Consider the following 118736-nt stretch of genomic DNA (forward strand, 5'->3'; position numbering starts at 1 on the left):
CACAGAGATACCGTGACGAGATCCTGAAGCCCATTGTTGTGCCATTCACCCGCCGCCATCACCTCATGTTTCAGCATGATAATGACGGCTCCACGTCGCCAGGATCTGTACACAATTCCTGGAAGCTGAAAATGGTCTGTATACTCATCAGAGATGTCACCCATTGAGCATGTTTGGGATGCTCTGGATTGATGTGTATGACAGTGTGTTCCAGTTCCCGCCAATATCCAGGACTTCGCACAGCCATTGAAGAGGAGTGGGACAACATTCCACGGGCCACAATCAACAGCCTGATCAACTCTATGCGAAGGAGGTGTCGCGATTCATGAGGCAAATGGTGGACACACCAGATACTGACTGGTTTTCTGATCCACGTCCCTACTTTAATTGAAAAAAAATCTGTGACCAACTGATGCATATCTGTATTCCCAGTCATGTGAAATCCATAGATTAGGGCCGAATGAATGTATTTCAATTGACTGATTTCCTTATATGATTTGTAAAATCTTTAAAATTGTTGCATGTTACATTTATATTTTTATTCAGAATATAAAATGGTCATATATATTTTTTTTGGACAGACTAGCTCAAACATTTGTGAAACTTTACAATTATAATTTGCGTAATAAAGAAAACAAACAAAAAAAAAACATACGTTTGGAGCCCCTATTTTAATTTGTTCCATGACTCAGGTGACCAAGTGTAGGTTACGACGAAAAGCTGTTTGGCTCAGCCGAAGATTATCTGTTATATTGCTCAGCTCAATCACGACTCGCCAAGAGGAAGAACTTTGCAGGTGTTTCTGATTAATAAACAATGCCATGCTGGTGGGTGGTAACATTCAAATAAAACTGCCCTGAAAAGAAACGTAGACTGAAAAGTATTAGCATGTCATATCATAGGGGAAACACACGGCATTGCCACGGAAAATATCCAAAGTTACCACTTCGAATTTCCCACTTCAACTCCAAATATATCATACTTTGACTAAAATGATGACTTATTGACTAGAAATCGTTTTGCAACATTGGTAAGCTATGGGAATTGTCTATCTCCTGAAAAAAAATGTTTTTTTGCACTTGTGGAAGTTTAAAACGGCTAAACTTTCTCTCCACTCCATGGCAAAATTGATAGAATTTCAGGAAATAAGCTGTAAAACTGCAAATTATTTCTCTCTGCCCCATGGGAAAGGTAGTAGTATTGCATTAAATTCGTTATAAAATTGCAAAACGTTTCTCTCTGCCCCATGGCGAAATGTGTAGAAATGCAGGAAATTCACTTTTAAAACATAAATGTTTCTCTCCATTCTCAAGAGAGGGGCCACTAAAATGTTTTGCCACGGGGTGGTGTCCCCCCCCAACCAAATCTCGCTTACAGATGTAGGATCTTAATTTTAGCCAGTTTGCAACAGCAGAAAAATAATCCTGCAGCAACAGGAAATGTTAATTATTATGTGGATTATAATTAATGGACATTTTTGTAGGGGTCGGTATATTTTTCTGAAGGGAAAATCAAGTCTGAAATTTCACAGTGGAAATTACAAACTTCAGAAGCCTTTTTAAACCTCAAATAACCTACACGTTTAAAATGTCCTGCATTCTCCTGCAACAGAGTGATCAAATTAAGATCCTACATCTGTAACATTATCTCACTTTTCCCCTCTCTCTTTCTCTCTCTCTCTCTGTCTTTCTTTCTTTCTTTCTTTCTTTCTTTCTTTCTTTATCTCTCTCGCTCTCTCTCTTTCTCTCCATCTATCTCTCCTGTAGACGGCACTCCTCGTATCGTGTCTTCCTTCAGTGAGCGCGTGGTCGCCCCCGGTGAGCCCTTCTCCCTGATGTGTGCCTCCAAGGGAGCCCCACCCCCCTCCATCACCTGGACGCTGGACGACGAGCCTGTGGTGCGAGACTCCGCCTACAAGACCAGCCAGTACACCCTATCAGACGGCCTGACCGTGTCACATGTCAACGTCAGCAGCCCGGCCATCCGTGACGGGGGAGTGTATCGCTGCGCCGCACGCAACTCGGCCGGTAGCGCCGAGTACCAAGCGCGCATAAACGTAAGAGGTGCCTGTCTACTTTTCAATATACACGCACCCCACACCTGCACCTATACATGCACTGACAATAAGTATACAGTACAGAGACAGGTGGAGATGTGTGAGGAGTTAGACAAACGTGCAACACGTACACACATCCAAGACACATGCATACATGCACTAACACACACGGCGAGGTTTAGAGTCCATCATTTCACACACCCAACCCCAACCCTCCAACCGTCATCCCTCTTTCTTACTCTCTGTCTTTTTCTCTGTATGTGTGTCTCTCTCCCGCGTCCCTGTTTCTGTCTGTCTGTGTCGTTCCCAGTGTGTGTTTCTCTCTCTTTTGCTGTGTGTCTGTCTACCTGGATGTCTCTCTGACTCCTGTCTCTATCTATCTGTTCTCATCAAGACCACAGCAAAGACCATGTCTGTTCTCATCAAGACCATAGGACAGTGTTACTGAGGGTAATGTAGTCAAACATGTGCATACACACCCATGCACACAATCACTTAGAAAACACATTAATAGATATTACAAATATTACCAGTATGATTGGGTTAAGGGGACATCACTAACCTCTTTCTCTACCCCTCAATCTGCCCCAATCACTCTCTACCCAACCTTTATCTTCTCCCTCCCCAATCTTTATCTTCTCTGCTCCTATTTTCTCCCATGTCCTCCTCCCCTCTTTCTCCTCTTCCACCCCTGTCTCCTCCTCCCTTTTTCCCCCTTCTTCTTCCTCCTCTTTCCCTCCTCTCGTCCCCCCTCTCTTTTCTGTGTCTCCAGGTTCTCCTAGGATCAGGGAGATGCGTGACATCACGGCTGTGGCAGGAAGGAACACCTTTATAACCTGTCGTGTGATTGGTTACCCCTACTACTCTATCAAGTGGTTTAAGGACGGCATGCTGCTGCCTGACAACCATCGCCAGGTGGTGTATGAGAATGGAACCCTGAGGCTGAGTGATGTGCAGAAGGGCATGGACGAGGGTACCTACCTGTGTAGTGTGCTCATCCAGCCACAGACCTCCATCGACCAGACTGTCCACGTCACTGTCAAAGGTAGGGGACTAGACAGGGTTGGAAGATGGGGTGGGGGCAAGGGTGGCATAGGTAAGGCGAAGGGGGAAGGGATGATGTGTTACACTAAATCTACTAATGACAGGATGTAACTGTTCACACCAGTGCAATGGATTTGTTGAAAGTCACCAACGTTTGGGCAAGGTTTCTTCCTAGTCGTAAAGAGGCAATCAGCTTAACAGGGTGGTCACACCATGGTGTTAAAAGCATCTAGCTTTATGTGAATGTGTAAGTGTGTTTGTTGGGTGGTAAGCATGTGTGCTTTAGGTGTGTTTGTGTGTGGGTGTTGGGGGGTCTATAGAAGTCTGTGTGTGCGTGTGCACGTGTGTTTGTGTGTGTGTCTCTGATTTAATTAGATGAATCATAATGAGGCCCAGATTAAATCCCCCAGATGTTTTAGCTGTAGCACCACTCCACCCCCTTCCGCGACCATGGCAACGGCATGACTTCCTCCGCCAGTTGGCCTGTAATCAGAGCACCTATTATGGGCTGGTGAAGATGGAAGGGGGTCAGGGGTGGGACCTCTAACCTCTGACCTCTGTAACCTCTGCCCCTAGTGCCACCCCTGATCCAGCCCTTTGATATCCCCTCCACGTCGGTGGGAAAGCTGATGTACATTGCCTGCGTGGTGTCGTCAGGTGACATGCCCATCCGCATCACCTGGCATAAAGACGGGCAACTCATCGTGCCTGGTTCCGCCTCTGGTGTTGGCATAGAGACCAAAGAATTCATGAGCTCCTTGCAGATCTCCAAGGTGACGCTGAAGCACAATGGCAACTACACCTGCATTGCTAGCAACGCCGCGGCAACCGTCAGCTGGGAGAGACAGCTGATCGTCACCGGTGAGAGAGGGAGGAGGGGAGGAGAGGAGAGGATGGAGGGAGGGTGAGAAGGAGAGGAAGGATTGGAAAATAAGTGGTGTTGAAGAATTTGAGAAAGATTAAGAATGAATGCATGGACAGACTGGTTATAGAAGCTGGAAGATATTAAGAAAACACAGAAGGATTGGAGAATAATTTAAGAATATCCACCATTTTAGAGATGCTGTTGTCAATTATAATGACTGTACTAACTATAACCTCTCCTCCCTCAGTTCCCCCTCGCTTCGTGGTACAGCCTAACAACCAGGATGGGATCTATGGGAAGGCAGGAGTACTCAACTGCTCTGTGGAGGGATACCCTCCTCCCAAAGTCATGTGGAAACACGCCAAAGGTAAAGACCAACACCCTGCAGCACTAACAACATCAACTATCTAACTGTCTACTATTCTATGTATCATAGTGAAATAACTTGTACAGTAAAGTTTAATTGATGATGGAAGATAAAATTAGCAAATGTTTTATTTTTATTCTCTACTGTAACATCATAACTAAGCGTAAGATTAGAGACCATTATAACCTTGCGTAACTTTGACTTGACACGACCGTGCCGTTCCTCCCTGTAGGTATAGGGAACCCCCAGCAGTACCACCCTGTGCCTCTGACTGGTCGGATCCAGATCATGTTCAACGGCTCCCTGCTGATTCGGCACGTCCTAGAGGACGACCGGGGATACTACCTCTGTCAGGCCTCCAATGGAGTGGGCTCTGACATCAGCAAGAGCATGGTCCTCACCGTCAAGAGTGAGTTCATCTGTCTCTCACTAGGTCTCTCTCTCTCCCTCTCTCTCTCTCTTGTTCTCTCTTTCTTTATTCCTTTCTCTCATTCTCTCTCAATTCAATTCAATTCAAGGGGCTTTATTGGCATGGAAACATATGTTTACATTCCCAAAGCAAGTGAAATTGATAAACAAAAGTGAAATAAACAGTAAAAAGTGAACAGTAAATATTACTGTTCCAAAATAATAAAGACATTTCAAATGTCATATTATGTCTACATACAGTGTTTTAACGATGTGCAAATAGTTCAAGTAAAAAAAGGGAAAATAAATAAACATAAATATGGGTTGTATTTACAATGGTGTTTCTTCTTCACTGGTTGCCATTTTCTTGTGGCAACAGGTCACAAATCTTGCTGCTGTGATTGCACACGCTGGTATTTCACCCAATAGATATGTTAGTTTATCAAAATTGGATTTATTTTCAAATAATTCTTTGTGGCTCTCTATAATCTGAGGGAAAATTTGTCTCTAATATGGTCATACATTTGTCAGGAGGTTAGGAAGTGCAGCTCAGTTTCCACCTCATTTTGTGATCAGTGTGCACATAGCCTGTCTTCTCTTGAGAGCCAGGTCTGCCTACGACGACCTTTCTCAATAGCAAGGCTATGCTCACTGAATCTGTACATAGTCAGCTTTCCTTAATTTTGTGTCAGTCACATTGGTCAGGTATTCTGCCACTGTGTAGTCTCTCTTTAGGGCCAAATAGCATTCTATTTTGCTCCGTTTTTTGGTTAATTCTTTGCAATGTGTCAAGTAATTATCTTTTTGTTTTCTCATGATTTGGTTGGGTCTAATTGTGTTGCTGTCCTGGGGCTCTGTGGGGTCTGTTTATGTTTGTGAACAGAGCCCCAGGACCAGCTTTCTTAGAGGACTCTTCTCCAGATTAATCTCTCTGTAAGTGATGGCTTTGTTATGGAAGGTTTGGGAATCGCTTCCTTTATTAAGGTGGTTGTAGAATTTAACGTCTCTTTTCTGGATTTTGATAATTAGCGGGTATCAGCCTAATTCTGCTTTGCATGCATTATTTGGTGTTTTACGTTGTATGAGGAGGATATTTTTTCTGAATTCTGCATGCAGTCTCAATTTGGTGTTTCTTGGTTGGTGAGTGGTCCCCAGACCTCACAACCAAAAAAGGCAATGGGTTCTATAACCGATTCAAGTTTTTTTTGCCAAATCTTAATTGATATGTCAAATTTTATGTTCCTTTTGATGGTATAGAAGGCCCTTCTTGCCTTGTCTCTCAGATTGTTCACAGCTTTGTGGAAGTTACCTGTGACACTGATGTTTAGGCAGAGGTATGCATCGTTTTTTGTGTGCTCTAGGGCAACAGTGTCTAGATGGAATTTGTATTTGTTTTCCTGGCAACTGTACCTTTTTTGGAACACCATTATTTTTGTCTTTACTGAGATTTACTGTCAGGGCCCAGGTCTGACAGAATCTGTGCAGAAGATCTAGATGCTGCTGTAGGCCCTCCTTGGTTAGGGACATAAGCACTAGATCATCAGCAAACAGTAGACATTTGACTTCAGATTTTAGTAGGGTGAGGGCAGGTGCTGCAGACTGTTCTAGTGCCCTCGCCAATTTGTTGATATATATTTGGAAGAGGGTGGGGCTTAAGCTGCATCCCTGTCTCAGCCCACGTCCCTGTGGAAGGAAATGTGTGTTTTTTGCCAATTTTAACCGCACACTTGTTATTTGTGTACATAGATTTTATAATGTTGATGTTTTTCCCCCAACACCACTTTCCATCAATTTGTATAGCAGACCCTCATCCCAAATTAAGTCAAAGGCTTTTTTGAAGTCAACAAAGCATAAGAAGACTTTGCGTTTGTTTTGCTTAGTTTGTTTTTGAATTAGTGTGTGCAGGGTGAATTTGTGGTCTGTCGTATCGTAATTTGGTAATAAGCCATATTTACATTAGCTCAGTTCATTGTTTTTACTGAGTCTGATGTTAATGATAATGCAGAGGATTTTCCCAAGGTTGCTTTTGACCTATATCCCACAATAGTTATTGGAGTCAAATTTGTCTCCACTTTGGTGGATTGGGGTTATCAGTCCTTGGTTACAAATATTCGGGAATATGCCAGAGTTGAGGATGATGTTAAAACGTTTAAGTATAGCCAATTGGAATTTGTGGTCTGTATATTTGATAAATTCATGTACAGTAGTATGCCATCAACACCACAGGCCTTTTTGGGTTGGTGGGTTTGCATTTTGTCCTGTAGTTCATTCAATGTAACTGGAGAATCCAGTGGGTTCTGGTTGTGTTTATTTGCTGATTCTAAGATTTGTAATTGATCATGTATATGTTTTTGCTGTTTGTTCTTTGCTATAGATCCAAAAATATTGGAGAATGGGTTTATTCACATATCTCCATTTTGGATAGATAACTCTTCGTTTTGTTGTTTGTTTAGTGTGTTCCAATTTTACCAGAAGTGGTTTGATTCTATGGATTCTTCAATTACATTGAGCTGATTTCTGACGTGCTGTTCCTTCTTTAGTGTATTTCTGTATTGTTTTAGTGATTTAGCACAGTGAAGGCGCAGACTCAGGTTTTCTGGGTCGCTATGTTTTTGGTTGGATATGTTTCTCAATTTCTTTCTTAGATTTTTTAATTCTTCATCAAACCATTTGTCATTGTTGTTAATTTTCTTAGGTTGTCTGCTTGACATTTTTAGATTTGATAGGGAAGCTGAAAGGTCAAATATACTGTTTAGACTTTTTACTGCCAAGTTTACACCTTCACTATTACAGTGACATTTTTTGCCCAGGAAGTTGTCTAAAAGGGATTGAGTTTGTTGTTGCCTAATTGTTTTTTGGTAGGTTTCTACACTACTTTCCTTCCATCTATGGCATTTCTTAATATTGTGCAGTTCCTTTGGCTGTTATGCCTCATGATTGAGTATTGCTCTGTTCAGGTAGACTGTGATTTTGCTGTGATCTGATAGGGGTGTTAGTGGGCTGACTGTGAAAGCTCTGAGAGACTCTGGGTTGAGGTCAGTGATGAAGTAATCTACAGTACTACTGCCAAGGGATGAGCTGTAGGTGTATCTACCATAGGAGTCTCCTTGAAGCCTACCATTGATTATGTACAGACCCCGCATGCGACAGACCTGGAGGAGTTGTGACCCATTTTTGTTGGTTGTTTTGTCATAGTTGTGTCTAGGGGGGCATATTTGGGAAGGAATACTGTTTGCTGAGAGTGTCAGGTTCTTGTCCAGTTTTGGCATTTAGGTCATCACAGACTAGTACATGTCCCTGGGTATGGAAATGGTTGATCTCCCCCTCTAGGATGGAGAAGTTGTCATCGTTAAAGTATGAGGATTCTATATCAGGGATATAGGTAGCACACACGAGGACATTTTTCTCTGTGGAGATCATTTCTAGCCAGATGTAAAATGTTCCTGTTTTGACTAATTTAATAGTGTAACGGTTGTCCTCCTCCTCTTCAGAAGAAGAGGAGGAATAGGGATTGGACCAAAGCGCAGCGTGATGGTTTGACAAAACGAAGTTTAATAAAGTAAAGACGAAAACCGAAAACACTTCAACAAACTACAAAATAACAAAAAAACGACGTAGACAGACCTGAACATGGAACTTACATAAATACACGAAGAACTCACGAACAGGAACAGACTGCATACACGAACGACAACGAAACAGTCCCGTATGGTGCAACATACACAGACACGGAAGACAACCACCCACAAACAAACAGTGTGAACAGCCTACCTTTATATGGTTCTCAATCAGAGGAAATGTCAAACACCTGTCCCTGATTGAGAACCATATAAGGCTAATTACAAATGACCTAAACATAGAAACACAAAACATAGAATGCCCACCTCAACTCACGCCCTGACCAACATAACACATACAAAAAACAAGAGAAAACAGGTCAGGAACGTGACACAACCCCCCCCCCTCAAGGTGCGAACTCCGGACGCACCACCAAAAGTCTAGGGGAGGGTCTGGGTGGGCATCTGTCCACGATGGCGGCTCAAGCTCTGGGCGTGGTCCCCACACCACCATAGTCACTCCCTGCTTCCGTATCCCCCTCTCAATGACCACCCTCCAAATAACCCCACCTAAATTAAGGGGCATCACCGGGATAAGGAGCAGCACCGGGATAAGGGGCAGCTCCGGACTGAGGGACGGCAGCTCCGGACTGAGGGACGGCAGCTCCGGACTGAGGGACGGCAGCTCCGGACTGAGGGACGGCAGCACCGGACTGGATGGCGGATCCTGACTGGCTGGCTCTGGCGGATCCTGGCTGGCTGGCTCTGGTGGATCCTGGCTGGCTGGCTCTGGCGGATCCTGGCTGGCTGGCTCTGGCGGGTCATGGCTGAATGACGGCTCTGGCTGGTCATGGCTGGATGACGGCTCTGGCTGGTCATGGCTGGATGACGGCTCTGGCTGGTCCTGGCTGGATGACGGCTCTCGATGGTCCTGGCTGGATGACGGCTCTGGCTGGTCCTGGCTGGATGACGGCTCTGGCTGGTCCTGGCTGGATGACGGCTCTAGCTGGTCATGGCTGGATGACGGCTCTGGCTGGTCATGGCTGGATGACGGCTCTGGCTGGTCATGGCTGGATGACGGCTCTGGCTGGTCATGGCTGGATGACGGCTCTGGCTGGTCATGGCTGGATGACGGCTCTGGCTGATCCTGTCTGGCGGAAGGCTCTGGCTGATCCTGTCTTGCGAAAGGCTTTGGCTGCTCCTGTCTGGCGGAAGGCTCTAGCGGCTCCTGTCTGGCGGAAGGCTCTAGCGGCTCCTGTCTGGCGGACGGCTCTGAAGGCTCAGTACCGACGGGCAGTTCATGCGGCGCTTGGCAGACGGACAGTTCAGACGGCGTTGGGCAGACGGGCAGTTCAGGCGCCGTTGGGCAGACGGGCAGTTCAGGCGCCGTTGGGCAGACGGGCAGTTCAGGCGCCGCTGGGCAGACGGCAGACTCTGGCCGGCTGAGACGCACTGTAGGCCTGGTGCGTGGTGCCGGAACTGGAGGTACCGGGCTGAAGACACGCACCTTCAGGCTAGTGCGGGGAACAACAACAGGGCACACTGGACTCTCAAGGCGTACTATAGGCCTGATGCGTGGTACCGGCACTGGTGGTACCGGGCTGAGGGCACGCACATCAGGGCGAGTACGGGGAGAAGGAACAGTGCGTACAGGGCTCTGGAGACGCACAGGAGGCTTGATGCATGGTGCCGGAACTGGAGGCACTGGGCTGGAGACACGCACCACAGGGAGAGTGCGTGGAGGAGGAACAGGGCTCTGGAGACGCACTGGAAGCCTGGTGCGTGGTGTAGGCACTGGTGGTACTGGACTGGGAGATGGCGCCGGAAATACCGGACCGTGCAGGCGTACTGGCTCCCTTGAGCACTGAGCCTGCCCAACCTTACCTGGTTGTATGCTCCCCGTCGAACTTACATAAATACACGAAGAACTCACGAACAGGAACAGACTACATACACGAACGACAATGAAACAGTCCCGTATGGTGCAACATACACAGACACGGAAGACAACCACCCACAAACAAACAGTGTGAACAGCCTACCTTTATATGGTTCTCAATCAGAGGAAACGTCAAACACCTGTCCCTGATTGAGAACCATATAAGGCTAATTACAAATGACCTAAACATAGAAACACAAAACATAGAATGCCCAACCCAACTCACGCCCTGACCAACATAACACATACAAAAAACAAGAGAAAACAGGTCAGAAACGTGACAAATAGAGTGTATTAGGTCTGCTCTATACCAAATTAGCATACCTCATGAGTCTCTTCCCTGTTTCATACCTGGTAGTTTAGTGGAATGGACTACCAGCTCTCTGTAATCTAGAGGGCAACCAGTGGGTCCGTCTCCTCTATACCATGTTTCTTGTAGGATGACAATGTCTGTATTTCCAATTTATTTGATGAAGTCTGGGTTCCTGCTCTTTAGGCCAAAATCAGATGACCTCAGACATTGTATATTCCAGGATGAGATAGTAAAATCTATGTGTTCCATAGTGTCTAGTGTTGTTTTCGTGTAGTTTAGGCCCAGACCATTACAGTAGGTGTGAGCAGAGCATGTTGTCTCACTCTGTCTCTCTCTCTCTCTCTCTCTTTCTCTCTCTCTCTTTCATTTTCTCTCATTCTCTTCCGCACACGTGTCATTCACCCCCCCCCTCCTGTTTGACCCCAGCCCTGGGCTACACTTCATTAACCCTCTTCGGGAGGAGGGTTGGCTCTAAACTTAAATACCACTCTCTCTATCTCTCCCAGACTGGTGTATGTGTCTGTGTGTGCATGTTGATTGATTTGTTCCTCCAGTCTGTGTGTCTTTTTGTCTGTCTATGGCTGTGGTGGGGAAGGAAAGGTTCTGATGAATTAGTGATGAAAACAAAACAGCAGGAACCCCTCAGATCAATAACCCATGTCGGCGAAGAGGAGGGAAGGAGGTAGACGGGGAAGAGAGGAGGGGGTGTGAGAGGGCCACGAGGGCTCAGAGCGTGAAATGAAAATAGAGAGTGATGGAGGGAATAAATTGAGATTTCTATTTTCAACACACCTGTACAGTACCTCGATTTTTCTAATACCCATCCCTCTTTCCATCTCTCATTCCCCCATATCTATTCATCACATTCATGAATATTTCTTCTGTGTGTGTCTCCAGTTCCAGCCATGATCACGTCGCACCCCAACACCACCATGGCCATCAAGGGCCAGATGAAGGAGCTGAACTGCACAGCGCGGGGGGAGCAGCCCATCATCATCCGATGGGAGAGGGGCGACACTGTCATCGATGCTGAGAGGAACCCCCGCTACTCCATTACCATCAACAAGAAGGGGGACGAGGTCATCTCCACACTCAAGGTCAGACACTGAGGAAAGAGGGCAAAATGTTGAGAGAGAATTGAAATTGGAGGGCATTAGAATTTAGAATTTTATCCCAATTGAGTTGAGATCAAAGTGCAAAAAGGGTTATTTTGTGTGTTGCTGTCCCCCATGTAGCTAAAGCCAGCGGAGCGCGGGGACTCAGTCTTCTTCTCCTGCCATGCCATCAACTCATACGGAGAGGGGCGAGGACTCATCCAGCTTACCGTGCAAGGTGCGTATCTCTCTCACTGCTATTACTGCACATAGGCTCACTGTTGACTGACTAGTGATTGAGATTAAATGTATACCCAACCTCCTCCTTTAACACACACAGAGCCTCCTGACCCTCCTGAGTTGGAGGTGAGAGAGGTGAAGGACCGCAGTATGAACCTGCGCTGGATCCAGAGGTTCGACGGCAACAGCATCATCACCAGCTACGACATCGAGTATAAGAACAAGTCTGGTACGAGTCCAACCAGTCCAACCCTGTAAACCCTCACATCCCTATTGTCCTCAATCTAACTCCCTTTTCTCTGGTCCCCTAATGTCCTCTCTATCTGCTTCTATTTGTTACAGATACTTGGGATCACAAGTACACCACCAGGAACATCTCCCCCACTAACAACCAGGCTAACATTGTGGAGCTGCACCCTGCCTGTGTCTACAGCATCCGCATGTACTCCTTCAACAGGATCGGACGCAGCCAGCCTAGCAAGGAGCTCACCATCAGCACTGAGGAAGCACGTAAGTCTAACCGCAAACGCGCACGCAAACAAACACACATGCACAAGCACGCACACACACAAACACACACACACATACACACACACATAGACACACACTTATTTAAAATGATGCCTTGTTTGGTGCTATTGAAACACTTATTTCAACCTCTCACCTCAACAGAACCTGATGGGCCCCCTATGGAAGTGATCCTCCAACCAATGACGTCTCAGAGCATACGGGTCACATGGAGGGTAAACTTCATTATCCATCATGCCTCTCTTCCTTTATGCTATAATACCATAATAAGTGAGACATTCAAACTAACTGTCATTAATCTCCAGTCAGTATCCTAACAGAGCTGTTCCTTGCCTCTCCCTCTCAGGCCCCCAGAAAGGAGCTTCAGAACGGGGTGATCCGGGGGTACCAGATCGGTTACCGTGAGAACGGGCCGGGCAGTAACGGCCAATACAGCATTGTGGAGATGAAGGCCACAGGGGACAGTGAGGTGTACACCCTGGACAACCTGAAGAAGTTTGCCCAGTATGGAGTGGTGGTCCAGGCCTTCAACAGGGCTGGCACTGGCCCCTCTAGCACTGAGATCAACGCTACCACACTGGAGGATGGTAAGACAGGAGGGAGGGAGGTTAGAGAAAGAGGGGGATAGATGAAGGTAGAGGGAGAGAGCTAGAGAGAGAGAGATAGAGATATATAGAGAGAGATATAGAGAGAGATATATATAGAGAGATATATATAGAGAGAGATATAGAGAGAGATAGAGAGATATAGAGAGAGATAGTGAGAGAGAGAAAGAGAGATTCATACTTTGCTAGTAGAAGGGGTAGATTTCTTTAATTTGTCAACAGGAATAGAAAATAGAGTCCAATAATGTAAGAATAGAGTGGAAAAGCAGCAAATAAAGATGCACCCACACATTGATTCAGTTGTGCAAACACGCTCTCACACACACAGTCTCTGAGACAAAATGGAGGAAATGAACATGCAGCACATCCCCCATCATTCTCCTGTTTTAATTAGCTCTCTCAGTAGACTGAGAGAGCGAGAGACCCCATTACTCTCTGAATATGCCTGCCCACTCTACCTCTCTCTCTCCCTCTCTCCCTCTCTCTCTCATCCTCTCCCTCTCCCTCTCTCCCCTTCATTGGTTATCTCTCTATTCCCTCTCTTGTTTACACCATATTTTTGTTGGTTCATTCCATTTTTTCTCTCCTGAATCTATTTCTCCCTTTGCTTTCATTGGGTAATCCCCCTTCTCCTTCTTTCGCTACTCTCTGTTTTATCTTTACATCAGACAGACAACATCTTAGTCCCTCAGCCTCCCCTCGTGTGTACAGCCTTAATGATAGAGATAGATGTAGATCCTGATTATGATAATTAGTTAGTAGTGATGGTAACTACAACACACACTCTCTGTCTTTCTCTGTCTGTCTGTCTGCTTGCTGCTGTTTCTACAGCTGCAATTATCACACAGCTGGACACATTGTCCTCCGTCCGCACACTTCTGCTTTTTATCCGCCGTCTGCCTCTCATCACCATCCCCCCTTCCTCCAAGTTAACCCTTAACAGTCAAGACTCGCCTGGTAAATGATACAGTGTATTCCTCTTTCCCTTTTCCCTTATACCTGCCTCTCTCTCTGCCATCCCTCACTTTATACTTCTCTCTTTCTCTCTCCATTGCAGTGATTGAAAATTGAAGATTGGAATAAATAGTATTTTGGGAATGTTATGCAGTTTATTACTATTACTGTATCTCCGTCCTATTAGTCGCAGACAACTGTGTTCAATAAGGTACACTATGGTTCTCTGTGATGTTAACCTTTGACCTCTCTCCTACCCCCAGTGCCCAGCCAGCCGCCCCAGAACGTGCGGGCTATCTCGGTGACGTCAGACGAAGCGGTGATCACGTGGGCGGAGCCCCCGCGTCTGACGCTGCATGGCGTGCTGAAGGGCTACCGTGTGGTGTTCTGGTCCCTCTTCCCCGACGGAGGTGGGTGCTGTGGGGGCCAGGCACAGGGGCCGATGCAGAGTAATTATCACTACTATCATTCTAACTCCACCCCAAACCCATGGCCTCACCTGCCTGTCTATCTGTCCGTGTGTGTGTGTCTGAACACATAACACACTCCCAAACTGTGCCCTAGCCTGCCCCACACCCCTTCTCCTCATCTGTCTCCTAACCCTTCACACACTCCATTCCCTATCTGTCTGTCTATGGGATTTACCTGGAATATATTATTTGTATGTTTACCTTGACCCCTTGAGCCTAACCTGTATTTTCCTCCCAATTTGTGCATTGTGATGTATGAACAAACAGGGCTTAATCTCTCTCTCTCTCTCTCTCTCTCTCTCTCTCTCTCTCTCTCTCTCTCACTCTCTCTCTTTCTCTCTCAGAATGGGGAGAGATGCAAAACATCACTACAACTCGTGAGCAGGTGGAGCTGAGAGGGCTGGAGAAGTTTACTAACTACAGTGTCCAGGTGCTGGCCTACACACAGGCTGGGGACGGGGTCAGGAGCAATGTCCTGTACATCCAAACCCGCGAGGACCGTGAGTACACGCACACATGTGCATTTGCGCAGACACACACATGCGCAAACACTCTCTGTGAACACACACATATACATTACCCTCCCACTGATATAGATTTTAACGCATATATACACTACCGTTCCAAAGTCTGGGGTCACTTAGAAATGTCCTTGTTTTTGAAAGAAAAGCACATTTTTTTTGTCCATTAAAATAACTGCAAATTGATCGACCATACAGTGTAGACATTGTTAATGTTGTAAATGACTATTGTAGCTGGAAACAACTGATTTTTAAGGGAATATCTACATAGCGTACAGAGGCCCATTATCAGCAACCATCACTCCTGTGTTCCAATGGCACGTTGTGTTAGCTAATCCAAGTTTATCATTTTAAATGGCTAATTGATCATGAGAAAACCTTTTTGCAATTATGTTAGCACAGCTGAAAACTGTTGTCCTGATTAAAGAAGCAATAAAACTGGCCTTCTTTAGACTAGATGAGTCTCTGGAGCATCAGCATTTGTGGGTTCAATTACAGGATCAAAATGGCCAGAAACAAAGCTGCCTAGAAGGCCAGCATCCCGGAGTCACCTCTTCACTGTTGACGTGGAGACTTCTGTTTTGCGGGTACTATTTAATGAAGCTGCAAGTTGAGGACTTGTGAGGCATCTGTTTCTCAAACTAGACACTCTAATGTACTTGTCCTCTTGCTCAGTTGTGCACCAGGGCCTCCCACTCCTTTTTCTATTCTGGTTAGAAGCAGTTTGCGCTGTTCTGTGGAGGGAGTAGTACACAGCATTGTACGAGATCTTCAGTTTCTTGGCAATTTCTCGCATGGAATAGCCTTCATTTCTCAGAACAAGAATAGACTGACGAGTTTCAGAAGAAAGGTCTTTGTTTCTGGACATTTTGAGCCTGTAATTGAACCCACAAATGCTGATGCTCCAGAGACTCATCTAGTCTAAAGAAGGCCAGTTGTATTGCTACTTTAATCAGCACAACAGTTTTCAGCTGTGCTAACATAATTGCAAAAGGGTTTTCTCATGACCAATTAGCCTTTTTAAAATGATATACTTGGATTAGCTAACACAACATACCATTGGAACACAGGAGTGATGGTTGCTGATAATGGGCCTCTGTATGCCTATGTAGATATTCCATTAAAAATCTGTCGTTTCCAGCTACGATAGTCATTTACAACATTAACAATGTCTACACTGTATTTCTGATCAATTTGCAGTTATTATTATTTTTGTATTTTTTTTAAGGGGTGGATCAGTTTAAAATTGAGGAAAGAATGTTGCTTCCATCAATGTAATTGTCTGCATCATTTCCAATCCCCCATATATATTTTTTGTAAATATATATATCCATACACGCATGCATACATATACACATAATACATACACATACCTATATAGACATACATACTTTAAAAAATAATATACCTTTATTATTATTCCCAGCAAACCCTACCACCGATCCCCCAATTGGAGTAAACTAATAAACACTTCGGCTTTTACTTTCAATTTATACATCTTATACACATTTTACAGACACAGTCTACTTTACAATAGTTCTCTCTTGTTTGTTCTTAGTCCTTCCTCTATTTCTGATGTCCATCCAGTTCTATTTGTAACTGTGCTATTTCACAAAAGTTCCGAACCTATATACATTTTACAGATCCCGTATGTTTTACATTGTTTATCTTGTTATTAGTCCCATCCTTCAGCTCTATTCAACCCCTCCCATCTATCTCCCAACACTATCCATTTCAGATTTCTATTTGCCATATATTTTTCAACTGTGCTGTGATGCTTCACAAAATAATTGAACCTTTCTATTCTCATAGCTTCTACAGATTGTAAATTAAAAATATTTTTTTTTGCTAAAATAATTATTATATTATTGATTGATTGACTATGGCTTTTCAAATCAACCAGTATTGCTATCTGTAGCGTTAGTTCTTGGCAAATGTTGCAATTCTTCAGCCATTCCTGGACCTGTGACCAAAAACGAGCTACATATGGACAATACCAAAATGTATTATCTAATGACTCTGCCTCCTCACAGCAGAATCTGCAGAGCTGGGAAGATTGTATCCCCCATATACTGTATATAACATTCTATTAGTTGCAAGAATTTTGTATAGTAATTTAAATGGAAAAATTCGAAGTTTTGAATCCGGTGTTGTTTTGCGTATCAATTCATAAAGCATGTGCCATGGAATGGGTACATTGAAAATCTCGTCCCAACTATTTTGCCATTTATATGGCACAGCTGTCAGTTTTTTGGTCCTTAAATGAAATTGGTATATGTTTTTATTTATCACACTTTTCTTTAACCATTTATGTTCTTTATTACAGGCTTAAAAAGCTTAAAAAGCTCTGGTGGCAGAAATGAAACTCTAGCTAATGTCTCACAAGGAACCCCATTCAGTATGTAGATCAGGCCCCTATGGCAACCCCATTCCCACACAAGCTCCTTACTTTTTTCCCCTTCTACTTGCCTCTTCCATTTTTGTGGTAATGCTGCAATTAATTGGTTGTAATTTTGGGTAGAGCAGACATTTCCATATGTCTGTGTTAGCTGCATGTGTGACATAACTCCACCAGTCCTATTTATGATATCATTCACAAAATTATACCTTTTTTCTTTTAAATTTCTTCGAAAAATACCGTTTTTTTTATCAATTAGTATATTTGAATTTAACCACAATATTTGTTGTATTATTTGTTCTGTCTTTTCAGGTGGATTAAACTGAAATTGCAACCAACTTTCTAAGGCTTGTTTAAAAAAATTAAGATATTTTGGAGATTATTTCCTTTTCAAACAACCGAAAGTGGGCAGGTGTAGTCTGAATAAAGGGAAAAAGGCCCTTCTTGAACATAGGATGAGACATTCGTACCAATTTACTAGAGAACCAGTTTGGATTTAAGTATAACTTTTGTATGACTAGGCCATTACAATTGTAACTGGCTATACTTATTTCACCACTAACCATAATGAGACACAACATTCATTATTTTGATCAAAATGTATGTTTGTAAACGTACCATTAAAAAGTAACATGATGATTGAGTGTCTATATAGCTGTACCGTGATATTTGTCCCTACTATTCCACCCGCTAAAAGCCCTCCTCATCCCGAGTTGGGACCACCCTCAGACCACCCTCAGACCACCCTCAGACCACCCTCAACCCCCTGTATCCCATAGCCCATTTGCAGTTATTTTAATTGTCAAAAATGTTGCTTTTCTTTAAAAAACAAGGACATTTCTAAGTGACCCCAAACTTTTGAACGGTAGTGTATATTTAAGCAATAAGGCCCAAGGAGGTATGGTATATGGCCAATATACCACGGCTACGGGCTGTTCATACACACGACGCAACGCGGTGTGCCTGGATACAGCCCTTAGCCATGATATATTGGCCATATACCACAAACCCCCAAGGTGCCTTATTGCTATAATAAACTTTTTACCAACGTAATTAGAGCAGTAAAAATATGTGTTTTGTCATACCCGTGGTATACTGTCTGATTTACCAAGGCTGTCAGCCTATCAACATTCAGGGCTCGAACCACCCAGTTTATAGGAGGAGAAGCTTAGAGGGAGGATGTGTGTGTGTTCATGGGGGGATAGAGAAGAGTGTCAGGGTGTATCTCAAGCCCATGACTAAAGCTCATTTGTGTAGTGAGGCCCCATTACCAGTGCTAATGAGAATTAAGAGGCTTTGGGCCCTTGGCTGAGGGCTCGAGACTAGAGATAGGGGATAGAAGAGGAGGGGTAGAGGCAGAATGAGGGAGAGGAAGGAGACTGATCCACAGCACCCAGCCCTGCAGCCCACAACCCCCCTGGACACAAGTAGCCAACCAGCCAGGCAGTCAGGCCCAGGGATGAACTCCTCCTGGATTAGAGATAATTAATTTTGTGCTTACACCATTGAAGGTGGGATTACAGGCCGATCCCTGTCTCCTTCACTCCCCTAAACAGGAGGAGGAGGGGGATGGAGAGAGAGAGGAGAATGAGAGAGAGGGAGAGGTGGCACAGCTGGGCCTGCCCGGGCGAAGGAGCGAGAGACAAAAGATGAAAAGAAAGAAAAATGGGTTGATGGATGGAGGACAAGAGACATGTTGGCCCTTTTCGGTTTGCCCTGCTTTACTAGATGCTTTGTTAGCTCTTTGTAATACTTCCTATATATACTGTTTTAGCCTTGGTGGTACATTAGACTTCATCTATGTTATCCCTCCTGTGCCACATGCTCTTCTCTGCTGGTCCCTGGTATTTGAGGCTCTTTGGGAGGCTGAGGTTGTCCCTTTCTCTCTGAAGGCTTTTGGTAGCTGTGGTTTGGGATGCATAGTCATGGTGATGGTTAAAACCATGGTTAGAAGTAGCTAGTTGTTCAGCAGTAGTGTACTGTAGGTGACTGTATATGACTCCTCATCACTGGGTTGTCTGACAGTGGATCAGACAGTCTGGACTGGGAACGTGCAGATTTTGGGCAGCAGATGGAGCTTAACCCGCCCCCCCCCCCTCCCATTCTGACATGAAGGCCCAGTTATGATAATGATGCATTTCTCCTATAACCCCCCCCATCCCCCCTCTCATCTCCCCTTGGGGCTGCCCCTAACCCTCTCCTCCCTCACTCCCTCCCCTCTCATGTCCCTGCTTTAGGTCCTGCTGTACAGTACAGTACATGGAGGAAGGTCTAATGTAGTGTAGCCTCACAGTATTCATTTGAACCCTTTCCCTTGTAACCCAGGGAGACCCATGCATTTCTATCTGATGAACGGGTTCTATTCTTAGAATAAGGTCCAGTGTACTGTATGTGTGGACAGTGGGAGACTATTGAGGCTTTATGGCTCTTTAGGCGTCTCAGTCAAGTGGCCATGCAGTGAGCATGAGGAGGAGCCTGGTGTGTGTTAATCTGTTTAGGGGTTAGAGAGTTAGACAGCAGGGTGTCAGAGCAGAGCGAGCAGAGCAGAACCGCTGACCACGGTGTCTGAGTGAACATATGTCACCGCTGGCCCTGGTCTGGCCTGGGCCTGGCCTCTCCCCAGGGGACCTCCTCCAAGTCCTCCCAGAGCGGCTTACAGCACAGGATAAGACTGGCAATCTGCAAACTACCCTGCTCACTTTAACACGGCTTTAACACCCACGCGCATTGAAATAGCCACGTGCCTGCACACAGCCGTGTTTACTTGAACATGGCTTTAGTACCCAGTCACACACACGCGCACACACACGCGCACACACACGCGCGCACACACACACACACGCGCGCACACACACACACACACACACACACACACACACACACACACACACACACACACACACACACACACACACACACACACACACACACACACACACACACACACACACACACACACACACACACACACACACACACACACACACACACACACACACACACACACACACACACACAGCTCTGCTGACCTGTCTATGTGTTGTGTATCCTCTCCAGTCCCAGGTCCTCCAGCTGGTATCAAAGCCGTGCCCTCATCTCCCAACAGTGTGGTCGTGTCCTGGCTACCCCCCCATAAACCCAATGGTGTCATCCGCAAGTACACCATCTACTGCTCCAGCCCAGGCTCCGGACAGCCGGTAAGTACCACTGAGAGGGAAGAGTATGGGATGGGGGAGGCGCAGTTACAGGTATTGGAGAGGCAGAGAATTAAGGCCCTAATGACAACACATGATGTGAATGCATGATGTAGCACTTGATGGATAATTAATTAGTAACCAACACTCAGTGTGTGTGTGTGTGTGTGTGTGTGTGTGTGTGTGTGTGTGTGTGTGTGTGTGTGTGTGTGTGTGTGTGTGTGTGTGTGTGTGTGTGTGTGTGTGTGTGTGTGTGTGTGTGTGTGTGTGTGTGTGTGTGTGTTTGGGTGTGTCTCCATCTCACTGTGTTTGCTCCGTCGCTTTATTTCCTGCCCTCCCAGATGAACAGATGAGGTTGTCTTGGCAACGGGATGAGACGTAGATATGCAAATGAAGCAGTGAACAAGCTCACACATGCCCACTGCAGCATCAGGAGCTCTCACACACACAGGTCTGCACTAGCTATGCAGTTTTCACACATCTACATTATTCTCTCTCTCTCTCTCACACACACATACATACACACACACACACACACACACACATTTTATGGTGGCACACATTCAGACCACACACACACAATCCAATAAAATTCTGCTATCATGGAAGAATTCCACTTTCTTATCATTCACAAATCCTCACCCTATGTGGATGAGTACCATGTAAATGAGCATGGAGAAGAGAAGGAGGGAGACGGGGGAGGGAGGAGCAGAGCAGGGTATCAGTCACACAGAGATGAGAGTGCTTTTGTTCCTCTTTTCATTATCTCTCTGTATCACTCCCTGGATCACCACTACACTGCTGCCTCCACGCTGGAGGAATGTTCTAATGTTCCTGTTACTCACCCCCCCAGAGCCCCACATTCACCCCTTCTCCCTCCTCCCCTCCCTTCTTCTCTCTATCCCTCTGTCATACCCACCCTGCTTCCCAGCAAGCCTGGGTAGAGGCTGAGATAGGGAGGGAGAGAGAAAGAGAGAAAAAGGTAAATGAGGCAAATGGAAAAAGAGGTGAAGATGGGTATTGAGTGATGAACAGATGAGGGAGGTGGTGCATGTGTTTGCGTGTGTGTGCGTGTGTGCGTGTGTGTGTGTGTTTGTGTGTGCGTGCGTGCGTGCGTGCGTGTGTGCGTGTGTGTGTGTGTGTGTGTGTGTGTGTGTGTGTGTGTGTGTGTGTGTGTGTGTGTGTGTGTGTGTGTGTGTGTGTGTTGCGTGCCTGCATACATGCATGAGTTATACTCTTTAGTTCTAAACTCCTTAGTTCTCTTTCAAGTCATCTGGGCTTCCCTCGTGCCATTAGACCATAGATGCCAAGCAGCCCTTCCAAAGTGCTACTGTACCATTATACCATGATATTACACAGTGTTAATAATCGAACCTGTATATCTCTCCCCCAGGCTCCCAGTGAGTATGAGGCCAACCCAGAGATGTTGTTCTACAGGATCACCCATCTGACCCGCGGTAAACAGTACCTCATCTGGGCCTCCGCTGTGACAACTGCTGGCCGCGGCAACATCAGCGAAAAGGTCACCGTGGAGCCTGCTGGGAAAGGTAAGGGAGGAGGGGATGAGGGGTAATTGAGGAGGGATGGAGGGATTTGTGTAAAGGTTATTTAAAAAGAGAAGAAGAAAAAAGAGGAAGAAGAATTTCATAAATAGTCTGTCTTACACAGAGGGCTTTCATCTGTCTCTCTGTACCTTTCTTCTCTCTCTTGTCTTTCTTTCTCTCTTCTCTCTCCCTCTCTATCCTAAGTTCTTCCTCTCTCTCTCTCTCTCTCTCTCTCTCTCTCTCTCTCTCTCTCTCTCTCTCTCTCTCTCTCTCTCTCTCTCTCTCTCTCTATTGACTGACAGCTGTAGTATTGATTGAGGGCTGGCGGTGTAGCAGGAAACACTGTTGTTAATTATGTGGTGATGAACAGGGCCTACCCAGTAAACTGGCCCTTAGGGAGGGGGGTGGACAGGGATCAATACTGGGGAGAATCTATGGAGCATGGATGGACTGAGCGAGACGGAGGGATAGGAGGAGGGGGGGGGGGGGGGGGGGGGCACTCCAACGCTCTGCTCTCATAACAGCGGGTAAAAGGCAACCCTCCAGGCTAACCTACTCAATACCAGGATCACTCTGCAAACACTAGAGAAAGATGTTTACACATCAAGAAAGAGAAAACAGAGCAGGGAGGTTAGAGTGTTTGTCTGGCTGTAAATGTGCCTGGGTGCCTAAGTGTGTGAATGTGCATGTGTGCATGTGTACGTGAGCACATTCAGTGTGTGTGTGTGTGTGTGTATATATGTGACATCCCAGTTTAACCTGTGTCACCTGCCCTCTGTCTGCAGCCCCAGCTAAGATCCTGTCGTTCGGGGGCACAGTGACTACTCCCTGGGTGAAGGAGGTCCGTCTGCCCTGCAGCTCAGTGGGAGAACCCACCCCCACCATCAAATGGACCAAAGACAGGTCAGAACTCTCCAAGCTCATCCTCAAGTGAAGTAAAGTGGGGAACTCACAATCAATACTAGGAGAAACTTTAGACTTGGTGCCAATGCTGGGTTTTGGAAGATAAGGTTCAGGTCAGGGTTAAGTCTACCATAGAGGTGTGAGGTTGCTGTATTATGATCTTACTGGGATCCTCTATGTGTGTGTCTCAGTGAGGACTCGACTATCCCTGTGACTGTGGACGGGCAGCGTCAGATCCTGTCCAACGGTACACTGGTGTTACGTTCCGTCAAAGCTGAGGATTCTGGGTACTACACGTGCACGGCTACCAACACCCTGGGCTTTGACACCATCATAGTCAACCTGCTGGTGCAAGGTGAGATGGGATACTCTGGACTGGTTGAGTGTATGGGTGGGGCGAGATCTGAGGACCTTTTGGGGTTGTCTCAGCTGGTTTCTCTGTGTTCCTGTGTGTGTATCATCTCTCTCTATCTGGTCCCTCAATCTGCTCACTGTAACTGTGTGCTGTTTGTGCCTGGTCTCTGTGGTGCTGATTGACTCTAACTGTGTCTGACTGTGTTCTCTCTCTGGATGTTCAGTTCCTCCAGACCAGCCCCGTCTGACCGTCTCCACCACCTCCACCTCTTCCATCACGCTGGCCTGGATCCCTGGGGACAACGGAGGCAGCTCCATCAGAGGTACACCACTCCCTCCCCCAGGGCCTTAGTGCATTAGGATCAGTCTGAGGAGAGTTCTTCAGCTGCTGTATCTCACTGAGAGATAATTCCTCTAAAAATATAAATAATATTGATATAGCCTTTTACCTTTTTGTGTGATTTTCTCGGTTCCCGTCAATGTGTTAACTTTTAGCTCATAATGTCTGATATACTAGCAAAAGAAGGTACTGTATCACTGAGGGCATTCTAAATCCTTTATCTCCCCCTGGTGTTCAAAGGGTGTAACAGCCGTTAGAGCTGACCTGATTTTGCCTCAATGGAGTATGTGCAGGTTGTGTAATATGGCTTTAATATTTGAACTGGGAGGATATTGTAATTGTTAGACATTTACAGTATTTCATCGTTTTTTAAATGGTTTATTTGTATATTTGGCAGATGATAAAGAAATGCTTAAATGATTCTGTAGTGTATCCCTGTGTGTCCTCAGGTTTTGTCCTGCAGTACTCAGTGGACAACACAGAGGAGTGGAGGGATGTGTTCATTAGTTCCAGTGAGCGTTCCTTCAGGCTGGACAACCTGCGCTGTGGGACCTGGTACAAGGTCAAACTGGCAGCCAAGAACAGTGTGGGCTCAGGACGCATCTCTGAGATCATCGAGGCTAAGACCCACGGACGAGGTGAGGGAAAAGGAAAGATCAAGGGGAAGGGAGGAAGGTGAGAGGGTGTGGCGGAGGAAAGAGCAGAAAGAGTTGAATTTTAAAACGGTATGATTTTATATTTTACCTCACATCTTGTGTTTTACCTCACATAAACTACATCCCCACTCTAACACACTAACTTCAATACTGCCAGTCTGACAATCTCCCTGTCTCTCCTCTTTTCCTGCAGAGCCCGTGTTCAACAAGGAGCAGCACCTGCTCACCCACATCAACTCCACCCACGCGGGGCTCAACCTGCAGGGCTGGACCAGCGGAGGCTGCCCCATCACCGCTCTGCTGCTGGACTTCCGCCCCAAGGGCACGTGGGCCTGGCAGAGCCTGAAGGCCAACGCCACGGCCCAGCTCTTCCTCAGCGAGCTGCGGGAGGCCACCTGGTACGAGCTGAAGATGAAGGCCTGTAATAGCGCCGGCTGTGGGAACCAAAGCTCCCAGTTTGCCACCACAGACTATGACGGCAGTGAGTCACTTCCTGTTTCTACCAGATAACTGCTCTCACTTGCTGCTTTGACATTTACATGTACATTTTAGTAAACTATCTTATTCAGAGCTACTTACAGTCATCAAAGAGAAGGGGATAAGGAGGAGGACCAAAAAAGGGAAGGAGAGAGGGAGGAGTAGAATGTGAGTGGGCTTGAAAGTGATGGTAAAAGCAGTCCTTTAATCTACCTTTGACCCCCTTTCCCTCCCTCTCTCTTTCCCTCTCACCTCTTCTCTCCCTCCCAGGTACCATCCCTCCTATAAACTCGGCCCAGGAGGACAGGGATGATGTGAAGAAGCTGTTCTCCATCGGCTCTCCTGTCATCCTGGTCACCCTGGGCGTCGCCCTGCTCTTCATCATCCGCAAGAAACGCAAGGAGAAGAGACTCAAACGACTCAGAGGTGAGAAACAAAGGGAAGGAGGGAGAAAGAGAGGGAAGAGGGGGAGGGGAGAACAGAGAGGAAGAGCCATAAGTAAATTAGTAAATAACTCAGAAGCACTAAAGGTAACACGTCAAAATAATTTGCCTAATCCACATGATGATCCATTATAATCTAATAAAGATATTTGTGTTTGTTTTCACAGATGCTAAGAGCCTTGCAGAGATGCTTATCAGGTAAGGATAATACTCTTGATTGATTGGTGCCTGTAGTTATGGATGTGTCATTTTCCAGGGGATCTTGATGGATCTTTGAATATACCTGCAAGTCCCAGTAAACTCTTTTAAAGTATCACCAATAGACTCCTGTTATATATGTATACAGGTACACTATGTAAGTACTGCTGATGTGACAGTGGATCCAGTCTAAGTGTGTGTCTTGTTTTGTGTGTTGAGCAGTAAGAACAACCGCAGCATGGACACCCCAGTGAAGGGTCCTCCCCAGGGCCCTCGGCTCCACATCGACATCCCTCGTGTCCAGCTGCTCATCGAGGACAAGGAGGGCATCAAGCAGATAGGTCAGTATGGACACACTGTAGCTAATCAGATTGATCAGACGGAATATCGTCCAATTAAATAGCCTTTAGTTACAGTACACTAACTAACCAATCAAATTATTTCTCTCAACTTACTAAATACATGTTGGTAGAGTGTGAGTTACAATCAGCCTATGAAAAGGACATCTGACAAGGGAGATTAATTGTTTATCACAGATATTTTGAACAACTGTCATAATATGTTTTCCTCATCTCTTACATCCAATAGGTGAGGACAAGGCAGTGGCCCCAGTGACGGACACAGAGTTCAGCCAATCAGTGAATCCACAGAGCTTCTGCACGGGTGTGTCTCTGCACCATCCTGCCCTCATCCAGAACACAGGGCCCTTGATTGACATGTCAGACATCCGCCCTGGAACCAGTGAGTACTTCACATACACTAGGATGTGCATAGTATGGAAATATGTCTTGTTACAGTGTAATGTGTAGGAGTTAACTTGAGCTGACACCCAAAATGTTTGTACATGCTTACACCCTAAATTATTATAAGTGTTATGAATAGTACCCAGTGAGTGAGTTCTATCCTCTCACTGTCCTCCTCCTATTCTCTCTTTGTCTCAGACCCAGTGTCGAGGAAGTGTGTGAAGTCAGCCCACAGCTCCAGAAACCGCTACTCCAGCCAGTGGACCCTGAGCAGGCCGGGCCAGAGCCAATCAACAGCCTCCGCAAGGACTCTGACCTCTGACTGGCGCACCATGGGCTCCCACGGCATCACCGCTACCGAGAGTGACAGCTACAGCGCCAGCCTGTCCCAGGATACTGGTGGGTACCACGCCGCCCTGGCAACAACGCCACTAAAGACCCATCATTAACACATCTATATTTTACATCCCCAAACCAGACCTGTAGGATACCTTGAAAGGCCTACTGGCACAGCTGTACTGTATGCAAACTTCATACTGCATTGTTCTAATATGATATGGCATTTATTGTTTATCCAGACAAGGGTCGTAACAGCATGGTGTCCACAGAGAGTGCGTCGTCTACGTATGAGGAGCTGGCGCGGGCCTACGAACACGCCAAACTGGAGGAGCACCTGCAGCATGCCAAGTTCACCATCACAGAGTGCTTCATCTCCGACAGCTCCTCTGACCAGATGACCACAGGCACCAACGACCCGGCCGACAGCATGACATCACTCAGCACGCCATCCGAGACAGGCCTGTGTCGCTTCACCGCCTCGCCACCCAAACCCCAGGACTACGACCGCGGCAGACCTACCAACGTGGCCGTGCCCATCCCCCACCGTGCCAACAAGAGTGAGTAAAGAGATCCACCCTGTCTGGCACAGTGGCACCACATTATACTCTGCCACAGGCTGTTTGTTGTACATCTCAACAGGTCTCTAAGCCCCTCCCTCTCTCCGTTCTGTCCTCGTTGCTAGGTGAATTCTGCAACCTCCCGCTCTACATGAAGACGGATCCTTTCTTCCGGAAGCAGGCAGAACTGCATGACCCATGCCCTGCGGTCCCGCCCAGGGAGGCCTCCATCCGCAGCCTGGCACAGCGGGCGTACCACACCCAGGGACGTCATATGACTCTGGACCCATCCAAGCAACAGGCCCTGACGCTAGGCCACTCTGGGTTGGGCAGTCTGGGCGTGAGCTCAGGCACTGCCACCCTGCCCCAGAGGACTCTCACCATGCCCTGCTCCAACCCTGCAGCCACAGCCTCCACCTCCAGTACCAGCAGCAACCCCACTGGCTCCAGCACAAAGATGGGGGGCTCCAGAGACTCACTGCTAGAGAATAGCTCCTCAGCGCTGGGCAGACTGCAGAAGCAAGGGGTTGGGGCCTACTCTAAGTCTTACACACTGGTGTAGCTACTAGCCCCCCTTCTCTCTCTCAAAGACTAAACACTCCTGTCTGGCCCGGCCCCGGCCCACACCCAGCCCTACACCAGTGTTCTACACATCAGGTCAGCGAGGGCATGCAGTGCAGCAGGTGTCCCCAGCTAACTGCTAGCTAACATCTAATTACCCAGTAGCCTGATTAGTCTTTATTCAGACTTTAGATTATGCCTCCCAGGAACGACCAGAGACCATTGTAACCTGCCTGATTCATGCTCACCTGGACCTGTATAAAACAAACTACTATCTCCTACTAACTACCAGTTCTAGCCTGATGCCACGCTGCTCAATTTGTGTGTCTGGTGACACACACACACACACACACAACACACACAACACACACACACACACACACACACACACACACACACACACACACACAGGAAGACCTAGAGCTGTTCTCCAAGGTCATTTCAAACCATTGAGTATTACTGAGGAGCTGAACGGTGAAAGCTCACTGCTCGTGCTGATGAAGTCAATGATAGCAGAGGCTGGGCTAAAAATCAGTGTTCATCATACCCTCACACACATTATGCTGGCCTCTAAGGTTTGAGCAGAAGCTCCTGCAGGACTACCAGTTTTATCCCCTATAGTCTCGTCTTACTCTCTCTATGTCTCAATGTCCAGTCTCACTCTCCATTGGCAGTTACTCTCTCTGTCTGGATTCCATAAGGAAGGATTTCGGGTTCACCTCACTCAGAACATTGAGTTTGTATTTTAGCACATTTATTGTTGATATTTCCTCAAACTCCCCTCCTCCTTCCAACTCAACAGTATCCGATAGCTTTTGACCGAAACATGACAACCCAAATGACCCAGCAATGAATTAAAAACATCAGGGCTCTTGCAATACTAACAAATGTAGAATATTTGGTATTTTAAAGATTTCGCATATATATTTCTATATAAGTATGTCATTTAAGTGAAATTATGGCAAAGAATAAAAATATACAACAATTTAAATGTTAAAAAAAATATAAGGAGACAATCTCTCAATCATGTGAAGAGCAGTGAAAATGAAAGAGGGGTAAAGAATAGAAGAGTATTATGAAGAGGGAGGAGCACGTGTATATAGAGGGTTTTCTGTATGTTACTGTATGTAGACTGGCTGAGAGGAAGGAAGTGACTTCCAGACAGAAAGTGTCCATCTCAAAGCCCTCTATTAGTTGGTATCTCATGAGGTTGTCAGTGATTGGTTGGTATACTTACTTTTCAGAAGCCAAATAATTTCCTTTAAAATGGGTGTTACCAAGGCGACCTACACTGTTGTCTATAATTTCTCTGCTTTCGTTCACCTGTTACTTGAGTAAAGAAGGGCCATGACCTCTCAGGGCCTCAGGTATGGGCCTTTGACCTGTGGTACCAGTGGGGTTATAGGGTCACTGTGAGTGGAGCAGAAGTCAGGTATCAGAGCACGGCTACTGTATCCCACAGCTAGCTACTACACAGAGTACACACCAGTAGCCCTGTAACCTTTATCAACCTCTCAGCCCACGTATTACTGCCTCCCTCCCTCCAATACAAAATGTCAGCCACGGCACCAAGGAGGATAATCATGTGAAGTAAGTGAACTGTCTATCAGCGAGACGTTGCCAGCCAATCGGGGTGTTCAGTTTGAATATGATAGGATGATGTGGTCAGTGGTCTATTGGTGTCTCTGATGCTGCCCTGTCTTAAGTACTGTATATTTCCCCACTTCTTTCTCCATCCCCAATAGCCATGTCCATCCTCATCCCCAGCTCCATTTTGTGCTACTACATGGAGGCTACATCAACACCGGAACCTGTTGGAATGTCTATTGAAGCATCGCCATTCCAGTGTTTTGTCATTTCTTTTGTTTTTAGATTACGTCCATGTTCATTTTGATTGAATATGTTCCTTTTAACTTGTTTCTGTTTTTTTTTTTTTTTTATGTGATTCCAGAGGCCAAACAGTACTGAAGTATGACACACCTATATCTTTGGCCAGTTTTAGCCAAGTGAAATCAGGGACTCCTAGCTCTTTAGGTCACACACACAGAAATTGTGTATATACTGGACTGGGTCAGGAAAAACTGCCACTCCCAACTGGCTCTCCCTATTCAACTCCCTCCCACCTTGGGCATACAGTACTGGACCTACCGCCAATACCTTTGTCGGTGTTGTTTATAGGTTAACTCTTGTACATAAAACACAGTTTTGTATGAAGAGCTATTTTCGTCAGAATAAAACAGTGCCACAGATCAGGGTTGAATCATGCCCCAACTCCAAATTTAAAACAACATATTGATTTGATAAACATTGATTTCCGCAACGGGCAACAAATGTAGTCATTCTTCTCTATTCCCTTTATGTTTTTGATACTAATTTGTTGCATTTTTATCATTTGTTAAATATATTTTAGTGTTCCAAATTCACATTTTTTTATTATTATTTTTTGTACTTTGTTCATCCTCAAAAATGACATTGCATGCTTGGTAAAAGGGCAAAGGTGAGGGAATGAAATGTACTAAAATTTTAAATTTGAAAAAAAAAAAATGTTGAGGTGATTCCAAACATTCGTTTGAGTTGCTTCTAATAGCAATTGCTTGTGTTTAAAATAAATTTTTCTATTAAATTAAATGAAAAACAAACAAAAATAGTATTCTAACACCTTGTGCAATAAAGCTATCTTTCTATACACCATGGTTTCTGTCATTCTTAATTAAACGTTGCTTGATACACTGCCACATACTGCTACTGTTGGGAACTGAAATCAGAACTGGAACCAAAGAAGGATCAAGATGGATAATAATTATACCAGAATGAAAATAAAAAAGCATCAATAGCAATAATACATTCTAATGGAAAAGTAATTTAGCATGTTATTGTTTTTACTTGTTGAATCCATTCCATAAACTTTTGACTTCCACATCTTAATCCCGGTAATAGTGAATCATGCTACAACCCACAATCAGGCTCTCATAATTGTATTAGGCCTATCTAGTGTCAGCCTGGGTCCATCAATCTATCATCAATCAATAATCGCATTCAACGTATGAATGATATTACATCTATGGTGTGACTACATGACCTGAGATATTTGACACCACTAGAAATCAGGATCTGTCTCTGGATAAACTCAATTATGCCCTTTTTATCATCCAATCTATCAACCAAAGACAGCATTTATTGATTTTTGATCAATGCTGTCCTCTATAAACCCCGTTTACACTGCCACTTAAAATTAGGGCCGAATTTGGGCCAAATTCGAGCTGGCTCGAAAGGAATATTCAAATTGAGCTGGGTCGAGAGACATCCGGGCCAGTGCAGCCCAGTTTCACAACTAGTCCCAGGTCGATTATAATTTGGGCTGGTGAAGACGTTACTATGCAACCACCAAGCAGATCACTGCTGGAAGCTCACACAACGTTTAGCTAGCTCGTCTGGGCTTGTTGCTGTTAGCTAGCACATGGACAAGCAGTACTGCAGTAGTCAGACATGACACAAATTACCACCATAGCTAGATCCATCATTCATTTTTGCACTACACAATACACTTTCATGAGAACAGTCAGCCCTCAAATGCTAGCTATCAAATCAAAGTTGAAACAAGCTAGCTAGCTAATGTGAGCTAGCAGGCATTTTAGCTGACCAGGTCGTATTGAAAGCTAGCTAGCTACTATAGCTATTTCATATAAATTCTGTCATCTGGTTTGCTTGGTTAGCTAACATAGCTAGCATGAGCAAGCTATATACATGGCTCCGAGTCTGGCTGGCACTGGGAGGAGTATGGGGTAACGTTAGTTACAGCAGGGTAAATTCTTCAACATTAGCAAAGCCAACTGCAGTCACATATTGGCTACCTAGCAACATGACATAATTTGTCATTTCTAGTGGCAATGGAAACGGGGTTTATTGAGGGTAGCCTAGTCCCCGATTTAGGTCACCAAGATAACTAATGTATGTGATTTCAGTGCCAATAGAAACAGTTTGCATGTTAGTTTGTAAACTTGATACACAGACAAGGAATGCAATATTTACCATATTGAAACTGAATATATAAATATTGAATTTGAATATTAATTACATTTAAATTGCATTTTTAAACTGAATGCGATATTCATTTAATTATCTTTCAAATCATGAAATACAAGTTACATTTGTGAATTAAACTATTACATTTGTTCAATTTGCGTCATTAGGGCTTCCGGGGCTTGAGCCCCGGATGTTTTTGGTCCAGCCCCGATCCTTTTGACGGTAATACACTGCTCAAAAAAATAAAGGGAACACTTAAACAACACAATGTAACTCCAAGTCAATCACACTTCTGTGAAATCAAACTGTCCACTTAGGAAGCAACACTGATTGACAATAAATTTCACATGAAGTTATGCAGATGGAATAAACAAAAGGTGGAAATTATAGGCAATTAGCAAGACACCCCCAATAAAGGAGTGATTCTGCAGGTGGTGTCCACAGACCACTTCTCAGTTCCTATGCTTCCTGGCTGATGTTTTGGTCACTTTTGAATGCTGGCGGTGCTCTCACTCTAGTGGTAGCATGAGACGGAGTCTACAACCCACACAAAAGTGGCTCAGGTAGTGAAGCTCATCCAGGATGGCACATCAATGCGAGCTGTGGCAAGAAGGTTTGCTGTGTCTGTCAGCGTAGTGTCCAAAGCATGGAGGCGCTACCAGGAGACAGGCCAGTACATCAGGAGACGTGGAGGAGGCCGTAGGAGGGCAACAACCCAGCAGCAGGACCGCTACCTCTGCCTTTGTGCAAGGAGTAGCACTGCCAGAGCCCTGCAAAATGACCTCCAGCAGGCCACAAATGTGCATGTGTCTGCTCAAACGGTCAGAAACAGACTCCATGAGGGTGGTACGAGGGCCCAACGTCCACAGGTGGGGTTTGTGCTTACAGCCCAACACCGTGCAGGACGTTTGGCATTTGCCAGAGAACACCAAGATTGGCAAATTCGCCACTGGCGCCCTGTGCTCTTCACAGATGAAAGCAGGTTCACACGCACATGTGACAGACGTGACAGCGTCTGGAGACGCCGTGGAGAATGTTCTGCTGCCTGCAACATCCTCCGGCATGACCGGTTTGGCGGTGGGTCAGTCATGGTGTGGGGTGGCATTTCTTTGGGGGGCCGCACAGCCCTCCATGTGCTCGCCAGAGGTAGCCTGACTGCCATTAGGTACCGAGATGAGATCCTCAGACCCCTTGTGAGACCATATGCTGGTGCGGTTGGCCCTGGGTTCTTTCTAATGCAAGACAATGCTAGACCTCATGTGGCTGGAGTGTGTCAGCAGTTCCTGCAAGAGGAAGGCATTGATGCTATGGACTGGCCCGCCCGTTCCCCAGACCTGAATCCAATTGAGCACATCTGGGACAACATGTCTCGCTCCATCCACCAACGCCACGTTGCACCACAGACTGTCCAGGAGTTGGCGGATGCTTTAGTCCAGGTCTGGGAGGAGATCCCTCAGGAGACCAGGAGACCGCCACCTCAGGAGACCGCCACCTCAGGAGACCGCCACCTCATCAGGAGCATGCCCAGGCGTTGTAGGGAGGTCAGACAGGCACGTGGAGGCCACACACACTACTGAGCCTCATTTTGACTTGTTTTAAGGACATTAGATCAAAGTTGGATCAGCCTGTAGTGTGGTTTTCCACTTTAATTTTGAGTGTGACTCCAAATCCAGACCTCCATGGGTTGATAAATTTGATTTCCATTGATCATTTTTGTGTGATTTTGTAGTCAGCACATTCAACTATGTAAAGAAAAAAGTATTTAATAAGAATATTTCATTCATTCAGATCTAGGATGTGTTATTTTAGTGTTCCCTTTATTTTTTTGAGCAGTGTATATACTGTAATGAAACAGCAGGGAGCAGGTCTCGAACCCTCAACCTCCTAGCCCGAGGTCCGGCTTACAATACTATACTATACCGGTATATACTATACCTTCAAAAGGATCGGGGCTGGACCAAAAACATCCGGGGCTCAAGCAGCATTTATTGATTTTTGATCAATGCTGTCCAAACTTTTGACTGGTACTATATATATACTACCAGACAAAAGTTTGGACACACCTTTTCATTCAAGGGTTTTGCTTTATTTTTACTATTTTCTACATTGTACAATAATGGGGAAGACATCAAAACCATAAAATAAAACATATGGAATCATGTAGTAACAAAAAATCCAAATATATTTTATATTTGAGATTCTTCAAAGTAGCCACCCTTTGCCTTGACGACAGCTTTGCACACTCTTGGCATTCTCTCAACCAGATTCACCTGGAATGCTTTTCCAACCATCTTGAAGGAGTTCTTACATATGCTGAGCACTTGTTGGCTAATTTTCTTTCATTTTGCGGTCCAAATCATCCCAAACCATCTCAATTGGCTTGAGGTCAGGTGGTTGTGGAGGCCAGGTCACCTGATGTTACACTCCATCACTCTCTTTCTTGATCAAATAGTCCTTACACAGCCTGGATGTGTGTTGGGTCATTGTCACTATTATGCTACAACGTAGAAAATAGTAAAAATAAAGAAAAACCCTGGAATGAGTAGGTGTGTCCAAACGTTTGACTGGTACTGTGTATAGATATATATTATATGAGTTTCCATAATCACAAATCACTTGCGCTATGCTGTATATATATATTTTTTTACTGACAATACAATACACTGCGTTAGGAAGTAGCAGCTGCCTCTGATCTGACTGACTCACTAAACACAAATGCTTCATTTGTAAATGATGTCTGAGTGTTGGAATGTAGGGGAGTGCCCCTGACTATCCGTAAATAAAATAAAAACAAGAAAATGGTGCTGTCTGGTTTGCTTAATATAAGGAATTTGAAATGATGTATACTTTGACTCTTGATACTTCAGTATATTTTAGCATGTAATTTTGGTACTTAAGTATTTGAGATTTATAGATCCCAGGTGCGTAAATTAAAAAGGGGCTTCTTAGAACCTGCGAAATACTTGTAGACTTTTATTCAAGTAGTATTTTACACGATGACTTTCACTTGAGTCATTTTCTATTAAGTTATCTTTACTTTTACTCAAGTATGACAATTGGGTACTTTCCCACCACTGTAACGTCTATTCATGGGCGGATAATCAAGTGGCAGTTACATTTCCAAGGAAATTAACTTAAATATGATTATACTATAGTTTAATACAGTCTCTGTAAATCAATATTGATAATGGAAAAAAGTGGAGGGCGCAATCAAAAAATTATATAATTGAAAAGAAAAATGCCTGCACAGGCTACCATGGTGAGCGAGTTTTTTGCGCCATGTCATTTTCAGTAAATATTGATTACACATGCATTTGTCTCTGCCTGTAAATTGTCCTCCTAAAAGGTAGGCTATATCTTATATGCACTATGTAGCTCAAGAGAAATTGCAAGTGCCCGCTGTCATTATTATTGCTGCTTCATTCTTGCTGCTTCAAGTTCAGTAGCCATACTGTACTTGAGAGATCTGGGGCCTCATTTATAAAAATGTTTTTAGATTTATACTTGAACTTAGTCGTAAAATAATTTCCAACGGTGTGCTTACGTTCGATTCATAAAAGATACCAAACATAAAAAATCTTGCTTACGCAGGTTCTAAGAAGCCCATGTTTAATTTACGCACCTGGGATCTATAAATCTCAAATTAACTTCGAATTGACAGCACCTGAACGTGCCTTACAATCAGCGATTTCCCCTTATAGAATGCTAGCACAAATGAGGGCTTAGTCAGGAATAGCCATGGACCAAAAGAGAAAAGCAAACTTTTTGGAAGACGAAATCACTGCGATGGTAGAAGAGATTGAAGACCGGCAACACATTATTTGGTGGACTAAATAGTGGATTGACAAACAAAGCCAAACAGGTAGCTTGGAAGTGTGACGCCGCTGCAGTGAACGAGGTGGGGCAGCAAGACAGAACTGTGGCTGATGTGAAAAAGAAATGGTTTGACCTTAAACTGCAAAGGAAAAACAATAGCCATACATATCAGCATTAAGGCAACGGGAGGGGGGCCTGGCACGCCGAAGCATCGGGGCAATCCTTGGAAAGCGCATACACTGGCACATGCTCCGCCGGCGACAGTGAACGTTTTAAAAAAAGAAAAAAAATCTTCTATTTTGCTTATTTTTCATGTGGTTTAATCTCAACTTTTACATCGTTTAGCAGTAACATCTGAAACCCCCACGACTGCATCACGGTAAATAATTAAGAGAATGTGCAACTTTGTCAGTAACTTAATATACAAGACATGTACTTTATGTATATATATATTCACACAGAAATGGGGGAAGCAGCCAGTGCGCCCTCGACCCAGGGATAAAGTGTGTGAGGCTCGCAAATCAGCAGGTGCCAGGAGTGAGGGGGAAGGTTTGAGTGTCTGTCTATGTCCATAGGCTCTACTCTGAACTCCTGCGTCCAGGCCTACTCTGCTGTGGCGCAGAACGAATGAGTCTTGTGTAGACCCTGGCCGCTTGGAGCCTCAGAGATCTGAACATTCAATTCATGGAAATTCTTCCAGTTAACATACAGTTGAAGTCGGAAGTTTACATACACTTAGGTTGGAGTCATTAAAAACTTGTTTTTCAGCCACTCCACAATTTTTTTGCTAAGTCGGTTAGGACATCTACTTTCTGCATGAAAAGTAACTTTTCCAACAATCGTTTACAGATTTTTTTTACTTATAATTCACTGTATCACAATTCCAGTGGGTTTACATACACTGACATGCTGAGCAGACCGGACACGTCGCGTGTGCGAGCGTCGCAAAATACATTAAGAAATCCATGTTCTTCAATTACTGCACCCACACTGCTCGCGTGCGCCAATGAGCGTCTGCGATGCAAAGGGCTAAAATAGAACTCCTTTCTATTTCTGGCGCAGATCACGCTGAAAGTCCTGCCTCTCCCATCTCCTCATTGGTTTATAGAAGCAGGTACCCACGTGCCATCTCCTCATTGGTTATACCCACGTGGGTGATTGAAAGATGAACTGTGTTGTCGTGGTAATACAATGAAAGTTTAGATGCCAATGACTATATAAGTTCAAAGATGAAAAAGCCTGGATGGAGGAGACATGACTAGAAACGATTCGGTTGGCCGTTTTATGTGTGGATTAATTGTCGGAGTAGAGGAACTTGTGCTTTTCAGGTAAAATAACAACTCAATGTTTATATCCCAGGACAAAATAGCTTTCAACAGCAAGCTAGCTAAATAGGACAAATTAGCTAGCAAGTGCAAGCTAACTAGCTAAATTGCCATACATGTTTAATGCTTTTCGACCTGTTCCCAAATTAATGTAATTGTTTCAGAGTTTGTTTTGATATTATAACCTGCGTGTCGTGATCGCGTTTGGTGTGGGGGGACAAAATATATTTATGCACGATGGAGTACGCGCGCAGCTGGTTTGGGTTCCGTGTAAGTTGACTGTGCCTTTAAACAACTTGGAAAATTCCAGAAAATGATGTCATGGCTTTAGGAGCTTCTGATAGGCTAATTGACATAATTTGAGTCAATAGGAGGTGTACCTGTGGATGTATTTCAAGGCCTGCCTTTAAACTCAGCGCCTCTTTGCTTGACATCATGGGAAAATCAAAAGAAATCAGCCAAGATCTCAGAAGAAAAATTGTAGACCTCCACAAGTCTGGTTCATACTTGGGAGATATTTCCAAACACCGGAAGGTACTACGTTCATCTGTACAAACAATAGTACGCAAGTATAAACACCTTGGGACCACACAGCCGTCTTACCGCTCAGGAAGGAGACTCATTCTGTCTCCTAGAGATGAATGTACTTTGGTTCGAAAGGTGCAAATCAATCCCAGAACAACAGCAAAAGACCTTGTGAAGATGCTGGAGGAAACAGGTACACAAATATCTATATCCACAGTAAAACAAGTCCTATATCGACATAACCTGAAAGGCCACTCAGCAAGGAAGAAACCACTGCTCCAAAACTGCCATAAAAAAAGCCAGACTACGGTTTGCAACTGCATATGGGGACAAAGATCATACTTTTTGGAGAAATGTCCTCTGGTCTGATGAAACAAAAATAGAACTGTTTGGCCATAATGACCATTGTTATCTTTGGAGGAAAAAGGGGGATGCTTGCAAGCTGAAGAACACCATTGCAACCGCGAAGCAAGGGGGTGGCAGCATCATGTTGTGGGGGTACTTTGCTGCAGGCGGGACATCACAAAATAGATGGCATCATGAGGCAGGATAAGTATGTGGATATATTGAAGCAACATCTCAAGACATCAGTCAGGAAGTTAAAGGCTTGGTCGCAAATGTGTCTTCCAAATGGACAATGACCCCAAGCATACTTCCGAAGTTGTGGCAGAATGGATTAAGGACAACAAAGTCAAGGTATTGGAATGGCCATCACAAGCCCTGACCTCAATCCTATAGAAAATTTGTGGGCAGAACTGAAAAAGCATGTGTGAGCAAGGAGGCCTACAAACCTGACTCCATTACACCAGCTCTGTCAGGAGGAATGGGACAAAATTCACCCAACTTATTGTGGGAAGCTTGTGAAAGGCTACCCAAAACGTTTGACCCAAGTTAAACAATGTGAAGGCAATGCTACCAAATACTAATTGAGTGTAAGTAAACTTCTGACCCACTGGGAATGTGATGAAAGAAATAAAAGCTGACATAAATCATTCTCTCTACTATTATACTGACATTTCACATTCTTAAAATAAAGTGGTGATCCTGACTGACCTAAGACAGGGATTTTTTACTAGGATTAAATGTCAGGAATTGTGAAAAACTGAGTTTAAATGTATTTGGCTAAAGTGTATGTAAACTTCCAAATTCAACTGTACATGTTCATCTACAGACGGTGCGCGTAAGGAAATATGCTTGCAGTCAACTGCACCAATGACCCCTGGGAAATTAAATGAGTGGACAAACTCTGCTTTGACGCGTGCCTGTTCGTCGGCTGTAAATGGGGAACTAATGTATCTCGTGGACAATACTTGTAGAATCGCCTCAATCACTTGTGGTAGGATGCAGCTGAATGATGGCTGTGATATAGCCTACCTGTCATTAATTTCCCTCTGGAGTGTCCCAGTAGCGAGGAATCCCAGAGTGGACAGTACTTGGACAGACATGGGTATGGCAACAGCCTTTTACTAGATGTCAACAGTCTTTAGAAATTGTTTCAGGCTTGTATTCTGAAAAATTAGGGAGTAAGAGCAGTCTGAATGAGTGGACCCTGCCGTGTCACAGAGCTTTTTCATGCGCGCGACCGAGAGAGTGCCTTTCATGTTTACCTTTTATATTGACGACGTTATTGTTCGGTTGAAATATTATCGATTATTTAGGCTAAAAACAACCTGAGGATTGAATATAAACATGTTTCTATTTTACTTAACGGATACAATTTAGATTTTTTGTCTGCCTGTTGTGACTGCGTTTGAGCCTGTGGATTACTGAAGAAAACGTGCGAACATAACGGAGGTTTTTGGATATAAAGAGACTTTATTGAACAAAATTAACATTTATTGAGTAAATTAATGTCTTCTGAGTGCAACCATATGAAGATCATCAAAGGTAAGGGATTAATTTTATCTCTATTTCTGACTTGTGTAACTCGTCTACTTGGCTGTTTACTGTTTGTAATGAGTTGTCTGCTGGGCTATGTTCTCAAATAATCGTAAGGTATGCTTTCGCCGTAAAGCATTTTTTAAATCTGACACCATGGTTGGATTCACAAGAAATTAATCTTTAAACCTATGTAAAATATGTTTTTGTTTTCTGAATTTTTATAATGAGTATTTCTGTATTGGAATTTGGCGCCCTGCAGTTTCACTGGCTGTTGTTAGCGTCCCACCTCTTCGTCTTTCAAGGAGAAGTATATCTTTAAATCTGTGAATAACACTTGTATCTTTTATCAATGTTTATTATGAGTATTTCTGTGATTTGATGTGTCTCTGTGCAAATTCACGGGATGTTTTGGAGGCAAAGCCAAATGGAAACTGAGATTTTTGGATATAAATATGTATTGTGTAACATGTTGTCCCGGGAGTGTCATCTGATGAAGAATATCAAAGGTTAGTGATTCATTTTATCAATATTTCTGCTTTTTGTGACTCCTCTCTTTGGTTGGAAAATCGCTGTATGCTTTCTGTGACTAGTTGCTGACCTAACATAATGATATGTTCTGCTTTCGCCTAAATGCTTTTTTGAAATCTGACACTGTGGTTGGATTAACGAGAATTGTATCTTTAAAATGGTGTCTAATACTTGTATGTTTGAGAAAATTGAATTATGAGATTTCTGTTGATTGAATTTGGCGCCCTGCAATTTCCTTGGCTGTTGGCAAGGGGTTCCGCTAGCGGAACGGGGGTTCCCAGTCCTAGACAGGTTAATGCCAGTGGCAGGTCATTGGTAAACAAAATAGTAGAGGGCCTAGAGAGCTGCTCTGCGGTACACCACACCCTACATGTTTGACATTAGAGAGGTTTCCATTAAAGAAAACCAGCTGAGTTCTATTAGATAGGTACAGTAGCTCCGAATCCAAAACATGGCTTTTGAAAAGCCAGAAAACATACTTTTTCTCAAGAACAGGTTATGGTCAATAATATCAAAGGCTGCACTGAAATCTAACAGTGCAGCTACCACAATCTTCTTCTTATCAATTTCTTTCAACCAATCATCATTAAATTGTGACTCGTATCAGGAAACTAGGTGTATGTCATGCGTCACTACTTCACAGGAGAGGCATTTGAATGTAAACATTTACTTTTTATGAAAATTTGTTTTTTGGCAGAAATGCCTTCTGGAACATGTGAACTTTCATGTGCCTTCATTACAAACGTGTATGCATCTGTTAATGCAAATAAAACTGCTAAATTACGAGCCTAGTTGGTTTAGCCATAGAAAAAGTCAGGAACCTTCCCAATAGCCATGATTGGCTGAGATAATGGATAGGCTGGACATGCCGGGAGATGAGTTTGGATTGGTCTGCCATGTAGCACGCTTCGGTCTATAACATGAGCTGCTTAGTATGTGTAGGTAATCCTTTTTCTAATACATATTTTTTGAAAGATATCACAAAGAACTGCATAAGTTTTACCAATGCTCTTCCCTTTCTGGAGGACCAAGTTTTGAAATGAGGTGGAATGCCCGGTGGAATCAAAGTATGATGGCTAAGGAGATGGAGAAAATTCTGGTGTTTTATTGCAAATATTGTGGAGGGACTCAAAAAGAGAACACACAGAAGAAGGCTGTTGTATAAAACACCTGTCTCCGGATTATATCTTCAAACTAAGGGCAATCATGGCATCCATGACAGAGACGGAGAAGCGTTCATCCATGTATACGGGTAAGAGAGTTTAGCTAGCTACATTTTCAGATATTATACATTTGTTTTGTTTTGTCATTAAGTTTTTTTCATTAAGTTAAAACGTACTTTTAGCTAGCAAGCTAACGTTAGCTGGTTGGCTCGATAGCTAGTGTTACGTGATTGATTTGTGTAGTAATATTATTTGTATCTCAGAACCATTTGCATTGCTAGTTTTAGGCTAATGTTAGCTAGCTAGCTAACATTGAACCTAACTAGTTGGTTGGCTTTAGCTAACAGCCGATTCATGCAAGGTAGTAACGTTATGAGTTGTGATCATGGTTCATTGTTTAGCTAGCTAGCTACATGTCTAAACAAAAGCCTCCACTATGCAAGTAACCATTTCACTGTACCATTTACACCTTCTGTATCCTGTGCATGTTTAAAAAAAAATATAAGAGTTTATGTGATATAATGTTTGTTTACCAGAGACGGTAATGTGAATAACAACATGACCTTCAACAAAGTGAAGTTAGGATATAGCGTCAGGCCAATGAGACAGTGTCCAACTTCAAAGTTTTCCGGTAGAATGTCCCGCTTTAATTTCGTGACACTCAGAATCGTAAGCTATTTTCTGTAATTAGCATGCAATTAACTTGTAATTATATTTTTGTGAGTTTATTTTCTTGTAATAGCAAATAGAAATTAGTTAAAGTTAAGATGTTGTCAGCTCTATGATATTTTCATTATTTGAACTGGCTAGCCATCTAACTTAATAATAGCTAGTTAGCTAACAAGCTAGAAACTAACCAAAACATTGTTTAGAAAGTTGCTTCTAGTTGCCTGGTTTGCTAGATTGACATATACTAAATTCATTTTTAAACGGATGGGTTTGTTGGTGTTAAAATACACCAGGTATGCTATTTTGGACCACCAGGCTGCCGTTTTTGTGTAAAAGCCAGCCTTTAGTCTTAATCTTTAGTTGTTTAGTACACTCACTCTGGAAAGCACATGGCCTCACATTTGAGTCCTTAAAGAGAAGGGTGGGGCTAAGTCTTAAGAGGATGTGAACGATTCTGAATGGTTGTAGACAAAGCAGAGCTCTTCAGTGGGTGTACCAAAACATTCAAGGGCCATTTTCTCAAAAGTGTTACAAGTTTATCAGCTTTCAAAGTATAATTACTTTCCCATTGTTTCGCAACTGTAGTGTATGATATACCATTTTCTAGCTCAGTCTCTACTTTTATCCAATGTAAAAAACAAGATTTCATTTTTTGCTACATATGACAATTTGATACATACGACCGAATCGAGCAGGTCGGTCACATTTGTGTCAGTGCAGTACATGTTGAGTGCCCTCCTCTATAAGCATGCTGAAAGTCTGTTGTCTGTTGTGAAAAGCCAGTCAATTTATTATTAAAACACTTGTTTACTTTTACACATTTTACAACCAGGACAGGATGAGAGAGGAGGGTAGACAAAAGCGACACCAACAGATGACACAGAGAAAGCGATGGGGTGAGCACACAGTAGACTGCAGAGGTGTGGACTCGTCAAATGACTTGGACTCGAGTCAGACTCAAGTAACAAATATGATGACTTGCAACTCGACTTTGATTTTAACACCAATGACTCGTGACTTAACTTGGACATGAGCCTTTTGACTCGAACTGACTTGATACCCTCCCCAAGCCCAAATATTAAAAATGATGCTATTGAAAAAAGTGTGCAGTGCATCAACTCTTCCTTTAACATATTACAGTTTGAATCGGACAGCAGCCAATCAAATTGTGCCAGCTGAGAAAAAGTTGTGTGTGGCAGTGCAGAGGAATGTCAGTGGGTGAATTAAGTCGGAGCTCTTGGAAAGATGATACCCCAAATTATTATTTTAGACTACGCTGACTACGCTGTAGTCAACAAAGAACGGATTGCAACTTACAAAACATGTGGGAAGAAAATTACAGACGGAGGCGCAACAACTTCCAACTTTGTTTGACATTTGAAGCTGCATAAAGAACGGTAAGTTGTGGCTAATATAGCCGACAGCTATATATAACTTTGCTCGTGTAGCATGTAGGCTAACGTAACATTAAATCAATGAGCCTCCACACAGTCAGTCAGTGTGGGAACGTGATCATTGCACCCAAGATTGAGCTACAACTGTCTAGGCAGTTGGTAACCTAAATACTGCCTGATGTTACTGCTATTACTCCTGTTAAAAATATGAAATGGTATTACATTTGGTGAGAGCTCAACTCAAAATTTAGGACTTGAGACTTGTCGGTCTTGACTTGAGACTTGACTCGTTCTAGCCTGTCATGACTTGGGACTTGACTTGGGACTTGAGTGCTAAGACTTTAGACTTACTTGTGACTTGAAAAACAATGACTTGGTCCCACCTCTGGTAGACTGTATCACTTAAATCTGCTCTGTGGAGTCTAATTACTGCACAGTATGTGTGTGTGTGAGAGAGAGAGAGGGTGTTTGAGTACTGTGGGATTCTTTAATCAGTTTGGCTCAATGGTCTGGTCAGAGTCTGTTTGAAGTTACTGAGAGGTATGGAGGTTTTTGGCAATACATTGTAGATGTACAGTGCATTCGGAAAATATTCAGAACCCTTGACTTTTTCCATATTTTGTTACGTTACAGCCTTATTCAAAAATATATATATTTTTTATCCCTCATCAATCTACACACAATGAAAAAGCAAAAACAGGCTTTTAGAAATGTTTGCAAATGTATTAAAAATAGAAAACTTAAATATCACATTTACATAACTATTCAGACCCTTTACTCAGTGCTTAGTTGAAGCACCTTTGGCAGAAATTACAGCCTTCAGTCTTCTTGGGTATGACGATATAAGCTTGGCACACCTGTATTTGGGGAGTTTCTCCCATTCTTCTCTGCATATCCTCTCAAGCTCTGTCAGGTTGGATAGAGAGTGTCGCTGCACAGGTATTTTCAGGTCTGTCCAGAGATGTTCGATTGGGTTCTGGCTGGGCCGCTCAAGGACATTCAGACTCGTCCCAAAGCCATTCCTGCGTTGTCTTGGCTGTGTGCTTAGGGTCATTGTCCTGTTGGAAGGTTTTTCGAGTCTTATTGCAAAGGTTCTGAATACTTATGTGAATAAGGTATATATTTTTTTTATATAAAAATGTATAAAAACCTGTTTTTGCTTATCATTATGGGGTATTGTGTGTAGATTGATGAGGGAATGTTTTTATTTAATCAATTTTAGAGTAAGGCTGTAAAGTAACAAAATGTGGAAAAAGTCAATGGGTCTGAATACTTTGCGAATGCACTATCTGTGTTCCAGAGTCAAATCAAATTGTATTTGTCACATGCGCTGAATACAACTGGTGTAGACTTTACCATGAAATGTTTGTTTACGAACCCTTCCCAATGACAGTTAAAAAAAATAGTAACACAATAGAATGCAATAAAATACAGAAGAACGTAGCTATATACAGGGAGTAGCAGTACCAGATCAATGTGCAGAGGTAGATATGTACATGAAGGCAGTGTAAAGTGACTAGGCATCAGGATAGATAATAAGTCAAGAGCAGTGCATTTGCCATACCAAGCGGTGATGCAGCCAGTCAAGATGCTCTCAATGTTGCATCTGTAGAATGTTTTGAGGATCCGAGGGCCTATGCCAAATATTTTCAGCCTCCTGTGGGGAAGAGGTGCTGGCGTGCCCTCTTCCTGACTGTATGGGTGTGTGTGGACCATGTTAAATCATTAGTAATGTGGACGCCAAGGAAATTGAAACTCTCGACCCGCTCTACAACAGCCATGTGGATGGGGTGTGCTTTCCCCTCTTTCTCCTATAGTCCACAATCAGGTCCTTGGTCTTACTTACGTTGAGGGAGAGTTATTGTCCTGACACCACACTGCTAAGTCTCTGACCTCCTCCATGTAGACTGACTCATCAGTAGAGAGTGTTCCAGAGTAGAGAAACTCACAGTAGCTACTGTAATGGAGTACTGGCAGTGTCTGCTGTGGCAGGTGGGAAGGTGCAAAAAGATCTAATCTCTTTAATGTTAATCTCAAAGTGCACAAAATTCATGCATTATACTGTTGAAATTCCTTTTTTTTTTTTTTTGCAAGGGTAGGATGCCCCTGGACCCCCCTACTGGCTTTGGGCTATGCCACAAATGTCTTCAAATTCTAGAAATGTCCTGATTTGTGCATTACAATTTCAAAAATATTTAATTCAAATTAAATATCTTAATACAAATTCAAAATAATGTTATTCAAATTAAATTTCTGTTGGCACTGAAATCACTCCATAGTCTCTCTTCTGACTTCTTAGGCTACAGTATATTTGAATGGGGAAGTCAGGTTTGTTTATAGTTAATGGGATTGTCATTTTGTTTTGCTGAAAACACTCCAAAAACTACTTTATGTTAGTACCTTGTGTTCCCATCCTAATCCTACTCCTACTGAATACTGCTTTGAGTCTGGCTGTGTCTGTTTTCAGGCTTGGACTGCAGGAGTCTGTTAGAAAATTATAGAAAGTACAGAGCCGCATTTTGCTTCTACATGTATGGTGACTTAGCACTCTCTCTCAGCTGAAGGTTTACTGTGGTGTGTAGGTCTGTAGGATTACCCCTGGTCTTTGGCTCTGATTGCCTCTCCCTAATATCACAACAAGGAAACGCAACAGAGATGGACAACAGTGGGGAGCTGTGTGGATTTTCACATTTTGTGTGTACTGTACATAAAGCATACCAGAGACAGAAACCTACCATAAACAAGACACAGAAACACATAGCAAATGGATAAAGATATATATATTTGCAGGTAATATGAGGTGTGTGTCGATAGCACACTGATGAGGTTAGACAGAGAGAGCAGTAAGGGGAGAGCACACAGTTCACACACTCACACACAGACACCCAATCACTCACACAGACACCCACTCTCACACACAGACACCCACTCAGAGTGGAGGGAGGCAGCTGCTCCAGGTTTGAGAACACTGCGCAGATCAAAGCCAAGTAGAAGAGAGTGAAGGACTGACAGGTTGAATGGATGGACAGACGGACAGACGGACAGACAACAGACAGGCAGGCAGGCAGACAAACAGACAGATAGGAGCCATCAGGGTGAGAGCTGAGAGAAGAGAACACAGAACACTCATCTCTACACTACAGGATTGCAAACCTCTGCACAGGTACTGTACACTCTCCTTTACTTGCAAATACTCTAAACCTCTTATTGTCTCTACAAAAATGTGTTTTGTGTTATAGAGATAATGATAGATGAAACAGAATAGAACAGAATTCCAGTCACTGGAATAGAAAACGGCATACATTGGGAATGTATTTAAAGTCTATTTATCAATTAAAATAATAATAATCAGAAATAGCCAGTGGACAGTTCCACCAGCTATATAATCCCAGATTATCAAACTAAAATACCAGCAGTTCTGTTGTAGGTTTGATTGGACACAGCTGTTGCTCTACCTGGGATAATCAACAGGATTTCAAATTATTTAAAATGTTAAAGAGATTGGCATTTTCCCATATTGCACTTGAGTAATGGAACTGTGTACAGCTGTTTTTATCCAATATTGTTGTATCGCTTTCCTAGGAAATGATCTTATGCTGAATAGTAGGATTTCCATAAAAATCATCCAACAGTTACTGTAGTCTCATTGAGGAAAATACATAGTGCTCTTTGCTCTATTTCTTTACATGCATATTTCTGTTTTTTAATTTCAGAAAGCTTCAACCCACCTTTAGTTTTTTTATTATTGTACTGCAAAAAAATAAAGCTCTCTCAAATTGTAAATCAGTGATTGGCTTAAAACACTCACACACAGCTGTGTGTATCTTCATTCTATTTACCAGTTCTGGTTAGAGATGGAGCCAGTGTTGGAGAGGTCTGTGGGTGGCTCCTCCAATGCCAGCCTGGCAGTACCTCCTCTGAACCGCAGTGACCCAGTAGAGTTGTTCTCAGGTCTGCAGTTACTGCTGAGCTACCGCCCTCTGTTCATCCCTCTCTACTGCCTCCTGGTGGCCGTGGCCTGTGTGGGCAACTCCCTCCTACTAGCATGCATCCTGGCTGACAAGAAACTCCACAACGCCACCAACTTCTTCATAGGCAACCTGGCTGCAGGCGACCTGCTCATGTGTCTGAGCTGTGTCCCTCTGACTGCTTCCTACGCCTTCGAGTCTGAGGGCTGGCTGTTTGGCCGGCCGCTCTGCCACCTGGTCCCCCTGCTGCAGACCTCCACCGTCTTTGTCTCTGTGCTGTCCCTCACGGCCATCGCTGTGGACCGCTATGTGGTGGTGGTTCACCCTGTGAGGAGGAGGATCTCCCTGAGGGGGTGTGGGGCGCTGGCGGTGGGGATGTGGCTTCTGTCCCTGCTCCTGGCAACTCCTCCTTCCCTCCACACGCGCTACGTAGACTTGCGTCCCAGCGGGCTGGAGCTGGTGGTGTGTGAGGAGTTCTGGCCAGACTCAGACCACCTGCGGCTGCTCTACTCCTTCTTCATCCTGCTCACCTCCTACCTGCTTCCCCTGTTGTCGGTCAGTGTGGCCTACTGCGGCATTACAGCCCGGCTCCGTCAGCGCTGTCTCCCTGGGGCGCCCTCCCACAGCCTGCATCGCTGGAACAGGACGAAGAGGAAGACCTTCTCTTTGCTGGTACTGTCTGTGCTCTCCTTCGCCTTCTGCTGGCTGCCCTTGCAGGTACTCAACCTGCTACTGGACCTGGACCAGGACTTCCTTCTGGTGGGAAAACGCCACGTCAACCTGCTGCAGGTGTGCTGTCACCTGCTGGCCATGAGCTCTGCCTGCTACAACCCCTTCATCTACGCCTCGCTGCACAGCAAGGTGCGCTTGCGCCTCCGTGACTACCTGAGACCCCTGACAGGGCGGGGCCGCCAGAGCAGCCTGCTCTCCCAGCATGCATTACAGCACAACACTAACACCTGTCTCAGCATGGTGTCTGAGCAGCCAATCAGAGAGGAGCAGGAAGGGCCACAGACCAATGCTGACAACTCCTTCTGAAAGATGAGACACGCACTCTCCACACTCAGAGAGGACAGGGCTCAGGATAAGGTGATGTTGCGAGAGGTTACCGGTGGTACTGCTGTTGATTTGACTTTAGGTTTGCCTCCACACCCATCTCCCTAATGCTCTTCTCCCTGACCCTCTCCCGGGTTCTCACCTCTCAGTAATTCAGTTAGCCCCACTCTCTCTAAGCGTTCTGTGAAAAGTCTATAGCACCATAGTACTCAGTGTCCTACCTGAGGCCAGTGTTGTTTTGATGCTTGTTTTAATGTCCTCCAGCTCCCCTGAAGGTGCACACTACCAATCCCTCAAATGAGATTATGGCCAATGGATGATGAGTGAACAAGGGTGGCACAGAGGTCTCTGTATATGCCTTTCTGTTTCTCTCTTTCTGTCACACTCTCTCTTACTCTCAAGTTGTCAGCTGTACAGCACTGATATTATGCCTCAACTGTGAGTGTGTATGCTGATTGTCTAGATTGTCACTCTGCATGTTTGTCATAGTTATCTCCCACAGCATACTGTACATAATTCAAAATGATCTTTTCACAAACTGTTACAAGTGATTCTGTCAAGTAACATTTAATGTTTATGATAGTGTCAGTGTATTATGGCATATAGTTTTACCTCATACATCTGCAAGAATAGTTGGAAAAGGGAGGCGCCTGTATAGTAGGTCACCATTACTTGTTCAAGCTTACTTGTATATCATAGATGTACCAAACTGTGAATAAACAGGTTTCCTCCCCAATGATGTTGACTCTTCCTATCCTGTAGTTACTGTGGTCTGGACTAGAAGCAAAGACACCTGTGTGGGTCGAGCGGTTTTAGTCAGTGTTCTGTGACAACCATTGTCCCTGTATGGAGCCCAGGAACTGGGGAGATTCAAAGAAATTATGTTGAGTGAAAACACAGGTCAGGTGAGCACCTGGATAAACCTGGTATTATGTTGAAACTCCCAGCTGTGTCTCTCAACTTGTATACACAAAGGGTCCTCTATTTTACTATATTTCCACACCTCACGACCGCTACCATATGTACACAAACACACATACACACACACACACACACACACATCCGTCTCTCATGTTACCTGCAAATCTCCATATCCGTTTTCTATGCCCTTGTGATACAGTATACATGCGGTGTCGTTCTGGTTTCCTGTGTCTTGTGGTGCTTTATTGAAGGTTATGGTAGGTTTCAGTCTTCCTGGTTTGCTGTATCTAGTTCTCTTGTGGTACTGCAGAAGGTTCTGTTAGGTTGAGCACCAAACACAAAACCTAACGTTGAGTAATCACCAGCGTTGGTATCCCAGGGTCACAGCCTATGCTTTGTTTATCAATCATGACTGATATTAAGTTCAACCGTGTGAACTCTATGTGACATGTTATATTCTCCCCCTTGTTCCTCTCTGAATAAAGCCTGACAGGGCCGCCTAATGCACTAGCCCCTCACAGGGGTGAGAAAAGGCCCTCTAAAGAGCATTCTCATGTCAGAAACTGGGAAGAATTCTCGGACGTCAAAGGTCATGCAGGCTGATGAAAGCACAGCTGAAAGTAAAGTATAGATCTGCAGTGCTGTCTGCTCCCTCTGCTGACTATCAGTCCCTAGCAGGGATGTACAGTAACAGTGTTAGCCTCTTAAAGTGCCAACCGCAAGAAGAACCTAGAGCTCTGTTATATTTAATGGATTATTGATAAATCCAGAAAATGTAGGAGGCTGTTGCGAATCTTTATGTAACCTCCTTACATACCTATAAACTCCTCCAGACTACAATATTTACACATACTGTGGTAAAAATGCTAAATATGATAGGTCCTATGTGTGATTTGGCAAAGATTGAGCTAGGGTTTCCCAACTGTGGTTTGATTGTGTACATCTTTCCATTGTAATGGATGACCATGTGCTAAAGACTGAAAAGGTAATCTCATCTGCTGACAGCAGGAAACACTGATAGACATGAATAGAATCCAGGAGTCATGTATTGTGTTGTGTACACATTACAATTTTATCCCATAATAATACAGATTCTATTTCATGCCAAGCTGCATAGAAGCACTTTCTGTATTTTGAGTGATAAACAAGGCACGGGTGCATCTGTATTAGTAATTAGCAGGGAAGGAAACAGCGAGGAGAGGAGAGGAATGCGCAGACAGACAGAGCTCCTCAGCCTCAACTCAACGCAGAGGAGGACCAGGCTCATCAGCCCTGAAGAGCCCTCAAGAGCCTGGGCAATGGTAAACACGCACACACACAAACATACACAGTACCAGTCAAAAGTTTGGACACATCTAATCATTCAAGGGTGTTTCTTTATTTTTACTATTTTCTACATTGTAAAATAATAGTGAGACATCAAAACTATGGAATAACACATGGAATAATGTAGTGACCAAAAAGTGTTAAACAAATCAAAATATATGTTATATTTGTGATTCTTCAATGTAGCCACCCTTTTCCTTGATGACAGCATTATCATGCTGAAACATGAGGTGATGATGAGGGCGGCCTCAGGATCTCATCACAGGATCTCCGTGGATTCAAATTGCCATAGATAAAATATAATTGCGTTTGTTGTCCATGGGTTATGCCTGCCCATACCACAAAGACGTGGCACTCTGTTCACAAGGTTGACATAAGCAAACCGCTCGCCCACATAACGCATTACACATGGTCTGCAGTTGTGAGGCCGGTTGGTCGTGCTGCCAAATTCAACAAAACGACATTGGTAGAGAAATTAACATTAAATTCTTTGGTAATAGATCTGGTGGACATTCCTGCAGTCAGCATGCCAATTGCACGCTCCCTCAAAACTTCAGATATCTGTGGCATTGACACATTTTAGCGTGGCCTTTTATTATCCCCAGCACAAGATGTGCCTATGTAATGATCAGGCTGTTTAATCAGCTTCTTGATATGCCACACCTGTCGGATAGATGGATTATCTTGGCAAAGGAGAAATGCAAACAAATTTGTGCCAAAAATGTAAGCGAAATATGCTTTTAGTGCATATGGAACATTTCTAAAATCCTTTATTTCAGCACATGAAACATGGGACTAACACTTTACATGTTGCGTTTATATTTTTGTTCAGTGTAATTAAAGAGACTGGAGCTACGCTACTATCGTATCAGTATACTGGTCTGTCTGTCTGGAGCTCAACTGCCTCTCCTCCCTAGGGTTGATGTCCGCGGCCACACGGAATCGCCGTTTTATTCTTATTTTAATCACAGTTTAATTCATCAAAATCCGTCTGATTAAGCTAGAAACTTCTAGGTTTTTGCATGGGCTGCATCTCAATCGTCTCAATGTCGGACTTCCACCGAATATGCGGAAGGCAGCTGACGTACAGCGCTGTTTTTCAGAACAGGATTATCCCCTATAACTTGTCTTCTCCTGAAAATGTCTGTAAAGTCTGAACGGTTTGAGCAAAAAACGAATGTGACCCTACTATGGAAAGCTGAGACTCTCACGGATGTTTTGCTCTATGACGCCAACAAGGTTCACAGGACTCGTCTGAAGTCATTCCCTTCGGTGTGCCGATTGAATATTTTTTCTCATGGAAACTTCTGTCAAATCCGAATGGTTTGAGTTACAAACTAATATGACCCCACTATGATAAACTGAGATTCTCACAAAAATGAAGATATTGACCGTTCTGCTCTACAACGCCGACAAGCTTCACAGGACTCATGAGAAGTTCACCTGTCCTGTAAAAAAAAAAAAATGAATAGACTTGAATAGGCTTTTTTGGACCCAAGGTTACACATGTAACCTTTGTCTTTGTCCCAGAAGCTTTCCTATATCTCTCAGATGCATTTCAGACACCTCAAACCATACTTCCTTTAGATTCATTTTTGGACTATCTTTTTTTGCCATATATGAATGTGTTATTCAAAGCATTTCTATGGGCTAATAGCAGTAAGGCCAAATTCTATTTTTCATCAGATCATTCTTTTTTTTGGGGGGGGGGGGTATACCTCCAGGGGTCCTAAAACTCAAAATAAAATAGCTAAACGGTCCTTCTTATGTTATGGCCATATTAAAACAATGACATATGTTAGCTTAGTAGATATTTCCATCTAAAGGCTTAGACTCTTATTAAACTTCAACTTGACACACCTGACATTTCTTGTAACATTAGTTGAAGTATTATGGACTGGTCCAAGTAATTTAATCCATAGGAGCCTAAAGATGTCCCAGTCAAGCACTGTGAGCAATCATGAAGAATCAGTCAATGAAATATGTTACCTCAGAATTCACTGACGTAAGTGTGATTCAGTGCAACTTCATAGGTAGTATGATGGTGGTGCGGCCCTACAGCTATGTAGCCACCAGGTGGCATCAGAACATTCAAACCTGATGAGATTTACCCAGACCAGTCACCCTTCAAAAGTTGTAAATGCAGACAGCAAATTATCGATGCATTTCAATGGCACCTTAACTATTCCCTAAATATTTAACCCGCACATTAGGAGCTCCAGCAGAGTTCCACCTCAGCTTTATAACTGACACTATCTTTACATCAGTCAAGTGGAAAAGGCTATACGGACACCCCTGATCTGCAAACCAATATTTAATTTCAGAATTGGTTAAAATTAGGTAAAGGTTAGGGTTAAGGTAAGGGTCAGTTTGAGTTTTTAGTAGTCGTTTTGCAGGTCAGCAGTGTCCTAACAGAGTGGCTGTGGACCTTTCTTCCCTGGGGCTAAAGGTCCTGAAGCTTCTGCTCATGTGCAGGATTCTCTACTTATGCACATTCTCTGCTCTACTCATGGAGAATGGTGCTTGCTTAAAAAAGTTAGATCAAAGTTGAATACATTTCTACAAGACCACATAATGATAGTATTATACCAAATATAATGTTACTGTAAGACAAAAACACCACCATATTTCTTATGAGATTTTAGGATGATTGTGCGAATGATCACATTTTTTCTCTCATGTCAACAACGTGTCATGAGTCAACAACGTGTGCCACTAGGCAAATTATAATGCCTTCAGAAAGTACTCACACCCCTTAACGTTTCCCCATTTTTTACAAAGTGGGATTAAATTGATTTAATTGTAATTTGTTGTCTACGATCCACACAAAATACTCTGTAATGTCAAAGTTGCAGAAAAAAATCAAATATTTGTAAAAAAATATATATATTAGTGTTTTATTTTCTATATATCTTGATTTTCTTTGGGGGTAAGTCTCTAAGAGATTTCCACACCTGGATTGTGCAACATTTGCTCATTTATTCTTTTCAAAATTCTTCAACCTCTGTCAAATTGGTTGTTTTTCATTGCTAGACAACCATTTTCAGGTCTTGCCATAGATTTTCAAGTAGATTTAAGTCGAAACTGAAACTCGGGAACATTCACTGTCTTCTTGGTAATCAACACTAGTGTAGATTTGGCCTTGTGTTTTAGGTTATTGTACTGCTGAAAGGTGAATTCATATCTCAGTGTCTGGTGAAAAGCAAACAGAACCAGGTTTTCCTCTTGGATTTTGCCTGTGTTTAGCTCCATTCTGTTTCTTTTTTAACCTGAAAAACTCCCCAGTCCTGAACGATTACAAGCCTACTCATAACATGATGCAGCCACCATTATGCTTGAAAATATGGAAAGTGGTACCAGTAATGTGTTGTATTGGATTTGCTCCAAGCATAACACTTTGTATTCTGGTCAAATTTGCTTTGCCACATTTTTTGCAAAATTACTTTAGTGTCTTGTTGCAAACAGGATGCATGTTTTGGGATATTTAGTATTGTGGATTAACTACAATGTTGTTGATCCATCCTTAGTTTTCTCATATGACAGCCATTAAACTCTGTAACTGTTACCATAAAGTAAAGTCACCATTGTCCTCATGGTGAAATCCCTGAGCGGTTTCCTTCCTTTCTGGCAACTGAGTTAGGAAGGACGCCTGTATCTTTGTTGTGACTGGGTGTATAGATACACCATCCAAAGTGTAATTAATAACTTCACCATGCTCAAAGGGATATTCAATGTCTGCTTTACCCATCTACCAATAGGTGCCATTCTTTGAGAGGCATTGGAAAACCTCCATAGTCTTTGTGGTTGAATCTGTGTTTGAAATTCATTGCTCGACTGAGGGACCTTACAGATAATTAATTGTGTGGATACAGAGATGAGGTAGTCATTAAAAAATTATGTTAAACACTATTATTGTACACAGTGAGTCCATGCAATTTATGTGACTTTTTAAGAGCATTATTCTCCTGGATTTATTAGGCTTGACTCAAGACATTTCAGATTTTAATTTTTAAATACTTTAAAAAAAAAAAAAAAATTTAATCCACTTTGACATTATGGAGTATTTTAATCCTGTCACGCCCTGACCATAGATTGCTTTGTATGTTTCTATTTTTTGTTTGGTCAGGGTGTTATGTGGGTGGGCATTCTATGTTTGTATGTCTATGTTTTCTATTTCTATTGTGTTTGGCCTGGTATGGTTCCCAATCAGAGGCAGCTGTCAATCGTTGTCTCTGATTGAGAACAATACTTAGGTAGCCTGTTTTCACACTTTGGTTGTGGGTGGTTACTTTCTGTTTAGTTGCACCTTTCAGAACTGTTCGTTTTGTCGTTTTTGTTCGAGTGTTCATATTTATTAAAAGTATTATGAATACTTATCACGCTGCACTTTGGTCCTCTTCTCCTTCTCCCGACGACATTCGTGACATATCCATTTGAAAATCAAGGCTGTAAAACAACAAAATGTGGAAAAAGTCAAGGGATGTGAAGGCACTGTATGTACTTTGATTTAAACAAAACACAGATTTATTAACACCATCTTCTAAACAATTTGCTCACTGTACATAATTCAAAACAACACTGTACATAACTAAGAACATGTAAATGCATATCCCCATGCAACTGAATGAGATCACATGGTTGGCATGCAGATGCTGCATGGAAGTTTCACGGTAGAATTATAATTTACAATTGACAGTAAGAAATCGAATGGAGGTTGACCACAAAAATGTGTGCATAGAGGTAAATAAACACATGGGCAGAACATGATACAGATCTTTCCGGGAGGGCGAGACCAACAGTTTATATATACTCTAGATGTATACTCTAGAGTCTAGATGAAGCCACTGTGCCTCCAAATATTTTGGAAGCTATAGAAATGCATTTGTTAATGTCTACATTTGTTTTTGCCACATTTTTTATATTACACACACCTTAATGCATACTTTTACATTATATTATGTGAGCTAAACATAAAGTATACATTTTTTTAAAGTTCTAATGTTATTGTCCCCACTACATTAAGAAAATACTTAAATACATGTACACTGAACAAAACTATAAAGCTACATGTAAAGTGTTGGTCCCATGTATCATGAGGTAAAATAAATGATCCCGGCATTTCTCTCAAATGTTGTGCATAAATTTGTTTAAATCCCTGTTAGTGAGCATTTCTCCTTTGCCAAGATAATCCATCCACCTGACAGGCGTGGCATATCAAGAAGCTGATTAAACAGCATGATCATTACACAGGTACACCTTGTGCTGGGGACAATAAAAGGCCACTCTAAAATGTGCAGTTTTGTCACAACCCAATGCCACAGATGCGATAAGCTACCTCCAACGTAGTTTTAGAGAATTTGGCAGTGAGTTCAACCGCCCTCACAACCGTGTATTGACCACATGTATGGTGTCGTGTGGGCGAGCGGTTTGCTGATGTCAACGTTGTGAACAAATCAAATGCATTTTTATTAGTTGCATGCGCCGAATACAACAGTGAAATGCTTACTTACAATCCCTTAACCAACAATGCAGTTCAACAGAGTGCCCCATGGTGACGGTGGGGTTATGGTATGGGAAGGCATAAACTACGGACAACGAACACAATTGCATTTTATCGATGGCAATTTTAATGCAGAGATACCGTGAAGAGATCCTGAGGCCCATTGTCGTGCCATTCATCTGCTGCCATCACCTCATGTTTCAGCATGATAATGGACAGCCCCATGTCACAAGGATCTGTACACAATTCCTGGAAGCTGAAAATGTCCCAGTTCTTCCATGGCCTGTATACTCACCAGACATGTCACCCATTGAGCATGTTTGGGATGCTCTGGATTGATGTGTACTACAGTGTGTTCCAGTTCCCGCCAATATCCACCAACTTCGCACAGCCATTCCACAATCAATAGCCTGATCAACTCTGTGAAGGATATGTGTCACGCTGCATGAGGCAAATGGTGGTCACACCAGATACTGACCGGTTTTCTGATCCACGTCCCTACCTATTTTTAAAAAGTTATCTGTGACCAACAGATGCTTGTCTCTATTCCCAGTCATGTGAAATCCATAGATTATGGCCTAATTCATTTATTTCAATTGACTGATTTCCTCATATGAACTGTAACTCAGTAAAATCTTTGAAATTGTTGCATGTTCTGTTTATATTTTTGTTCAGTATACATTTGTCCTTCAAACATTTAATTGAAATACTGTAGAATTCCATTTATTACTAAGGACTGCTTCTTCTGGAGAGTGCCAATATGGCTGACCGGTGGCTTCAAAAACCCTCTTATTGGCCAATACATAGCATCAGCAATCCAGGGTTTCCACGGGGTATAACAGGCAGCCAGTAACCTACAGATCTGCAGCCTCGGCCTTACATCTAAGGGGATATCTCTGAAATAACCATAGATTGAAATTTAAATGCATTTACTTAATTGTAATCGCACAAAATTATATAACTCTCCTGTCAGTCATCGTTCCATTAAATCAGAATAACTGCTATATAGGCAAAAACAATTGAATAAAGCAATGTGTCAGACATCACTTGCCTAATCATGCAGCCAAATGTACAGAAATATCTTACTTGATGTTCTCTCACACACATGGAATCACAGGAGGTCTAAGGACAATTTTACAAGATTTAATTTATTCACTATTATACAGATCACATAAGGCCTTCATCGTCATACACCATTCTCAGTCAGACAAATCCCATGGTTTGCTGTTGATGAACAGTACTTCATCTTTCACTTACTATTTCACTTTTGTATTATTATGTTGTCACACTTTCATGTTTTAAAATAATGATTTGTTGAACCTTCTCCCTTGGTGTGTTGTTAAATCATGCACTAAACTGAAGTGGCCTTAAACCATTCACAAAATTGTAAAAATGTGACTTTCAAATCATTGAAATGCACACTAAAAAAATGTTCTACCATTGACTAAAGGGCAAAGTGTTAGACCCCCTAACATACAAATAAACAACCATTTTACTATTGTATGCTCTTGCCTTTTTTTCTTCAATGAACTGCAGATCTGTCAAAGTTGTCAGAAATGATGTGATGCAGCCACATTAATCCTCTGAGCCAAAGTCACATTCTACTGGGACAATTTGTTTTTCCTATCCATCTCCAATTTGGTCTGTTGTGCGTGTGGTAATAATGTACAGTACTGGGTGAAGAGTCACTGCAGCGTTAGTATATTGATCACAGAGACAACTGCCTCCCACAGCAGGAAAACACAGAGTACCAGTGAGTGATCCCAAGTATTGAGTAGAGTTGACCCTCAATACAACCAATAGTTTTGACTGATCTGTTCTGAGCAGGCAGCATGAGAACAATCCAACATGGCCGACAGAGTACCGCCATGCCTCCTGGCCAATCCTCAGTCAACCCCAAAAGGTGCCTGTGACAATGCTTTTATCTTATATTGATAGAATACAGAATATACCAGGAATATTCATTAAACTACTTTACCTTGACTACTTGTTTTTTTTTTTCAACAAGAGAGAGGACAATTAAACACCAACATAAATCCCATAGAACACTGGAGCTAGTTACTCTATGCTTTGTTGACATTCCTGGGCATGAGTCCATACATCTCTATAGGATATACTATACTGTTATTACTGTACAGTAGTTTGTTGCCGTGGTAGTGTTTTCTGTATGCACACCTTGCCTCAGTTTAAGATGAGTACAAAGAGTTCTACTGGCTAGACACCCATAGCAACATATCCGGCATCATTTTGCAATAGGGCAGTGGTTTCCATGGCCACCAGATAACACAGTGGAACAAATACAGTACATAGAGGACTTGTCTGGTATAACTAATGTCTCTCTAACCTCTCCCTCATTATGCTACTGTCTGAGGTTTCTGTCAATAATTCCCATAATCAATCTTCAATGTTCAATCATCAAACCCTAATTGATGGAGTGGACCTGAGGTCATCTTAACCAAGAACATTCCTCTTCTGGATCCTAAAGGGCCTGATTAACTGACCCTGGCTCAAACTTACTTGCCTAAACAACACCAGGCAACTTCCATATTCGCAACCATTAGTAAAGTAACAGCAGTTCTAAACAGAGACGGGGAACTGTGTGCTATTCAAACCTGCATTCTCAGAACAAACTATTTCTGTCTTGACTAAGATGAAAGAGGAATGTGTAATCAGTATTATGGTTTGGTTTTCCATGGGGTTATAAAGTGAGCCTGAATCCTCTAAAATAACACTTTTATGCCAGGGTCATGTTAACGAGTCCCTCTCTACTACTGCCACACCCACCCGGCCATTAAAACAAAGTCAATTGATCAAGGATGTTTTCATGGAACTTCACACTAGAGTTTAAAAGTGCTTCAGATAAGTATGTGGATTCAAATACAAGGGTTTGGATGTAAACAACATTTGGATCTGCCAAGGCCCCTTCAGAGAACAATGGGTATGGCTGTTTGAGCTGGGAACTCAACACACTAAAACATTCTGGCCCAACACCCTTTTGGGATCATTTTTTTTTTACAAAAACATTCTGACCATTAAAGTGCATCCTTGGATGTCCCCCCACTCTCCCAAACTACCCCCCCCCCCCCCCATCCCCACTGTACCCCCCCAACCCCATAGCAGGGGTCCTTCAGGCATAGAGGGAGGCTCCCCAAACAGCGATGTGGCACGTTACTGCCAACAGCCTTCAGAGCACAGTCCATACATCCAGTGGCTACTTTCATTAACAAACAGATGTAAAATTATTATACACAAATAACAACATAGCTATGGGCACAAATCATATCTTCCAACTTGACATGGAGGCTTGGACTTTTTCATTATAGTGTATCATTAGGGTTAAAATGGTTGGTTGGCAGAGAGATTCTTACTGTAACAATGAAACCCACTCTGTTCTTTCTCCTGGCCCTCCTGTTGGTGAGTCCTAGAGTCAGATTATCAGGTGGTGGAGGGGAAGAGTCAGCATTGGGATCTGCACTGGCACACAGGTGGCAGGGGCAGGTCAGCTGGATGCTATTCACTAGTGGCAAGTTTGTTTGTCAAGCGCTCCTCGTCTCCTCTCTCTCTCTCTTTATCTGTGTTATTATCAATGACCAAACAAGGTAGTGTCAGTGTGTGTGTTGGTGTGTGTGTTTTTGTGTGTGTGTAAGTGACGGAGGTCCAGCATCATCAGATCAGGGGTACAGCGTGTGCTCCCTTCTCGGTGTCTTTCACAGTGTCTTTTAGAGTGTCTCTTGCTCGGTGGGGGCGCAGTGGGGGTGTTGGTGGAGAGGGGGCAGGAGGGACTGCAGGGGTGACTGGGGGGTGGTGGGCGGCGACTGCTGCAGGAGGCTGAATTGTGTGGTGGTGGGGGGAGGGGAGGAGCGGTAGCAGGAATAGGCAGAGCCCCCGGTGAGGGTGGTGGTGGGTGAGGCAGGGAAGCCAGCCAGGCCAGTGGGGGAGTCCAGGAGGGGCTGGTTGTAGAAGAAGAAAGCACACTGGTGGATGAAGGTCTCGATGATTGTCTGGTAGGTCCGCGTGGCCGTCAGGGCGTCCATGGTGGTGAAGTCTGGCCGCATCAGAGTGGGCCAGAAACAGATGGACAGATTCTCACTGGTCATCAGGTTCTGTCTGCTCAGCTGGCTCACCCTGGCAGAGACAACACAATACACCTCCATCAACAACAGCATGACAACAGCTACTAGTGTAATAACATTATTACACAGGTATAAGAGCTACTTGGTGATATATGTTACAAAACATGCAAATGGTTTCAGTCACAATGCAGTCAGGGCCAAGGTCATAGAATGAAACAGTTAGCCAGTCTGATCTCCACTCACTTGTGTAAGTGGCTCATGACAAATCTGAAAACGTCATAGTTCTCCCTGGGGAACTTCCTCAGCACATCCTTCATGGTGTACAGCCTTTGTTCCCTGTCGTTGATTTCTGTGCACACACACAGGGAGGGGGTCAGTGCTATGACTCACGTTTTCAACTCCATATGCAGCACTACATACAGTATACATCTACACACAGTTATAATATATTATATTTTCTGAGAAGAAAACACGACATATCCTTATCCCACCCTCTACGAGAAATCCTCCCCAACACTTACAGTACCCTGTAAGAACTTGACTGTCAAAAATCACAAGAATCACTCCCTGAACAACCACTCAGCACCACAATTGTACCCCACCCTGACTCCCCCACCCTGCTCAATGTCTTACTGAACCCTTCAGAACCCTTGTACCCCTCCCTGACCCCAACCAGCTCCATGTCCTACTGAGCCCTCCAGAACCCCAGTACCCCTCCCTGTCCCAGCCAGCTCCATGTCTTACTGAACCCTCCAAAACCTTTGTACCCCTCCCTAACCCCAGCCTGCTCAATGTCTTACTGAGCTCTCCAGAACCCTAGTACCCCTTCCTAACCCCAGCCAGCTCCAAGTCTTACTGAAGGCCTCGAGCAGCTCCACCTGCAGGATGCAGGGCACCAACGGCTCCGGCAGCTCAGAGAAGAAGGCCTTCAGAGCCCCAGCCACCGTGTTGATGGCAAAGTCCTTCTCCACTAGGTCCAGGCCATGGTCTACAGGAGAAAAGAGGTAGAGGGATAGAGAGGTAAAACAAGATGCGGGAGAGGGAGATGAAGAGGGAAGAAGAGCAGGATAGGAAGGTGAGATGTAGAAGAAGAGAAAGAGGAGAGTGGTAGAGGGAGGTGAGGGGGAGGAGAGAAAAACAGGTAGGGGAGGGAGGAGAAAGGGGAAGAGAGAAGAATAGGAATAGTGTGTAAGAGGTAGTCGGCTTTGTCACTGTTCTAAATATATTTTGTTGTAGGCCATAATTTCCTCTACAGCTCATGTGTCAATATATTGATTAGCCAAATAACTAACCAGGGTTAGTCCAGGGGTTAGGGACAGAGTGTGGTAAGTATTACAGTCAATCCATCCATGGGTCTGATACAATGTTTTAGACCAGACAGGACTAGGTACAGTAACTCACCCTGGTCAAACTGCCTCTGCATGCTCTCCATCTCACACTTGTTCCCACTCACCCTGTAGAGCCCCTCTGTGTTGAGACCTGCAGAGAGACAGAGATTGAAACCAGGAAGAATGCTTCATTCCATCGACTTCATCTGCATTACGTCATTATCCATTTCCTGTAAAGTCAATGAGGGCACTGCTGAAGTACAGAACTTGATCACTGGCTACATTTTCTCTAGTGTAGTTAGTTATTCTTGGCTTATTAAACGTAAATAGAGTTGGGAAGAAAAATAATCATTACATTCACATTACATTTTTTTTCATTTAGCAGATGCCCTCATCCAGAATGGCTCACATTAAAGCACATTGAAAATGAACAATCTCATAAAGTGATTATTGAAAGTAAAACTTTCACAGTGCAACACTAAAAAGACATAACACATTTTCATAATTCAGCACCACAGATTTACCTCAGAATTATCAACAATAAGATTCTGCCTATGTTTTGGACAGCATCCACGTCAAATAGCATAATGAACAAGACAAATACACACAAACACAGGGGAGAAGAGGTGACAGAAAATTGTGACCTACCTGTGGTCTCAATGAAGTGGACACACTTGTCAATAAAAAGTGGGATAGGTCTGTCTGGGAACACCACATTGACCAGGGGTACCCCGAAGTAGTTGCTCTCCAGGGGCTTGGGAATAGAGGGCCGAGGCTTTGGTCTGGTTTTCTGCACAGAAACAGGAATGTTGGCATTGTTAATGACCAAGTCCATATTAGAATGGTTGTTCATTATGTCAACACTATGTTCAATTCAGCTGTAAGCTGGCAAACTAAATGAGCCTTTATCTATTCAGCATCAACAGCTGCCGCATCAAGTGTCTTAGACACTCTGAAATACAGGCTTAAATTCTATCCACTCACTTTTGAACTTACTTTCTATGAATAGCATGTTAGCATGGAGGAATAGTTTTGATTAAAACAATCAAGCAATTATGCATCAAAAAAGTTATTTCGAAAGTAGAGTTCACGTGAGAAATCATAATAACCATGTTGTCAATACCTAACCACTTTTATCCTATCAAAGCTAGCCATCCATTTACCTAAACTTGAAAGACAATAGTCATTCAAACTTGAAAATTATAGTGTTAACCCATTAGCAGTTAAGAGGAGAATACTAAGTGAAGAAATACGTACCTTGGCAGTTCGCCGTAGGCTCTTCAGAATGTTCCTCTTCTTGGTGTCTTCTCCCTCCTCATTGATGATGTCTCCTTTCAGGGTTCCGAACTCATCCTCCTTGGTCTTTGGCAGGGCCCCCATCTCGTCGTCGCTGCCAATGAAGCTAGTGCGAAAGCTGCTGAACTTACCCAGGCGTTTCGAGCGGTCACGGTACAGCCGGGGCTTCACCCCCGCCGCCGAGAACTTCCTGCAGCGCTCCAGGGAACTGCTGTCTGCCTCACTGTCCGAGCCGTTCCCATTTGAGTGCATCCTGTTGGCGTTGCGGATGGTGATTATTTTGCCCTGCGTGCTGTCATGGGGCACAGAGTAGATGATCTCCTCGTTGCTGGGCCGGGGCTTGGACACAGCATCCATGGGCTCTGCATAGTCTGAGGGGTCGTAACCTCCGTCCCCACCTGGTACCCATGTCACAGCAGAGGGCAGGGAGCGACGGTGGCCCATGGTGTCTGTGTTGTAGGGGTTTCGGCCCACCTTCCGGAAGTCAAAGGTCACAGTGGGCTTGGGCCTCACCTGGGGAGGGACCTTGCTGTTGAGTTTGTTCTCAAAGGAGCTGATGTCAGAGATGACAGAGACATCGCTGGAGTCCAGGTCAAGCAGGTTGAAGCCCCCACCATGGGAGGTGAGTGTGCCATCGAAGTAGGGTGGGGAGGGCTCCACGTCATCCACATCAGAGTCTAGGAACATGTTGCCAGGGCTGGGTGAGCTACAGCGAGGGGAGTAGGCAGTGTCGTTAGTGCAGGCCTCTGCCACGTTATCATACATGTGTGTTGCCTCCACAATGTTGCGTTTCTCCACCACCTCCATCAGGAAGTGCTGGAACATCTCTATCCTGTGCAGGCCGCCCACCACCCCTCCAGACCCACACACCACACTGTTGAACCTGCCCTCTATCTCTTGGGCCAGCTCCTCTCCCTGGACTAGCTGCTCTCTGGCAGACTCACTTTCTGTGAGCTCCACCTGGCTCTCCCCTACTGCCAGCAGCTGAACAGGGATGATGTCCTGGATCTCACACAGGAAGGCACATAGAGTCTCCAGGGAGGCCTTGCGGCGGGCTGAGTACACAGCGATGTAGCCATGCACTAATCTGCTCTTCCTCAGGGAGAAGGAGGCGTGGTAGGAAAGAAGGGAGAGCTCAATAACCTGTTTGTGAGGCCCCACTGTCTGCTCCAGTATCACTGAGGTCCCACTATTGGATGTTGGCCTGCAGTGCTGAGGCAGTAGGAAGGGAGAGAGGAGCTGTTCCACGTCGTAGTTGTCTCCACACATCAAGCACATGACGATGCGGACGTCTGCCTCTGGGCTGGGCTGGTGAGGAGAGTCTCTTGGGCCTGGAGGTTTAGGGGGCAGAGGTGGGGAGCTGCTACTAAAAGATGAGCTCCTCCTAGAGTCCAGGAGACCCCTCAATACTTGATTAATCTGACTGTCATTCACATTGTGCCCATAGCCCACACCAGGAGAGGCTGGGTCTAGGAAGCTACACTGCAGTCTCCTTGCTACCTGCTGTCCCTGTGTTATTAGGCCTAAGGCAGTTTCTCCCCCAATATCTGCATATGTCCCTACTCCCCTTTTAGTAACCAAGAGCAGAGACGTTAAAAGCTGAGCTATATGGCTGTCCCTTCTACCTATTGTTGACTCCCGCAACCTTTCAATGCTTTCTACGACGTAGGTTAGGGACTCTTTTGAGTTGTACAGACACAGGCATCCATGGGGTGTGAAAGTGGGAGTGTGAAAGGAATTTACAGGAAGTCGTATGTTTCCCTCAATAGGTCGCAGGGTCAACTCATACATTTTCCCATCCAGTACATACCGGTCGTCATTGGTACAGAGAGTCCTGATCTCATTGGCAAACTCCCTGGCCAATCCGTCTTTGCCCAATATCACAAGGTTGATTCGGTCAGCTTTAATATCCCCAAAATGGGACTTCACATTGAAGAATGGGTAGCATGTTGGGAAACGTGAGGCCAGGAGCTGCTCTATCTTGAAGTCTCCACACTGTGGGCTGCTGGGACAGGTCTCCTTGGTTGGGTGGTAGACAAAGTGGATATGCTTCAACACCAGAGCATCTCTCTCAGCTGGAAGCTTCTGCAGGGTCTTGAACCTCTGCTCCTCCCCTAAAACCTCCTGGATGGCCCCCATCTTCTCCTTGCTGGGCTTGGCATCCACCTCCAGCTCATAGAAGAGCTCAGAGTACTCCAGCAGCAGCTCCTGGAAGTCCTCTTTAGCGTGGTCTATTATCTCTTTCTGGTGGCGGTTGTAGAGGTCCAGGTACTCTGATTCCTCCAACCATTGGTAGAAGTCTTCGTTCATGATGAAGCTGCGGGCCTCTTCCCAGGGCTTGCCTGGCGTGACAAAGGGAGAACAGGCCAGCTTGTGCTTGAACTCCTGCCTCATCTCGGCCCGCTTGCACTCATTCCTCAGGTGCTCCAGGTGGGCGTTGAAAATGTACTCGGCTGGGGCCGTCTCCAGCAGGTCTGAGGGGATGCGCTCATCCTCCATGTTATCTATGTGAGACGTGTCCTCCCATGGAGAGTCCTCCAGAACTACAAACCAGTGGGCAAAGTGCTGCTTAGACTCCAGGACCTTCTGAACCCCAGACCAGCTCAGCTGGTCGATCTCATCCAGGTCAGGCACCAGGGAGCTAAGTGCTAGAGGAAGAGTGCTCAGATAGATTTTCCGACGTCTCTCAATGTGCTCCTGTTTCAGACGGTACACATGCTGCTGGAAGAGCTTCTTGCATTTCGCTGTACCCTCTAGAAAGACGTATTCTTTGAACTCTGAAGAGCTGTGCATGCGTCGGCTGGTGTTAAGCCAGGTCTCGTTGTGGTTCTTCACTACGCGGTTGACTAGCCATTCGTATCGGTCTTTAGCCAGGGCTATCTGCTGACTCTGGAGCTTGAGGGCCTCAAAGTAAGGAATGATCTTGGGCTTGCCCCTGCTCTTATCAATGAGTTGCACCAAAGCAATGAAAGCTAGGTCAACATTGATGTTAGAGCGTGCAGATGTCTCCACTACTGGAAGACTCTTTTTAGCGATGGCAAAGGTGTGAGAATCTTTGATGTAGCGTTCAACCCCCTCATCACACTTGGTTAAGACCAGCACAATGGGCTTCTTTGTTTTGCTCAGCTGACCATAAAGGTTTGTGACAAACTTCAACTGGTCGTCAAAGTTGCGGTTCATCCCCCTACTGACGTCCACACAGAGCATGAACCCGTCAGCCTGTATCTTGCCCTCAGGCATCTGCTTCTGCTCAAAGTCCTGCTCCAGCCCCAGCTGGTCCGTGCAGAAGTACATAAGCTTCTCTGCAGAGGCCAGCTTGGTGGAGGCCGCCCTCTTGATATAGGGCTGCATGGCAGTGCTGCGGTGTGGCTGGAACGTCTGGTCATCAATGAACTCGGTCTGCTCCACCACATGCATCTTGCACTCCGGCCCCTCCTCCACCACCCGCCCCACCTCCCCCCAGAACAGGAAGTGGTCATTGTTAACCACTCTGCCCCCGAAGTCGCTGGTGCTCAGCACTGACGTGTGGTCCAGATAGAAGTCATCAGCACTGGGGCGCACAAAGCGGTTACACAGGCAGGACTTACCCACTCCACACTGGCCCTTCTCTTTCTCAGTCCCTGACAAACCCACAACAATAAGGTTGTATGTGGGTGACTTAGCATCCTGCTTTTTCGCCATCATTATCGTCTGCTGACACTCATCCTGCCATATTCAGGGACTCGATAGAAGAGTACACCTGGATGTGAGTGGCAGATTAGTTGGTGTTTCCTCTAGTGTGCTTCATGTTTAATCACAGCAGTGTAGGGGTGTAGCAAAGGCAGAGGCTTCTCTCAGTCATTTCTAATGTAGCTATGAGCCTGTCAGGAAGAAAAAGAGCACAAAAATCAAATAATTAGCTAAACAAAATCTGAATTTATGTTTAAAAAAGGAACAAATATTAGTTTGAGCCAAGTTAACCTTATTTCTGCTCTCATCAAAAAAAGAACAGTCAAACACCTTCACAAGAACGACAGTGGTTAAAAGAAGACAAGACTAAGAATAATTTCCCTTCAACTTAATGAGAGAACACCGAGTAGGGGCAAGAATTTCTCATTTCTAATCCGCTCTCAATCTGGGCTGGCCTTTTAATAGAACAGGGTCGTTCCACCTCAAAAAGCACAAGAAAGAGTTGACACACACCATCTCAGATTGTTCTGAAATCGTTTCTGTTGTTAGAAACAGAACATTAGCAGTCCTGCAACATTATTCTGTTTTAATATAAATTGACCTAATTGATTTTTATCCAAATTTGCCATTTAAAATGTATAGGATTCATATAATAGTCAATATAGTACCTAACATCCAACTTGGACCTAACTTTTTTTCTAACAATGAGTTACATATGAGGAATCCAAAGGAATGGTCAAAAGCCAGTCACGGAACCCCCCATTCCAATCCCACCCCAACAACGAGTATATCAAAAATCTAATCAAATGTTATTAGTCACACGCGCCTAATACAACAGGTGTAGACCTCACGGTGAAATGCTTACTTACGAGCCCCTAACCAACAATGCCGTTTAAAAAAATATGAATAAGAATAAGAAATAAAAGTACCAAGTAATTAAATGAGCAGCAGTAAAATAACAATAGCGAGACTATATACAGGCGGGGGTACCGGTACAGAGTTAATGTGCGGGGGCACCGGTTAGTTGAGGCAATATGTACATGTAGAGTTATTAAAGTGACTATGCATAGATGATAACAACTGAGAGTAGCAGCGGTGTGAGGAGGGGGGGGGGCAATGCAAATAGTCTGGGTGGCCATTTGATTAGATGTTCAGGAGTCTTATGGCTTGGTGGGGTAGAAGCTGTTTAGAAGCCTCTTGGACCTAGACTTGGCACTCCGGTACCGGTCTGTGTCTGACAAGTACTATGAAGCTGCGGCTCTGAGTATTGTTTCTCCATTATATGTAATATATTCCTTGTGAATTTGGTGATTGTTTCAAATGGTAACTTTTTAAGATTTGTGGCACAAAACCAATGCAAATCAATAGTACCTATATTAGCATTTTCACACTTCATATTCAAATCATCTGAAAGTATCTAAAAAATATATTGTATAATTCAATGATGTTACTTTTAGATGATTTGGTTATGAAGCACAAAAATACTATTATAAATACCATTGACTTGCATTTGAAACAGTGGCCTGGTAAACAAAACCAAAGCATGGATTGCCGTCATACATGTTACCAAAAGTATGTGGACACCTGCTCGTCAAACATCTCATTCCAAAATCATGACCATTAATATGGAGCTGGTCCCCCCCTTTGCTGCAATAACAGCCTCCACTCTTCTGGGAAGTCTTTCCACTAGATGTTGGAACATTGCTGTGGGGACTTGCTTCCATTCAGCCACAAGAGCATTAGTGAGGTCGGGCACTGATGTTGAGCGATTAGGCCATGCTCGACAAACCGTTTCTGTATGGACCTCGCTTTGTGCACGGGGGCATTGTCATGCTGAAACAGGAAAGGGCCTTCCCCAAACTGTTGCCACAAAGTTGGAAGCACAGAATCGTCTAGAGAGTCCTTGTATGCTGTAGCGTTAAGAATTATCTTCACTGGAACTAAGGGGTTTAGACCGGACCATGAAAAACAGCCCCAGACCATTATTCCTCCTCCACCAAACTTTACAGTTGGCACTATGCATTCGGTTCTCCTGGCATCCGCCAAACCCATATTCGTCTGTCTGTCGGCGTGATTCATCACTCCAGATAACGTTTCCACTGCTCCAGAGTCCAATGGCGGTGAGCTTTACACCACTCCAGCCGACGCTTGGCATTGCATATTTGATCTTAGGCTTGTGCGCGGCTGCTCGGCCATGGAAACCCATTTCATGAAGCTCCCGACAAACTGTTATTGTGCTGACGTTGCTTCCAGAGGCAGTTTGGAACTTGGTAGTGAGTGTTGCAACTGAAGACAGACAATTTTTACACGCTACATGCTTCAACACTCGGGGTCCCGTTCTGTGAGCTTATGTGGCCTACCACTTCACGACTGAGCAAGTGGTTGCTCCTAGATGTTTCCATTTCACAACAGCACTTACAGTTGACCAGGGCAGCTCTAGCAGCGCAGAAAGTTGATGGACTGACTTGTTAGAAAGGTGGCATCATATGACAGTGGCATGTTGAAAGTCACTGAGCTCTTCAGTAAGGCCATTTGTACTGCGAATGTTTATCTATGAAGATTGCAAGGATGTGTGCTCGATTTTATACACCTGTCAGCAACAGGTGTGGCTGAAATTGCCAAATCCAAATTCACTGAGAATACATTACAAAGGATGAAGAAACAATTCTCCGAGCCGCAGCTCCATACTAGTTGTCAGAAATAGAAAACTGATACTGTATCCCAGTGGAGGCTGCTGAGGGGAGGACGGCTCATAATAATGGCTGGAATGGAGTAAATGGAATGGTATCAGAAACATGTTTTTGTGTTTGATACCATTCACTCCATTCCAGCCATTATTATGAGCCGTCCTCATAACTGCTGTATACTCTTTGTTAGGTTGGGATTAGCGTGGGGTGTGGGGGTCCATGGATGGCTTTTGACCATTTACATGAGGATGTCTTAGTCATTGTTAGAAAACTATTTGGTCCAAATAATATTAAATTAAATAGAATCCTATAAATAAAAAATGGCCAATTGGTGTACAATCAATTCGTTTAATTTCTCAGAGATCAAATTATATCTCAACAAAATAACGTGGCAGGGATGCTAATCTTATACGTTTCTAACTACAGAAACGATTTCTGAAAAATCTGAGATGGTGGGTTTCATGGCTTGCTGAAATGACATGGAACAAGCCAACACCAAATGCAATATACAAAGAAAAACTCAATATCCCTGCAAATCAAGCGAGACAGTAAATATGTTGAGGGTGTATGTGGTGAAAAGATTACATTTTTCTTTTTTTTTTGCCTTGTATGAGAGATGTCACATGAAAGGAGCCTAAATGGGACTGGAGACATGGGTACTCTCCGCCATGGATCCACATACTTCAACTCAATGACAAACTTATCACATACAGGCTACTGACAATCCCATAAAAGGATCACACCAACTGCAATACAACATCAAGTACATACAACATCAAGTACAATACATCATCAAGTACAATACAACATCAAGTACAATACAACATGTGAGGAGTTGGTCACGTAAAGTGGATGAATCAATGTTAGCCCTAAACCCAACTTGGGATTTGGATCATTAACCTGCTAGTTAGCAGTTTGGTTCCCTAGCCATGAGGCTGTACTGTACTTCTGCTCAGAGCTATCTTTTTTTAGGCTCTTTTTCTGCCTACTTTATGACTTGGCAGGTTTTGGAGTGTGAGCAGGGATGGGAGTGAAGGGGAGGAAGAGGAGAAGCACTCACACTAATTGGAGTCCCATCCTACCTATCGCTAGCCAAAAGCATTGAGGGGATGGATGGTCTGTGTGTCTCATAACTATGTAAGATACGTCCTTATCTCGATGGTGGCCAAGGACCTCTTCAGACAAAGGGCTAAGCAGTGCTCTTGGTTTCCTTGCCAACCGGGACCTTTAGCTGGTCACTATTAAGGATCTATGCTCTTGACTATGGCCTTGATCCTGAATATCATGATCATGGATGAATGACAACACACATTTAGGTAAACATCAACCTCTTTAGACAGCAACAAAAATATAAACTCATCAGCCAGAGGTCTGTTTGCACTGTTCTTATTGTAATAGCTTCCTAATTGCTGTGTTTATACTGTTGCCAAACAAAGAAAAAACAACAGATGATAGATCTGCCCAGCATACAGACAATCACCAATTAGCATAATCCAGTCTACTGCATGTACACAGTAACCTATCATACTCACCAGTGTTAGAATCAGGTAAGGTTTGGTGTACTCTTGTCTGTCAAGTTGCCAAGCAGTATATTTGACACAGAGGAATGGGCTATACTGGAGAAACTCCATAACTACAACCAAATGATGACAAGAGGAGGCACGAAGTACAACCAGAAAACAAATCACACTGTATTATTGTGATAAAAATCACTCATGTAAATAGACTATTGATGTACTTACTGTATCAATATTGACATGAAATGTGGACTACAAACTGACAGGCTACTGCCATTTACTAAAACTGTTTTCATTATTATTGTTTACAAAAGGAGGCATCTCCATATATTCTAAACCTATATCAAATCTAGCATTTAAAACATGCCTAAATAGCCCATCAAAGGCAAAGTAGGCAGTCCATCATGAAGCTCAGCTGTGCAAGGCCTGACTGACAACCAGATTGAACAGGCAAGTTTTTTGGAAATGAAAACAAGTCACTACCCTACCCTCTGATTGTAAAGATACATAATTTTCTATATTCAGAAGCACAAACATAATTGCGCCATATTGTTCGACATTGTCAATATATAGTGGGTTGGTTACAACTCTTTATGCATATTTGAATGGATTAACAACGATTTTGGAATGAATGTTCATGGAAAGCACTGGCCACGCCAGGCCTCTTGTCCACAGAATGAAATAGCCGACTCGTAACTAAACCCATTCACCTCGTATTTATTTCTGATTCCACTTGCACTTTTTAATCATCATCCAAAGATACATTTGTAACAGACAATTGATACATTGTGAGTCAATTGATCGTGAGAATGTTTAGCTGGAACACTGGTTTCAGTCTGTGTTTCAGATTAAAATGGGGAGAAAGTGAATACATACCATCGCATTCTCCCTGAATCTGTCAGGCCAGCGCTTGCCGCAGCCCTCGCCGCCTGATATACATGGACAAGAAACAGAAATGTAGCTCGTTTGATTCCGAAACAGACACAAATAACTATACATATGTTGTTATTGTTAGCTTGACAGATTAATTGTAAGTCTATATCCCTATTTTGATGATTTCCAATTCCATTGATATTTTCGTTGTCTTTGTGATAATAAAACTACTAACGTAAAAACAATGATCTTCCTGTTTTTTTTCTCTCCTCGGGAGAATAAAAGCTTGTTTCACCGTCTTCTCCTTGGTTCACCACGTTGCTTTTGTCCATTTATTATGTCCATTGTTGTGCCAACATTATGCTGGATCGATCATGCACGGGACACTGGTCGAGGTTGCTGCAATTAGCGTACAAGGATTATTCTAAACTGGCTTCGTGCAATAAATTGGTAATGTCCTTATCAATTTAACAAGAGATTGCGTGTGTGTGAAAGTGTTTTTCCCCCAGCTTCCCAATAATGGCGGCGGCCCTCCTCCCTGAGCTAATTCTCCTCTCCTTTTCTCGGAAAATGGGGAGCTACGGAGACAGACGCGGCGAAGACTCGCCCAGCGGTGCACACACACAACTGCAGAACGTCGCTATTTACAAAGGCAGACGCTGCTGTCATGCCGACACGCGCAATCACCATCACTGCTCTAAAGGTGACATTAGCCAATGTATGTCAAGGGTGATAATGGCTGTGATATATCTCTGTGCATTCCTGCTTTTCACAAACTAACCAATATATTTTTAATAGAGTTCTATTTTGTCTGAATAAAATGACATCACCTGCTTTGGTAGGCCTTATGTCTTTGTCTTTGTCTTATTCTTTTATTATTGTGTCCTACTTTAAATTCACACAATGCGTCATAGTAATATTTGTTCAAATTATTATTATTAGGCATCCTTATTCTGAGACCAGTCCCAAAAGAGATTAAAATACTTTCAAGTAAAAGTGAAAGGATAGGCCAACTTTTTAACATTGCCTAAAAAAACATATTTCCTATCCAACATTGTACAATATACTGTATCTTGGAGTTTCCACTAGCTTCTAGAGACTATAGCCACAAAGTCAGATTCCACAGCCACAAAGTCAAAATTGGCAAAACATTTTTTTTTAATTTTCTTTTGGTATTAATTAAGGTTAGCAGCGTGGTTAAGATTATGGTTATGTTTAAAATCAATTTTTAACAATATACATTTTAGAAATGGGCGGGGTTTATGACTTTGTGGGTAAAGAACTGGTTTTAATGACGACCCTATCTTGTGGGCTTCTATAAATCTGATGCCGTAAAGGCTATTGCCGCCCCCTGGTGTAGCCTACTGTTGTGTACGTATATTTGTACAAATAAATACAGGTTTTACACGTCTATGGATGGGGCCAGTGCTACTGCAATATATATATGTAATAATTTAGCCCGAATACGCGTTGAATATATGCAATAGATACATTTGAAGTTCAGCCACAGCAGCACACGTCACACCAACATTATATATTGGATAATTGATGACGTACTTCCAAACCATTTGCGCACGGGGAGGCAAGCGTTGGAACGACAGGACAAGACACCATGGTGACAGTTCGTCTCCTGACACTTTTCTAATGCGGCTGTTTGAGGTGATTACGGAGCTCGTGTGGGATTTCATAAATAGCGGGAACATAAATTAAGTATACAGCTTTAAGGTAAGCTTTAATTGAAGCATGTTCTTATCTTTGGCTATAGCATTTCTTCAATTAGCTGAAATTGTTATGCTGATGAAGGAGGACCCAAAAGCGACGAAATAGAAACAGAGTCTTTATTCCAGTCTTAGACAAAAACGATACTCCTGATATATCTAAGGTAAAAACAAAACAGGAAAACTGAAATCCTCTCGTCAGTAGAGATGAACGACTGGAGACGCGACCCCTAGACACCTGCTCACACGCTGCATCTGATGAAGGCAAAAACACGAAAGGGCCGAACAAGGACACAGAACAGCACACATCAAACAAGAATCCGACAAAGACAGAAGCAGAAAACAGAGGGAGAAATAGGGACTCAAATCAGAGGGCAAAATAGGGGACAGGTGTGAAAGAGTAAATGAGGTCGTTAGGAGAAAGAGAAACAGCTGGGAGCAGGAACGGAACGATAGAGAGAGAGAGCGGGGGAGGGAGAGAGGGAGGAGGAGAGAGAGGAATAGAAAGAGGGAAAGAACCTAATAAGACCAGCAGAGGGAAGCACAGGGACAAGACATGAAGATCAAAGACAAAACATGACAGAAATATTACATTTATGGATAAGGTGATCAAGGCTACTCAAAGGAGGAACTCATCATGGTATTTTGTAGCTGAGTGCAACCTTTGCAGCAAACGTTAGCTTCATAATAATAGTTAACTAAATGACCCTTTATATATATAAAAGACCAAGTCCATTGTATGGCATGAACAGCTCAAATAAGCAAAGAGAAACAACAGTCCATCATTACTTTAAGACATGAAGGTCAGTCAATACGGAAGAATTTGGAGTTTCTTCAAGTGTAGTCACAAAAACCATCAAGCGCTATGATGAAACTGGCTCTCAAGAGGACCGCCACAGGAATGGAAGACCCAGAGTTACCTCTGCTGCAGAGGATAAGTTCATTAGAGTTACCAGCCTCAGAAATTGCAGCCCAAATAAATGCTTCACAGAGTTCAAGTAACAGACACATCTCAACATTAACTGTTCAGAGGAGCCTGTGTGAATCAGGCCTTCGTGGTTGAATTGCTGCAAAGAAACCACTACTAAAGGACACCAATAATAAGAAGAGACTTGCTTGGGGCAAGAAACACGAGCAATGGACATTAGACCGGTGGAAATTTGTCCTTTGGTCTGATGAGTCCAAATTGGAGATTTGGAGACCGCCGTGTCTTTGTGAGACGAAGAGTAGGTGAACGGATGATCTCCGCATGTGTATTTCCCACCGTGAAGCATGGAGGAGGTGTTATGGTGTGGGGTTGCTTTGCTGCTGACACTGTCAGTGATTTATTTAGAATTCAAGGCACACTTAACCAGCATGGCTGCCACAGCATTCTGCAGTGATACGCCATCCCATCTGGTTTGGGCTTAGTGGGACTATCATTTGTTTTCAACAGGACAATGACCCAACACACCTCCAGGCGGTGTAAGGGCTATTTCACCAAGAAGAAGAGTGATGGAGTGCTGCATCAGATGACCTGACTTCCACAATCCCCCGACCTAAACCAAATTGAGATGGTTTGGGATGAGTCGGAGCGCAGAGTGAAGGAAAAGCAACTAACAAGTGCTCAGCATATGTGGGAACTCCTTTAAGACTGTTGGAAAAACATTCCAGGTGAAGCTGGTTGAGAGAATGCCAAGACTGCAAAGCTGTCATCAAGACAAAGGGTGGCTATTTGAAGAATCTCAAATAAGAAATATTTTTTGATTTGTGTAACACTTTTTTGGTTACTACATGAATCCATATGTGTTATTTCGTAGTTTTGATGTCTTCACTGTTATTCTACAACGTAGAAAATACATAGCGTAGGGGTTGGTAACGTTAGGCTCCCAAGTGGCGCAGCGGTCTAAGGCACTGCATCGCAGTACTAGCTGTGTTACTACAGACCCTAGTTTGATTCCAGGCTGTATCACAACTGCCTGTGATTGGGAGTCCCATAGGGTGGCGCACAATTGGCCCAGCGTCGTCCGGGTTAGGGAGCGTTTGGCCAGGGTAGGCCGTAATTGTAAATAAGAATTTGTTCTCAACTGACTTGCCTAGTTAAATAAAGGTTAAATGAACAATATATATATATTTTTATACCTGTCAGTCTACTAATTAACCTATACAAATAGGCCCTATTATATTTCAAAATCAAAATCAAATTTGCTATCCTATACTTGTAACTTGTAGGCCTCATGTGCTGCACCAGAATCACATGTTCTCTTCTGCTTTATCATAGTTTGAACGATGTGCGTAATTCCAGGCCATTTAATACAGTATAATACAGTACAGTAATACAGTTCACACTAAAAAAGATTAGCCTACTGGAGCTAGTTTAATTTATTTACCCAAGAGAGCATATAGCTAGCTACATATATGGGTTTTTATGTTTTTATGTTGTGCGTAATGTGCAGTAGCCTACAGTATATCATAAATGTATTGGATAATGGCACAATCATTTTGGCTTTTTTGGGCTTGGGATCATTAAATGTCATTAATGTAGGGTTCATAAAATGTATTTAATGTATGGCTCATCAGGCTCAGGTAGCATCAGGTTTCATATCCAGACATATTCATATGCTTTATAATGCTTTTGAATGACATTTCCAGTTTTGGTGGGAAATACCGGGTTACCCGGGAGAAATACACGGGAAAATATTCAACCCTAGTGTGGACTCTGCTAGCCTCCTCTGTTAGATCAGATTGACCTTGGAATGAGCCTCCCTTCTCACTGGAAGATGATATGTGTTCTCTTTCTGTGTTGCATGAGGGAACATCATTATCTGACATATTTCAGTCAGCTGCGGAATGTCACCAAAAATGCAACTGTAATGCCAAGGTCAAACTCCTTTACAAAATTCCTCAGTTCTTATTAGCTTATTAAATATGACCATGCACTCTGTTGTGTGAACTAAAGTTACTAAACTGCAATGCATAGGGTCACTCAGTTGCTTTTTGTCTCTAGGCCTACAGTTCATCTGTTGTTGTTGTGTGGTTTGTTGCTTGTGTTTGCATGAGCCATGTACTATTTTTGGGCATACCACACAGTGTCTCTATTGATGCCCAGGTACCTGATCTGAGCTCACTTCCTCCTCTCCTCTATGCCACTTTCTGTTTAAAGGCCAACCATGGTGGTTTCCCAGAACCACAACCCCACAATGCACTTTCAACATCAAGCATAAATTATTTCCTGCGTTTTCATAAATTTCAGCATTTCATGCACTCATTTGAGACAATTTTCACACTGCCACGTAGGGCTGCACGATATGGACAAATAATCTAGGCCTTATTTTTAACTAAATGTTGGAATTGCGATTTTACTTGCAATATAGATCAAAACACTTGGGTGAACTGTTGGTATCTTGGAAATATGTCTAATTCAATAGTTAGACTATAAATTATAGTGGGCACTTTGAATACAGGGTTGTTTGACATGACAACGAATTAAAATGCCAGGGAGGAGTTATTGCGACAGGGTAGGAACCAAAGGGTTAGTCAGTGTTTCCCAGGGGACCCTATAATCTTTGGTTATGTTAAATCTTTCTTCATGTAGCCAACATATTCATGCTTCGCCTATTATTCTATGTCAGAAGATACTGTTGCACAAACAACATGCTCATTTAGACCTACACCATCACTGGTATCATGCTGTATTAGCTAGCTACGCTTGCTCTGACTCAGTACATTTATTAACTAGCTAGCCAGTTAACTAGCGATTAGCAGCTAACACAATTTATCTAAAACTTGCTAAGAAAAGACTGTTTGCAGATGTAAGAAACACAAACTAATAGAGTAATTATAGAACGCTTGTGGATTTATATTAAGAAGCAAAGTGAAAACAGCATCATTGTCATCAACATTGTTGCATGTGCTGCATTGACCGTATAGACTGAATGGAAGTGTCTCATGGTCAAGCAACAACAAATGCGCTCTTTGAGTGACGGGTCGGGACTAGGTCTGTGTGGAAAGCGCCATGGATAGAGAGTGGAGAGGGATGACTCAAGTTGCGGTTTAAACTACAAAAATGTACGTTACACATGGCATATCACATTTAACAAACCAAGCATTAAAATACCTTTTATAGAAGGTAAAGTAAAAACCCAAACCGGTCCATGCACTGTATACCAGTATATAGTAAAATATGGTATACCACCCAGCCCTAAAGGACGTAGGCCTTTGTAGAGAGTGGGTGAGGTTTCAGAGGAACTGCTCCAGTGTTTTGTCAGGGAGAGGGGGCCTGAGACTGCTGAGGGTGAGTGAAGGTAAGGAGGGGGAGTAAAGGAGAGGGAGAAAAAGATGGTGGCTGTGGGAATCAAACACAGATGGACAGCAAGCAGGAGAAGGTGTGTGATACTATAGACTCATAGACTAGACCAGGGATTCCCAACCAGATTCCTTGGTCTATCCACAAGGGGTACTTGAGAACACTCATGAGACCACATGCTTACTGATAAAATGTACATGAGGGGGTACTCCGGGAAGAGCAAAATTCAGTTGGTGGTACAGCAAGCAAAAATGGTTGGGAACCAGTGGACTAGACAGAGCCACATACATAGGTTGCTGGTTACACAACATCACAATGACAGGGGCTCCAGAGTGGCGCCGCGGTCTAAGGCACTGCATCTCAGTGTTAGAGGTGTCACTACAGGCCCTTGTTCGATTCCAGGCTGTATCACAACCGGCCGTGATTGGGAGTCCCATAGGGCGGCGCACAATTGGTCCTGAGTTTTGGGTTTGGCCGGGGTAGGCCGTCATTGTAAAATAAGAATTTATTCTTCACTGACTTGCCTAGTTAAATAAATGTTTTAAAAAATACCAACTTTCTGTTAATACACCTATTACTTTTTTTCTGGACAAAGCACTTCTCCCACAGAACACTGTTTAAACCTCCGTGCTTTATAACACTAACAGACTGGGTGAAATGGAGTATAGGTGGCAGCATAAACGGGGATAGAAAAGGAGAGGAAAAAAAGAGAAGTCTGGCAAGAGTTGTCATGTAGATAACGGTGAGTTTATTGCTCTGTTCCAGGGATTATACCTGATACTCATTAGACTACCTCTTTTACACTGTCACCACATGCATTTTGTGTGTGTACCTGTGTGTATGTGTGTGTTTTTGTTACTGATGTGGTACTGAAGTCCATCTGGTCTTCCTATGAATATTTGATGTATAAACTGTGTGTGTGTGTACATGTGTGAGGGTGAATGCATACCTGTGTGTGCGTACATATCTGCATGTGTTACGCGTGGATGTATGTGCACATGTGCACATGCTTTTGTGTGTGTGGGAATGACATCCAGTGTGATAATCCCCCCTGGCCTCGCTCAGACTTCCCTGCCCCAAATATCATTATCATTCCTCCATGCCTCATCATGACAGTGATGGAAAATGCACCAGCTAAAACACAATGAGGGGAAAGAGCATAACAAACTATCGGCATATGCCTAAAGCCTATCAATGCTGTTGCATGTAGCTTTTGTCAGAATGTCTAGTCGTTGGAGATTTAGCCAAGGCTACAGTATCATGCACAATGTTGCTGTTTTCGAGTTGGTAATGCAATTAACTGTAATTTCATAAATTAGAGTCAATCTATGCTACTATGAGAAGGACTGAATATGGTAGGGAAGTTATTTAGGCTCTATTTGTAAAAAAGTGTTGGGATGCCTTTAAAAAAAGTATTTTATAGCATTTGTAAAAACACATCCAAAGATGTTGTTTATTGTTATTGAGTGAAAAGGGGGTGGAGAGCATAGCATGCACTGTGGGTCTTTTAGGATAGGTCTGGGTGGAGAGATATTGGATCTCACTGTTCTGCACACTGCTCTTATGTGACTCTGTTCAGAGTGGGAGAGAGAGAGGCTCCGTCTGGAAAACATTATTCAAATTCCACAAGGCTGGATTTCTGATGATGTTGGCAAAGAGAGAGAGGGGACTATGGGGGGAGGGGGGGGGGGGGTTTAAATTATAGTAACTGGAAATCAGAACAGAGGTGGAGGCGGACAATGGGGAGTGCCATCCTCAAACTGAGACCAGTGACCTTGGCCTTACCAACCCTGTCAAGGGGTGAAGCCACTGTAGGGTGAAAGAGACTGTCAAATAAGTGCACTGCTGCTCCACTCCGTGTGTACTGTACATGAGGGGTTAGGGGATATAGTTATCACTAACACACACAAAACAAATGTGTGAACATATAGCCGTAGTCTACAAACATATGGCATAGAAGGGGTAGCAGAGTAGGGGTAGCAGGGTAATGATATAAGAGAAATGTCTGTGCTGGTGTTATAAGAGAGTGATGCATCTTGTGTTTAATGGACTGTTTTTTTTTTTTCATGGACGGGAAGAGAGCCAAAGGAGAGGGTTGGGTATGAAATGAATCTTGTTGGTGTGACAGTTCTATTGCTGTCATCTCCTACAAATCTGTCTCAGCTTGTGGGAGAAGAGAAGACGGGAGGGAGGGAGGGAAATAGTGCCCTCAGGCCTCAGTCATGTGATTGTTGTAACTTTTTTATATCGTTTCAGAGCGATGTTTTGTCAACATCCATGGGCTGTTTGGATATTTTTCCAAACCTTTTGAAGTCTTCCTTTTCTTTGCCCTCTATTCTTTGGTCTGGCTCAGACAGCATACTTTCCCTCGTATTTTTCTTTCTCTCCCTCTTTCTTTTTTGGAAGTTTCTCCGGTCCAAATGTGTGACGCGTAAGTGGAGTTACAGCCCGTGTTTCAGATCGGTGGTTTAAGAACTTGCGGACTAGTGGAGAAGAGGATGTTTTCTTGACCTGTCAATGGGACTAAAGGGCTGACGGTGTAAACAAGTTGAACTGCTGGTATTTAGGCTTGATGCTGTGTGTTTTGTCATAGGGTAGCAGGAGGGACTGAGAGAACACAGAGAGAGAGAGAGAGAGGGAGGGAGAGCGGGGTGTGAGGGTGTGTATGTGTGTGTTTGGAAGAGAGAACCAGACTTACAGAAACAGAGACAGTATACTGTACTGTGTGCGAGAGAGAGAAGGAGGAGAGAGGAACTGTAATCTGAATGTATTGCACATGGACAGAGAGACTAACTAGAACACGTAGGGAGTCTTCCTGACGAGGAGGGAGGACCAGTGACTCCAGAGGCACCAACGACCAGAGAGCGAGATCACCAAACACTAAGCTAGGACAGGATGAGATACCAAGGCAGGGTAAGATCCTTTTCCCTTCTCTACATGCTGCTCATAACATGTCATAGACGTCTGTTTGTGTGTGTGTGAGTGTTGCAGAACACACAGAGCAGATGTGTACAGAACATATTGAACATTCCTCTGAAAACCAAGGTAACGTAAGCTCATGTTGGGTTGCCCTCACAGCGACCACAAAGAGGAAAGGGAGACACGTTCAGTCATTCATCAATCACAAATAATGTGCTCAGCATGAGTCAGGGTGTACAGTACAAGTCAAAAGTTTGGACACACCTACTCATTCAATGGTTTTTCTTTATTTGTACTATTTTCTACATTGTAGAATAACAGTGAAGACATCAAAACTATGAAATAACACATATGGAATCATGTAGTAACCAAAAAAGTGTTTTTGGAAGAAGCGGACCACAGTGCAGCTTGGTGAGCGTACATTACTTTTATTTTAGAACGACGCCAACAAAAACAATAAACCATACAAAACCGATGTGAAACTGAAGGGCTATAGTGCCACAAACAAAGACAACTACCCACAATGAAAGGAGGGAAATAGGGATACCTAAGTATGGTTCCCAATCAGAGACAACGATAGACAGCTGTCCCTGATTGAGAACCATACCCGCCCAAAACATAGAAACACAAAATCATAGAAAACAAAACATAGAATGCCCACCCCAAATCACACCCTGACCAAACCAAATAGAGACATAAAAATATATTTTATATTTGAGAATCTTTGTAGGCTTTGTAGGCTCTCCAGGGACATACTGTAGCTGGTATTTTTCCACACTGTCCAGTGCTAGCACATCCACAGCTACACAGCTATTTTCAGGTCTCTTTTCACATTGAACCTAATGTATTGGGCTCCCGAGTGGCGCAGCGGTCTAAGGCACTGCATCTCAGTGCTAGATGCATCATTACAGACCCTGGTTCGATTCCAGGCTGTATCACAACCGGCCGTGATTGGGAGTCCCATAGGACGGTGCACAATTGTCCCAGCATTGTCCGGGTTAGGATGGGGTAGGCCGTCATTGTAAATAAGAATTTGTTCTTAACTGACTTGCCTAGTTAAATAAAGGATAAATAAATAAAAGTATTGAGAATGCCTGTGACACTCATCTTTCTCCATTGACCGCAATGTATTGAGAGAAATGTCAGCTACCTTTTTGCAGAAATGTCCCAGAATGAGGCTTTCAAGCTGATAATGGGCTGAATCTGGGTGAACTATCCATCTAGTGGTCAGAACCTGGTAATATCAGAATGTAGGATGGGACATAAACCCAACAACTTCAATTACAAATTTCTCTGAACGGGGGGGGGGGGGGGGGGGGGCTGACATCACCAAATTAACAGAGAATGTCCGTTGGTGGCTTCTGATTTCTTTTTTGGATTCCTCATGTCTAACTTATAGTCAAAATCAGATGTTATAGTACGTACTATATTTACTGAATATTATATGAATCCTATAAATTAAAATTACCAATTTGGGTGCAATCAATTAGCTTAATTTCTTAGAGATCAAATTATATTTCAACAAAATAGTGTTGCAGGAATACTAATCTTATCTCTTTTTAACAACAACAAAAACTATTTCAGAACAATCTGAGATGGAGGGTGTCAATCCTATTTCTTGTGCTTTTTGAGGTGGAACAACCCTTAAGTGTAAGGGCTGTCGTGGATCAGTGGACCAAAATGCAGCATTAGGGAAATAAGCCATCTCTTTATTCGACACGACGGCAACACGAAAACAAAACACTTACAAAATTACAAAAACAAGAAAACGACGTAGACGAAACCTGAACATGAACTTAACTGACTAAACGTAGAACTCACGGACAGGAAACAGATTACATCAAACGAACGAACAGCCAAACAGTCCCGTATGGTGCATACATCGACGACACAGGAGACAATCACCCACAAACAAACAGTGAGAACACCCTACCTAAATATGACTCTCAATTAGAGGAAAACGCAAAACACCTGCCTCTAATTAAGAGCCATACCAGGCAACCCAAAACCAACATAGAAACAGAAAACATAGACTGCCCACCCAAAACTCACGCCCTGACCATATACACATACAAAAACAACATAAAACAGGTCAGGAACGTTACATTAAGGCATTAAAGAATCAATGTGCATTATTTTAAAATGACAATTGAACAGGTAAAGAGGTATGCTTAGAATATAATCTATGCAGAAAAAGATACATAATGTTGACATGGAATTGGGCATAATGATTATGGCTCTATATTGCAGGAAAAATCTGTTTCAGGTGTTTGAAAAATGCAAAATTCTTAGAATTTCCCCCCTCCGGACCACCTCCGTTCATCCTCACGTACTTCCCTCGAAAATAATGGGTGCATGACGCCCCTGACCTAGAGGCTTGTGCTTTTCTGATGAGTACCTACTGCACTTATCTTCTCACTGAGGGCCACAGGACAACAGCAACTAGGCCTACACTACTTGAGAGTCCACTCACAACCCTTTAAAGAGGCAGAAGAAGGGTGTGAGCTAAAGCATTAGAGTTGAGATAAACACACAAAAGACACAGTCAATGGAGTTCCTTGAAGACCTGACCCTAAACCTGACCCTAAAATACTTCAGTTGTATCCTTCGGAAAATCTGACTGCTTCGCTAATCGCTATGTATTCATGTGTGTGTGTGAGAGAAGTCCTCTGTTTTACTGGCTGCAGGAAGGCCACCTGCAGAAGTGAGTGGGAGAACAATACACTGAGTTAGAGGGGGGCTGGGTTGGAGCGCAGAGTGGAAGTGTCTCCGTCCTTCCTCTGCTCAAAGTTCTTGGCTACACTCCACTGTTGTCCTTGTGTTGTTTCAAGGATTTTCCACCATTAAGCGTTCAGAGATAACGACCAGTTAATTACCTTAACGAGCCCCTAACGACACCCCTGACAGAGCTGTGTGTTCCCAAAGCACCTGGCCCCATTGTTCCTCTCCCTTTGTGTGTGTTTGTGCGCGTGCGTGTGCGTGCTTGTATGTGTGTATGTTTGTGGGTGGGGGGTCCGTGCATGTGTGAATGTGTGTGTTAGGGGGGGCTGGCTTACTCTGTTCAAAAGATACAGAGAGTGATCAAACAAACTAGAGGGTATTGGTTGTAGTAGTACTGTGCTGGAATATAGGATGTAGCCTAGCCTTGAAATTCTGGTCTGTACTGCTGGATTATAGTACAGTCATAGCTGGATAATCCACAGTAGGTATATTTTGATTTGTGTGTCTGTTCCCTTGTGATTTTTTTCTGATGGACATGACGGTGAACTTCTCTGGATATTAATTCCTGTCATGTTTGCCATCAGTGTACCAGTGTTTACATGTACAAACACCTCTTTAGCAGTATTGGTCATAACCTGACTGGAGCTATGGCCTGTATTTACTGTATATACATCCCAATACGCTATCTCACAATCACACAATAGAGGAGTTTAGAGACACTGTTTATATTAGCGATTCTTGAAATGTCATCATTGTTTGATTTGTGTTCTGAATGTCCTGTGTGTGCTTTCATCTGGTTGATGTGGTTGTTCTTTGACAAGCCTCTTGTGGAGGTGTTTTTGCAGTGCTGTGGTGTTGTCAGTATACACTCAATCCCAACTCGACCCTCTGCCCAACCCTCCATGCACTTGTGTTGATCTAAGAGGTTATGTAAGCGATATGGGGAAAATCAAGGGGAAAGGTGAGGATATTAACATATTGTTTATACCTGTCAAATTCTATCGTGTCTAGATGAAGTGCATATTGGTAGGGCCAAGGGGTCAATTTGGGTTATGTGTATCTGGGGAAAGAGCAGCAGGCAATGAAGCCCCCCCCCCTTTTCTCACCCCATCCCTCTATCTCTCTCTTTCAATTCAATTTTCAATTCAATTAACTTTATTGACATGGCAAGTTCATTATTACTTACATTGTCAAAGTATCTCTCTCTCTCCCAACTCTCTCTCTCTCTCTCTCTCTCTCTCTCTCTCTCTTTCTAGGAGGTGGGAGGTGAGGGCAGAGTTCATCTAGTTATGGAGAGTACTCTGACAGCACGTGACAGGGTGGGGGTACAGGACTTTGTCCTGCTGGAGAACTACACCAGCGAGGCGGCCTTCATCGAAAACCTGCGCCGACGTTTTGGGGAGAACCTCATCTATGTAAAGAATCATATCATTATGGAAATATTGGTCCTATAAAAATGATTGTTACATGCTTCGTAAACAGCAGGTGTAAACTAACCGCCCCACCCAATTTTTTGGGGAATAATATAAAAATATAAAAAATAACACGAGAAAGGAATAAATACACAATGAGTATTCAGACCCATTGAATTTTTCCACATTTTGTTATGTTACAGCCTTATTTTAAAATGGATAAAATCGTTTTTCCCCTCATCAATCTACACACAATACCCCATAATGACAAAGCAAAAACAGGTTTATTGAAATGTTATCAAATTTATTTCAAATTAAAAACGGGAACATCACATTTACATAAGTATTCAGACCCTTTACTCAGTACTTTGTTAGCTAGAGCCTTCTTGGGTATTTCATTTTTATTTGATTTTTTTAACCTTTATTTAACTAGGCATGTCAGTTAAGAACAAATTATTATTTACAATGATGGTCTAAGAACAGTGGGTTAACTGCCTTATTCAGGGGCAGAACTACAGATTTTTACCTTATCAGCTCGGGGATTCGATCTAGCAACCTTTCAGTTACTGGTCCAACGCTCTAACCACTAGGCTACCTGCCGGTATGACGCTACAAGCTTGAAAAACCTGTATTTGGGGAGTTTCTCCTATTCTTCTCTGCAGATCCTCTCAAGCTCAATCAGGTTGGGTGGGGAGCGTCGCTACACAGCTATTTTCAGGTCTCTCCAGAGATGTTCGATGGGGTTCAAGTCCGGGCTCTAGCTGGGTCACTCAAGGACATTCAGAGACGTGTCCTGAAGCTGCTCCTGCGTTGTCTTGGCTGCGTACTTGGGTCGTTGGCCTGTTGGAAGGTGAACCTTCGCTCCAGTCTGAGGTCCTGAGAGCTCTGGAGTATGTTTTCATCAAGGATCTCCCTGTAGTTTGCTCCATTCATCTTTCCCTCCATCCTGACTAGTCTCCCAGTCTCCACTGAAAAACATTCCCAGAGCATGATGCTGCCACCAACATGCTTCACCGTAGGGATGGTGCTAGGTTTCCTCCAGATGTGACGCTTGGCATTCAGGCCAAAGAGTTCAATCTTGGTTTCATCAGATCAGAGAATCTTGTTTCTCATTGTCTGAGAGTCCTTTAGTAGCCTTTTGGCAAACTCTAAGCGGGCTGTCATGTGCTTTTTACTGAAGATCCGCTTCCGTCTGGCCACTCTACCATAGAGGCCTGATTAGTGGAGTGCTGCAGAGATGGGAGAACCTTCCAGAAGGACAACCCTCTCCACGGAGGAACTCTAGAGCTCTGAGTGACCATCGGGTTCTTGGTCACTTCCCTTACCAAGGCCCTTCTCCCCCGATTGCTCAGTTTGTCCGTGGGGCCAGCTCTAGGAAGTCTTGGTTGTTCCATACTTCTTCCATTTAAGAATGATCTTGGGGACCTTCAATGCTGCAGAATTCTTTTTTGTACCCGTCTCCAGATCTGTGCTCTATGGACAATTCCTTCGACCTCATGGGTTGGTTCTTGCTCTGATATGCACTGTCAACTGTGGTACCTTATATAGACCGGTGTGTGCCTTTCCGAATCATGTCCAATCAATTGAATTTACCACAGATGGACTCCAATACCACAGATGGACTCCAATACCACAGATGGACTCCAAGTTGTAGCAACATCTCAAGGGTGATCAATGGAAACCGGATGCACACTGAGCTCAATTTTGAGTAACATAGCAAAGGATCTGACTATGTAAATAAGGTATTTCTGTTTTTTATTTTTAATACATTTGCACAAAAAAAAAAAAAAAAAGTTTTTGCTTTGTCATTATGGGTTATTGTGTGAAGATTGATGAGGAACATTTTTTATTTAATCAATTTTAGAATACGACTAACATAACAACATTTTGTAAAAGTCAAGGGGTCTGAATACTTTCCGAATGCACTGTATGTACATATGGGTAGGGATAAAGTGACTAGGCAACAGGATAGATCATAAACAGTAACAGCAGCGTATGTGATAAAAGGACTTAGTGCAAAAAGGGTCAATGCAGATAAATCGTTAACCAATAGCTAACCTGACTAACTAACTACACTGCTCAAAAAAATAAAGGGAACACTTAAACAACACAATGTAACTCCAAGTCAATCACACTTCTGTGAAATCAAACTGTCCACTTAGGAAGCAACACTGATTGACAATAAATTTCACATGCTGTTGTGCAAATGGAATAGACAAAAGGTGGAAATTATAGGCAATTAGCAAGACACCCCCAAAAAAGGAGTGATTCTGCAGGTGGTGATCACAGACCACTTCTCAGTTCCTATGCTTCCTGGCTGATGTTTTGGTCACTTTTGAATGCTGGCGGTGCTCTCACTCTAGTGGTAGCATGAGACGGAGTCTACAACCCACACAAGTGGCTCAGGTAGTGCAGCTCATCCAGGATGGCACATCAATGCGAGCTGTGGCAAAAAGGTTTGCTGTGTCTGTCAGCGTAGTGTCCAGAGCATGGAGGCACTACCAGGAGACAGGCCAGTACATCAGGAGACGTGGAGGAGGCCGTAGGAGGGCAACAACCCAGCAGCAGGACCGATACCTCCGCCTTTGTACAAGGAGGAGCACTACCAGTGCCCTGCAAAATGACCTCCAGCAGGCCACAAATTTGCATGTGTCTGCTCAAACGGTGAGAAACAGACTCCATGAAGGTGGTATGAGGGCCCGACGTCCACAGGTGGGGGTTGTGCTTACAGCCCAACACCGTGCAGGACGTTTGGCATTTGCCAGAGAACACCAAGACTGGCAGATTCGCCACTGGCGCCCTGTGCTCTTCACAGATGAAAGCAGGTTCACACTGAGCACATGTGACAGACGTGACAGAGTATGGAGACGCCGTGGAGAACGTTCTGCTGCCTGCAACATCCTCCAGCATGACCGGTTTGGTGGTGGGTCAGTCATGGTGTGGGGTGGCATTTCTTTGGGGGGCCGCACAGCCCTCCATGTGCTCGCCAGAGGTAGCCTGACTGCCAATAGGTACCGAGATGAGATCCTCAGACCCCTTGTGAGACCATATGCTGACACATGCACATTTGTGGCCTGCTGGAGGTCATTTTGCAGGGCTCTGGCAGTGCACCTCCTTGCACAAAGGCGGAGGTAGCGGTCCTGCTGCTGGGTTGTTGCCCTCCTACGGCCTCCTCCACGTCTCCTGATGTACTGGCCTGTCTCCTGGTAGCGCCTCCATGCTCTGGACACTACGCTGACAGACACAGCAAACCTTTTTGCCACAGCTCGCATTGATGTGCCATCCTGGATGAGCTGCACTACCTGAGCCACTTGTGTGGGTTGTAGACTCCGTCTCATGCTACCACTAGAGTGAGAGCACCGCCAGCATTCAAAAGTGACCAAAACATCAGCCAGGAAGCATAGGAACTGAGAAGTGGTCTGTGATCACCACCTACAGAATCACTCCTTTTTTGGGGGTGTCTTGCTAATTGCCTATAATTTCCACCTTTTGTCTATTCCATTTGCACAACAGCATGTGAAATTTATTGTCAATCAGTGTTGCTTCCTAAGTGGACAGTTTGATTTCACAGAAGTGTGATTGACTTGGAGTTACATTGTGTTGTTTAAGTGTTCCATTTATTTTTTTGAGCTGTGTATTTAGCGGTCTTGTGGTTTGGGGTTAGAAGCTGTCCAGGGTCCTGTTGGTTTCAGACTTGGTGCATCGGTACTGCTTGCCGTACGGTAGCAGAGAGAACAGTCTATGGTGGCTGGAGTCTTAGAAAATGTTTAGGGCCTTTCTTAGACACCTCCTGGTATAGAGGTCCTGGATGGCAGGTAGCTCGGCCCTAGTGATGTACTGGGCCATACGCACTACCCTCTGTAGTGCCTGCAGTCGGATGCTAAGCGGTTGCCATACCAAGCAGTGACTTTTTGAGGATCTCAGGGCCCATGCCGAATCTTTTCAGCATTCTGAGGGGGAAGATGTGTTGTCGTGCCCTCTTCACGACTGATCCTACATAGCTTCACATAATGTTTGGTTAAGGTTGATTTTATGTCAGTGTTTGAGGGGTTGGTGACGGCAGTGTGCGGGTCTTGTCTCCCTGTATCAGACCTACATAGGGTCAGTGTTGGTGTCAGTGAACCCCAACAAGGACCTGGAGATCTACTCCAAGGCGCACATGGAGCGCTACCGAGGGGTCAGCTTCTACGAGATATCACCCCACATGTGAGTCACCCTCTGACCCCTGACCCCTGATCCTGAACCTCTCTCTGACCAAGCAGGACCAGCATGTATGTGTAGATGTCTTTATGTACATACAGTAGGCCTACATATGAATCTGCATTGGGTACAATACATTTACTGTATGTATTGTGTGTTTGCTATATGATCGTGATCCACTGTATGTGAAAACACTAGTATGAGCTGGATCATTAGCTAATATCATGTTTATATCCCACCCCTCTGTTTCTCTATCTTGTAGCTATGCATTGTCAGACAACACGTACCGGGCCATGCGGACTGAGAGGAGGGACCAGTGTATCCTGATCTCTGGGGAGAGCGGAGCAGGGAAGACTGAGGCCTCCAAGAAGATCCTCCAGTACTATGCCACTACCTGCCCTGTCACTGACCACATGAGTACGCTCCGGGACCGCCTGCTGCAGTCCAACCCTGTTCTGGAGGTAAGGTATACCCCCCGCCCCCTCCCAAGATCCCCTGCCAAGGATCTCTTCCCATGAGCACCTCTAAGGCTCTGGAGGAGGAAGGACATTTATAGCAGGGGTACTGAGACTGGTGTAACATCAATGCGAGAAATTAATGGCCCACTACAAAATCATGTTGCTTCAAACAAGTAAATCTATTTGTGGATGAGGGAAATCATGTTGATACATTGCATATTTTGAACCAATCTCCGACAAAGCCATAACAATAGATACATCCTGCTGTGAACATGCTATTACTGTACTGTTAATGTTTCCTATCTCTCAGCTGTGTTTGATCTTATCTCCGTTGTTCCCCTCACTCACTTCTCTCTCTCTACAGGCTTTTGGTAATGCCAAAACACTGCGTAATGACAATTCCAGCCGGTTTGGCAAATACATGGATGTCCAGTTTGACTTCAGGGTAAGTCTTTTGTTCTTCCTTCCGTTGGCTCCTGGGTTAAGGGATTTTCCTCACATAAGTCTACTATCGCTGATACTCATGCCATACCATGGCATGGTCCCGTGTGGCTCAGTTGGTAGAGCATGGCGCTTGCAACGCCAGGGTTGTGGGGTCAATTCCTACGGGGGGAGCCAGGGTTCAATTCCCACGGGGGGACCAGGATGAATATGTATGAACTTTCCAATTTGTAAGTCACTCTGGATAAGAGCGTCTGCTAAATGACTTAAATGTAAATGTAAATACCACCATACTGTCTCTACAACACAACACACCATTCCATCAAAAGATTGTGCATAACTAAAACATGTTGCATTCAGGTCTTACCATACAACATGCCTTACTATGAGTCTAAGTCATGAGGGCATAATTCAGCTAAAAGACGATTTATGGTCATTCCGCATCTGCATTGGCCGTACAGCATTTACTGCGATGCGGCCTCTGCAGAAGTCAGGGCATTCATACATCTTGCGCTTTGCGGAGCAGAGCTGTTTTGAAGGAAGTTGTCAAGGAAGTGAGTTTGTGTTTATATTGTGCTACACCTTCCGTATGGAGCCTCCAGACCGCATTATCGGATCAAGCATAAATCTGCTTTAAAGCAGCTCTAGTAGGACCACACTCAGCAGTACCTTGACTGTCCCTGTTCCTAACCTCCCCTAGGGGGCGCCGATAGGAGGCCACATCCTCAACTACCTGCTGGAGAAGTCCCGTGTTGTGCACCAGAACCACGGCGAGAGGAACTTCCATATTTTCTACCAGCTGCTCGAGGGAGGAGAACAAGACCTTCTCAGCAAGCTGGGACTGGAGAGAAACGCCCAGAAATACCAATACCTGGTCAAGGTGTGTGTTTGTGCTGGCGCACGTGTGTGTGTGTGTCTGTGTGTGCGTGCAGTTATTTGATCAGTGATGTCCTGTTCCTCTCAGGGTTGCTGTCCTAGGGTGAGCTCCATCAATGATAAGAATGACTGGAGAACAGTGAGGAAGGCACTGAACGTCATCGGCTTCCATGAGGATGAGGTGGAGGTTAGAGACATTTTAGTGTATAATAATACTGCATACCGTTTTTCACTGCAAACAAATTTCACTCAACCCTAAATTTCACCATGAAGAATGAGAAGGTCATGGTTTAAATGTCTGTTCACTCTCCCTCTTTAGGATCTGTTGAATATAATCGCCAGTGTCCTCCATCTTGGGAACACTCAGTTTGGAGAAGGGAAGAATGGGGAAAACCAGATCACCACTGAGCCACAGCTCAAATACCTGTCCAAGGTTGGAACTATGAAGATGAACGATACCCTCCTCCCCCAACACACACACACACACACACACACACACACACACACACACACACACACACACACACACACACACACACACACACACACACACACACACACACACACACACACACACACACACACACACACACACACACACATTCCCCATTCTAAAGGCAGATGTTGATGTTGTCCTGCTTGTTCTGCAGCTGCTAGGTGTGGATGGAGCAGCACTGAGAGAGGCTCTCACTCATAAGAAAATCACTGCCAAAGGGGAGGAGGTGAGTGTCTATGGCGGGCTGTTTCACTTGATTCAGAACTATGTCTGGTAATATAATTTAATGTCCCACTTACAAACAAGTGATACAGTATGCCTTTGATGTGTATGGCATGCATATTTAGATTTTGGTTTTAAAGAGAGGGTACTGATACAGTTCAGCTGAGCCCAGAGGATAACACTAAAGTTAACATTAAAGTATTTTGCATCACTAATATATGTGTGTGTGTGTGTGTGTGTGTGTGTGTGTGTGTGTGTGTGTGTGTGTGTGTGTGTGTGTGTGTGTGTGTGTGTGTGTGTGTGTGTGTGTGTGTGTGTGTGTGTGTGTGTGTGTGTGTGTGTGTGTGTGTGTGTGTGTCCCAGATGATAAGCCCGTTGAGTTTTGAGCAGGCTGTGGAAGCTCGTGATGCCTTGGCCAAAGCGGTGTATGGCCGTGCCTTCACCTGGCTGGTGGTGAAGATCAACCAGTCTCTGGCATTCAAGGTCTCACACAAACATCACTCACGATAGCTAGCTAGCAAAACAATTAGCTTTTTTGCTCATAGTTACTGCTCCTCTTTTTGCTAGCTACATAATGCTGCCTTCTACCTCCAAAACTGAGTGTATTGTGTGCTGTCTATCTGCAGGATGATGTGTACAACAGCAGTAAAGGCTCATCAGTCATAGGACTGCTGGATATCTATGGCTTTGAGGTCTTCCAGCACAATAGGTACCAGAACAAATGTTAGCTAATTTATTCAGTGCATGAAGATGTGTTGTATAGCAATGTACTGTACATTATGTAATTGTTTGGCTATGACTCAATTCAAGAATCCCTCAGTGATCTTAAATGAGTTCTAAATGTCGATAAAACCAGGTTTATGTTTTTCTCCAGGTCTCGTAAAATGTATCCTAAAGACCTGCGTATCTGTACCTTGAGAGGCGCCCAAATTGAGCTTGTCCCCCATTATAAGTATCTAACGTAAACTCACCCCATTCCGTACAAATGTGCGCAACCGCGACATTCAAACGAGGCTGCAAAGAAAACTAATGCGACTGTAGCGACTGTGTTGACTTCAAAATCTGGGGTGTGAACTACGTTTCTATTCAAGCGTTGATCGACATGGTAATGGCTCTATAGTATTGGAGAAAAGTTGAAAAAACTGACCCTCCGTTACATCGTGACGTGTAATGCCGTAACGTACAGCACACATAAAGCAACTATTTCTGTCTTACAATCTCTCTCCACCAGGTGTAGCACTTCTCTCATCGTTTAAAAACAAGAAATGGACAGTGACGAGGGTAAGGGGGGATACCGTCATTTTTTGCCACATCACTGTAAGCGATCATGACTTTCAAAGCCGCTGTTTACTTCTGAAGATCACTTTAGCACCGCCCTAAAAACCCGATTCAAATTCGACACAAACCTTCAAATAGGTATGTAATTGTCACGCCCTGACCATAGAGAGCCCTTGGTCAGGTACACCAACCTAGAAGACTAGGGGGGTGTTCTAGTTTTCCTATTTCTATGTTGGTGTACTTGGTATGGTTCCCAATTAGAGGCAGCTGATTATCGTTGTCTCTGATTGGGGATCATACTTAAGTTCTCCATTGTTCCCACCTGGGTTGTGGGATATTGTTTGTGTATGTGTTGGTAGCACCACTGAGGTTACGTTTCGTTGCTTGTTTATAGTTTTTTTTTAGAAGTTTCACTGCAAATAATGATGTGGAAATCAATACACGCTCTGCCTTGGTCCCGTCCTTATTACGAACGTGACAGAATATCCCAACCACGAAAGGACCAAGCAGCGTACAACGGAGGGAAAAGTGAGTTGGACCTGGGAAGAGATAATGAGTGGATGCGAGACCCTTCCTTGGCGGGAGTCGCAGAGGACTCAGGAAGGACAGCAACGACGCCGGGGGCCGCAGCCACAGAAACCACAAGATTTTTTTTGGGGGGGCACGAGGGGTGGCCGGCTGAGCAGCGGAGAGTGCCAGAGCCCGAATGGGAGTCGATGGAGGAGTGCAATGAGGGATACCGTAGAGAAGATTTAGCGAGGAGTATGCTGCAGCGCAGGCGTGCTAAAGAGCTGGTCATCAGTCCGGTGCCATCTGTGCCAGCTCCTCGCACTCGCCCTGAAGAGCCAGAGACCGTCAGGGAGGCGATGGAGAAGTTGGGAGAGAGCGAGAGAGGAGAGGTGTGTTCTGCTCAACATTCGACCTGAAGAGCCTTTCAGCAGTCTGGTGAAGTCTGTGCCGGCTCCACGCATCTGGCCTCCAGTGCGCCTCCCCAGCCCGGTACGTCCTGTGCCAGCTCCCCGCACTCGCCCTGAAGTGCGTGTCACCAGTCCGGTGCCACTTGTGCCGACTCCACGCACCAGGCCGCCAGTGCGTCTCCCCAGCCCGGTACGTCCTGTGCCAGCTCCCCGCACTCGCACTGAAGTGCATGTCACCAGTCCGGTGCCACCTGTGCCGGCTCCACGCACCAGGCCTCCAGGGCGCCTCCCCAGTCCGGTACGTCCTGTGCCAGCTCCCCGCACTCTCCCTGAAGTGCGTGGCAACAGTCCGGTGCTGGCTCCACGCACCAGGCCTCCAGTGCGTCTCCCCAGCCCGGTTCGTCCGGTGCCAGCTCCCCGAACCTGCCCTGAAGTGCGTGTCACCAGTCCGGTGCCACCTGTGCGGCTCCACGCACCAGGCCTCCAGGGCGCCTCCCCAGTCCCGCTCCAAGTCCGGAGCCTTCCTCGGTGCCCAGTCCAATCCAGGCACGGCGTCCAGTCCCGCCCCAAGGCCGGAGCCTTCCTCTGCACCGGTGCCCAGTCCAGGCACGGCGTCCAGTCCCGCCCCAAGGCCAGAGCCTTCCTCTGCGCCGGTACCCAGTCCAGGCATGGCGTCCAGTCCAGCTCCATGGCAGGAGCCTTCCTCTGCGCCGATGCCCAGTCCAGGCACGGCGTCCAGTCCCGCTCCAAGGCTGGAGCCTTCCTCTGCGCCGATGCCCAGTCCAGGCACGGTATCCAGTCCTGCTCCAGGGCAGGAGCCTTCCTCTGCGCCGGTACCCAGTCCAGGCACGGCGTCCAGTCCAGCTCCAAGGCCGGAGTCTTCCTCTGCACCGGTGCCCAGTCCGGGCGCGGCGTCCAACCCAGCTCCATGGCCGGAGCCTTCCTCTGCGCCGGTGCCCAGTCCAGGCGCGGTATCCAGTCCTGCTCCAGGGCAGGAGCCTTCCTCTGCGCCGGTGCCCAGTCCAGGCACGGCGTCCAGTCCAGCTCCAAGGCCGGAGCCCTCCTCTGCGCCGGTGCCCAGTCCAGGCACGGCGTCCAACCCAGCTCCATGGCCGGAGCCTTCCTCTGCGACGGTGCCCAGTCCGGGCGCGGCGTCCAACCCAGCTCCATGGCCAGAGCCTTCCTCGGTGCCCAGTCCGGGCGCGGCGTCCAACCCAGCTCCATGGCCGGGGCCCTCTGCGCCGATGCCCAGTCCAGGCACGGCGTTCAGCCCGGCGCCATGGCCGGATCCGGGGTCTGGGCGGGGGCTACAACCCGCACCGGAGCCGACACTAGTTACCCCCCTGCCCTCCCCATTTGGTTTCAGGTTTTGCGGCCGGAGTCCGCACCTTTGGGGGGGGTACTGTCACGCCCTGACCATAGAGAGCCCTTGGTTCTCTATGGTGTTGTAGGTCAGGGCGTGACTAGGGGGGGTGTTCTAGTTTTCCTATTTCTGTGTTGGTGTACTTGGTATGGTTCCCAATTAGAGGCAGCTGATTATCGTTGTCTCTGATTGGGGATCATACTTAAGTTCTCCATTGTTCCCACCTGGGTTGTGGGATATTGTTTGTGTATGTGCTGGTGGCACCACTGAGGTTACGAGGTTGTTTATTTTTTTAGAAGTTTCACTGCAAATAAAGATGTGGAACTCAACACACACTGTGCCTTGGTCCCATCCTTATTACGAATGTGACAGTAGTAACACATTATATAAACTCTTTATATTGTTTTATTTACATTTTAGAGGCGATAGGTTGGACAGATCGAGTGAAAAAAAAAAGCAGTTTTCCCACACATCATGACTTTCAAACCCGCTGTTTACTTCTGAAGATCACTTTAGCACCGCCCTAAAAACCCGATTCAAATTCGACACAAACCTTCAAATAGGTATGTAATTGTCCTCTCCGCTCCTTCTCACTATCACGCATTAGTTTCGCTTCCCCACCCGCCACTTTTAAAAAGACCCGAAGGAGCTCATTGCCTTCTTGAATTATGCAGAAAAGGGCAGCGTGGAGGTCATTAATTTTGTTGGAAAGGGGAAAAAGTGTGCTTTACAATGGTATTGGCATTACAGTTGATCTGGAACTATTACGTTTTTGGTGCGCTAAAATAAGGTCAATTGTACGGACCAAGGTAATGTACAAAAGTGAGTGAGTTTACGTTAGGTATTTGGATTGACGGTAAACTGTCCTTTAAAACACACATTGATAAACTGACAAAAAAAATGCGAGTAAGGATTTGGTTTCCTGTATAGAAATAAATCCTGTCTCTCTTTTGAAAATAGGAGGAAGATTGTTCAAGCAACACTTCTCCCAGAAATTGACTATGGCGACTCAATCTACATGCATGCGCAGATTCTGTTTTAAAACCTGTTTAAAGTCTACCACTCAGGCTTGTGTTTTATCACTAGCACGTATCACCACGTCTGTAATTTAAGTCCTTTCTGAATCTGCTATGTCGGTCATTTTTACATCGGAGAAGAGTAATAATTCCAGCCGCAAAACACCTACTGTTTTTCGACTAACTCCAAGGTCCTCTGATAATACTATTCCTGTGCGAATCGACATCCCTGTCTTTTGAAAATGTCTGCGTTTGACAGGTGTTGCCTGCGGTTTGAGCAACAAAACAATAATTGATTCGATAAATTGATGCTTTTAACGAAGTGCTGCGTATAGCGTATATATGAAGGTCTACATGTATGTGTTTCACAGTGAATGATTTTGTTTATACGTTTTGTGCCATTGAATTGAACATCGACAAATGCGTCAGTAAATACATATTGTTCCTATTTAATACAACCCTTGCTCTTAATAGATCGCAAAGCAGCATTACAACCGAGCTAAATTTTTGGATTTACCAGTTCACTTTCTCATCCATAACCTAAAAACACATCTCAAGTGCAAGTGTGCTGTTTAGCTCACATCTGCAGGCTGGGGGCATTTAGGATGTCTTCTACTGCGGATCGCTAAAATATCCTAATCTGATTATAATCACATTTCCGCAATTAAAATATTATGGCGACACTATTCCAAAGATGGTTTTGTATGTTTTAGAAACTTGGGAGCCAAGCTCGAGTTATCAGTGTAGCCTGTTCACCTGGACATGTTGATATACAGTGCCTTCAGAAAGTATTCATACCTCCCGATTTATTCCACATTTTGTTGTGTTACAGACAGAATTCAAAATGTATTAAAAATATTTACCTCATCCATCTACACACAATACCCCAAAGTGAAAACATGTTTTTTTTTTTTTAAATGTTTGCTAATTTATTAAAAATAAGAAACAGAAATACCTTATTTACATAAATATTCAGACCCTTTGCTATGAGACTCGAAATTGAGCTCAGGTGCATCCTGTTTCCATTGATCATCCTTGATGTTTCTACAACTTGATTGGAGTCCACCTGTGGTAAATTCAATTGATTGGACATGATTTGGAAAGGCGCACACCTGTCTATATAAGGTTCCACAGTTGACAGTGCATGTCAGAGCAAAAACCAAGCCATGGGATCAAAGGAATTGTCCATAGAGCTCCGAAACAGTTTTGTGTCGAGGCACAGATATGGGAACGGGTACCAAAACATTTCTGCAGAATTGAAGGTCTTCAAGAACACAGTGGCCTTCATTCTTAAATGGGAGAAGTTTAGAACCACCAAGACTCTTCCTATAGCTGGTCGCTCGGCCAAACTGAGCAATCGGGGGAGAAGGGCCTTGGTCAGGGAGGTGACCAAGAATCGGATGGTCACTCTGACAGAGCTCCAGAGTTCCTCTGTGGAGATGGGAGAACCTTCCAGAAGGACAACCATCTCTGCAGCACTCCATCAATCAGGCCTTTATGGTAGAGTGCCAGACATTAGCCACTCCTCAATAAATGGCACGACAGCCCGCTTAGAGTTTGCCAAAAGGCACCTAAAGACTCAGACCATGAGAAACAAGATTATCTGGTCTGATGAAACCAAGATTGAACTCTTTGGCCTGAATGCCAAGCGTCACATCTGAAGGAAACCTGGCACCCACCCTACAGTGAAGCATGGTGCTGACAGCATCATGCTGTGTGGATGTTTTTCAATGGCAGGGACTGGGAGACTAGTCAGGATCAAGGCAAAGATGAACTGAGCAAAGTACAGAGAGATCCTTGATGAAAACCTGCTCCAGAGCGCTCAGGACCTCAGACTAGGGTGAAGGTTCCAACAGGACAACGACCTTCCAACAGGACAACGACCCTAAGCACTCAGCCAAGACAACGCAGGAGTGGCTTCGGGACAAGTCTCTGAATGTCCTTGAGTGACCCAGCTAGAGCCTGAACTTGAAACCTGTCTAACATCTCTGGAGAGACCTGAAAATAGCTGTGCAGCAACTCTCCTCATCCAACCTGACAGAGCTTGAGAGGATCTGTAGAGAATGGGAGAAACTCCCCAAATACAGGTGTGCCAAACTTTGTAGCGTCATACCCCAGAAGACTTTTGGCTGTAATCGCTGCCAAAGGTGCTTCAACAAAGTACTGAGTAAAGGGTCTGAATACTTATGTAAATGTGATATTTCAGATATTTTCTAAAATGTTCTAAAAAAAACTGTTTTTGATTCGTTATTAGGAGGTATTGTATGTAGATAAATGAGGGGGAAAACTATGTAATCAACTTTTGAATAAGGCTGTAACGTAACAAAATTTGGGAAAAAGTCAAGGGGTCTGAATACTTTCTGAATGCACTGTATATTTGTTTCTACTGCCCCTTTGAATGGAATATAAATTATTTGAAGCTCTGTAACTAATTTTGTGATGATCATGCTTAAATGTGTTGCTCACATTGCTTGAACTGTTGTTCTCAGAGAACTATTGGAAATGAGACCCCTTTATCAATGGGTTTCCCTGGTTAAATAAAGGTTAATAAATAAATCAAAAACATTGTAGCACAGTTGTTTTGTGCCATATTTTTTACCCTAACCATCTCCCTGTAGTTTTGAGCAGTTCTGCATCAACTATTGCAATGAGAAGCTGCAGCAGCTGTTCATTGAGCTCACCCTCAAGTCTGAGCAGGAGGAGTACGAGGCAGAGGGCATCACTGTGAGTCAGGGAGGGTCGATGGGTACTCAGAGAAAGAGAGGAGTGTTTTCATTCAAATAGACAAAACAAGAATTGAGGTATACTAAGAAAAACATACTGTCATGTAGTGATGAAGGTGTAGTTCGGTAATGATACTGTATATTTCAGTGGGAGCCGGTGAAGTACTTCGACAACAAGATCATCTGTGACCTGGTAGAGGAAAAGCACAAAGGCTTGATCTCCATCCTGGTGAGAATAACTGCCATTCACTTCAGTTTAGTAGTGTATCTGACTCACTTTAGTCTTTCACCTCTCTCTAATATCGCTCTCCTTCTGTACTCTTCCTGTCTCTAGTTGAATGTTAAGGTATAAATGTGTTTTAGGATGAGGAGTGTTTGAGACCAGGGGAGCCCAGCGATATCTCCTTCCTCGAGAAGCTTGAGGACACTTTGGGAGGCCATGCCCATTTTGTCACGTGAGTCTCTTTTACACACACACACATGCACAAAACACATGGGTGCCTTCATAGTTTGTTTGTGTATTTGCACCATGTTCCAAATATGTTTTTGTGTGTATATTTGTGGTTCTGTATCTAAGATATGATTTGTCTGTCAGTCACAAGTTGGCGAATGGGAAGACTCGCAAGGCAGTGAGCAGAGAGGAGTTCAAACTGATTCATTATGCAGGAGAGGTCAACTACAGTGTCAATGGTGAGCTAGCTAATCAATCTGGCAATAGTGTAACTGCAGAAAATAATGAACTGATTTCATCCTCACACATACTGTTTGTAATATTTTGTGTTCATCTGCATCAAAGGGTTTCTGGACAAGAACAAGGACCTTCTCTACAGAAACCTGAAAGAGGTGAGACTGGAGCAACAATAGAGAAATGAGAACACACAGACCACACACTCACACTCACCACACAATTACTACAGGTTTCCCATGATCTCTCTCGGAATTCTCACACATGGTTTATGTGTGTACACTACAGTAGGTATAGAGTGTGGTGGATGTTTTGGTGTGTTGTGTTTACATGGTTCTGTGGTGTGCTTTCTCTGTCCAGGTCATATGCCAGTCAGATAGCCAGGTCCTGAGTCAGTGCTTCCACAGAGAGGAAGTGACTGACCAAAAACGCCCAGAAACGGTGAGATGTATACACGCACACAGATGCAAGCAAGCTCACACACACACACACACACACACACACACACACACACACACACACACACACACACACACACACACACACACACACACACACACACACACACACACACACACACACACACACACACACACACACACACACACACATACACATACACATACACACACACACAGAGAGTTTGATATGTCACCTCTCTGCTTCCCTCTGCAGGCTGCCACTCAGTTTAAGAACAGCCTGGCCAAACTTATAGAGATCCTGATGTCCAAGGAGCCATCCTATGTGCGCTGTATCAAACCCAACGATGCCAAGCAGTCAGGTAATCATACACCCTGTGAAGTCAATCAGTCCAATCAATCAATCAGTCAATTAAATATTCTCACTCTCCCCAGGGAGGTTTGATGAGGCTTTAGTCAGACACCAGGTCAAGTATCTGGGTCTGATGGAGAACCTGAGGGTCAGGAGAGCTGGGTTTGCCTACCGCCGACACTACGAAACCTTCCTACAGAGGTGTGTGTGTGTGTGTGTGTGTGTGTGTGTGTGTGTGTGTGTGTGTGTGTGTCTATATTATGCCACTCTGTTTACATGTTTCTATAACCACAGTTTCTATATTAACTATATACATTTCTATAACCACAGTTTCTATATTAACTATATACATTTCTGTAACCACAGTTTCTATATTAACTATATACATTTCTGTAACCACAGTTTCTATATTAACTATATACATTTCTGTAACCACAGTTTCTGTATTAACTATATACATTTCTGTAACCACAGTTTCTGTATTAACTATATACATTTCTGTAACCACAGGTACAAGTCTCTGTGTCCCAGGACGTGGCCTAACTGGCAGGGCAGACTGGTTGATGGAGTAGCCACTCTGGTCCAACACCTCGGCTACAAACCAGAGGAATACAAACTGGGCAAGTAGGTACACAGAGAGGGGAGGGAGGGAAGTAAGGGGACATACATTTCCCTTAGTCATGTTGTGAGGAGAAACATGAGACAGTATGTTGTTGATGTATAATTCCCTATCTCTTTGCAGGACCAAGATCTTCATCCGCTTCCCTAAGACTCTGTTCAGCACTGAAGATTCCCTGGAAGCCAGGAGGCCTGCCCTCGGTGAGACTATACAGCAGGGAAGATGATGACAAGGCTTTTGGGGGAAATTCATGTCATTTATGTAATTAGCTAGGAGAATAACATAGATCATGATAAACAGCAGAGTAGCAGTAGCAGTGGAAAACAGGGAAGTGCCCACTTGGTCAACTAAGCAGCAGCATGAGGATGGATAATACAGTAAGCTAATGTAATTATACTGAACAAAAATATAAACACAACTTGCAACAATTTCAAAGATTTTACTGAGTTACTGTTCATATAAGGAAATTAGTCAATTGAAATTAATTCATTAGGCCCTAATCTATGGATTTCACATGACTGGGCAGGGGTGCAGCCATGGCTCCCACCCACATAGGGAGCCAGGCCCAGCAAATCAGAATGAGTTTATCCCGAGTTTATTACAGACAGAAATAGCTCAGAACCTCCTTAGCACACATCCCCCCTCAGACAATTCCGCAGGTGAAGAAGCCGGATGTGGAGGTTCTGGGCTGTCGTGGTTTTAGGTGGTCTGCGGATGTGAGGCCGATTGGAGGCAGCTTATGGTAGAGAAATTAACATTAAATTCTCTGGCAACAGCTCGGTTGGACATTCCTGCAGTCAACATGCCAATTGCACACTCCCTCAAAACTTTAGACATCAGTGGCATTGTGTTGTGTGAGAAAACTGCAAACTTTAAAGTGGCCTTTTATTGTCCGAAGCACAAGATGCACCTGTGTAATGATCATGCTGTTTAATCGGCTTCTTGATATACCCACCTGTCAGGTTGAATGGATTATCTTGGCAAAGGAGAAATACTCACTAACACTAACAAATGTGTGCACAATTGTATTTGAATGAAACATGGGACCAACACTTTACATGTTGCATTTATATTTTTGTTCAGTGTAGGATCCAATTAAACATTTATGTTCTGTGGTCCAACCATTTTGTCTCCTCTGTTCCTGTTCTCTGCTCTAGTTCTCACCCTACAGACCTCATGGAGGGGTTACAGAGAGAGGGCCAAGTACCTCCGCATCAGACAGGCAGGTGAGGGTCTGGATCAAAGAGCTGACACTATTTCTCTGCTTCTCAATTACTGCCTCCTGAAGCAGTTACTCTGTTGCCACTTTCTTGATATCTGCTGAATCTATGAATGAAGTAATGCAGAGGATATTACTTTGTTGTTTGTTCTTATGAGCTCTGCACAGTTGTAGCTTGTTGTGGTGTGTCTGTGACATGACTGATTGTGTCCTCTATCTATCTATTAGTTCTAGTGATCCAGTCTGCGTGGAGAGGGATGAAATCCCGCCAGAGGGCCAGGCGTCGCAGACACGCTGTGGACATCATACGCAAGTTCATCAAAGGCTTCATCTACCGCCACTACGAGCGTTGTCCAGAAAACGAGTACTTCCTGGACCATCAGCGTTTCTCCTTCCTGATGATGCTGTTTAGGAACCCACCTAAGAGTGTCCTGGACAAAAGCTGGCCCATCCCCCCACCTAGCCTCACTGAGGTACTGCAACCAGCCCAACAACACTCCACACAATACGCACTGAGGGATATTAAGCGTAAGCCAAGGGGTGATGGTGCAATGCATCTGACTGTTGTACATTCAATGTGTCAATGTTTTATTTGTATCTGTCCCTATGTCTGTGTAGGCGTCAGAGCACCTGTGCAGGCTGTGTATGCAGAACATGATGCGGGCCTACTGCAGGAGGATCCAGCCAGAGTGGAAGAAACAGGTAGGCTACTGTCTGTTACTGTCACTCACCTGACGGGAACACATAGAAAGGATATTTCTGTCCTCTTTCTATTCGTTTTTTAAATCTCACACACTCTCTCTGTCTCTCTCTCTCTCTCTCTCGCTCTGTGTATCTCTGTCTCTGTGTCTCTCTGTCATTGTGTCTCTCTGTGTCTCTCTGTCTCTGTCCACATTTCTCCATTCTCCATCTCTCTCACTCTACAGGCATCTCTTCTGTTCTCTTTCTATAGATGGAGCAGAAGGTGGTAGCCAGTCAGATATTCAAGGACCAGAAGGACAGCTATCCCCAGAGTGTCCCTAAGCTGTTTGTGGCCTCCAGACTAAGTAGGGTCCACTCACTAACACAGTGTGCACACACTTCCAAACTTCACAGACCACGTATTTCACAAACACGCCACTGACAGATGTTCTCTCCTGTATACAGACAGTGAGGAGTTCAACCTCAAAGTGATACAGACTCTGGGCAATGACAAAGTGAAGGTGAGTAATATGATATTGTAATACTATCCCCCTTTCGTGTTTGTGAGACAGTGTTTGCGACCTCTGTCTTACCTCTGTCACTCTGCTGTTGTTGGCTGAGTAGTTTAATCCTGCTAATTGTCTGTTTGCTGTGTACATCATCTTTACAATGTCATGTATTGCTTTGAATCAGTATTGATACAGTTAGACTTCAAACTTTGGGTTTTTATGACAACCCCTCCTGCTTTCTGTGTCTCTCCCTCTCTCTCTGTCATTCTCTCTCAAACCCCCCTCTTTTTCTATCTGTCTGTTTCAGTATGGAATTGCGGTGACTAAGTATGATAGGAGGGGTTACAAGGCACGGCCTCGCCAGCTGCTCCTCACCTCCTCCTTCGCCATGCTGGTGACCGAAGCCAAGCTGAAGCAGAGGATCGACTATGCAGCCCTGAGGAGTGAGTCTCTGCTGGGGGCCATAGGGGATTGAGGGGCTAGGGGTGGTCGGCCGGGGGGGGGGGGGGGGGGGGGTTGGGGGGTGTAACCTTGGTTATAAGGTAGTTGTAGTGTATGTGTCCACTGTATAACACGGTTCTTCTTTTTCCAGGCATCTCTGTGAGTTCTCTCAGTGATGGGTTCATGGTTCTCCACGTGCCCAGTGAGGACGACAAGCAGAAGGTAACAGGATGACCTCATCCTGGTTATTCTATCTAGCAGTTGTCATGGCGACTTACTGCCGTGCCATAAAGTACAGTACCTAACCTCTGACCCCTTGTCTGCCCTGTAGAGTGATATGGTGCTCCAGTGCGATCATTTGATCGAGGTGGTGACCAAGCTGGCCACTATGGCGGACAAGAAGATCAAGGTCAACATGAGCCAGGACAGGTGAGTTTGGCTCCTCTGATCATCTGGACACTGGATAGCTTCATCAGAGTATCTTTGAGAGCCTGCTGACATTTGTCAACCCATTCCAACTGTCATCCACTGTTAGTGATCATGATAGTGTTCTCTCTCACCCCCTACCCCTTCCCTCCTTTCCTCTGTTCCTCTCCTCCTGTCTGTTCCTGTGTGCAGTATTAAGTTTGCAGTGGCTCAGGGGAAAGAGGGGGTCATTGACTTCACCAGTGGACCAGAGCTGAAGGTGGCCAAAGGCAAGAAAGGACACCTGCTAGTGGTGAGTAAGGGGACGGAAGAGACCCATTATTATGAGGACAGCAGGGCTGAGGAAGGGAGGATGAGAAAGGGGGATAGAGGAGAAGAGAGGACTTGTAGATGGAGCATGAGGAGGACTGGGATTGTAAAATGGAAAGCAGTAGAGTTTAAAGATAGCCACCTCTTTCATCTTTATATTTTCATTGGAAGTTTTGACCAATAATCCACATTAGGTAATAACAATGACGCCATTTGTAAATTGACTTGTTTTGCAGACGGCTCCTAAACTCAACCCATGATGATGATGGGAAGGAATGACCGCCTCGCTGTAATCCACAGCGAACCAATCATTCCACCGGATGATTTCCTGCCATAGCCAATCAGATTATAGCCACACAGAAGTTGTATTTCTTCTTTAAATGTGAGACCATAGCCATACACTCACTGCAAAAAATATAATGATTATTTTCTCTTTTAACACAATTGCACTTATTAATCTGCATTTTTATATAGTTATTGATTTAGTTATGGACGACATATCATATATAATGGATTCAGAGGTTTTGCCGGCATTCATAATACTTTGATGTTTATTAGCAATAGTCGTATTAAATGAAACCACACATTTTAAATCTTATGCTTCATCTTTATTTTGTAGTCCTGTTTACAATATATTAGCTCTTGTATGTAATACAAATACAAAACAATATTTATATTTCCATAGTAACAACAATAAACAGCATTTTCAAATAAATAAGTAATAAATAAGTAAATAAATAGGCAAATATGCATTGAAGTCAGTGAGGGCTGTGGAAAAAGGGGATGTTGTGTTTCTCAGCACTCTTCCGGTTCTCGGCTGTTCGTCAGAGAGAGTGAGAGACAGAAAAGATGGAAACTCAGGGAGAAACCCAGAGGAGAGTAAGGCTGTACAACTTACAGTAATACTCCATGTAACAAAGTGAACATAGCATCTCTCAACGATGAGAAATCATGATCTTAGGGTAAATACCAGAAATTAAACTCCATTGAAGTCTTTCTGTCAAAAGTAATACTGAATTATTTATAAATATGAATAATATGAATATCATTATTATTGGTATTAGCTGTATTAACTTGTTACTGCTTAAATAAACGGTGTGCATTGACAACATAAAATCCTGTTGTGTTATGATTCATAACAATACGTAAATTCTCACATCCAATATTATCCCTCGTCCACAAAATAAGTTAAGCCACTCTGACCACAACTTTTCCAGGCTAGTGCAGTACTATTACGCATTATGAATATGAATCCATGCACACCGTGTTTATCTGCCACTGGGCTGGGCGCTTGGAGGACCACTGTGTTTGGTCTTCAAGAGGATGAAGTCTCTGGCCAGCTTGGTGAGGTAGCGCTCCAGGTCCCTGAGGATGACGTAGCCCTCCAGGCGGCTGGTCCACAGGGACTTTGATGGGGCCTGGTGGCTGGAGGAAGGGCTCACTGCACGGGTCAGGGCTGGGGGAGAGGTGGGGCTCACACTGGAACTGTTCACACACCTCAACTGTAAAGACCACAGAGAGGTTTATCAGACTGAGCTCGTAACAATATTCTCCTCACGGTGGATATACAGTAGCTGCTGAGTGATGGGTAGCTATGTGAACACGTAATTTAGTGTGCAAAGACAATAAGTATACACACAATGTGTGAACACCTCAAATGTATATCTGTGCATGTGTTCGTTCATTCGTTTATATGGTGGGCATTGTACCTGAAAGTTGACTTTTGTCATGAGATCCCGCAGGTCTGTCTGAATGCGGTGTATACCCTGGGGTATGGTGGTTTTAGCCTTCCCCCTTGTCCCCATCCAGTGGGCTGCTCTCTGTTCCACCTTATCCACCTCCATCTCCTTTCTCTTCATATCCAGGTGAGCCCAGAAAGTGTGCAGGTCTTGAGAGGCAGCACTCAGACGCTCCCAGTCCTGTACAGATCGTAACATTATACACAATGTCCCTCCTGCTCCATCGTACCTTTTAAAGCATTAAACCACCACAGGTTAACAGTAATTCATACACAGGTCACACACAAACACAAACCTTCATCTGAAGCCAGTAGTAGAAGTCTGTAGAGAGTGATGGTATGGTCTGTAACTCCAGATCTCTGTCCTCAAACTGCTTGTCATCCAACAGCTCCTCTTTCTGACAAGACAAATGAGGGTACATTATGATAACAGCCTGTAGTAGGTGAGGATAGCTGTTGTCTCTGGGCATATAAGTGCTAGCAGACTAGCCACCAGTAACAGAGGAATAACAGAGGAGTTAACTCACATATCTCATGAGCAGCTGCTGAACCCGGGCGTGGGTGCACCTGGTGGATTTGAGGGAGTATGAGTAGGCCTGGAGTAGGCCTGGAGTGGAAGCACAACATGGGTACACACAGCTCAGGGTGAGGAAGAACAGGGGAAACAGAACGCACCACCAAACAGCCATCTGGAAGAGACAGGGAGAGGATGAATGTATGCTGAACTGCACAATCATGTCAACATTTATTCTAATCAATATTCATTACATGTTGGCTACTTGTGGAACTCTCTGTAATGGTTCTATTCAATCTGTATTGCAGGAGTTCAGCTTTATAGCGTGATTGAAATTTAAAGGCAATGTTCTGGCTTTAATGGAGACTGCACTGACAGATGGTAAACGCTACATATTTCGTCTCAATAGGAAATTACCTTTACATTTCTATAGCGCAATCTGTAACGCTTCAGCAATACAAATTGAATAAAGCCCTAAATATGTATTACTTTACAACAACAACACAAAGACAGTACAAATTGTAGATCCTTGACAATCTAGTACCTACTATGGAAAACTGTAGAATTTGACAAGCTCCAAAAATCCTTGCTTTCTAACCTAGTATCATTCTCCCATCGCACTAACACAGACTTCTTAGTATCCATGCCTTATAGCGATAAAGGAGTATACCACAGGTGGTCCAGCTATGGAACACCTGTAAAGCTCAACACTAGTTCAGAGAGTGAGCTCGAGAGAGAGAGAGAGAGAGACAGAGCAGACTTACCTTTTAGCGATAACAATCTGTGATTGACATACATCCTAGCTGCATCCTTTGATATTTATATACGTCCTTAGTTTCTCTTGTGGCCTGGAGTTTTTCTCAGCAGCTTGAGTAGGGGTTCCTGCACGGATGATTCATCTCAATTGCCAATTCTGTTTAGAAGTTTGTAAGCACATAATTGCTAAATTATTCCGTTTTCACTATCATTTTGAGATAGAAGGGCCTAATATGATGTCTAATTTTGCTAATAAATCTTATCTTGATCAAACTCTACTTTTTACAGTGTAATTGTAATCTAGCCTAATTAGTCATTAAATATGATATTCTAATGAGTTTAGTGAACTACATTTTATTTTTGTATCTGATTTATTAGACCATTGGATCGGTATTGGGTTTAAAGACCTACAATCCCTCCTTTACTCTTTACATTAGTAGTGGGCCAAATTATTTTAAACGGGGCGTATAATTAGTTCATACACTGTTAGTTACTTGTTAATCTTTTATAAATAATTAATATACAGTTATAAAACAATGATTGAAATTGTGTGATTTGTCATTTAGCTGGTTGCCATATACTGTCATATAACTAAAATAACAATCACACAAATTCAACCATTGGATTCCTAGCTGTTTATTACTGATGTATAAACTACAGGTATCTGCTGAAATAAAGGAAACAACAATATGTGTCTTAATAGGGTGTTGGGGCACCACGAGCCAGAACAGCTTCAATGGTGTTTTGTTGATGGTGGAAAATGCTGTCTCAGGCACTGCTCCAGAATCTCCCGTAAGTACTCAATTGGATTGAGATCTGGTAACGAAGACGGCCATGGCATATGGTTTACATAGTTTTCATGCTCGTGAAACCACTGCGCTTTGGAAGGGGGCATTGTCATCCTATGGAGGCATAGCCATGGCAGCCAAAATAATGGCCTGCCCAGCATTTTTATACATGGCTCTAAGCATGATGGGATGTTAATTGTTTAAATAATTCAGGAACCACACCTATGTGGAAGCACCTGCTTTCAATATTCTTTGTATCCCTCATTTACTCAAGTCTTTCCATTATTTTGGCATTTACCTGTAGCTCAGTATTTGAATCATTTATTTTATACAGTCATTATTGCTCATCTTTATCAACGGTGTTAATCATTTCAGACCCCAATGTCTTTATATATTCATATATGTGACACGCCCTGACGAATCCCGTCGGTAGTCTGAAAACACGCATTGGAAATAAGCTAAATTAGAAATATCAAAATCTGGTCAAAAATATTAAATGCATAAATACCTACATCAACATGTAATCTTGAATTTTGTCATATTTTATATGCATACAGCACCTCTTATAATGGGGCATACATTATGGGTTTGGCTATAGGATAGCACTAGCTGAGACGTTGACAATAACAAGTTTACCAGAAACAGCTGATTCCACATGCAAATTGTTGTTTTAATCCAAATTAAGAGTTAAAGGTAAATTAAACGAATCCCTTTATTTTTCAGAAACCTTTATAATATTATACCTTATACTATGTATAGTGTTTAAAAAAATGGTGAACTTGGATGGATGGATGACCAAGACGTCGGGGGGTGGCTATAGAAGAAGAGGATGAAACAGCATTATTATCTAAATTACAGTATTTTGTTACAGTAATAGAGAACTAATCACAGCCTAAAATAATCGTGGAAACTAAAGCTCCATTGGGCAATTACATTTTTTATTCACTTTGATGTTACTGCACAGCCCACCAAGGTAGTTGTAGAGTATGAAAAACATATCACATTTTTGCCCACCTGAAATAATATCTCAAAATGCAATTGATAGTAATTTTGAAAGTGAATAATTGTGAAAGCACTGTTCTCATTCAGGATGCAGTACTTTAAGTCTGGCAGCACAGTTAATACAATGGTAAACCTAGGCGTACAGAGGCCCATTATCAGCAACCATCACTCTTGTGTTCCAATGGCATGTTGTGTTAGCTAATCCAAGTTTATCATTTTAAAAGGCTAATTGATCATTAGAAAACCCTTTTGCAATTATGTTAGCACAGCTGAAACTGACAACTGGCCTTCTTTAGACTAGTTGAGTATCTGGAGCATCAGCATTTGTGGGTTTGATTACAGGCTCAAAATGGCCAGAAACAAAGTACTTTCTTCTAAAACTCATCAGTCTATTCTTGTTCTGAGAAATGAAGGCTATTCCATGCGAGAAATTGCCAAGAAACTGAAGATCTCTTACAACGCTGTGTACTACTCCCTTCACAGAACAGCGCAAACTGGCCCTAACCAGAATAGAAAGAGGAGTGAGAGGCCCCAGTGAACAACCGAGAAAGAGGACAACTACATTAGAGTGTCTAGTTTGAGAAACAGATCCTCAACACAAATCCTCAACTAGCAGCTTCATTAAATAGTACCCGCAAAACACCCGTCTCAACGTCAACAGTGAAGAGGCGACTCCGGGATGCTGGCCTTTTGAACGGTAGTGTATATTTTTGTATAATTAATAACAAAAGTGTAGAAAGCACCTATAGATGTTATCAACCATTTTTTACAGCTTACCTGTTGCTGCACGGTATGAGATGATAAGTCACAAGACAACATTTCACAAAGACAGCCAGCGTTCTTGCATTCACACACACTGTGTCAGTCATTATGATGCGTACCCAGTCTGGTCGTTGCACCATATAAATTATGTACATTACAGGGAAAAGGTGTGCAGGGAAAATGTGGTAATCATACAGTGAAGGGATCAAAGGTCACTCAATAACCCTTGTGCCTAGACAAGAATGACCCACCACTGCACAATCATTGCTGCAAATGCAGCAGTTTACTGTTTTTGGTGTTCTGTCTTGCCATTTATTTATACAATTTGACAGTTGAGATTTTTGGAAAATAAACATTTCAGGCAGTTTTAAAATATACTCTTGGTGATAAAAAATATATTTGTAGGTTGTTGTATCATAGTGCTGTCTTAAGAGAGCATTGCGTCACATTTGTGTGTCCCTAGACAGTCTGAGTAATAGTGGTCTCCCTCTTTTCGCTTTCTCTCTCCATCTACTTTCTCAATTACGAGCGAGCGATAGAGAGAGAGAGAAGGATAGGGCTGAGTCATTTTCTGGATTGCGGAAGCAGGCCGTTTCATCACAGTCTTATGCAGAGAGTGGCAGGTGATAAAAAGAGCAGAGAGGAGTTTCTGTCCTACCAATCTCCTGGTGATCCCCCAGAATCAGCAGCCTGCAGGGGGACTGCCATGGGAATGTCTCAGAGTACATCATCAGTACCATTTTTACCACCTTTACCACCACTGTCATGACCATCATGACTATCCATCCCACTTTCTGTTATCAAGAAACATAGTAGAGATATGATAAGGCACTCTGGCATTACCCTAAAGCCAATGGTCATAAATAGTCATAATCAAGATTCAAATGAGAGTTAAAAGATATATTAAGCAGCTGCTTAATCGATTTAGTGATCAGTCAAAACCAGCCAAGTATGGGCACAGCTTTGGTACTATCTGAGTGTGTATCTGTCGTGTCACTGTTGTGGCACTACTGGCCCGTGCACACAGGTCAGATTCAGACCTGGAGAGAGGAAGTGGACAGTCAGGACAACAGTGCTGATGGACAGATACAGTATCTACTTCCTCTCCTTGCGGAGCAGAACACTCTCACAGTGATGCGGTATCGGGAGGGGCTGAGTGGGAGTGTGTGGATGTGTGTGTTGTGTGGAAGAAGATCTTTATGAGTCACATACATACATACTACCCCTTTCAAATCACACACATGACTCACCAGATGGGCTTCCCTCATTCTTATGACTTCCGCCTGTGCTCTCTCAGTTTGAAGGAACACTGACAGAGATTCCCCCTGTCTCGGTCACTTTTAGTTTCAATACATCTATTTTAATTTCATTACCTTTCCTTACCATTTTTCAAATCAAATCAAAAATCAATCAAATTTTATTGGTCACATATACATGGTTAGCAGATGTTATTGCGAATGTAGCAAAATGCTTGTGCTTCTAGTTCCAACAGTGCAGCAATATCTAACATGTAATCTAACAATTCCACAACAACTACCTAATACATACAAATCTAAGTAAAGGAATGGAATAAGAATATATACACTACCGGTCAAAAGTTTTAGAACACCTACTCAGTCAAGGGTTTTTCTTTATTTTTACTGTTTACTACATTGTTGAATAATAGTGAAGACATCAAAACTATGAAATAACACACAGGGAATCATGTAGTAACCAAAAATGTGTTAAACAAATCAAAATACATTTTATATTTGAGATTCTTCAAATAGCCACCAATTGCCTTGATGACAGCTTTGCACACTCTTGGCATTCTCTCAACCAGCTTCACCTGGAATGGTTTTCCAACAGTCTTGAAGGAGTTCCCACATATTCTGAGCACTTATTGGCAGTTTTTCCTTCACCTTGCGGTCTGATACATTCCAAACCATCTCAATTTGGTTGAGGTCGGGGGATTGTGGAAGCCAGGTCATTTGATGTAGCACTCCATCACTCTCCTTCTTGGTAAAATAGCCCTTACACAGCCTGGAGGTGTGTTGGATCATTGTCTTGTTGAAAAACAAATGATAGTCCCACTAAGCGCAAACCAGATGGGATGGTGTATCGCTGCAGAATGCTGTGGTAGCCATGCTGGTTAAGTGTGCCTTGAATTCTAAATAAATCACAGACAATGTCACCAGCAAAGCACCCCCACACCATCACACCTCCTCCTCCATGCTTTACAATGGGAAATACACATGCGGATATCATCCGTTCACCCACACGCATCTCACAAAGACACGGTGGTTGAAACCAAAAATCTCAAATTTGGACTCCAGACCAAAGGATAAATGTACACCGGTCTAACGTCCATTGCTTGTGTTTCTTGGCCCAAGCAAGTCTCTTCTTATTGCTGTCCTTTAGTAGTGGTTTCTTTGCAGAAATTTGACCATGAGGGCCTGATTCACACAGTCTCACACAGTCTTTCATCTTATTCAAATGAATGTTCAGTTCACTTACAGGTTACAGGTTGACCTTAAAATGAGGGACAGGTTGTTGTTTTTTTTACCTTCAAATGAATCACTAAAAACATTAAATAAATAATAATCTTTAGAAATGACTGTCAAATCAACAAAATAACTAGGACTTTACAATCATGGTGAAAACTTGGAGAAATGTTGGGGTTAAGTGGGTTGAACTCTCCCTTGAAGTCACAGATGGTGCACGGAGAGACTTGTCAACATGTTGAATTTTGGCAATTTAGCAAGTCATTATTCATATAAAAAAAATGATTTATTGAATTCTCCACTCCATTGAATATAACATGTTTTTAACATTCAATATTGGTGCACAATTTGTACTTAAAATTTCAAAAGGATGCCAAAGGCACTCATTTCATGGAACAACTCAACTATTACAGTGTATCCAGATTTGAATCCTGAAGCATGTGGATGTCCATGCATGTCAGATCACTAATTATAGACCAGTCAACATGCTGTGTTACCTGAGCTGTGGAGCAGTGAAATATGATGTATATCAAGGTAATATCTCACCATTTTACCACTTTTTCAACAAATCCCTTTTAAGTTGAAGATTTAGTGGAATGTAACCTATTCAGCAATGTGATCATATTCATCCTCTCAAAGGAAAGACACATCTGTTGTCTTATAGAGTTTGCTGTAGAGCAACAGAGGACAGACAGCAGAAGACAGTGGGCCAACCTCATTTCACTCCTACAGAAAGTGAGTCATGTGGCAGACAGGCATCGAGGCATTAAGTTACTGTTCGATTGAACGTTAGAATGGGCAGAACAAGTGACCTAAGCAACTTTGAGCCTGGTATAATTGTCAGTGCCAGGAGCGCCGGTTCCAGTATCTCAGAAACGTCCGGCATCCTAGGCTTTTCATGCACGAGCACGACAGTGCCAAATCATACACATGACTCACCAGTAGGGCTACCCTCATTCTGTTTGAAGGAACACTGACAGAGATTCCCCTGTCTCGGTCACTTTCAGTTTCAATACATCTGTTTTAGTTTAGTTTAGCTTTCATTCCCATTTTTGGTAAGCAAGAGAGCACTGACGATACCATGGAACACCAAAACGCTTGCTCTGCTCATTTGCAATGTACGGACAGTACCTGACCCCAGCAATCCCTTTCCTTATATCTCTATCTCCCACTGTACATCTGTACCCTGCCACATTATTTGCACTAGAGAATCCCTAAAGACAGTAAAAAATAATAAACTGTCAATATTCAGTGTGATTACGTACTCAAACCTGTAGTATCGGTGATCTATAGTGCCAGTCAAAAGTTTGGACACACCTACTCATTCAAGGATTTTTCTTTATTTGTACTATTATTTACATTGTAGAGTAATAGTGAAGACAGAAAAACTATGAAATAACACATATGTAATGACCAAAAAAGTGTTTAACAAATCAAAATCTATTTTATATTTGAGCCACCTTTTGCCTTGATGACAATTTTGCACACTCTTGGCATTCTCTCAACCAGCTTCATGAGGTAGTCACCTGGAATGCATTTCAATTAAACCATCTCAATTGGGTTGAGGTCGGGTGATTATGGAGGCCAGGTCATTTGATACAGCACTCCATCACTCTCCTTGGTCAAATTGCCCTTACACAGCCTGGAGGTGTGTTTTGGGTCATTGTCCTGTTGAAAAAACAAGCCCAAACCAGATGCGATGGCATATCACTGCAGAAGGCTGTGGTAGCCATGCTGGTTAAGTGTGCCTTGAATTCTAAATAAATCACAGACAGTGTCACCAGCAAAGCACCCCCACATCATCAAACCTCCTCCTCCATGCTTCACGGGGGGAACCACACATGCAGAGATCATCTGCATACATACTCTGCGTCTCACAAAGATACGGCCGTTGGAACCAAAAATCTCAAATTTGGACTTGTCAGACCAAGGACATATTTCCACCAGTCTAATGTCCATTGCTCGTGTTTCTTGGCCTAAGCAAGTCCCTACTTCTTATTGGTGTCCTTTGGTAGTGGTTTCTTTGCAGCAATTCGACCATAAAGGCCTGATTCACACAGTCTCCTCTGAACAGTTGATTTTGAGATGTATCTGTTACTTGAACAAGACAGCTGATAGGATCAAACGCATTAAAAAGGAAAGAAATTCCCCAAATTAACTTTTATTTTCTTCCTTTTTCATGGTATCCAATTGGTAGTTACAGTCTTGTCTCATCGTTGCAACTCCCGTATGGACTCAGGAGAGGCGAAGGTCGAGAGCCGTGCGTCCTCTGAAACACAACCCAACCAAGCCACACTGCTTTTTGACACAATGCCCACTTAACCCGGAAGCCAGCCGCCCCAATGTGTTGGAGGAAACACCATACACCACCGTATCACTGCGCCCGGCCCGCCACAGGGGTCACTAGTGCGCGATGGGACAAGGATACCCCTGCCGGCCAAACCTCTCTCCTAACCCGGACGACACTGGGCCAATTGTGCATTGCCCCAAGGGTCTCCCGGCTGCTGCCGGCTGCGACAGAACCTGGACTCGAACCCAGAATCTCTAGTGGCACCGCTATCACTGTGATGCAGTGCCTTAGACCACTGCGCCACTCAGGAGGCCCAAATTAACTTAAATTCCACACATTAACTTTTAAGGAACACCTGTTTAATTGGAATGCATTCCAGGTGACTACCTCGTGATGCTGGTTGTGAGAATGCCAAGAGTGTGCAAAGCTGTCATCAAGGCAAAGGGTGGCTACTTTGAAGAATCTTAAATAAAAAAAATATTTTGATTTGATTAACACTTTTTTGGTTACTACATAATTCCATGTGTTATTTCATAGTTTTGATGTCTTCACTATTATTCTACAATGTAGAAAATATAAAAAAATAAGTAAAAACCTTGAATAAGTCGGTGTGTCCAAACTTTTGACTGGTACTGTGTCTGCCTATATTAGTTACTATGCTGTTACTAAGCAGTAATGAATTACGGCACTGTTATGTTATGACACCTAATAGGAAGTGCACATGCTACTAATGTAGGGCATGAGATATATTTACTAAACAGCACTGAACTGTACTCCCGTCTCCTGCCTGGTAATTTTCTCCACAACACAAATATTACAGTGGCGATGAGGTGATTAAGCTTCTTAAACGGACATTGCTTGATGGGAAGAATGTTGCGTGAGTAATTAAACTCAATATAATGATGTAAATCGTCCGTTGTTTCCTACAGTAGAAGACTGCTTATGCTAAGCACTGCTAGCAGGAACAGTGTTCAAGAGCTGCCAAATAGCAAGCCTATGGGAGTCCAGAATAGCGACAATGTCCTCTGCTGGTGATCATAAGAACTGTCATTGAACCCATTGAAAATAGACAATCTCAGTGGAGAAATAGTGTAAAAATAATAAAGATGAAACGTAACATAGTGTGCACATTATTACAAATGAGCGCATATAATGAAAACATTTCAGAAACTTCTGAAATGGAGAAAGTGAAGAATTAGATGACATTTCTGAAAATGAAGGAATAAAAGGAATGTGGAAACTGAACAATTAACTATGAAAATGGCAACCATTGGTCGAGTACCAGAGTTTGAGGCTGTCACGCCCTGACCTTAGTATTCTTTGTTTTCTTTATTATTTTGGTTAGGTCAGGGTGTGACGAGGGTGGTATGTGTGTTTTTAGTCTTGTCTAAGGTTTTTGTATGTCTATGTGTGTGTGTCTAGTCTAGACATATGTAGGTCTATGGTGGCCTGGATTGGTTCCCAATCAGAGGCAGTTGTTTACATACTCTCTGTATCTCTACCGCTCCTGCGGTCTCTAGAGAGTTGAAAACAGCAGGTCTGAGACAGGTAGCATGTCCGGTGGGCAGGTCAGAACAGTTGAAACTGGAACAGCAGCAAGGCCAGGTGGACTGGGGACAGCAAGGAGTCATCATGCCCGGTAGTCCTGACGCATGGTCCTAGGGCTCAGGTCCTCCGAGAGAGAGAAAGAAAGAGAGAAGGAGAGAATTAGAGAGAGCATACTTAAATTCACACAGGACACCGGATAAGACAGGAGAAGTACTCCAGATATAACCAACTGACCCTAGCCCCCCGACACATAAACTACTGCAGCATAAATACTGGAGGCTGAGACAGGAGGGGTCAGGAGACACTGTGGCCCCATCCGATGATACCCCTGGACAGGGCCAAACAGGAAGGATATAACCCCACCCACTTTGCCAAAGCACAGCCCCCACACCACTAGAGGGATATCTTCAACCACCAACTTACCATCCTGAGACAAGGCCGAGTATAGCCCACAAAGATCTAGCGTACGTGTAGGTATGTACGGCAGGACCAACTCGGAAAGATAGGTAGGAGCAAGCCCATGTAACGCTTTATAGGTTAACAGTAAAACTTTGAAATCAGCCCTTGCCTTAACAGGAAGCCAGTGTAGGGAAGCTAGCACTGGAGTAATATGATTAAATTTCTTGGTTCTAGTCAGGATTCTAGCAGCCGTATTTATCACTAACTGAAGTTTATTTAGTGCTTTATCCGGGTAGCCGGAAAGTAGAGCATTGCAGTAGTCTAATCTAGAAGTAACAAAAGCATGGATAAATTTTTCTGCATCATTTTTGGACAGAAAATTTCTGATTTTTGCAATGTTACGTAGATGGAAAAAAGCTGTCCTTGAAACAGTCTTGATATGTTCGCCAAAAGAGAGATCAGGGTCCAGAGTAACGCCGAGGTCCTTCACAGTTTTATTTGAGACGACTTTACAACCATCAAGATTAATTGTCAGATTTAACAGAATATCTCTTTGTTTCTTGGGACCTAGAACAAGCATCTCTGTTTTGTCCGAGTTTAAAAGTAGAACGTTTTCAGCCATCCACTTCTTTATGTCTGAAACACAGGCTTCTAGCGAGGGCAATTTTGGGGCTTCACCATGTTTCATTGAAATGTACAGCTGTGTGTCATCCGCATAGCAGTGAAAGTTAACATTATGTTTTCGAATGACATCCCCAAGAGGTAAAATATATAGTGAAAACAATAGTGGTCCTAAAACGGAACCTTGAGGAACACCGAAATGTACAGTTGATTTGTCAGAGGACAAACCATTCACAGAGACAAACTGATATCTTTCCGACAGATAAGATCTAAACCAGGCCAGAACTTGTCCGTGTAGACCAATTTGGGTTTCCAGTCTCTCCAAAAGAATGTGGTGATCGATGGTATCAAAGGCAGCACTAAGGTCTAGTAGCACAAGGACTGACGCCATTAAAGGGTCATTTACCACCTTCACAAGTGCAGTCTCAGTGCTATGATGGGGTCTAAAACCAGACTGAAGCATTTCGTATACATTGTTTGTCTTCAGGAAGGCAGTGAGTTGCTGCGCAACAGCTTTTTCAATATTTTTTGAGAGGAATGGAAGATTCGATATAGGCCGATAGTTTTTCATATTTTCTGGGTCAAGGTTTGGCTTTTTCAAGAGAGGCTTTATTACTGCCACTTTTAGTGAGTTTGGTACACATCCGGGGGATAGAGAGCTGTTTATTATGTTCAACATAGAAGGGCCAAGCACATGAAGCAGCTCTTTCAGTAGTTTAGTTGGTATAGGATCCAGTATGCAGATTGAAGGTTTAGAGGCCATGATTATTTTCATCATTGTGTCAAGAGATATAGTACTAAAACACTTAAGTGTCTCTCTTGATCCTAGGTCCTGGCAGAGTTGTGCAGACTCAGGACAGCTAAGCTTTGGAGGAATACGCAGATTTAAAGAGGAGTCCGAATTTGCTTTCTAATGATCATGATCTTTTCCTCAAAGAAGTTCATGAATTTATTACTGCTGAAGTGAAAGCCATCCTCACTTGGGAAATGCTGCTTTTTAGTTAGCTTTGCAACAGTATCAAAAAGAAATTTTGGATTGTTCTTATTTTCCTCAATTAAGTTGGAAAAGTAGGATGATCGAGCAGCAGTGAGGGCTCTTCGATACTGCACGGTACTGTCTTTCCAAGCTAGTCAGAAGACTTCCAGTTTGGTGTGGCGCCATTTCCGTTCCAATTTTCTGGAAGCTTGCTTCAGAGCTCGGGTATTTTCTGTATACCAGGGATCTAGTTTCTTATGACAAATGTTTTTAGTTTTTAGGGGTGCAACTGCATCTAGGGTATTGCGCAAGGTTAAATTGAGTTCCTCAGTTAGGTGGTTAAGTGATTTTTGTCCTCTGACGTCCTTGGGTAGGCAGAAGGAGTCTGGAAGGGCATCAAGAAATCTTTGTGTTGTCTGAGAATTTATAGCACGACCTTTGATGCTCCTTGGTTGGGGTCTGAGCAGATTATTTTTGCGATTGCAAACGTAATAAAATGGTGGTCCGATAGTCCAGGATTATGAGGAAAAACATTAAAACTTCTTGTCAATAGGGAGGCGCTGTTTTCACTTTGGAAAAAATCGTGCCCAAATTAAACGGCCTCGTACTCTATTCTAGATCATACAATCTGCATATTATTATTACTATTGGATAGAAAACAACACCATGGGGATGCATCCATGTGGATTACGCCAAGATTGACAAGAAACATTTCCTTGTCGATGTCCATTCAAAGTGGATTGAAGTGTTCCCTACTCAACTGACCACAGCTGAGAAGACCATCAATCTTCTCAGATACCTGTTCGCATCCTTTGGACTAGTCAAGGAGCTCGTCTCGGACAATGGCCCTCCTTTCACATCGAACAATTTAGAAATGTTTCTCAATAACAACGGAGTAAGGCACATCCTGTCACCACCTCACCATCCGGCATCAAACAGAGCAGCAGA

General features: G+C 43.8%; 5 protein-coding genes across 13 annotated transcripts in view; 3 read left to right on the plus strand and 2 right to left on the minus strand.

The window, feature by feature from the left end:
* The window catches only part of LOC129816352 (cell adhesion molecule DSCAML1-like), an 87232-nt gene extending 56878 nt beyond the window's left edge, over positions 1-30354 (plus strand). The window contains exons 7-34 of one of the 8 annotated variants that reach the window (XM_055870753.1): positions 1767-2063; positions 2829-3101; positions 3677-3961; positions 4213-4332; positions 4565-4741; positions 11447-11646; positions 11785-11881; positions 11984-12112; positions 12226-12393; positions 12556-12626; positions 12758-12998; positions 14234-14419; positions 14785-14940; positions 20417-20556; positions 21485-21535; positions 21947-22100; positions 22883-23000; positions 23192-23355; positions 23579-23677; positions 24144-24332; positions 24544-24831; positions 25098-25253; positions 25438-25468; positions 25688-25809; positions 26057-26209; positions 26410-26610; positions 26790-27107; positions 27233-30354. In XM_055870753.1, coding sequence (XP_055726728.1) covers positions 1767-2063; positions 2829-3101; positions 3677-3961; positions 4213-4332; positions 4565-4741; positions 11447-11646; positions 11785-11881; positions 11984-12112; positions 12226-12393; positions 12556-12626; positions 12758-12998; positions 14234-14419; positions 14785-14940; positions 20417-20556; positions 21485-21535; positions 21947-22100; positions 22883-23000; positions 23192-23355; positions 23579-23677; positions 24144-24332; positions 24544-24831; positions 25098-25253; positions 25438-25468; positions 25688-25809; positions 26057-26209; positions 26410-26610; positions 26790-27107; positions 27233-27669 — 5021 coding nt within the window. In that variant the 3' untranslated portion in view covers positions 27670-30354. Of the gene's footprint in view, positions 1-1766; positions 2064-2828; positions 3102-3676; positions 3962-4212; positions 4333-4564; positions 4742-11446; positions 11647-11784; positions 11882-11983; positions 12113-12225; positions 12394-12555; positions 12627-12757; positions 12999-14233; positions 14420-14784; positions 14941-20416; positions 20557-21484; positions 21536-21946; positions 22101-22882; positions 23001-23191; positions 23356-23578; positions 23678-24143; positions 24333-24543; positions 24832-25097; positions 25254-25437; positions 25469-25687; positions 25810-26056; positions 26210-26409; positions 26611-26789; positions 27108-27232 lie in introns of those variants that run through there. The other 7 variants (XM_055870761.1, XM_055870770.1, XM_055870779.1 and 4 more) reach the window with 7 other exon arrangements.
* A 16492-nt stretch (positions 30355-46846) lies between these two features.
* On the plus strand, positions 46847-48659 carry LOC129868759 (prolactin-releasing peptide receptor-like). The gene has a single exon (XM_055942977.1). The coding sequence runs from the start codon at positions 46847-46849 to the stop codon at positions 47996-47998; it is 1152 nt and encodes a 383-aa protein (XP_055798952.1). The 3' UTR covers positions 47999-48659.
* Positions 48660-58859: 10200 nt separating this feature from the next.
* Positions 58860-71899, minus strand: LOC129816393 (rho GTPase-activating protein 35-like). 2 transcript variants are annotated; one of them, XM_055870829.1, is made up of 8 exons: positions 71442-71899; positions 71210-71262; positions 62422-66320; positions 61813-61954; positions 61238-61315; positions 60693-60824; positions 60080-60185; positions 58860-59888 (listed from the first exon to the last, which is right to left on the minus strand). In XM_055870829.1, the coding sequence occupies exons 3-8, from the start codon at positions 66142-66144 to the stop codon at positions 59483-59485; spliced, it is 4587 nt and encodes a 1528-aa protein (XP_055726804.1). In that variant the 5' UTR covers positions 66145-66320; positions 71210-71262; positions 71442-71899; the 3' UTR covers positions 58860-59482. The 2 variants fall into 2 exon arrangements, with proteins under 2 accessions (XP_055726804.1, XP_055726813.1); XM_055870838.1 differs by having other exon boundaries at positions 71210-71899.
* Positions 71900-79433: 7534 nt separating this feature from the next.
* On the plus strand, positions 79434-104504 carry LOC129816402 (unconventional myosin-Ic-like). Its single transcript, XM_055870852.1, has 31 exons — positions 79434-80122; positions 84106-84264; positions 88352-88467; positions 88724-88922; positions 89284-89364; positions 90061-90240; positions 90325-90423; positions 90556-90669; positions 90887-90958; positions 91318-91437; positions 91581-91663; positions 98147-98252; positions 98400-98480; positions 98615-98706; positions 98847-98941; positions 99048-99094; positions 99297-99377; positions 99612-99717; positions 99791-99908; positions 100218-100331; positions 100450-100526; positions 101484-101552; positions 101774-102018; positions 102164-102247; positions 102498-102591; positions 102692-102747; positions 103043-103178; positions 103328-103398; positions 103508-103605; positions 103795-103894; positions 104148-104504. The coding sequence occupies exons 1-31, from the start codon at positions 80105-80107 to the stop codon at positions 104169-104171; spliced, it is 3135 nt and encodes a 1044-aa protein (XP_055726827.1). The 5' UTR covers positions 79434-80104; the 3' UTR covers positions 104172-104504.
* A 506-nt stretch (positions 104505-105010) lies between these two features.
* LOC129816407 (uncharacterized) lies at positions 105011-106386 on the minus strand. Its single transcript, XM_055870865.1, has 4 exons — positions 106177-106386; positions 105946-106047; positions 105621-105830; positions 105011-105413 (listed from the first exon to the last, which is right to left on the minus strand). The coding sequence occupies exons 1-4, from the start codon at positions 106384-106386 to the stop codon at positions 105180-105182; spliced, it is 756 nt and encodes a 251-aa protein (XP_055726840.1). The 3' UTR covers positions 105011-105179.
* Positions 106387-118736: the final 12350 nt, after the last annotated feature.

This window comes from Salvelinus fontinalis, chromosome 2 (assembly GCF_029448725.1).
Source record: "Salvelinus fontinalis isolate EN_2023a chromosome 2, ASM2944872v1, whole genome shotgun sequence".
Taxonomy (NCBI): domain Eukaryota; kingdom Metazoa; phylum Chordata; class Actinopteri; order Salmoniformes; family Salmonidae; genus Salvelinus; species Salvelinus fontinalis.

What these genes read in the sequence shown, in the direction of transcription:
- LOC129816393 (XM_055870829.1), bottom strand. Translation starts at nt 66,144, where the DNA reads ATGATGGCGAAAAAGCAGGATGCTAAGTCACCCACATACAACCTTATT. An exon ending in GCCTACGGCGAACTGCCAAG is followed by an intron (nt 61,955 to 62,421) that starts GTACGTATTTCT and finishes GTTTCTGTGCAG; the next exon opens with AAAACCAGACCAAAGCCTCG. An exon ending in GGAGCTGCTCGAGGCCTTCA is followed by an intron (nt 60,186 to 60,692) that starts GTAAGACTTGGA and finishes GTGTGTGCACAG; the next exon opens with AAATCAACGACAGGGAACAA.
- LOC129868759 (XM_055942977.1), top strand. Translation starts at nt 46,847, where the DNA reads ATGGAGCCAGTGTTGGAGAGGTCTGTGGGTGGCTCCTCCAATGCCAGC.
- LOC129816407 (XM_055870865.1), bottom strand. Translation starts at nt 106,386, where the DNA reads ATGATTGTGCAGTTCAGCATACATTCATCCTCTCCCTGTCTCTTCCAG. An exon ending in ACTACTGGCTTCAGATGAAG is followed by an intron (nt 105,831 to 105,945) that starts GTTTGTGTTTGT and finishes CGATCTGTACAG; the next exon opens with GACTGGGAGCGTCTGAGTGC. An exon ending in TGACAAAAGTCAACTTTCAG is followed by an intron (nt 105,414 to 105,620) that starts GTACAATGCCCA and finishes TGGTCTTTACAG; the next exon opens with TTGAGGTGTGTGAACAGTTC.
- LOC129816402 (XM_055870852.1), top strand. An exon ending in ACCAAAAACGCCCAGAAACG is followed by an intron (nt 99,378 to 99,611) that starts GTGAGATGTATA and finishes TTCCCTCTGCAG; the next exon opens with GCTGCCACTCAGTTTAAGAA. An exon ending in GTTTGTGGCCTCCAGACTAA is followed by an intron (nt 102,592 to 102,691) that starts GTAGGGTCCACT and finishes TCCTGTATACAG; the next exon opens with ACAGTGAGGAGTTCAACCTC.